The sequence below is a fragment of the Toxotes jaculatrix genome, chromosome 23, assembly GCF_017976425.1.
Source record: "Toxotes jaculatrix isolate fToxJac2 chromosome 23, fToxJac2.pri, whole genome shotgun sequence".
Taxonomy (NCBI): Eukaryota; Metazoa; Chordata; class Actinopteri; family Toxotidae; genus Toxotes; species Toxotes jaculatrix.
The window spans coordinates 14,671,044-14,814,874 of record NC_054416.1 but is presented as its reverse complement, the minus strand read 5'-3'; the positions used below and the strand labels follow the sequence as shown (position 1 = coordinate 14,814,874).

Here is a 143,831-nt window from a genome sequence, read left to right as displayed (position 1 = left end):
CCATGATGATCAAAAGTTATAAGAGACTTTTCTCTAAGTTAAAGGGCGTGGCCTCTGTGGCTCGCCAAAGTTCGGTGGCGTTTGGTGAATTTGCCATGACATTTTGAATGGCTCTCACATCCACATACTTTATCCAAACATCTTCAAACTTCATGAGCATGATGAGGGCTCTGCCCTGAATGCCTCCATATGTCAAACTCCCGCCTTACTCGTGGCGCCCCCTGCTGGTAACAGGAAATAACCTGTTTGTACTATGAAGTGTACTGGGGAGAAGAGGAGAGGACATAGGAGGACTCTGGTAGTCATGGCTGTGCCGGCTGCGACTCCCGCGGGTCGCAAGGGGTGCGAGGGCCCGTCATCGCTGCTTGCAGCTTTAATTATTATTATTATTCCTCCCAAACAACTGCATTTTTCAACCCCTTCCCATGCTCTAAAACGCCTGAAATTTTGCACAGTCATCAGGTCTGGTGAAAAATTTGATATTTTGTGGTCGTTGTAAATGGGGGGGGCAAAATGGCTCCGCAGCGCCCCCTTGAAATTTTCAAAACCCCCCTCCCATTGGGCTTAGTTTGTCATAGGTGCATGAAAATTGGTACACATGTTGATCATACCGAGACACACCAAAAAGTCTCTTGACACCATGACCTCAACCCAACAGGAAGTCCGCCATTGTGGTCGGAAGTTGGCGATTTTGGCGAATTACACCATTGGTATGCGGACGAACTCGTGCTAGGGATTTCACCCGATCCACTTCATATTTGGTGGACCTCACCTCAAGACCATGATGATCAAAAGTTATCACAGAGTTTTCTCTAAGTTAAAGGGCGTGGCCTCTGTGGCCCGCCAAAGTTTGGTGGCGTTTGGTGAATTTGCCATGACATTTTGAATGGCTCTCACGTCCACATACTTTATCCAAACATCTTCAAACTTTATGAGCATGATCAGGGCTCTGCCCTGAACGCCTCCATATGTCAAACTCCCGCCTTACTCGTGGCGTCCCCTGCTGGTAACAGGAAATGACCTATTTTTACTCTGAAGTGTACTGCTCCTTAATAGTTGACACCATCGGCTTGGTTTCTGCTCTACAACCTTCCCAACTACTTGGTGAAGCTACATTATAAAGGCCGTGAAGCTGGGTGCAATGGCATCTGTGTGGCGGCGCGGCAACTGACGATCCCTCGCCGTGAAATTACGTTTGGATTTGTAATGACCTTAACCACCTCCTATGATCATAAAAATTCATACACACGTTCTTGGGGGCTGGTCCTAGACTCTGATGGAGTTTTTATAATTGGGCGGGGCAAAATGGCTCAACGGCGCCCCCTTGAAAATTTAAAATACCCCTCTCCATATGGGTTTTTTTGGAGTACGAAGATGAAAATCGGTACACATAAAGAACACTTCCAGACGCACAAAAAAGTCTCTTGACACCATGACCTCAACCCAGCAGGAAGTCGGCCATTTTGTTTTTGGCGGCCAAATTTGAGTGCTTTCCACCATTGGTATGCGGACGAACTCGTGCTAGGGATTTCACCCGATCCACTTCATATTTGGTGGACCTCACCTCAAGACCATGATGATCAAAAGTTATCACAGAGTTTTCTCTAAGTTAAAGGGCGTGGCCTCTGTGGCCCGCCAAAGTTTGGTGGCGTTTGGTGAATTTGCCATGACATTTTGAATGGCTCTCACGTCCACATACTTTATCCAAACATCTTCAAACTTTATGAGCATGATCAGGGCTCTGCCCTGAACGCCTCCATATGTCAAACTCCCGCCTTACTCGTGGCGTCCCCTGCTGGTAACAGGAAATGACCTATTTTTACTCTGAAGTGTACTGCTCCTTAATAGTTGACACCATCGGCTTGGTTTCTGCTCTACAACCTTCCCAACTACTTGGTGAAGCTACATTATAAAGGCCGTGAAGCTGGGTGCAATGGCATCTGTGTGGCGGCGCGGCAACTGACGATCCCTCGCCGTGAAATTACGTTTGGATTTGTAATGACCTTAACCACCTCCTATGATCATAAAAATTCATACACACGTTCTTGGGGGCTGGTCCTAGACTCTGATGGAGTTTTTATAATTGGGCGGGGCAAAATGGCTCAACGGCGCCCCCTTGAAAATTTAAAATACCCCTCTCCATATGGGTTTTTTTGGAGTACGAAGATGAAAATCGGTACACATAAAGAACACTTCCAGACGCACAAAAAAGTCTCTTGACACCATGACCTCAACCCAGCAGGAAGTCGGCCATTTTGTTTTTGGCGGCCAAATTTGAGTGCTTTCCACCATTGGTATGTGGATGAACTCGTGCTAGGGATTTCACCCGATCAACTTCATATCTGGTGGACCTCACCTCAAGACCATGATGATCAAAAGTTATTAAAGGGTTTTCTCTAAGTTAAAGGGCGTGGCCTCTGTGGCCCGCCAAAGTTTGGTGGCGTTTGGTGAATTTGCCATGACATTTTGAATGGCTCTCACGTCCACATACTTTATCCAAACATCTTCAAACTTCATGAGCATGATCAGGGCTCTGCCCTGAACGCCTCCATATGTCAAACTCCCGCCTTACTCGTGGCGTCCCCTGCTGGTAACAGGAAATGACCTATTTTTACTCTGAAGTGTACTGCTCCTTAATAGTTGACACCATCGGCTTGGTTTCTGCTCTACAACCTTCCCAACTACTTGGTGAAGCTACATTATAAAGGCCGTGAAGCTGGGTGCAATGGCATCTGTGTGGCGGCGCGGCAACTGACGATCCCTCGCCATGAAATTACGTTTGGATTTGTAATGACCTTAACCACCTCCTATGATCATAAAAATTCATACACACGTTCTTGGGGGCTGGTCCTAGACTCTGATGGGGTTTTTGTAATTGGGCGGGGCAAAGTGGCTCAACTGCGCCCCCTTGAAAATTTAAAATACCCCTCTCCATATGGGTTTTTCATACTTTATCCAAACATCTTCAAACTTCATGAGCATGATGAGGGCTCTGCCCTGAACGGCTCCATATGTCAAACCCCCGCCTTACTCGTGGCGCCCCCTGCTGGTAACAGGAAATAACCTGTTTGTACTATGACGTGTACTGGGTAGAAGAGGAGAGGACATAGGATGACTCTGGTACTCTTGGCTGCGCCGGCTGCGACTCCCGCGGGTCGCAAGGGGTGCGAGGGCCCGTCATCGCTGCTTGCAGCTTTAATTATTATTATTATTATTTGTCCTCCCAAACAACTGCATTTTTCAACCCCTTCCCATGCTCTAAAACGCCTGAAATTTTGCACACTCATCAGGTCTGGTGAAAAATTTGATATTTTGTGGTCGTTGTAAATGGGGGGGGCAAAATGGCTCTGCAGCGCCCCCTTGAAATTTTCAAAACCCCCCTCCCATTGGGCTTAGTTTGTCATAGGTGCATGAAAATTGGTACACATGTTGATCATACCGAGACACACCAAAAAGTCTCTTGACACCATGACCTCAACCCAACAGGAAGTCCGCCATTGTGGTCGGAAGTTGGCGATTTTGGCGAATTACACCATTGGTATGCGGACGAACTCGTGCTAGGGATTTCACCCGATCCACTTCATATTTGGTGGACCTCACCTCAAGACCATGATGATCAAAAGTTATCACAGAGTTTTCTCTAAGTTAAAGGGCGTGGCCTCTGTGGCCCGCCAAAGTTTGGTGGCGTTTGGTGAATTTGCCATGACATTTTGACTGGCTCTCACGTCCACATACTTTATCCAAACATCTTCAAACTTTATGAGCATGATCAGGGCTCTGCCCTGAACGCCTCCATATGTCAAACTCCCGCCTTACTCGTGGCGTCCCCTGCTGGTAACAGGAAATGACCTATTTTTACTCTGAAGTGTACTGCTCCTTAATAGTTGACACCATCGGCTTGGTTTCTGCTCTACAACCTTCCCAACTACTTGGTGAAGCTACATTATAAAGGCCGTGAAGCTGGGTGCAATGGCATCTGTATGGCGGCGCGGCAACTGACGATCCCTCGCCGTGAAATTACGTTTGGATTTGTAATGACCTTAACCACCTCCTATGATCCTAAAAATTCATACACACGTTCTTGGGGGCTGGGCCTAGACTCTGATGGGGTTTTTGTAATTGGGCGGGGCAAAATGGCTCAACGGCGCCCCCTTGAAGATTTAAAATACCCCTCTCCATATGGGTTTTTTTGGAATACAAAGATGAAAATCGGTACACATAAAGAACACTTCGGAACGCACAAAAAAGTCTCTTGACACCATGACCTCAACCCAGCAGGAAGTCAGCCATTTTGTTTTTGGCGGCCAAATTTGAGTGCTTTCCACCATTGGTATGCGGATGAACTCGTGCTAGGGATTTCACCCGATCAACTTCATATCTGGTGGACCTCACCTCAAGACCATGATGATCAAAAGTTATAAGAGACTTTTCTCTAAGTTAAAGGGCGTGGCCTCTGTGGCTCGCCAAAGTTCGGTGGCGTTTGGTGAATTTGCCATGACATTTTGAATGGCTCTCACGTCCACATACTTTATCCAAACATCTTCAAACTTCATGAGCATGATGAGGGCTCTGCCCTGAACGGCTCCATATGTCAAACTCCCGCCTTACTCGTGGCGCCCCCTGCTGGTAACAGGAAATAACCTGTTTGTACTATGACGTGTACTGGGGAGAAGAGGAGAGGACATAGGATGACTCTGGTACTTGGCTGCGCCGGCTGCGACTCCCGCGGGTCGCAAGGGGTGCGAGGGCCCGTCATCGCTGCTTGCAGCTTTAATTAGGGCCCGAGCACCGAGTGGTGCGAAGGCCCTATTGTTTTTCTAATGTTTATTAGGGCCCGAGCACCGAGTGGTGCGAAGGCCCTATTGTAATTCTAATGTTTATTATTATTATTATTATTATTATTATTATTATTTGTCCTCCCAAACAACTGCATTTTTCAACCCCTTCCCATGCTCTAAAACGCCTGAAATTTTGCACACTCATCAGGTCTGGTGAAAAATTTGATATTTTGTGGTCCTTGTAAATGGGGGGGGCAAAATGGCTCCGCAGCGCCCCCTTGAAATTTTCAAAACCCCCCTCCCATTGGGCTTAGTTTGTCATAGGTGCATGAAAATTGGTACACATGTTGATCATACCGAGACACACCAAAAAGTCTCTTGACACCATGACCTCAACCCAACAGGAAGTCCGCCATTGTGGTCGGAAGTTGGCGATTTTGGCGAATTACACCATTGGTATGCGGACGAACTCGTGCTAGGGATTTCACCCGATCCACTTCATATTTGGTGGACCTCACCTCAAGACCATGATGATCAAAAGTTATCACAGAGTTTTCTCTAAGTTAAAGGGCGTGGCCTCTGTGGCCCGCCAAAGTTTGCTGGCGTTTGGTGAATTTGCCATGACATTTTGAATGGCTCTCACGTCCACATACTTTATCCAAACATCTTCAAACTTTATGAGCATGATCAGGGCTCTGCCCTGAACGCCTCCATATGTCAAACTCCCGCCTTGCTCGTGGCGTCCCCTGCTGGTAACAGGAAATGACCTATTTTTACTCTGAAGTGTACTGCTCCTTAATAGTTGACACCATCGGCTTGGTTTCTGCTCTACAACCTTCCCAACTACTTGGTGAAGCTACATTATAAAGGCCGTGAAGCTGGGTGCAATGGCATCTGTGTGGCGGCGCGGCAACTGACGATCCCTCGCCGTGAAATTACGTTTGGATTTGTAATGACCTTAACCACCTCCTATGATCCTAAAAATTCATACACACGTTCTTGGGGGCTGGTCCTAGACTCTGATGGGGTTTTTGTAATTGGGCGGGGCAAAATGGCTCAACGGCGCCCCCTTGAAGATTTAAAATACCCCTCTCCATATGGGTTTTTTTGGAATACAAAGATGAAAATCAGTACACATAAAGAACACTTCGGGACGCACAAAAAAGTCTCTTGACACCATGACCTCAACCCAGCAGGAAGTCAGCCATTTTGTTTTTGGCGGCCAAATTTGAGTGCTTTCCACCATTGGTATGCGGATGAACTCGTGCTAGGGATTTCACCCGATCGATTTCATATCTGGTGGACCTCACCTCAAGACCATGATGATCAAAAGTTATAACAGACTTTTCTCTAAGTTAAAGGGCGTGGCCTCTGTGGCTCGCCAAAGTTTGGTGGCGTTTGGTGAATTTGCCATGACACTTTGAATGGCTCTCACGTCCACATACTTTATCCAAACATCTTCAAACTTTATGAGCATGATGAGGGCTCTGCCCTGAACAGCTCCATATGTCAAACTCCCGCCTTACTCGTGGCGCCCCCTGCTGGTAACAGGAAATAACCTGTTTGTACTATGACGTGTACTGGGGAGAAGAGGAGAGGACATAGGGGGACTCTGGTACTTGGCTGCGCCGGCTGCGACTCCCGCGGGTCGCAAGGGGTGTGAGGGCCCGTCATCGCTGCTTGCAGCTTTAATTATTATTATTATTATTATTATTATTCCTCCCAAACAACTGCATTTTTCAACCCCTTCCCATGCTCTAAAACGCCTGAAATTTTGCACACTCATCAGGTCTGGTGAAAAATTTGATATTTTGTGGTCGTTGTAAATGGGGGGGGCCAAATGGCTCCGCAGCGCCCCCTTGAAATTTTCAAAACCCCCCTCCCATTGGGCTTAGTTTGTCATAGGTGCATGAAAATTGGTACACATGTTGATCATACCGAGACACACCAAAAAGTCTCTTGACACCATGACCTCAACCCAACAGGAAGTCCGCCATTGTGGTCGGAAGTTGGCGATTTTGGCGAAATACACCATTGGTATGCGGACGAACTCGTGCTAGGGATTTCACCTGATCCACTTCATATTTGGTGGACCTCACCTCAAGACTATGATGATCAAAAGTTATCAAAGGCTTTTCTCTAAGTTAAAGGGCGTGGCCTCTGTGGCCCGCCAAAGTTTGGTGGCGTTTGGTGAATTTGCCATGACATTTTGAATGGCTCTCACGTCCACATACTTTATCCAAACATCTTCAAACTTCATGAGCTTGATCAGGGCTCTGCCCTGAACGCCTCCATATGTCAAACTCCCGCCTTACTCGTGGCGTCCCCTGCTGGTAACAGGAAATGACCTATTTTTACTCTGAAGTGTACTGCTCCTTAATAGTTGACACCATCGGCTTGGTTTCTGCTCTACAACCTTCCCAACTACTTGGTGAAGCTACATTATAAAGGCCGTGAAGCTGGGTGCAATGGCATCTGTGTGGCGGCGCGGCAACTGACGATCCCTCGCCGTGAAATTACGTTTGGATTTGTAATGACCTTAACCACCTCCTATGATCCTAAAAATTCATACACACGTTCTTGGGGGCTGGTCCTAGACTCTGATGGGGTTTTTGTAATTGGGCGGGGCAAAATGGCTCAACGGCGCCCCCTTGAAGATTTAAAATACCCCTCTCCATATGGGTTTTTTTGGAGTACGAAGATGAAAATCGGTACACATAAAGAACACTTCCTGACGCACAAAAAAGTCTCTTGACACCATGACCTCAACCTAGCAGGTAGTCGGCCATTTTGTTTTTGGCGGCCAAATTTCAGTGCTTTCCACCATTGGTATGCGGACGAACTCGTGCTAGGGATTTCACCCGATCAACTTCATATCTGGTGGACCTCACCTCAAGACCATGATGATCAAAAGTTATCAAAGGCTTTTCTCTAAGTTAAAGGGCGTGGCCTCTGTGGCTCGCCAAAGTTCGGTGGCGTTTGGTGAATTTGCCATGACATTTTGAATGGCTCTCACGTCCACATACTTTATCCAAACATCTTCAAACTTCATGAGCATGATGAGGGCTCTGCCCTGAACGGCTCCATATGTCAAACTCCCGCCTTACTCGTGGCGCCCCCTGCTGGTAACAGGAAATAACCTGTTTGTACTATGACGTGTACTGGGGAGAAGAGGAGAGGACATAGGAGGACTCTGGTACTCTTGGCTGCGCCGGCTGCGACTCCCGCGGGTCGCAAGGGGTGCGAGGGCCCGTCATCGCTGCTTGCAGCTTTAATTATTATTAGGGCCCGAGCACCGAGTGGTGCGAAGGCCCTATTGTTTTTCTAATGTTTATTATTATTATTATTATTATTATTATTCCTCCCAAACAACTGCATTTTTCAACCCCTTCCCATGCTCTAAAACGCCTGAAATTTTGCACACTCATCAGGTCTGGTGAAAAATTTGATATTTTGTGGTCCTTGTAAATGGGGGGGGCAAAATGGCTCCGCAGCGCCCCCTTGAAATTTTCAAAACCCCCCTCCCATTGGGCTTAGTTTGTCATAGGTGCATGAAAATTGGTACACATGTTGATCATACCGAGACACACCAAAAAGTCTCTTGACACCATGACCTCAACCCAACAGGAAGTCCGCCATTGTGGTCGGAAGTTGGCGATTTTGGCGAATTACACCATTGGTATGCGGACGAACTCGTGCTAGGGATTTCACCTGATCCACTTCATATTTGGTGGACTTCACCTCAAGACCATGATGATCAAAAGTTATCACAGAGTTTTCTCTAAGTTAAAGGGCGTGGCCTCTGTGGCCCGCCAAAGTTTGGTGGCGTTTGGTGAATTTTCCATGACATTTTGAATGGCTCTCACGTCCACATACTTTATCCAAACATCTTCAAACTTTATGAGCATGATCAGGGCTCTGCCCTGAACGCCTCCATATGTCAAACTCCCGCCTTACTCGTGGCGTCCCCTGCTGGTAACAGGAAATGACCTATTTTTACTCTGAAGTGTACTGCTCCTTAATAGTTGACACCATCGGCTTGGTTTCTGCTCTACAACCTTCCCAACTACTTGGTGAAGCTACATTATAAAGGCTGTGAAGCTGGGTGCAATGGCATCTGTGTGGCGGCGCGGCAACTGACGATCCCTCGCCGTGAAATTACGTTTGGATTTGTAATGACCTTAACCACCTCCTATGATCCTAAAAATTCATACACACGTTCTTGGGGGCTGGCCCTAGACTCTGATGGGGTTTTTGTAATTGGGCGGGGCAAAATGGCTCAACGGCGCCCCCTTGAAGATTTAAAATACCCCTCTCCATATGGGTTTTTTTGGAATACGAAGATGAAAATCAGTACACATAAAGAACACTTCGGGACGCACAAAAAAGTCTCTTGACACCATGACCTCAACCCAGCAGGAAGTCAGCCATTTTGTTTTTGGCGGCCAAATTTGAATGCTTTCCACCATTGGTATGCGGATGAACTCGTGCTAGGGATTTCACCCGATCAGCTTCATATCTGGTGGACCTCACCTCAAGACCATGATGATCAAAAGTTATCACAGAGTTTTCTCTAAGTTACAGGGTGTGGCCTCTGTGGCCCGCCAAAGTTTGGTGGCGTTTGGTGAATTTGCCATGACATTTTGAATGGCTCTCACATCCACATACTTTATCCAAACATCTTCAAACTTCATGAGCATGATGAGGGCTCTGCCCTGAACGCCTCCATATGTCAAACGCCCGCCTTACTCGTGGCGCCCCCTGCTGGTAACAGGAAATAACCTGTTTGTACTATGAAGTGTACTGGGGAGAAGAGGAGAGGACATAGGAGGACTCTGGTACTCATGGCTGTGCCGGCTGCGACTCCCGCGGGTCGCAAGGGGTGCGAGGGCCCGTCATCGCTGCTTGCAGCTTTAATTATTATTATTATTTGTCCTCCCAAACAACTGCATTTTTCAACCCCTTCCCATGCTCTAAAACGCCTGAAATTTTGCACACTCATCAGGTCTGGTGAAAAATTTGATATTTTGTGGTCGTTTTAAATGGGGGGGGCCAAATGGCTCTGCAGCGCCCCCTTGAAATTTTCAAAACCCCCCTCCCATTGGGCTTAGTTTGTCATAGGTGCATGAAAATTGGTACACATGTTGATCATACCGAGGCACACCAAAAAGTCTCTTGACACCATGACCTCAACCCAACAGGAAGTCCGCCATTGTGGTCGGAAGTTGGCGATTTTGGCGAATTACACCATTGGTATGCGGACGAACTCGTGCTAGGGATTTCACCTGATCCACTTCATATTTGGTGGACTTCACCTCAAGACCATGATGATCAAAAGTTATCACAGAGTTTTCTCTAAGTTAAAGGGCGTGGCCTCTGTGGCCCGCCAAAGTTTGGTGGCGTTTGGTGAATTTTCCATGACATTTTGAATGGCTCTCACGTCCACATACTTTATCCAAACATCTTCAAACTTTATGAGCGTGATGAGGGCTCTGCCCTGAACGCCTCCATATGTCAAACTCCCGCCTTACTCGTGGCGTCCCCTGCTGGTAACAGGAAATGACCTATTTTTACTCTGAAGTATACTGCTCCTTAATAGTTGACACCATCGGCTTGGTTTCTGCTCTACAACCTTCCCAACTACTTGGTGAAGCTACATTATAAAGGCCGTGAAGCTGGGTGCAATGGCATCTGTGTGGCGGCGCGGCAACTGACGATCCCTCGCCGTGAAATTACGTTTGGATTTGTAATGACCTTAACCACCTCCTATGATCATAAAAATTCATACACACGTTCTTGGGGGCTGGTCCTAGACTCTGATGGAGCTTTTATAATTGGGCGGGGCAAAATGGCTCAACGGCGCCCCCTTGAAAATTTAAAATACCCCTCTCCATATGGGTTTTTTTGGAGTACGAAGATGAAAATCGGTACACATAAAGAACACTTCCAGACGCACAAAAAAGTCTCTTGCCACAATGACCTCAACCCAGCAGGAAGTCGGCCATTTTGTTTTTGGCGGCCAAATTTGAGTGCTTTCCACCATTGGTATGCGGATGAACTCGTGCTAGGGATTTCACCCGATCAGCTTCATATCTGGTGGACCTCACCTCAAGACCATGATGATCAAAAGTTATCACAGAGTTTTCTCTAAGTTACAGGGTGTGGCCTCTGTGGCCCGCCAAAGTTTGGTGGCGTTTGGTGAATTTGCCATGACATTTTGAATGGCTCTCACATCCACATACTTTATCCAAACATCTTCAAACTTCATGAGCATGATGAGGGCTCTGCCCTGAACGCCTCCATATGTCAAACTCCCGCCTTACTCGTGGCGCCCCCTGCTGGTAACAGGAAATAACCTGTTTGTACTATGAAGTGTACTGGGGAGAAGAGGAGAGGACATAGGAGGACTCTGGTACTCATGGCTGTGCCGGCTGCGACTCCCGCGGGTCGCAAGGGGTGCGAGGGCCCGTCATCGCTGCTTGCAGCTTTAATTAGGGCCCGAGCACCGAGTGGTGCGAAGGCCCTATTGTAATTCTAATGTTTATTATTATTATTATTAGGGCCCGAGCACCGAGTGGTGCGAAGGCCCTATTGTAATTCTAATGTTTATTAGGGCCCGAGCACCGAGTGGTGCGAAGGCCCTATTGTAATTCTAATGTTTATTATTATTATTATTATTATTATTATTATTTGTCCTCCCAAACAACTGCATTTTTCAACCCCTTCCCATGCTCTAAAACGCCTGAAATTTTGCACACTCATCAGGTCTGGTGAAAAATTTGATATTTTGTGGTCGTTGTAAATGGGGGGGGCAAAATGGCTCCGCAGCGCCCCCTTGAAATTTTCAAAACCCCCCTCCCATTGGGCTTAGTTTGTCATAGGTGCATGAAAATTGGTACACATGTTGATCATACCGAGACACACCAAAAAGTCTCTTGACACCATGACCTCAACCCAACAGGAAGTCCGCCATTGTGGTCGGAAGTTGGCGATTTTGGCGAATTACACCATTGGTATGCGGACGAACTCGTGCTAGGGATTTCACCCGATCCACTTCATATTTGGTGGACCTCACCTCAAGACCATGATGATCAAAAGTTATCACAGAGTTTTCTCTAAGTTAAAGGGCGTGGCCTCTGTGGCCCGCCAAAGTTTGCTGGGGTTTGGTGAATTTGCCATGACATTTTGAATGGCTCTCACGTCCACATACTTTATCCAAACATCTTCAAACTTTATGAGCATGATCAGGGCTCTGCCCTGAACGCCTCCATATGTCAAACTCCCGCCTTACTCGTGGCGTCCCCTGCTGGTAACAGGAAATGACCTATTTTTACTCTGAAGTGTACTGCTCCTTAATAGTTGACACCATCGGCTTGGTTTCTGCTCTACAACCTTCCCAACTACTTGGTGAAGCTACATTATAAAGGCCGTGAAGCTGGGTGCAATGGCATCTGTGTGGCGGCGCGGCAACTGACGATCCCTCGCCGTGAAATTACGTTTGGATTTGTAATGACCTTAACCACCTCCTATGATCATAAAAATTCATACACACGTTTTTGGGGGCTGGTCCTAGACTCTGATGGGGTTTTTGTAATTGGGCGGGGCAAAATGGCTCAACGGCGCCCCCTTGAAGATTTAAAATACCCCTCTCCATATGGATTTTTTTGGAATACAAAGATGAAAATCAGTACACATAAAGAACACTTGGGGACGCACAAAAAAGTCTCTTGACACCATGACCTCAATCCAGCAGGAAGTCAGCCATTTTGTTTTTGGCGGCCAAATTTGAGTGCTTTCCACCATTGGTATGCGGATGAACTCGTGCTAGGGATTTCACCCGATCAACTTCATATCTGGTGGACCTCACCTCAAGACCATGATGATCAAAAGTTATAACAGACTTTTCTCTAAGTTACAGGGTGTGGCCTCTGTGGCTCGCCAAAGTTCGGTGGCGTTTGGTGAATTTGCCATGACATTTTGAATGGCTCTCACGTCCACATACTTTATCCAAACATCTTCAAACTTTATGAGCATGATGAGGGCTCTGCCCTGAACGGCTCCATATGTCAAACCCCCGCCTTACTCGTAGCGCCCCCTGCTGGTAACAGGAAATAACCTGTTTGTACTATGACGTGTACTGGGTAGAAGAGGACAGGACATAGGGGGACTCTGGTACTCTTGGCTGCGCCGGCTGCGACTCCGGTGGGTCGCAAGGGGTGCGAGGGCCCGTCATCGCTGCTTGCAGCTTTAATTAGGGCCCGAGCACCGAGTGGTGCGAAGGCCCTATTGTTTTTCTAATGTTTATTATTATTATTATTATTATTATTATTCCTCCCAAACAACTGCATTTTTCAACCCCTTCCCATGCTCTAAAACGCCTGAAATTTTGCACACTCATCAGGTCTGGTGAAAAATTTGATATTTTGTGGTCCTTGTAAATGGGGGGGGCAAAATGGCTCCGCAGCGCCCCCTTGAAATTTTCAAAACCCCCCTCCCATTGGGCTTAGTTTGTCATAGGTGCATGAAAATTGGTACACATGTTGATCATACCGAGACACACCAAAAAGTCTCTTGACACCATGACCTCAACCCAACAGGAAGTCCGCCATTGTGGTCGGAAGTTGGCGATTTTGGCGAATTACACCATTGGTATGCGGACGAACTCGTGCTAGGGATTTCACCTGATCCACTTCATATTTGGTGGACTTCACCTCAAGACCATGATGATCAAAAGTTATCACAGAGTTTTCTCTAAGTTAAAGGGCGTGGCCTCTGTGGCCCGCCAAAGTTTGGTGGCGTTTGGTGAATTTTCCATGACATTTTGAATGGCTCTCACGTCCACATACTTTATCCAAACATCTTCAAACTTTATGAGCATGATCAGGGCTCTGCCCTGAACGCCTCCATATGTCAAAGTCCCGCCTTACTCGTGGCGTCCCCTGCTGGTAACAGGAAATGACCTATTTTTACTCTGAAGTGTACTGCTCCTTAATAGTTGACACCATCGGCTTGGTTTCTGCTCTACAACCTTCCCAACTACTTGGTGAAGCTACATTATAAAGGCTGTGAAGCTGGGTGCAATGGCATCTGTCTGGCGGCGCGGCAACTGACGATCCCTCGCCGTGAAATTACGTTTGGATTTGTAATGACCTTAACCACCTCCTATGATCCTAAAAATTCATACACACGTTCTTGGGGGCTGGCCCTAGACTCTGATGGGGTTTTTGTAATTGGGCGGGGCAAAATGGCTCAACGGCGCCCCCTTGAAGATTTAAAATACCCCTCTCCATATGGGTTTTTTTGGAATACGAAGATGAAAATCAGTACACATAAAGAACACTTCGGGACGCACAAAAAAGTCTCTTGACACCATGACCTCAACCCAGCAGGAAGTCAGCCATTTTGTTTTTGGCGGCCAAATTTGAATGCTTTCCACCATTGGTATGCGGATGAACTCGTGCTAGGGATTTCACCCGATCAGCTTCATATCTGGTGGACCTCACCTCAAGACCATGATGATCAAAAGTTATCACAGAGTTTTCTCTAAGTTACAGGGTGTGGCCTCTGTGGCCCGCCAAAGTTTGGTGGCGTTTGGTGAATTTGCCATGACATTTTGAATGGCTCTCACATCCACATACTTTATCCAAACATCTTCAAACTTCATGAGCATGATGAGGGCTCTGCCCTGAACGCCTCCATATGTCAAACGCCCGCCTTACTCGTGGCGCCCCCTGCTGGTAACAGGAAATAACCTGTTTGTACTATGAAGTGTACTGGGGAGAAGAGGAGAGGACATAGGAGGACTCTGGTACTCATGGCTGTGCCGGCTGCGACTCCCGCGGGTCGCAAGGGGTGCGAGGGCCCGTCATCGCTGCTTGCAGCTTTAATTATTATTATTATTATTATTTGTCCTCCCAAACAACTGCATTTTTCAACCCCTTCCCATGCTCTAAAACGCCTGAAATTTTGCACACTCATCAGGTCTGGTGAAAAATTTGATATTTTGTGGTCGTTGTAAATGGGGGGGGCCAAATGGCTCCGCAGCGCCCCCTTGAAAATTTCAAAACCCCCCTCCCATTGGGCTTAGTTTGTCATAGGTGCATGAAAATTGGTACACATGTTGATCATACCGAGACACACCAAAAAGTCTCTTGACACCATGACCTCAACCCAACAGGAAGTCCGCCATTGTGGTCGGAAGTTGGCGATTTTGGCGAATTACACCATTGGTATGCGGACGAACTCGTGCTAGGGATTTCACCCGATCCACTTCATATTTGGTGGACTTCACCTCAAGACCATGATGATCAAAAGTTATCACAGAGTTTTCTCTAAGTTAAAGGGCGTGGCCTCTGTGGCCCGCCAAAGTTTGGTGGCGTTTGGTGAATTTGCCATGACATTTTGAATGGCTCTCACGTCCACATACTTTATCCAAACATCTTCAAACTTTATGAGCATGATCAGGGCTCTGCCCTGAACGCCTCCATATGTCAAAGTCCCGGCTTACTCGTGGCGTCCCCTACTGGTAACAGGAAATGACCTATTTTTACTCTGAAGTGTACTGCTCCTTAATAGTTGACACCATCGGCTTGGTTTCTGCTCTACAACCTTCCCAACTACTTGGTGAAGCTACATTATAAAGGCCGTGAAGCTGGGTGCAATGGCATCTGTGTGGCGGCGCGGCAACTGACGATCCCTCGCCGTGAAATTACGTTTGGATTTGTAATGACCTTAACCACCTCCTATGATCCTAAAAATTCATACACACGTTCTTGGGGGCTGGTCCTAGACTCTGATGGGGTTTTTGTAATTGGGCGGGGGAAAATGGCTCAACGGCGCCCCCTTGAAGATTTAAAATACCCCTTTCCATATGGGTTTTTTTGGAATACAAAGATGAAAATCGGTACACATAAAGAACACTTCGGAACGCACAAAAAAGTCTCTTGACACCATGACCTCAACCCAGCAGGAAGTCAGCCATTTTGTTTTTGGCGGCCAAATTTGAGTGCTTTCCACCATTGGTATGCGGATGAACTCGTGCTAGGGATTTCACCCGATCAACTTCATATCTGGTGGACCTCACCTCAAGACCATGATGATCAAAAGTTATAAGAGACTTTTCTCTAAGTTAAAGGGCGTGGCCTCTGTGGCTCGCCAAAGTTCGGTGGCGTTTGGTGAATTTGCCATGACATTTTGAATGGCTCTCACGTCCACATACTTTATCCAAACATCTTCAAACTTTATGAGCATGATGAGGGCTCTGCCCTGAACGGCTCCATATGTCAAACTCCCGCCTTACTCGTGGCGCCCCCTGCTGGTAACAGGAAATAACCTGTTTGTACTATGACGTGTACTTGGGAGAAGAGGAGAGGACATAGGATGACTCTGGTACTTGGCTGCGCCGGCTGCGACTCCCGCGGGTCGCAAGGGGTGCGAGGGCCCGTCATCGCTGCTTGCAGCTTTAATTAGGGCCCGAGCACCGAGTGGTGCGAAGGCCCTATTGTTTTTCTAATGTTTATTATTAGGGCCCGAGCACCGAGTGGTGCGAAGGCCCTATTGTAATTCTAATGTTTATTATTATTAGGGCCCGAGCACCGAGTGGTGCGAAGGCCCTATTGTTTTTGTAATGTTTATTATTATTATTATTATTATTATTATTCCTCCCAAACAACTGCATTTTTCAACCCCTTCCCATGCTCTAAAACGCCTGAAATTTTGCACACTCATCAGGTCTGGTGAAAAATTTGATATTTTGTGGTCGTTGTAAATGGGGGGGGCAAAATGGCTCTGCAGCGCCCCCTTGAAATTTTCAAAACCCCCCTCCCATTGGGCTTAGTTTGTCATAGGTGCATGAAAATTGGTACACATGTTGATCATACCGAGACACACCAAAAAGTCTCTTGACACCATGACCTCAACCCAACAGGAAGTCCGCCATTGTGGTCGGAAGTTGGCGATTTTGGCGAATTACACCATTGGTATGCGGACGAACTCGTGCTAGGGATTTCACCCGATCCACTTCATATTTGGTGGACCTCACCTCAAGACCATGATGATCAAAAGTTATCACAGAGTTTTCTCTAAGTTAAAGGGCGTGGCCTCTGTGGCCCGCCAAAGTTTGGTGGCGTTTGGTGAATTTGCCATGACATTTTGACTGGCTCTCACGTCCACATACTTTATCCAAACATCTTCAAACTTTATGAGCATGATCAGGGCTCTGCCCTGAACGCCTCCATATGTCAAACTCCCGCCTTACTCGTGGCGTCCCCTGCTGGTAACAGGAAATGACCTATTTTTACTCTGAAGTATACTGCTCCTTAATAGTTGACACCATCGGCTTCGTTTCTGCTCTACAACCTTCCCAACTACTTGGTGAAGCTACATTTTAAAGGCCGTGAAGCTGGGTGCAATGGCATCTGTGTGGCGGCGCGGCAACTGACGATCCCTCGCCGTGAAATTACGTTTGGATTTGTAATGACCTTAACCACCTCCTATGATCCTAAAAATTCATACACACGTTCTTGGGGGCTGGTCCTAGACTCTGATGGGGTTTTTGTAATTGGGTGGGGCAAAATGGCTCAACGGCGCCACCTTGAAGATTTAAAATACCCCTCTCCATATGGGTTTTTTTGGAATACAAAGATGAAAATCAGTACACATAAAGAACACTTCGGGACGCACAAAAAAGTCTCTTGACACCATGACCTCAACCCAGCAGGAAGTCAGCCATTTTATTTTTGGCGGCCAAATTTCAGTACTTTCCACCATTGGTATGCGGATGAACTCGTGCTAGGGATTTCACCCGATCAACTTCATATCTGGTGGACCTCACCTCAAGACCATGATGATCAAAAGTTATAACAGACTTTTCTCTAAGTTAAAGGGCGTGGCCTCTGTGGCTCGCCAAAGTTCGGTGGCGTTTGGTGAATTTGCCATGACATTTTGAATGGCTCTCACATCCACATACTTTATCCAAACATCTTCAAACTTCATGAGCATGATGAGGGCTCTGCCCTGAACGCCTCCATATGTCAAACTCCCACCTTACTCGTGGCGCCCCCTGCTGGTAACAGGAAATAACCTGTTTGTACTATGAAGTGTACTGGGGAGAAGAGGAGAGGACATAGGAGGACTCTGGTACTCATGGCTGTGCCGGCTGCGACTCCCGCGGGTCGCAAGTGGTGCGAGGGCCCGTCATCGCTGCTTGCAGCTTTAATTATTATTAGGGCCCGAGCACCGAGTGGTGCGAAGGCCCTATTGTTTTTCTAATGTTTATTATTATTATTATTATTATTATTATTATTATTATTATTATTATTCCTCCCAAACAACTGCATTTTTCAACCCCTTCCCATGCTCTAAAACGCCTGAAATTTTGCACACTCATCAGGTCTGGTGAAAAATTTGATATTTTGTGGTCCTTGTAAATGGGGGGGGCAAAATGGCTCCGCAGCGCCCCCTTGAAATTTTCAAAACCCCCCTCCCATTGGGCTTAGTTTGTCATAGGTGCATGAAAATTGGTACACATGTTGATCATACCGAGACACACCAAAAAGTCTCTTGACACCATGACCTCAACCCAACAGGAAGTCCGCCATTGTGGTCGGAAGTTGGCGATTTTGGCGAATTACACCATTGGTATGCGGACGAACTCGTGCTAGGGATTTCACCTGATCCACTTCATATTTGGTGGACTTCACCTCAAGACCATGATGATCAAAAGTTATCACAGAGTTTTCTCTAAGTTAAAGGGCGTGGCCTCTGTGGCCCGCCAAAGTTTGGTGGCGTTTGGTGAATTTTCCATGACATTTTGAATGGCTCTCACGTCCACATACTTTATCCAAACATCTTCAAACTTTATGAGCATGATCAGGGCTCTGCCCTGAACGCCTCCATATGTCAAAGTCCCGCCTTACTCGTGGCGTCCCCTGCTGGTAACAGGAAATGACCTATTTTTACTCTGAAGTGTACTGCTCCTTAATAGTTGACACCATCGGCTTGGTTTCTGCTCTACAACCTTCCCAACTACTTGGTGAAGCTACATTATAAAGGCCGTGAAGCTGGGTGCAATGGCATCTGTGTGGCGGCGCGGCAACTGACGATCCCTCGCCGTGAAATTACGTTTGGATTTGTAATGACCTTAACCACCTCCTATGATTCTAAAAATTCATACACACGTTCTTGGGGGCTGGCCCTAGACTCTGATGGGGTTTTTGTAATTGGGCGGGGCAAAATGGCTCAACGGCGCCCCCTTGAAGATTTAAAATACCCCTCTCCATATGGGTTTTTTTGGAATACGAAGATGAAAATCAGTACACATAAAGAACACTTCGGGACGCACAAAAAAGTCTCTTGACACCATGACCTCAACCCAGCAGGAAGTCAGCCATTTTGTTTTTGGCGGCCAAATTTGAATGCTTTCTACCATTGGTATGCGGATGAACTCGTGCTAGGGATTTCACCCGATCAGCTTCATATCTGGTGGACCTCACCTCAAGACCATGATGATCAAAAGTTATCACAGAGTTTTCTCTAAGTTACAGGGTGTGGCCTCTGTGGCCCGCCAAAGTTTGGTGGCGTTTGGTGAATTTGCCATGACATTTTGAATGGCTCTCACATCCACATACTTTATCCAAACATCTTCAAACTTCATGAGCATGATGAGGGCTCTGCCCTGAACGCCTCCATATGTCAAACGCCCGCCTTACTCGTGGCGCCCCCTGCTGGTAACAGGAAATAACCTGTTTGTACTATGAAGTGTACTGGGGAGAAGAGGAGAGGACATAGGAGGACTCTGGTACTCATGGCTGTGCCGGCTGCGACTCCCGCGGGTCGCAAGGGGTGCGAGGGCCCGTCATCGCTGCTTGCAGCTTTAATTAGGGCCCGAGCACCGAGTGGTGCGAAGGCCCTATTGTAATTCTAATGTTTATTATTATTATTATTATTATTATTATTATTATTTGTCCTCCTAAACAACTGCATTTTTCAACCCCTTCCCATGCTCTAAAACGCCTGAAATTTTGCACACTCATCAGGTCTGGTGAAAAATTTGATATTTTGTGGTCGTTGTAAATGGGGGGGGCAAAATGGCTCTGCAGCGCCCCCTTGAAATTTTCAAAACCCCCCTCCCATTGGGCTTAGTTTGTCATAGGTGCATGAAAATTGGTACACATGTTGATCATACCGAGACACACCAAAAAGTCTCTTGACACCATGACCTCAACCCAACAGGAAGTCCGCCATTGTGGTCGGAAGTTGGCCATTTTGGCGAATTACACCATTGGTATGCGGACGAACTCGTGCTAGGCATTTCACCTGATCCACTTCATATTTGGTGGACCTCACCTCAAGACCATGATGATCAAAAGTTATAACAGAGTTTTCTCTAAGTTAAAGGGCGTGGCCTCTGTGGCCCGCCAAAGTTTGGTGGCGTTTGGTGAATTTGCCATGACATTTTGAATGGCTCTCACGTCCACATACTTTATCCAAACATCTTCAAACTTTATGAGCATGATCAGGGCTCTGCCCTGAACGCCTCCATATGTCAAACTCCTGCCTTACTCGTGGCGTCCCCTGCTGGTAACAGGAAATGACCTATTTTTACTCTGAAGTGTACTGCTCCTTAATAGTTGACACCATCGGCTCCGTTTCTGCTCTACAACCTTCCCAACTACTTGGTGAAGCTACCTTATAAAGGCCGTGAAGCTGGGTGCAATGGCATCTGTGTGGCGGCGCGGCAACTGTTGATCCCTCGCCGTGAAATTACGTTTGGATTTGTAATGACCTTAACCACCTCCTATGATCCTAAAAATTCATACACACGTTCTTGGGGGCTGGTCCTAGACTCTGATGGGGTTTTTGTAATTGGGCGGGGCAAAATGGCTCAACGGCGCCCCCTTGAACATTTAAAATACCCCTCTCCATATGGGTTTTTTTGGAATACAAAGATGAAAATCAGTACACATAAAGAACACTTCGGGCCGCACAAAAAAGTCTCTTGACACCATGACCTCAACCCAGCAGGAAGTCAGCCATTTTGTTCTTGGCGGCCAAATTTCAGTGCTTTCCACCATTGGTATGCGGATGAACTCGTGCTAGGGATTTCACCCGATCCACTTCATATCTGGTGGACCTCACTTCAAGACCATGATGATCAAAAGTTATAACAGACTTTTCTCTAAGTTAAAGGGTGTGGCCTCTGTGGCTCGCCAAAGTTCGGTGGCGTTTGGTGAATTTGCCATGACATTTTGAATGGCTCTCACGTCCACATACTTTATCCAAACATCTTCAAACTTTATGAGCATGATCAGGGCTCTGCCCTGAACGGCTCCATATGTCAAACTCCCGCCTTACTCGTGGCGCCCCCTGCTGGTAACAGGAAATAACCTGTTTGTACTATGACGTGTACTGAGGAGAAGAGGAGAGGACATAGGGGGACTCTGGTACTTAGCTGCGCCGGCTGCGACTCCGGCGGGTCGCAAGGGGTGCGAGGGCCCGTCATCGCTGCTTGCAGCTTTAATTATTATTATTATTCCTCCCAAACAACTGCATTTTTCAACCCCTTCCCATGCTCTAAAACGCCTGAAATTTTGCACACTCATCAGGTCTGGTGAAAAATTTGATATTTTGTGGTCGTTGTAAATGGGGGGGGCAAAATGGCTCCGCAGCGCCCCCTTGAAATTTTCAAAACCCCCCTCCCATTGGGCTTAGTTTGTCATAGGTGCATGAAAATTGGTACACATGTTGATCATACCGAGACACACCAAAAAGTCTCTTGACACCATGACCTCAACCCAACAGGAAGTCCGCCATTGTGGTCGGAAGTTGGCGATTTTGGCGAATTACACCATTGGTATGCGGACGAACTCGTGCTAGGGATTTCACCCGATCCACTTCATATTTGGTGGACCTCACCTCAAGACCATGATGATCAAAAGTTATCACAGAGTTTTCTCTAAGTTAAAGGGCGTGGCCTCTGTGGCCCGCCAAAGTTTGCTGGCGTTTGGTGAATTTGCCATGACATTTTGAATGGCTCTCACGTCCACATACTTTATCCAAACATCTTCAAACTTTATGAGCATGATCAGGGCTCTGCCCTGAACGCCTCCATATGTCAAACTCCCGCCTTGCTCGTGGCGTCCCCTGCTGGTAACAGGAAATGACCTATTTTTACTCTGAAGTGTACTGCTCCTTAATAGTTGACACCATCGGCTTGGTTTCTGCTCTACAACCTTCCCAACTACTTGGTGAAGCTACATTATAAAGGCCGTGAAGCTGGGTGCAATGGCATCTGTGTGGCGGCGCGGCAACTGACGATCCCTCGCCGTGAAATTACGTTTGGATTTGTAATGACCTTAACCACCTCCTATGATCCTAAAAATTCATACACACGTTCTTGGGGGCTGGTCCTAGACTCTGATGGGGTTTTTGTAATTGGGCGGGGCAAAATGGCTCAACGGCGCCCCCTTGAACATTTAAAATACCCCTCTCCATATGGGTTTTTTTGGAATACAAAGATGAAAATCAGTACACATAAAGAACACTTCGGGACGCACAAAAAAGTCTCTTGACACCATGACCTCAACCCAGCAGGAAGTCAGCCATTTTGTTTTTGGCGGCCAAATTTGAGTGCTTTCCACCATTGGTATGCGGATGAACTCGTGCTAGGGATTTCACCCGATCGATTTCATATCTGGTGGACCTCACCTCAAGACCATGATGATCAAAAGTTATAACAGACTTTTCTCTAAGTTAAAGGGCGTGGCCTCTGTGGCTCGCCAAAGTTTGGTGGCGTTTGGTGAATTTGCCATGACATTTTGAATGGCTCTCACGTCCACATACTTTATCCAAACATCTTCAAACTTTATGAGCATGATCAGGGCTCTGCCCTGAACGCCTCCGTATGTCAAACTCCCGCCTTACTCGTGGCGTCCCCTGCTGGTAACAGGAAATGACCTATTTTTACTCTGAAGTGTACTGCTCCTTAATAGTTGACACCATCGGCTTGGTTTCTGCTCTACAACCTTCCCAACTACTTGGTGAAGCTACATTATAAAGGCCGTGAAGCTGGGTGCAATGGCATCTGTGTGGCGGTGCGGCAACTGACGATCCCTCGCCGTGAAATTACGTTTGGATTTGTAATGACCTTAACCACCTCCTATGATCATAAAAATTCATACACACGTTCTTGGGGGCTGGTCCTAGACTCTGGTGGGGTTTTTGTAATTGGGCGGGGCAAAATGGCTCAACGGCGCCCCCTTGAAGATTTAAAATACCCCTCTCCATATGGGTTTTTTTGGAATACGAAGATGAAAATCAGTACACATAAAGAACACTTCAGGACGCACAAAAAAGTCTCTTGACACCATGACCTCAACCCAGCAGGAAGTCGACCATTTTGTTTTTGGCGGCCAAATTTCACTGCTTTCCACCACTGGTATGCGGATGAACTCGTGCTAGGGATTTCACCCGATCAACTTCATATCTGGTGGACCTCACCTCAAGACCATGATGATCAAAAGTTATAAGAGACTTTTCTCTAAGTTAAAGGGCGTGGCCTCTGTGGCTCGCCAAAGTTCGATGGCGTTTGGTGAATTTGCCATGACATTTTGAATGGCTCTCACATCCACATACTTTATCCAAACATCGTCAAACTTCATGAGCATGATGAGGGCTCTGCCCTGAACGCCTCCATATGTCAAACTCCCGCCTTACTCGTGGCGCCCCCTGCTGGTAACAGGAAATAACCTGTTTGTACTATGACGTGTACTGGGGAGAAGAGGAGAGGACATAGGAGGACTCTGGTACTCTTGGCTGCACCGGCTGCGACTCCCGCGGGTCGCAAGGGGTGCGAGGGCCCGTCATCGCTGCTTGCAGCTTTAATTATTATTATTATTATTATTATTCCTCCCAAACAACTGCATTTTTCAACCCCTTCCCATGCTCTAAAACGCCTGAAATTTTGCACACTCATCAGGTCTGGTGAAAAATTTGATATTTTGTGGTCGTTGTAAATGGGGGGGGCCAAATGGCTCCGCAGCGCCCCCTTGAAATTTTCAAAACCCCCCTCCCATTGGGCTTAGTTTGTCATAGGTGCATGAAAATTGGTACACATGTTGATCATACCGAGACACACCAAAAAGTCTCTTGACACCATGACCTCAACCCAACAGGAAGTCCGCCATTGTGGTCGGAAGTTGGCGATTTTGGCGAAATACACCATTGGTATGCGGACGAACTCGTGCTAGGGATTTCACCTGATCCACTTCATATTTGGTGGACCTCACCTCAAGACTATGATGATCAAAAGTTATCAAAGGCTTTTCTCTAAGTTAAAGGGCGTGGCCTCTGTGGCCCGCCAAAGTTTGGTGGCGTTTGGTGAATTTGCCATGACATTTTGAATGGCTCTCACGTCCACATACTTTATCCAAACATCTTCAAACTTCATGAGCTTGATCAGGGCTCTGCCCTGAACGCCTCCATATGTCAAACTCCCGCCTTACTCGTGGCGTCCCCTGCTGGTAACAGGAAATGACCTATTTTTACTCTGAAGTGTACTGCTCCTTAATAGTTGACACCATCGGCTTGGTTTCTGCTCTACAACCTTCCCAACTACTTGGTGAAGCTACATTATAAAGGCCGTGAAGCTGGGTGCAATGGCATCTGTGTGGCGGCGCGGCAACTGACGATCCCTCGCCGTGAAATTACGTTTGGATTTGTAATGACCTTAACCACCTCCTATGATCCTAAAAATTCATACACACGTTCTTGGGGGCTGGTCCTAGACTCTGATGGGGTTTTTGTAATTGGGCGGGGCAAAATGGCTCAACGGCGCCCCCTTGAAGATTTAAAATACCCCTCTCCATATGGGTTTTTTTGGAGTACGAAGATGAAAATCGGTACACATAAAGAACACTTCCTGACGCACAAAAAAGTCTCTTGACACCATGACCTCAACCTAGCAGGTAGTCGGCCATTTTGTTTTTGGCGGCCAAATTTCAGTGCTTTCCACCATTGGTATGCGGACGAACTCGTGCTAGGGATTTCACCCGATCAACTTCATATCTGGTGGACCTCACCTCAAGACCATGATGATCAAAAGTTATCAAAGGCTTTTCTCTAAGTTAAAGGGCGTGGCCTCTGTGGCTCGCCAAAGTTCGGTGGCGTTTGGTGAATTTGCCATGACATTTTGAATGGCTCTCACGTCCACATACTTTATCCAAACATCTTCAAACTTCATGAGCATGATGAGGGCTCTGCCCTGAACGGCTCCATATGTCAAACTCCCGCCTTACTCGTGGCGCCCCCTGCTGGTAACAGGAAATAACCTGTTTGTACTATGACGTGTACTGGGGAGAAGAGGAGAGGACATAGGAGGACTCTGGTACTCTTGGCTGCGCCGGCTGCGACTCCCGCGGGTCGCAAGGGGTGCGAGGGCCCGTCATCGCTGCTTGCAGCTTTAATTAGGGCCCGAGCACCGAGTGGTGCGAAGGCCCTATTGTTTTTCTAATGTTTATTATTATTATTATTATTATTATTATTCCTCCCAAACAACTGCATTTTTCAACCCCTTCCCATGCTCTAAAACGCCTGAAATTTTGCACACTCATCAGGTCTGGTGAAAAATTTGATATTTTGTGGTCCTTGTAAATGGGGGGGGCAAAATGGCTCCGCAGCGCCCCCTTGAAATTTTCAAAACCCCCCTCCCATTGGGCTTAGTTTGTCATAGGTGCATGAAAATTGGTACACATGTTGATCATACCGAGACACACCAAAAAGTCTCTTGACACCATGACCTCAACCCAACAGGAAGTCCGCCATTGTGGTCGGAAGTTGGCGATTTTGGCGAATTACACCATTGGTATGCGGACGAACTCGTGCTAGGGATTTCACCTGATCCACTTCATATTTGGTGGACTTCACCTCAAGACCATGATGATCAAAAGTTATCACAGAGTTTTCTCTAAGTTAAAGGGCGTGGCCTCTGTGGCCCGCCAAAGTTTGGTGGCGTTTGGTGAATTTTCCATGACATTTTGAATGGCTCTCACGTCCACATACTTTATCCAAACATCTTCAAACTTTATGAGCATGATCAGGGCTCTGCCCTGAACGCCTCCATATGTCAAACTCCCGCCTTACTCGTGGCGTCCCCTGCTGGTAACAGGAAATGACCTATTTTTACTCTGAAGTGTACTGCTCCTTAATAGTTGACACCATCGGCTTGGTTTCTGCTCTACAACCTTCCCAACTACTTGGTGAAGCTACATTATAAAGGCTGTGAAGCTGGGTGCAATGGCATCTGTGTGGCGGCGCGGCAACTGACGATCCCTCGCCGTGAAATTACGTTTGGATTTGTAATGACCTTAACCACCTCCTATGATCCTAAAAATTCATACACACGTTCTTGGGGGCTGGCCCTAGACTCTGATGGGGTTTTTGTAATTGGGCGGGGCAAAATGGCTCAACGGCGCCCCCTTGAAGATTTAAAATACCCCTCTCCATATGGGTTTTTTTGGAATACGAAGATGAAAATCAGTACACATAAAGAACACTTCGGGACGCACAAAAAAGTCTCTTGACACCATGACCTCAACCCAGCAGGAAGTCAGCCATTTTGTTTTTGGCGGCCAAATTTGAATGCTTTCCACCATTGGTATGCGGATGAACTCGTGCTAGGGATTTCACCCGATCAGCTTCATATCTGGTGGACCTCACCTCAAGACCATGATGATCAAAAGTTATCACAGAGTTTTCTCTAAGTTACAGGGTGTGGCCTCTGTGGCCCGCCAAAGTTTGGTGGCGTTTGGTGAATTTGCCATGACATTTTGAATGGCTCTCACATCCACATACTTTATCCAAACATCTTCAAACTTCATGAGCATGATGAGGGCTCTGCCCTGAACGCCTCCATATGTCAAACGCCCGCCTTACTCGTGGCGCCCCCTGCTGGTAACAGGAAATAACCTGTTTGTACTATGAAGTGTACTGGGGAGAAGAGGAGAGGACATAGGAGGACTCTGGTACTCATGGCTGTGCCGGCTGCGACTCCCGCGGGTCGCAAGGGGTGCGAGGGCCCGTCATCGCTGCTTGCAGCTTTAATTATTATTATTATTCCTCCCAAACAACTGCATTTTTCAACCCCTTCCCATGCTCTAAAACGCCTGAAATTTTGCACACTCATCAGGTCTGGTGAAAAATTTGATATTTTGTGGTCGTTTTAAATGGGGGGGGCCAAATGGCTCTGCAGCGCCCCCTTGAAATTTTCAAAACCCCCCTCCCATTGGGCTTAGTTTGTCATAGGTGCATGAAAATTGGTACACATGTTGATCATACCGAGACACACCAAAAAGTCTCTTGACACCATGACCTCAACCCAACAGGAAGTCCGCCATTGTGGTCGGAAGTTGGCAATTTTGGCGAATTACACCATTGGTATGCGGACGAACTCGTGCTAGGGATTTCACCTGATCCACTTCATATTTGGTGGACCTCACCTCAAGACCATGATGATCAAAAGTTATCACAGAGTTTTCTCTAAGTTAAAGGGCGTGGCCTCTGTGGCCCGCCAAAGTTTGATGGCGTTTGGTGAATTTTCCATGACATTTTGAATGGCTCTCACGTCCACATACTTTATCCAAACATCTTAAAACTTTATGAGCGTGATGAGGGCTCTGCCCTGAACGCCTCCATATGTCAAACTCCCGCCTTACTCGTGGCGTCCCCTGCTGGTAACAGGAAATGACCTATTTTTACTCTGAAGTATACTGCTCCTTAATAGTTGACACCATCGGCTTGGTTTCTGCTCTACAACCTTCCCAACTACTTGGTGAAGCTACATTATAAAGGCCGTGAAGCTGGGTGCAATGGCATCTGTGTGGCGGCGCGGCAACTGACGATCCCTCGCCGTGAAATTACGTTTGGATTTGTAATGACCTTAACCACCTCCTATGATCCTAAAAATTCATACACACGTTCTTGGGGGCTGGTCCTAGACTCTGATGGAGCTTTTATAATTGGGCGGGACAAAATGGCTCAACGGCGCCCCCTTGAAAATTTAAAATACCCCTCTCCATATGGGTTTTTTTGGAGTACGAAGATGAAAATCGGTACACATAAAGAACACTTCCAGACGCACAAAAAAGTCTCTTGCCACCATGACCTCAACCCAGCAGGAAGTCGGCCATTTTGTTTTTGGCGGCCAAATTTGAGTGCTTTCCACCATTGGTATGTGGATGAACTCGTGCTAGGGATTTCACCCGATCAACTTCATATCTGGTGGACCTCACCTCAAGACCATGATGATCAAAAGTTATTAAAGGGTTTTCTCTAAGTTAAAGGGCGTGGCCTCTGTGGCCCGCCAAAGTTTGGTGGCGTTTGGTGAATTTGCCATGACATTTTGAATGGCTCTCACGTCCACATACTTTATCCAAACATCTTCAAACTTCATGAGCATGATCAGGGCTCTGCCCTGAACGCCTCCATATGTCAAACTCCCGCCTTACTCGTGGCGTCCCCTGCTGGTAACAGGAAATGACCTATTTTTACTCTGAAGTGTACTGCTCCTTAATAGTTGACACCATCGGCTTGGTTTCTGCTCTACAACCTTCCCAACTACTTGGTGAAGCTACATTATAAAGGCCGTGAAGCTGGGTGCAATGGCATCTGTGTGGCGGCGCGGCAACTGACGATCCCTCGCCATGAAATTACGTTTGGATTTGTAATGACCTTAACCACCTCCTATGATCATAAAAATTCATACACACGTTCTTGGGGGCTGGTCCTAGACTCTGATGGGGTTTTTGTAATTGGGCGGGGCAAAGTGGCTCAACTGTGCCCCCTTGAAAATTTAAAATACCCCTCTCCATATGGGTTTTTTTGGAGTACGAAGATGAAAATCGGTACACATAAAGAACACTTCCAGACGCACAAAAAAGTCTCTTGACACCATGACTTCAACCTAGCAGGAAGTCGGCCATTTTGTTTTTGGCGGCCAAATTTGAGTGCTTTCCACCATTGGTATGCGGATGAACTCGTGCTAGGGATTTCACCCGATCAACTTCATATCTGGTGGACCTCACCTCAAGACCATGATGATCAAAAGTTATAAGAGACTTTTCTCTAAGTTAAAGGGCGTGGCCTCTGTGGCTCGCCAAATTTCGGTGGCGTTTGGTGAATTTGCCATGACATTTTGAATGGCTCTCACGTCCACATACTTTATCCAAACATCTTCAAACTTTATGAGCATGATGAGGGCTCTGCCCTGAACAGCTCCATATGTCAAACCCCCGCCTTACTCGTGGCGCCCCCTGCTGGTAACAGGAAATAACCTGTTTGTACTATGACGTGTACTGGGGAGAAGAGGAGAGGACATAGGGGGACTCTGGTACTTGGCTGCGCCGGCTGCGACTCCGGCGGGTCGCAAGGGGTGCGAGGGCCCGTCATCGCTGCTTGCAGCTTTAATTATTATTAGGGCCCGAGCACCGAGTGGTGCGAAGGCCCTATTGTTTTTCTAATGTTTATTATTATTATTATTATTATTATTATTCCTCCCAAACAACTGCATTTTTCAACCCCTTCCCATGCTCTAAAACGCCTGAAATTTTGCACACTCATCAGGTCTGGTGAAAAATTTGATATTTTGTGGTCGTTGTAAATGGGGGGGGCCAAATGGCTCCGCAGCGCCCCCTTGAAATTTTCAAAACCCCCCTCCCATTGGGCTTAGTTTGTCATAGGTGCATGAAAATTGGTACACATGTTGATCATACCGAGACACACCAAAAAGTCTCTTGACACCATGACCTCAACCCAACAGGAAGTCCGCCATTGTGGTCGGAAGTTGGCGATTTTGGCGAAATACACCATTGGTATGCGGACGAACTCGTGCTAGGGATTTCACCTGATCCACTTCATACTTGGTGGACCTCATCTCAAGACCATGATGATCAAAAGTTATCAAAGGCTTTTCTCTAAGTTAAAGGGCGTGGCCTCTGTGGCCCGCCAAAGTTTGGTGGCGTTTGGTGAATTTGCCATGACATTTTGAATGGCTCTCACGTCCACATACTTTATCCAAACATCTTCAAACTTCATGAGCTTGATCAGGGCTCTGCCCTGAACGCCTCCATATGTCAAACTCCCGCCTTACTCGTGGCGTCCCCTGCTGGTAACAGGAAATGACCTATTTTTACTCTGAAGTGTACTGCTCCTTAATAGTTGACACCATCGGCTTGTTTTCTGCTCTACAACCTTCCCAACTACTTGGTGAAGCTACATTATAAAGGCCGTGAAGCTGGGTGCAATGGCATCTGTGTGGCGGCGCGGCAACTGACGATCCCTCGCCGTGAAATTACGTTTGGATTTGTAATGACCTTAACCACCTCCTATGATCCTAAAAATTCATACACACGTTCTTGGGGGCTGGTCCTAGACTCTGATGGGGTTTTTGTAATTGGGCGGGGCAAAATGGCTCAACGGCGCCCCCTTGAAGATTTAAAATACCCCTCTCCATATGGGTTTTTTTGGAGTACGAAGATGAAAATCGGTACACATAAAGAACACTTCCTGACGCACAAAAAAGTCTCTTGACACCATGACCTCAACCTAGCAGGAAGTCGGCCATTTTGTTTTTGGCGGCAAAATTTCAGTGCTTTCCACCATTGGTATGCGGACGAACTCGTGCTAGGGATTTCACCCGATCAACTTCATATCTGGTGGACCTCACCTCAAGACCATGATGATCAAAAGTTATCAAAGGCTTTTCTCTAAGTTAAAGGGCGTGGCCTCTGTGGCTCGCCAAAGTTCGGTGGCGTTTGGTGAATTTGCCATGACATTTTGAATGGCTCTCACGTCCACATACTTTATCCAAACATCTTCAAACTTCATGAGCATGATGAGGGCTCTGCCCTGAACGGCTCCATATGTCAAACTCCCGCCTTACTCGTGGCGCCCCCTGCTGGTAACAGGAAATAACGTGTTTGTACTATGACGTGTACTGGGGAGAAGAGGAGAGGACATAGGGGGACTCTGGTACTCTTGGCTGCGCCGGCTGCGACTCCCGCGGGTCGCAAGGGGTGCGAGGGCCCGTCATCGCTGCTTGCAGCTTTAATTATTAGGGCCCGAGCACCGAGTGGTGCGAAGGCCCTATTGTTTTTGTAATGTTTATTATTATTATTATTATTATTATTATTATTATTATTATTATTATTATTCCTCCCAAACAACTGCATTTTTCAACCCCTTCCCATGCTCTAAAACGCCTGAAATTTTGCACAGTCATCAGGTCTGGTGAAAAATTTGATATTTTGTGGTCCTTGTAAATGGGGGGGGCAAAATGGCTCCGCAGCGCCCCCTTGAAATTTTCAAAACCCCCCTCCCATTGGGCTTAGTTTGTCATAGGTGCATGAAAATTGGTACACATGTTGATCATACCGAGACACACCAAAAAGTCTCTTGACACCATGACCTCAACCCAACAGGAAGTCCGCCATTGTGGTCGGAAGTTGGCCATTTTGGCGAATTACACCATTGGTATGCGGACGAACTCGTGCTAGGGATTTCACCCGATCCACTTCATATTTGGTGGACCTCACCTCAAGACCATGATGATCAAAAGTTATCACAGAGTTTTCTCTAAGTTAAAGGGCGTGGCCTCTGTGGCCCGCCAAAGTTTGGTGGCGTTTGGTGAATTTGCCATGACATTTTGAATGGCTCTCACGTCCACATACTTTATCCAAAAATCTTCAAACTTTATGAGCATGATCAGGGCTCTGCCCTGAACGCCTCCATATGTCAAACTCCCGCCTTACTCGTGGCGTCCCCTGCTGGTAACAGGAAATGACCTATTTTTACTCTGAAGTGTACTGCTCCTTAATAGTTGACACCATCGGCTTGGTTTCTGCTCTACAACCTTCCCAACTACTTGGTGAAGCTACATTATAAAGGCCGTGAAGCTGGGTGCAATGGCATCTGTGTGGCGGCGCGGCAACTGACGATCCCTCGCCGTGAAATTACGTTTGGATTTGTAATGACCTTAACCACCTCCTATGATCATAAAAATTCATACACACGTTCTTGGGGGCTGGTCCTAGACTCTGATGGGGTTTTTGTAATTGGGCGGGGCAAAATGGCTCAACGGCGCCCCCTTGAAGATTTAAAATACCCCTCTCCATATGGGTTTTTTTGGAATACAAAGATGAAAATCAGTACACATAAAGAACACTTCGGGACGCACAAAAAAGTCTCTTGACACCATGACCTCAATCCAGCAGGAAGTCAGCCATTTTGTTTTTGGCGGCCAAATTTGAGTGCTTTCCACCATTGGTATGCGGATGAACTCGTGCTAGGGATTTCACCCGATCAACTTCATATCTGGTGGACCTCACCTCAAGACCATGATGATCAAAAGTTATAACAGACTTTTCTCTAAGTTAAAGGGCGTGGCCTCTGTGGCTCGCCAAATTTCGGTGGCGTTTGGTGAATTTGCCATGACATTTTGAATGGCTCTCACGTCCACATACTTTATCCAAACATCTTCAAACTTTATGAGCATGATGAGGGCTCTGCCCTGAACAGCTCCATATGTCAAACTCCCGCCTTACTCGTGGCGCCCCCTGCTGGTAACAGGAAATAACCTGTTTGTACTATGACGTGTACTGGGGAGAAGAGGAGAGGACATAGGGGGACTCTGGTACTTGGCTGCGCCGGCTGCGACTCCCGCGGGTCGCAAGGGGTGCGAGGGCCCGTCATCGCTGCTTGCAGCTTTAATTATTATTATTATTCCTCCCAAACAACTGCATTTTTCAACCCCTTCCCATGCTCTAAAACGCCTGAAATTTTGCACACTCATCAGGTCTGGTGAAAAATTTGATATTTTGTGGTCGTTGTAAATGGGGGGGGCAAAATGGCTCTGCAGCGCCCCCTTGAAATTTTCAAAACCCCCCTCCCATTGGGCTTAGTTTGTCATAGGTGCATGAAAATTGGTACACATGTTGATCATACCGAGACACACCAAAAAGTCTCTTGACACCATGACCTCAACCCAACAGGAAGTCCGCCATTGTGGTCGGAAGTTGGCGATTTTGGCGAATTACACCATTGGTATGCGGACGAACTCGTGCTAGGGATTTCACCCGATCCACTTCATATTTGGTGGACCTCACCTCAAGACCATGATGATCAAAAGTTATCACAGAGTTTTCTCTAAGTTAAAGGGCGTGGCCTCTGTGGCCCGCCAAAGTTTGCTGGCGTTTGGTGAATTTGCCATGACATTTTGAATGGCTCTCACGTCCACATACTTTATCCAAACATCTTCAAACTTTATGAGCATGATCAGGGCTCTGCCCTGAACGCCTCCATATGTCAAACTCCCGCCTTGCTCGTGGCGTCCCCTGCTGGTAACAGGAAATGACCTATTTTTACTCTGAAGTGTACTGCTCCTTAATAGTTGACACCATCGGCTTGGTTTCTGCTCTACAACCTTCCCAACTACTTGGTGAAGCTACATTATAAAGGCCGTGAAGCTGGGTGCAATGGCATCTGTGTGGCGGCGCGGCAACTGACGATCCCTCGCCGTGAAATTACGTTTGGATTTGTAATGACCTTAACCACCTCCTATGATCCTAAAAATTCATACACACGTTCTTGGGGGCTGGTCCTAGACTCTGATGGGGTTTTTGTAATTGGGCGGGGCAAAATGGCTCAACGGCGCCCCCTTGAACATTTAAAATACCCCTCTCCATATGGGTTTTTTTGGAATACAAAGATGAAAATCAGTACACATAAAGAACACTTCGGGACGCACAAAAAAGTCTCTTGACACCATGACCTCAACCCAGCAGGAAGTCAGCCATTTTGTTTTTGGCGGCCAAATTTGAGTGCTTTCCACCATTGGTATGCGGATGAACTCGTGCTAGGGATTTCACCCGATCGATTTCATATCTGGTGGACCTCACCTCAAGACCATGATGATCAAAAGTTATAACAGACTTTTCTCTAAGTTAAAGGGCGTGGCCTCTGTGGCTCGCCAAAGTTTGGTGGCGTTTGGTGAATTTGCCATGACATTTTGAATGGCTCTCACGTCCACATACTTTATCCAAACATCTTCAAACTTTATGAGCATGATCAGGGCTCTGCCGTGAACGCCTCCGTATGTCAAACTCCCGCCTTACTCGTGGCGTCCCCTGCTGGTAACAGGAAATGACCTATTTTTACTCTGAAGTGTACTGCTCCTTAATAGTTGACACCATCGGCTTGGTTTCTGCTCTACAACCTTCCCAACTACTTGGTGAAGCTACATTATAAAGGCCGTGAAGCTGGGTGCAATGGCATCTGTGTGGCGGTGCGGCAACTGACGATCCCTCGCCGTGAAATTACGTTTGGATTTGTAATGACCTTAACCACCTCCTATGATCATAAAAATTCATACACACGTTCTTGGGGGCTGGTCCTAGACTCTGGTGGGGTTTTTGTAATTGGGCGGGGCAAAATGGCTCAACGGCGCCCCCTTGAAGATTTAAAATACCCCTCTCCAAATGGGTTTTTTTGGAATACGAAGATGAAAATCAGTACACATAAAGAACACTTCAGGACGCACAAAAAAGTCTCTTGACACCATGACCTCAACCCAGCAGGAAGTCGACCATTTTGTTTTTGGCGGCCAAATTTCACTGCTTTCCACCACTGGTATGCGGATGAACTCGTGCTAGGGATTTCACCAGATCAACTTCATATCTGGTGGACCTCACCTCAAGACCATGATGATCAAAAGTTATAAGAGACTTTTCTCTAAGTTAAAGGGCGTGGCCTCTGTGGCTCGCCAAAGTTCGATGGCGTTTGGTGAATTTGCCATGACATTTTGAATGGCTCTCACATCCACATACTTTATCCAAACATCGTCAAACTTCATGAGCATGATGAGGGCTCTGCCCTGAACGCCTCCATATGTCAAACTCCCGCCTTACTCGTGGCGCCCCCTGCTGGTAACAGGAAATAACCTGTTTGTACTATGACGTGTACTGGGGAGAAGAGGAGAGGACATAGGAGGACTCTGGTACTCTTGGCTGCACCGGCTGCGACTCCCGCGGGTCGCAAGGGGTGCGAGGGCCCGTCATCGCTGCTTGCAGCTTTAATTATTATTATTAGGGCCCGAGCACCGAGTGGTGCGAAGGCCCTATTGTAATTCTAATGTTTATTATTAGGGCCCGAGCACCGAGTGGTGCGAAGGCCCTATTGTAATTCTAATGTTTATTAGGGCCCGAGCACCGAGTGGTGCGAAGGCCCTATTGTTTTTCTAATGTTTATTATTATTATTATTATTATTATTATTCCTCCCAAACAACTGCATTTTTCAACCCCTTCCCATGCTCTAAAACGCCTGAAATTTTGCACACTCATCAGGTTTGGTGAAAAATTTGATATTTTGTGGTCCTTGTAAATGGGGGGGGCAAAATGGCTCCGCAGCGCCCCCTTGAAATTTTCAAAACCCCCCTCCCATTGGGCTTAGTTTGTCATAGGTGCATGAAAATTGGTACACATGTTGATCATACCGAGACACACCAAAAAGTCTCTTGACACCATGACCTCAACCCAACAGGAAGTCCGCCATTGTGGTCGGAAGTTGGCGATTTTGGCGAATTACACCATTGGTATGCGGACGAACTCGTGCTAGGGATTTCACCCGATCCACTTCATATTTGGTGGACCTCACCTCAAGACCATGATGATCAAAAGTTATCACAGAGTTTTCTCTAAGTTAAAGGGCGTGGCCTCTGTGGCCCGCCAAAGTTTGGTGGCGTTTGGTGAATTTGCCATGACATTTTGAATGGCTCTCACGTCCACATACTTTATCCAAACATCTTCAAACTTCATGAGCATGATCAGGGCTCTGCCCTGAACGCCTCCATATGTCAAACTCCCGCCTTACTCGTGGCGTCCCCTGCTGGTAACAGGAAATGACCTATTTTTACTCTGAAGTGTACTGCTCCTTAATAGTTGACACCATCGGCTTGGTTTCTGCTCTACAACCTTCCCAACTACTTGGTGAAGCTACATTATGAAGGCCGTGAAGCTGGGTGCAATGGCATCTGTGTGGCGGCGCGGCAACTGACGATCCCTCGCCGTGAAATTACGTTTGGATTTGTAATGACCTTAACGACCTCCTATGATCATAAAAATTCATACACACGTTCTTGGGGGCTGGTCCTAGACTCTGGTGGGGTTTTTGTAATTGGGCGGGGCAAAATGGCTCAACGGCGCCCCCTTGAAGATTTAAAATACCCCTCTCCATATGGGTTTTTTTGGAATACGAAGATGAAAATCAGTACACATAAAGAACACTTCGGGACGCACAAAAAAGTCTCTTGACACCATGACCTCAACCCAGCAGGAAGTCAGCCATTTTGTTTTTGGCGGCCAAATTTGAGTGCTTTCCACCATTGGTATGCGGATGAACTCGTGCTAGGGATTTCACCCGATCAGCTTCATATCTGGTGGACCTCACCTCAAGACCATGATGATCAAAAGTTATCACAGAGTTTTCTCTAAGTTACAGGGTGTGGCCTCTGTGGCCCGCCAAAGTTTGGTGGCGTTTGGTGAATTTGCCATGACATTTTGAATGGCTCTCACGTCCACATACTTTATCCAAACATCTTCAAACTTTATGAGCATGATGAGGGCTCTGCCCTGAACGGCTCCATATGTCAAACCCCCGCCTTACTCGTGGCGCCCCCTGCTGGTAACAGGAAATAACCTATTTTTACTCTGAAGTGTACTGCTCCTTAATAGTTGACACCATCGGCTTGGTTTCTGCTCTACAACCTTCCCAACTACTTGGTGAAGCTACATTATAAAGGCCGTGAAGCTGGGTGCAATGGCATCTGTGTGGCGGCGCGGCAACTGACGATCCCTCGCCGTGAAATTACGTTTGGATTTGTAATGACCTTAACCACCTCCTATGATCATAAAAATTCATACACACGTTCTTGGGGGCTGGTCCTAGACTCTGATGGGGTTTTTGTAATTAGGCGGGGCAAAATGGCTCAACGGCGCCCCCTTGAATATTTAAAATACCCCTCTCCATATGGGTTTTTTTGGAGTACGAAGATGAAAATCAGTACACATAAAGAACACTTCCTGACGCACAAAAAAGTCTCTTGACACCATGACCTCAACCTAGCAGGAAGTCGGCCATTTTGTTTTTGGCGGCCAAATTTCACTGCTTTCCACCATTGGTATGCGGATGAACTCGTGCTAGGGATTTCACCCGATCAACTTCATATCTGGTGGACCTCACCTCAAGACCATGATGATCAAAAGTTATAACAGAATTTTCTCTAAGTTAAAGGGCGTGGCCTCTGTGGCTCGCCAAAGTTCGGTGGCGTTTGGTGAATTTGCCATGACATTTTGAATGGCTCTCACGTCCACATACTTTGTCCAAACATCTTCAAACTTTATGAGCATGATGAGGGCTCTGCCCTGAACGGCTCCATATGTCAAACTCCCGCCTTACTCGTGGCGCCCCCTGCTGGTAACAGGAAATAACCTGTTTGTACTATGACGTGTACTGGGGAGAAGAGGAGAGGACATAGGAGGACTCTGGTACTCTTGGCTGCTCCGGCTGCGACTCCCGCGGGTCGCAAGGGGTGCGAGGGCCCGTCATCGCTGCTTGCAGCTTTAATTATTATTATTATTATTATTATTATTATTTGTCCTCCCAAACAACTGCATTTTTCAACCCCTTCCCATGCTCTAAAACGCCTGAAATTTTGCACACTCATCAGGTCTGGTGAAAAATTTGATATTTTGTGGTCGTTGTAAATGGGGGGGGCAAAATGGCTCCGCAGCGCCCCCTTGAAATTTTCAAAACCCCCCTCCCATTGGGCTTAGTTTGTCATAGGTGCATGAAAATTGGTACACATGTTGATCATACCGAGACACACAAAAAAGTCTCTTGACACCATGACCTCAACCCAACAGGAAGTCCGCCATTGTGGTCGGAAGTTGGCGATTTTGGCGAATTACACCATTGGTATGCGGACGAACTCGTGCTAGGGATTTCACCCGATCCACTTCATATTTGGTGGACCTCACCTCAAGACCATGATGATCAAAAGTTATCACAGAGTTTTCTCTAAGTTAAAGGGCGTGGCCTCTGTGGCCCGCCAAAGTTTGCTGGGGTTTGGTGAATTTGCCATGACATTTTGAATGGCTCTCACGTCCACATACTTTATCCAAACATCTTCAAACTTTATGAGCATGATCAGGGCTCTGCCCTGAACGCCTCCATATGTCAAACTCCCGCCTTACTCGTGGCGTCCCCTGCTGGTAACAGGAAATGACCTATTTTTACTCTGAAGTGTACTGCTCCTTAATAGTTGACACCATCGGCTTGGTTTCTGCTCTACAACCTTCCCAACTACTTGGTGAAGCTACATTATAAAGGCCGTGAAGCTGGGTGCAATGGCATCTGTGTGGCGGCGCGGCAACTGACGATCCCTCGCCGTGAAATTACGTTTGGATTTGTAATGACCTTAACCACCTCCTATGATCATAAAAATTCATACACACGTTTTTGGGGGCTGGTCCTAGACTCTGATGGGGTTTTTGTAATTGGGCGGGGCAAAATGGCTCAACGGCGCCCCCTTGAAGATTTAAAATACCCCTCTCCATATGGATTTTTTTGGAATACAAAGAAGAAAATCAGTACACATAAAGAACACTTGGGGACGCACAAAAAAGTCTCTTGACACCATGACCTCAATCCAGCAGGAAGTCAGCCATTTTGTTTTTGGCGGCCAAATTTGAGTGCTTTCCACCATTGGTATGCGGATGAACTCGTGCTAGGGATTTCACCCGATCAACTTCATATCTGGTGGACCTCACCTCAAGACCATGATGATCAAAAGTTATAACAGACTTTTCTCTAAGTTACAGGGTGTGGCCTCTGTGGCTCGCCAAAGTTCGGTGGCGTTTGGTGAATTTGCCATGACATTTTGAATGGCTCTCACGTCCACATACTTTATCCAAACATCTTCAAACTTTATGAGCATGATGAGGGCTCTGCCCTGAACGGCTCCATATGTCAAACCCCCGCCTTACTCGTAGCGCCCCCTGCTGGTAACAGGAAATAACCTGTTTGTACTATGACGTGTACTGGGTAGAAGAGGAGAGGACATAGGGGGACTCTGGTACTCTTGGCTGCGCCGGCTGCGACTCCGGTGGGTCGCAAGGGGTGCGAGGGCCCGTCATCGCTGCTTGCAGCTTTAATTATTATTAGGGCCCGAGCACCGAGTGGTGCGAAGGCCCTATTGTAATTCTAATGTTTATTATTATTATTATTATTATTATTATTATTATTATTATTATTTGTCCTCCCAAACAACTGCATTTTTCAACCCCTTCCCATGCTCTAAAACGCCTGAAATTTTGCACACTCATCAGGTCTGGTGAAAAATTTGATATTTTGTGGTCGTTGTAAATGGGGGGGGCAAAATGGCTCTGCAGCGCCCCCTTGAAATTTTCAAAACCCCCCTCCCATTGGGCTTAGTTTGTCATAGGTGCATGAAAATTGGTACACATGTTGATCATACCGAGACACACCAAAAAGTCTCTTGACACCATGACCTCAACCCAACAGGAAGTCCGCCATTGTGGTCGGAAGTTGGCCATTTTGGCGAATTACACCATTGGTATGCGGACGAACTCGTGCTAGGGATTTCACCCGATCCACTTCATATTTGGTGGACCTCACCTCAAGACCATGATGATCAAAAGTTATCACAGAGTTTTCTCTAAGTTAAAGGGCGTGGCCTCTGTGGCCCGCCAAAGTTTGGTGGCGTTTGGTGAATTTGCCATGACATTTTGAATGGCTCTCACGTCCACATACTTTATCCAAACATCTTCAAACTTTATGAGCATGATCAGGGCTCTGCCCTGAACGCCTCCATATGTCAAACTCCCGCCTTACTCGTGGCGTCCCCTGCTGGTAACAGGAAATGACCTATTTTTACTCTGAAGTGTACTGCTCCTTAATAGTTGACACCATCGGCTTGGTTTCTGCTCTACAACCTTCCCAACTACTTGGTGAAGCTACATTATAAAGGCCGTGAAGCTGGGTGCAATGGCATCTGTGTGGCGGCGCGGCAACTGACGATCCCTCGCCGTGAAATTACGTTTGGATTTGTAATGACCTTAACCACCTCCTATGATCCTAAAAATTCATACACACGTTCTTGGGGGCTGGCCCTAGACTCTGATGGGGTTTTTGTAATTGGGCGGGGCAAAATGGCTCAACGGCGCCCCCTTGAAGATTTAAAATACCCCTCTCCATATGGGTTTTTTTGGAATGCGAAGATGAAAATCAGTACACATAAAGAACACTTCGGGACGCACAAAAAAGTCTCTTGACACCATGACCTCAACCCAGCAGGAAGTCAGCCATTTTGTTTTTGGCGGCCAAATTTGAGTGCTTTCCACCATTGGTATGCGGATGAACTCGTGCTAGGGATTTCACCCGATCAGCTTCATATCTGGTGGACCTCACCTCAAGACCATGATGATCAAAAGTTATCACAGAGTTTTCTCTAAGTTACAGGGTGTGGCCTCTGTGGCCCGCCAAAGTTTGGTGGCGTTTGGTGAATTTGCCATGACATTTTGAATGGCTCTCACATCCACATACTTTATCCAAACATCTTCAAACTTCATGAGCATGATGAGGGCTCTGCCCTGAACGCCTCCATATGTCAAACTCCCGCCTTACTCGTGGCGCCCCCTGCTGGTAACAGGAAATAACCTGTTTGTACTATGAAGTGTACTGGGGAGAAGAGGAGAGGACATAGGAGGACTCTGGTACTCATGGCTGTGCCGGCTGCGACTCCCGCGGGTCGCAAGGGGTGCGAGGGCCCGTCATCGCTGCTTGCAGCTTTAATTATTATTAGGGCCCGAGCACCGAGTGGTGCGAAGGCCCTATTGTAATTCTAATGTTTATTATTATTATTATTATTATTATTATTCCTCCCAAACAACTGCATTTTTCAACCCCTTCCCATGCTCTAAAACGCCTGAAATTTTGCACACTCATCAGGTCTGGTGAAAAATTTGATATTTTGTGGTCCTTGTAAATGGGGGGGGCAAAATGGCTCCGCAGCGCCCCCTTGAAATTTTCAAAACCCCCCTCCCATTGGGCTTAGTTTGTCATAGGTGCATGAAAATTGGTACACATGTTGATCATACCGAGACACACCAAAAAGTCTCTTGACACCATGACCTCAACCCAACAGGAAGTCCGCCATTGTGGTCGGAATTTGGCGATTTTGGCGAATTACACCATTGGTATGCGGACGAACTCGTGCTAGGGATTTCACCTGATCCACTTCATATTTGGTGGACTTCACCTCAAGACCATGATGATCAAAAGTTATCACAGAGTTTTCTCTAAGTTAAAGGGCGTGGCCTCTGTGGCCCGCCAAAGTTTGGTGGCGTTTGGTGAATTTGCCATGACATTTTGAATGGCTCTCACGTCCACATACTTTATCCAAACATCTTCAAACTTTATGAGCATGATCAGGGCTCTGCCCTGAACGCCTCCATATGTCAAAGTCCCGCCTTACTCGTGGCGTCCCCTACTGGTAACAGGAAATGACCTATTTTTACTCTGAAGTGTACTGCTCCTTAATAGTTGACACCATCGGCTTGGTTTCTGCTCTACAACCTTCCCAACTACTTGGTGAAGCTACATTATAAAGGCCGTGAAGCTGGGTGCAATGGCATCTGTGTGGCGGCGCGGCAACTGACGATCCCTCGCCGTGAAATTACGTTTGGATTTGTAATGACCTTAACCACCTCCTATGATCCTAAAAATTCATACACACGTTCTTGGGGGCTGGCCCTAGACTCTGATGGGGTTTTTGCAATTGGGCGGGGAAAAATGGCTCAACGGCGCCCCCTTGAAGATTTAAAATACCCCTCTCCATATGGGTTTTTTTGGAATACGAAGATGAAAATCAGTACACATAAAGAACACTTCGGGACGCACAAAAAAGTCTCTTGACACCATGACCTCAACCCAGCAGGAAGTCAGCCATTTTGTTTTTGGCGGCCAAATTTGAGTGCTTTCCACCATTGGTATGCGGATGAACTCGTGCTAGGGATTTCACCCGATCAGCTTCATATCTGGTGGACCTCACCTCAAGACCATGATGATCAAAAGTTATCACAGAGTTTTCTCTAAGTTACAGGGTGTGGCCTCTGTGGCCCGCCAAAGTTTGGTGGCGTTTGGTGAATTTGCCATGACATTTTGAATGGCTCTCACGTCCACATACTTTATCCAAACATCTTCAAACTTTATGAGCATGATGAGGGCTCTGCCCTGAACGGCTCCATATGTCAAACCCCCGCCTTACTCGTGGCGCCCCCTGCTGGTCACAGGAAATAACCTGTTTGTACTATGACGTGTACTGGGTAGAAGAGGAGAGGACATAGGGGGACTCTGGTACTCTTGGCTGCGCCGGCTCCGACTCCGCTGGGCCCTCGCAAGGGGTGCGAGGGCCCGTCATCGCTGCTTGCAGCTTTAATTATTATTATTATTATTCCTCCCAAACAACTGCATTTTTCAACCCCTTCCCATGCTCTAAAACGCCTGAAATTTTGCACAGTCATCAGGTCTGGTGAAAAATTTGATATTTTGTGGTCGTTGTAAATGGGGGGGGCAAAACGGCTCCGCAGCGCCCCCTTGAAATTTTCAAAACCCCCCTCCCATTGGGCTTAGTTTGTCATAGGTGCATGAAGATTGGTACACATGTTGATCATACCGAGACACACCAAAAAGTCTCTTGACACCATGACCTCAACCCAACAGGAAGTCCGCCATTGTGGTCGGAAGTTGGCCATTTTGGCGAATTACACCATTGGTATGCGGACGAACTCGTGCTAGGGATTTCACCCGATCCACTTCATATTTGGTGGACCTCACCTCAAGACCATGATGATCAAAAGTTATCACAGAGTTTTCTCTAAGTTAAAGGGCGTGGCCTCTGTGGCCCGCCAAAGTTTGGTGGCGTTTGGTGAATTTGCCATGACATTTTGAATGGCTCTCACGTCCACATACTTTATCCAAACATCTTCAAACTTTATGAGCATGATCAGGGCTCTGCCCTGAACGCCTCCATATGTCAAACTCCCGCCTTACTCGTGGCGTCCCCTGCTGGTAACAGGAAATGACCTATTTTTACTCTGAAGTGTACTGCTCCTTAATAGTTGACACCATCGGCTTGGTTTCTGCTCTACAACCTTCCCAACTACTTGGTGAAGCTACATTATAAAGGCCGTGAAGCTGGGTGCAATGGCATCTGTGTGGCGGCGCGGCAACTGACGATCCCTCGCCGTGAAATTACGTTTGGATTTGTAATGACCTTAACCACCTCCTATGATCATAAAAATTCATACACACGTTCTTGGGGGCTGGTCCTAGACTCTGATGGGGTTTTTGTAATTGGGCGGGGCAAAATGGCTCAACGGCGCCCCCTTGAAGATTTAAAATACCCCTCTCCATATGGGTTTTTTTGGAATACAAAGATGAAAATCAGTACACATAAAGAACACTTCGGGACGCACAAAAAAGTCTCTTGACACCATGACCTCAACCCAGCAGGAAGTCAGCCATTTTATTTTTGGCGGCCAAATTTGAGTGCTTTCCACCATTGGTATGCGGATGAACTCGTGCTAGGGATTTCACCCGATCAACTTCATATCTGGTGGACCTCACCTCAAGACTATGATGATCAAAAGTTATAACAGACTTTTCTCTAAGTTAAAGGGCGTGGCCTCTGTGGCTCGCCAAAGTTCGGTGGCGTTTGGTGAATCTGCCATGACATTTTGAATGGCTCTCACGTCCACATACTTTATCCAAACATCTTCAAACTTTATGAGCATGATGAGGGCTCTGCCCTGAACAGCTCCATATGTCAAACTCCCGCCTTACTCGTGGCGCCCCCTGCTGGTAACAGGAAATAACCTGTTTGTACTATGACGTGTACTGGGGAGAAGAGGAGAGGACATAGGAGGACTCTGGTACTCTTGGCTGCGCCGGCTGCGACTCCCGCGGGTCGCAAGGGGTGCGAGGGCCCGTCATCGCTGCTTGCAGCTTTAATTATTATTATTATTATTATTATTATTATTTGTCCTCCCAAACAACTGCATTTTTCAACCCCTTCCCATGCTCTAAAACGCCTGAAATTTTGCACACTTATCAAGTCTGGTGAAAAATTTGATATTTTGTGGTCGTTGTAAATGGGGGGGGCAAAATGGCTCCGCAGCGCCCCCTTGAAATTTTCAAAACCCCCCTCCCATTGGGCTTAGTTTGTCGTAGGTGCATGAAAATTGGTACACATGTTGATCATACCGAGACACACCAAAAAGTCTCTTGACACCATGACCTCAACCCAACAGGAAGTCCGCCATTGTGGTCGGAATTTGGCGATTTTGGCGAATTACACCATTGGTATGCGGACGAACTCGTGCTAGGGATTTCACCTGATCCACTTCATATTTGGTGGACCTCACCTCAAGACCATGATGATCAAAAGTTATCACAGAGTTTTCTCTAAGTTAAAGGGCGTGGCCTCTGTGGCCCGCCAAAGTTTGGTGGCGTTTGGTGAATTTGCCATGACATTTTGAATGGCTCTCACGTCCACATACTTTATCCAAACATCTTCAAACTTTATGAGCATGATGAGGGCTCTGCCCTGAACGCCTCCATATGTCAAACTCCCGCCTTACTCGTGGCGTCCCCTGCTGGTAACAGGAAATGACCTATTTTTACTCTGAAGTGTACTGCTCCTTAATAGTTGACACCATCGGCTTGGTTTCTGCTCTACAACCTTCCCAACTACTTGGTGAAGCTACATTATAAAGGCCGTGAAGCTGGGTGCAATGGCATCTGTGTGGCGGAGCGGCAACTGACGATCCCTCGCCATGAAATTACGTTTGGATTTGTAATGACCTTAACCACCTCCTATGATCCTAAAAATTCATACACACGTTCTTGGGGGCTGGCCCTAGACTCTGATGGGGTTTTTGTAATTGGGCGGGGAAAAATGGCTCAACGGCGCCCCCTTGAAGATTTAAAATACCCCTCTCCATATGGGTTTTTTTGGAATACGAAGATGAAAATCAGTACACATAAAGAACACTTCGGGACGCACAAAAAAGTCTCTTGACACCATGACCTCAACCCAGCAGGAAGTCAGCCATTTTGTTTTTGGCGGCCAAATTTGAGTGCTTTCCACCATTGGTATGCGGATGAACTCGTGCTAGGGATTTCACCCGATCAGCTTCATATCTGGTGGACCTCACCTCAAGACCATGATGATCAAAAGTTATCACAGAGTTTTCTCTAAGTTACAGGGTGTGGCCTCTGTGGCCCGCCAAAGTTTGGTGGCGTTTGGTGAATTTGCCATGACATTTTGAATGGCTCTCACGTCCACATACTTTATCCAAACATCTTCAAACTTTATGAGCATGATGAGGGCTCTGCCCTGAACGGCTCCATATGTCAAACCCCCGCCTTACTCGTGGCGCCCCCTGCTGGTCACAGGAAATAACCTGTTTGTACTATGACGTGTACTGGGTAGAAGAGGAGAGGACATAGGGGGACTCTGGTACTCTTGGCTGCGCCGGCTCCGACTCCGCTGGGTCGCAAGGGGTGCGAGGGCCCGTCATCGCTGCTTGCAGCTTTAATTATTATTGTTATTACATTGTTATTACATTATTATTACCACTAGCAGCAGTATAGTAAACTTAACATAACCGTGAAAATGATGAAACTAGCAAAACAAAAAAATTGCTGAGGCAACTTCAGCTTCTTTTTTTTAGGTTGAAGGAGGAAGGAAAAGCAACTCAGATGGATTCCAACTTTAGATACTGCCCTGTATGTATCAGCATCACCAGATTCAGGTCAGGAATCACACTGTAAGTTACAGGAGAAGTAAACCTGCTCCTACAGTTCTTGCTCATTGTTCCATACTGTATAACAATGACTGATAGCCACAAGAAGCAAGAGGTCTTATTTAGTATTTAATATCTGACCATTAGTACAGCTGCACAGCAGTGAGTAAAGGGGCTTCATATCATTAAAGCACAGAGTTGCTGTTACACACATTTCTGAAAACAACAAATAGCAGTAATATGCAGCATTTGTACAGTATATGGAAAGTATATGTAAAGACAGTATATGTAAAGATGAAGACCATAAATGCTGTTCTGTAATCAATGCGTTCAAAACCCCTCTTTACAAATGCTCTGTGAATTAGGAAACAAATTCAGAACGCTTGATAGGTCTTCAGAATAAACCCTGTGTCACTGTTTGTTAAAGACACTATTAAATGTAGGACTGGCAGTTTTCTTAATCATTTGCCCAGTTAGTCTGAATTAGAGTAAATTCATTTGTAGATTATTGTGAAATATGACAACACTTCACACCTTCAACACCTCACACTAACTGAAGGGGAATTCATGAATTAAAGGCCGGGTTAAGAACCATGTTTAGTCCCAGCTCCTTGGCTCAGTGGAGGATCAGACTCCTGCTGCTCTCCAGGCTTGAGTGGCTCTTTGGTGCTCCCCTCTGGTGCAGCCACAAACTTTACTGACATTAAGAGCAGATGGAAACAGATTCAAACAGAAATTGAATTATGTGCTGGGTGTAATGTGTGAATTGTGTTTCTCAGCTGATCATAAATAACCAGCTCAGTCTTTTTTTTTTCAGGCTGTAGCTAATAGGCAATTACTTTTTGGATCATAATAATACTACTAATAACATAATACTAATGTGTTTTCAATCTAGTAAAATGTCATTTATACAGCTAATAATAAACAAAGTAATAACAACTACTGTGTTGTGCTGTTTGGTTCCTACTGGCTTGTTTTCATTTTACATTCTCACAATACATTGGTCTTCTTGCACTCCTCATTTTTTCACCTCAAGTGGTTTTATGAGGTACAAACAGGTGTGTAATGGGATCTATGGTGTACCTGGCTGATGTTCACCTCCTCTGACAGTTTATGAAGTTGTAGGAACTCTGTTAGAGTTTGCATTAGCCTTAGATCAGGGTGAAAGAAAGAAAGAAAGAAAGAAAGAAAGAAAGAAAGAAAGAAAGAAAGTATTCTTGCCCTATACGCATGTTCTTGTGCTTCGACGTCCAATACAATGTTTGTTTGAAGCGTTTGATTTATAAAGATAAGAAATTTGTTCTTAATCCTGAGTTTGTCTTGTCAAGTTTTATAAATCGTCCACTGGTAGTGAAACATATGAGTTCACTTCAAGTCTACTCAAAGTCCAGTTAAAGGTATATTACAAGTACAAAAAAATAGAAACCTAGTAGTTTACTTTAGAGTGCAAAAACAAGATATAAATAGTGAAATATATGTATGATGTTAAGTTCGCTTGCAGAATAAAAACTATTAAACAAGTAGTTTACTGTGCGTGGACTTAAACATCTTCATTCATAAACTAGAAAATGACCTACAGGTACATAACTAGTACACTAACAGTGTACTAAAAGTTCACTTGTAGTATAGTTCACAGTATAGTTCCAGTACAAAAATAAAACTTTATTGTAAACTGGTTGTGTACTCAAAGTTCACACCGAGGGCAGAAAACCATAGAGCGCAGATGCCTTCGTCATACACACTCCGGTGCAGCAGGGGGCAGTATGCACCTGCTATGATGGTTTGGACTTTACACTCGAAGCAGCTGCTTGTACCGTGGACTGTACAGACATGATGGGGACAGACTCTGATCACTTCCAAACAGTCCCGCTGTCAGAGTCTCAGTCCTCCTTCTCCGGTCAGCCTTACTCCGTGTCCGTGCTTAAAGCTGGATACTGCGTCCCCCAGTCCGACGGGACGTTTAGAGCCGACGGGACCATCACCCTCATAACCGGACCTAAGACTATTCTGGTGGACACGGGGGGACCGTGGGACCGGGACTTTCTTCTCAAGTCTCTGAAAGACAAGGGCCTGGAACCGGGGGACGTTAACGTGGTCGTGGGGACTCATGGACATTCAGACCACGTAGGAAACCTGACTCTGTTTCCATCAGCGGTGATGATTGTAGGATATGACGTCAGCGAAGGGGACACGTACCGCCCCAACAAGCTGGGAGACGGACACGCTTTTATTATTGATGAGCATGTAAGTGTCTAAGTTCATTTAATCAAGTAAAATTTAAGCTTATTTCCTAAATAAACTTTTCGGTGTACTTGTCAGTGTAAGCCAACTTTAAGTAAGCCCGACTTTGTTAAGGAAATCTCTGATAAGTTAATTAAAAGTAGACTGAGAGCACACCTGAATAAACTTACTTTTTTTGTAAGGGTGTCCAGAAAACCAACAAGCTATTAACTTGGTGTCATTCTTGTATCTCATGTCGGAGATGTTGGCAGAATTTTGGAACATCAGAGGCTAGGAGTCCAAATTCCCCTGTGCAATTTTTTTCCCCGCTTAATGCTCTTGCAGAGTCTTTCTATTTCAGTCAGAGAAAATCCCTCTATAATATTTAAATTTACTTTGCCTTGAGCCAGTCAAATTTAGTCAGCATTCAAAGCTCACAGTGTAAACGTGGTCGGTAAATTCCTCCTCGGGTTGTTAAAAACCAACATTTGTTTAAGCAACACTGAGGATGTAACCTCTGTATCTTCTCTGTGGGACAGGCAACAAATACTGTGAGTCTTTGTTTCTACACATTCATATTGTGGGAGTTAAAAGAGATGAGACCAAAGATCTTCAGTTCAGATTTTGAGTAAGTCAGTTTAGTTGTTACTTAACATAGATATTTAGTTGTTCATGTGTGGTGTGAAAGTGGTTTCAGTATTAGAATATTTCCCGGTAAGGCCGTACACTAAAGTTCACACAGGAATGAATTCATACCGCTTCCTGCTTCACAATAAACAGACATCAGTATGTCATTTTGATCATCAGATGTGAAATGCAGTTCACACTCAGAGAAAGCTCTTTGTGTTACAACCAAGGACTCAGGGGTTTAAATGAAAAGGTCTGGGTTGGTTCTCATTGATCCAGGTCATAGTTGTCCTATGGGCTGATTTGAAGGCACCTGGGCTTGCTGTTTGAATCTTTAGAGACTCTCATCCGAGAAGCGTCTTCGGTTCTGGAGACTGGTTAGAGAGGCCAAACATTTAAACACATTCCCTTCCCTGCCTAGTGGGCGGTTCCCTGAGAGCTATCGGAACCACTTTGTGGAACTATTCACACCTTTGGACAGCACCTGTTGAGCTGCACCAAGCAGACTTGTTGCCACATGAAACTTAGCATCATGTGAGTCATTCGAGTCACATGAGCCCACATGCGGATGGGTTAGTCATCTGGGGAGGGGTCTAACTGCGTTATAGGTGGGTGACAGTTGGTGTCTCGTGTATGTTCTGTCTTGACATAGATGGCTTCCTTGATTCGTCTCTCAAACCATCTATGTTCTATTTTCAATCACCAATGGTTTCAACGACCATCCTAGGCACCCCTTCAGGTGCTAACGAGTCTATTAGAGGCAGCTCAACAGGTGCTCCCCAAAGGTGTGAATGGCTCGACTAAGTGGTTTCAAGAGACTATGTAAAAACTGATGCCGTCTCTCTTCTCCTACAGGTATCTGTAGTTCCCTGTCCGGGCCACACGGGTCAAGATGTCAGCGTTCGGGTGAAGGGAACCTCAGCGGGCACAGTGCTGGTTGCAGGGGACTTATTTGAGTGCTGCTCAGACGAGGACAGCTGGCGGGATTTGAGCATGAACACTGCGGCACAGGAGGTGAGCCGCCTAGAGGCGTTGCGCACCGCCGATGTCATCATACCAGGACATGGACTCCCGTTTAGAGTCCTCAGGAACTGAAGAACCAACCCCTGGAGATAAGTTTGGGGTGTTGTAAGGAAGTGACCACACTGATGTTAGTTGGAGGTTTACAACTTAACTGCTGCTGGACATAGTGTCATCACACTGCGAGCTTGACTGACATTTACTGAACCCACCTGTATTCACCCCTGTAACAACATGTGGACTCACAAAGTGGAGATCAGTGAAACCAGATGTTCAGCTGCTGTTAAACTACCTTCATCTGCGCTCAGAGTGGGATGTTGACACTGAAACGCAAAACGTGGGACAGTAAATTTAATACATTTTAACTGCAAATAAAATGTGTTTAACTATAAATATACACTCGCTGAGCATTTTATTAGGAACACCACACTAACACTGTGTTGTTCCTCCTTTTGCTCTCATGGATCCACCAGATGTTGGAAACCTTCCTCTGAGCTTCTGCTCCATGTCGACACGATTCATCACATCATGCTGCCAATCTCCCGTTCTACCACATCCCAAAGGTGTTCTACTGGATTCAGGTCTGTGTGGTTAGAGACAGATTTTCCCAGGAGAGCAGGAGCAGGTTGTGTGGAGTTGTCACCAGGTCTAAGGCGAGGGAGATTCCGGCCCTACCAGTGTTGGAGAAACCAGAGATTGTTCAGTCAGACCCAGTAGTATTTGGAGACAGTAACAGCTGCTTCTCTCCCAGCAATTAGAGCAAGGCCCATGTCTGTATCACTGGACGTTGGGAGTTCAGCACAAGAGCCAGGCCATTGCAGAGGAAGACAGGCTGGCGTCACACAAGGAGCAGGTTTGGGATTGGCTACAACTGTCACCTGAACAGCCAGAGAACATATGGGGTCCCATGGGCACCGTCATTTCGGTTTCAAACAGGAAGGAGTCCGCTGACGTTAAATCTTCGGTAGGTAATTCATTTATTGGCCACTAGAGGTCCGTCTCTAAAAAGATATGTGAAATATCAAATCAGGCTGTGAGTCTGTTATTTACATTAAAATAATAATTTGTGTTTTCGTACCCAAGAATATAATTAATCACATAAATGTTTAAGTCCACAAACAAAACACCAGCAATGACTGTATTTTTTTTTAATCTCTGTATTGCATAAATCCGTAGTCCACTTCTGTCTCTCTCCTCTTAGTCACTTTTCTGATGACTGTTTGACTCTCTGTTCATAATAATGAACTGAATCCCACCTGTCTTTGTTTGGGGCACTGTAAGAGTTGTACTCTAAATGTCATTCAGTTCAAATTCATTTAAAATTTACATTATTCGATTAGACCTGAAGCCTGTGTCTGAAATAAAAGAAAAATGAAAATAAAGGTGGAATATAAAAGCTTTGTGGGCTACATGTTCAAGTCAAGTCTGTAGAAAACAGCAAACACTAACTATAGAGAGAGGAGAGAGGGAGATCATAAGATTGGTCAACTTCCTGTGCTGAGTCTCACACGCCAAGAGCGTGAGAGATGCAACTGTCAGTATGCTGGGGTGACAGCCACACACTCTTCTTCTTCTTCTTCTTCCTCTGGATCTTGTGCTTTTTTTTTTTTTTTTTGGATCATCCAACAGGTAAAGACAATGCTGTTCATTGCTCATTTCTGCATTTGCTGTGAATTGTACCAGCACATTCATTGAATTCATTTTCATTATGAGGCACAAATCTTTCAAAAGGGGGAAAAAAGTCGCACACTGGTGGAAAATTACTCATGTGTGTTCCTGTGTCACACACACACACACACATTGATTCAGCCTGAGAATTACAGAATTGTAGAATTTCATATTCAGAGATGTGAGAAGAATTATTACAAATAAATGCAAATAAAAAAGCCTTGACGGCTGGATTTTTAAATTTTTTTTTTACCCACCAGGGTTGCATAAAAAATATTTAAATGTTTACCAGCCAAAGAGATGAATTACTGATGAAAATATCATAAATACATGTCATAGTATTACAAGTCAGTTTTATTTATTTTGTGCGAAATGATAACAGAAATTCTAATCACACGGGAGTTCTGCTTTCTGCCAGGAACATGAAAAGAGACCTTTTCCTCTTACACAATGATGCTTACAATTCTGTTTGTTAGACTATGCTGAAAAACATTAAATAAATACAATTTTGATCCATCTGATGGAACTTCTTTTTAGATTTAGTATTTAACAGGATATGTTATGTAAGTGTGAAACATCCCTCAGATTTTGTATTGATTTGATTTGATTCTTAATATGATGTTGCGCTGCAACATCCTACATGTACGGTGTGAGATGTTGTGCTTATGTGGGACACACCTAATCCCCCCGGGCCCCAGATACTGTACTTTTTGTACATATATTTTCTATTTTCCTTCTTTTAAGGTATTAAAAGACTGAAAATGGTGGTCATTTTTTTATTAAATCTATCTTTTTAGATAATTTTACTTTATTTTACTGCATGTTATTAGTCTTCCGTCCTTTGGTGTGAGGTATATGGCCTCTGTGAAGCATATTCAGCAGCAGATAAACACAGGCAGTGGTCACCTTCAAAAAAAAAAAAAAAAAGTGTTGTTGGGAGGAGTGCAGGAAAACAGAATGTAGAATAGTTCTCAGTAGAGTGCAAACTTCTGTTCTCTTAATGCTAAGGAAGAAAACGCAAATGATAAAAAAAAAAAAAAAATCTGGGATCCTCCCATTTAAGTGCATCTACACCAAAATTGAACAGCTTCTCCCCTGGCCTGTGCTCCATCCCTCCACCAAGTTTGGTGCAAATCAGTTCAATACTTTTCACATAATCGTGCTGACAAATAAAAAAAAAGACGCGGGGGTGAAAACACAGCCTCCCCGGAGGAGGCAGTGAACATGAGTTGGTCAAATAAGGAGGAACTATCTTTAGAGGGAAAGCATGTCACCAAAAATGGTGACAAAACCCTGACAGGCTTCACTTCATCAGTGCTGGAGAAGCAAGCTGTGTTTTCTCTCAAAATATGAGAGAACACTCACTTCATGATCAGTGGATGTCAGATCTATACAGTACGATAGGCCTATGATGTGGTTAATCTAGCTATGATAGATGTTTTCATTATTACAGTGTATGAAATGAGTTGTCACACTATAACAGTGTGACAACAGATGCGGCCCTCAGGAGTTGGTAGGGACCAAAAACTGAGAAATAAGAGACTGAACTTTTATTTGTCACATATGAATAAAAACACCTAGTTAGCTCAATTGATAGAACACGAGACTCAATCTCTCGTGGTTGTGGGTTTGAACCCCACTCCAGGTGATATGAATAGAAACACCTCTAAATGATGTGTGTGTGTGTGTGTGTGTGTGTGGGTGCACCCAAAACGCAGTGAGATGCAGTTGAGATCTAATCACTCAGACCACATTCAGAGGAAGTCTGGGCTGTATATGGCTAAATTCTTATATGAGTGCAACAGCAAATATGTCTCATGACACACTCGAAGGACTCAACCGACATCCTCAGCATACGTGGAAACATACAGCCATTTGCTTTCTCAAATGGTTTGAGCTCACTCTTTGTACGACGTTTGAAAAATTTCAAAAAGCTTGTAGAAATATATCATGAGCGCATCAAAACGCTCGGTTTGACTGGAACATGCCAAAGAACTGAGCCAGCATGTGTTAGTTTGTGTTATTTCCTGTTTTATTTTGAAATATTCACCTTTCGTCTCATTCCAGATTCACTTCCCTTCCTGCTCTCGTGTGTTTCCTGCCTGTTTCGTTACCTGCTCCTCCCTAATGTGTTTCACCTGCGTCGCCATGCTTGGTGGATCAGTCTTACCTGTAATGATATCTGTTCGTTGTGTACAATTAGATTTGCTTTTTAGTGGATTAAACATAATTACTGGATCCTTAGCAACCTAGGCATGAAAATGAGCGGCTGTTCCTGATGAGTGCTTAAACTGTGGAACCCAGGAGGAGAGACTCTTCTATAACCCAACTATTTAAACAATGTCTACAGTGTGTCATATCTATCCTTCTGAGACTTTTTCTAAATACTCTTCTCTGTCTTCTGTCCCTCAGGTCAATATGTCCAACAACACCACTCACTGCCCCAACGTCAGCACATACGAGTTCAACATCTTTGCCGTGTGCACGTACTCCTTCATCTCCATCGTGGGCCTCATTTTTAATTTGATGGCGCTGGCCTTTTTTTTCAGACACACCAAATCCAGATCACAAACCATTGTCTACATGACCAATCTGGCCATAGCGGACACACTGCTCATCCTCACGTTGCCCATGAGGATCTACCACCATCTAGGTTTCACTGGTCTTCCTCAGTGGCTGTGTGACGCCCTTGGTTTGGTCCTGAAGGCCAACATGTACGGCAGCATCTTCCTCCTTACTTGCATTTGCTTTGACCGTTGCGTGGCCGTCAGCTTTCCTATGGCAGAGCGTGTCCAGAAAGGGAGACAGAAAGCACCTCTGATCTGTCTCGGAGTATGGTTGTTCACCTTCGGAGCCAGCCTGCCGATCTACTTCTCCAAACTCAAAGAAAATTCCAATGTGACATGTTACACGTGTTTTGAAAGCCAGCCAGTCTACTCTACACAACCTGTGGTGGTTTCAGTCACATTGTTTGTGGGGTTTGGGATTCCATTTGTAATTATGCTGATCTGCTCCTGGGGTTTGCTTCGTGCTGTCCAACAAAGCACTGTGGCCCAGACCAGCCTCGTGGACAGCAGAAAGATCCAGAGGATGGTTGCTGCCAGCCTTCTTATTTTCCTGCTCAGTTTCCTCCCGTACCATGCAACCCTGCTTTTCCTCTGTCTGCACAAAAACAATATATCATCCTCCATGCTGACTGCATACCAATATAGCCTGATAGCGGCATGCCTCAACACAGTACTAGATCCCATTGCATATTATTTCACCACAGAAACTTTCAGGAGGAATGTAGACATAAGTGCTGTTCAGAGAATGTTCCTTTTGAATAGTCAAAGTTCTGAAATGGGAAACAGGAGCAGAGTGCCAAACAGTAGCTAAAGGGCTGCTGAAGAACCGAGCCATGCTACCATCCATCCATCCATCCATCCACCATTTGTCTATACCGCTTATCCTCTTAAGCGGTCACAGGAGTGTGGGCTAAAGCCAATCCCAGGAGACTTTGGGCAAGATGCGGGGTACACCCTGAACAGGTCTCCAGTTTATCACAGGGCTGACATACAGAGACAAGCAATCATTCACTCTCACATTCACAACTATGGACAATCTGGCGTAGTTGTGGCAACAGTGCTAACCACTGTGGCCTATTGGTGCCACCATCCAAAACCCTCAAACTTGGTTATCAACAAAACCATTAGAACCTTTGTTTTTACTTTATAAATGCAGGGATTAATTTAAACATCAGAATGGAGGAGCTATGAGGAGTAATGACTGATTTTCTTTTTGGGAACATACATTTGTGTTATCACTGTGCAGCCTCCTTACTTGTTGGGTTCTTTCATAAAGTTACAAAAACAAATGATCAGACACAACCCCAACACTCCTGTAGTTGGAAAGCTGATTGAACTGCTAATATATTTATTGTGTTTTGTATAATTTTGTATAGTGTGTTTTGTATCTGTATATCCCACTTTCATGGAAGTCTACCTGCTAAGAAGTTACTCAGCCAATAAATGCTATGATATGTAGCAGTGAGTTTTCTATACTTTTATTCTATACTTTTATGTATAATACATACATGTATATACATTCTTTGTGCTATTGTGACAATAGACACAAAAATGTGTTATTTATAACCATATAGAAAGAGTTATTTATAACCATATAACCAACCACAGCGACACGCTAGGGTAAGGGTGCTAAGTGATTTTAAAAAATGCCATAGACCAAGCAGAAAAGATTTAATAAATCTTTTCTAAATTCTGCTTTTTGCTACACTCAAGCTCCACATGAGGAATCATGAGAAACATTTCTTCTAACAGTGCTAAAATGGGTTCTGCTTAGAACTCTCTTGGCAACAAACCCCAGGCACCTTTAAAAACAAAGGATTCTCAGTCAACCAGGGCATAGCATGTAAGAGCCAGAGCCAACTGGCCAACTTCCAAATTCCAATTAAAATCTGGCTGAAAATATTTGATAGTGTTATCCCACCCACTGAACTATATGTTAGTGAAGTATGGGATCCATTCAAGAATAAACTAAAAACCAAAGTTGATCAGGATGTTATCTGTCCCTAAACAGAGATTATGACGTGGCAGCATGTCTGTGAGCTGTCATCAGGGTCAGAGATATCTGACCACCAGATATCAGGAACCACAAAAAAAAAAATTCATGGTAACTCAAAGAGCTCAACACAACATGTGGTCTCTGTTCCACTGGCGAGGCTGAGACAGAGATACACCTCCACTGAATGAATCAGTCGTTCAGTGAAATATTAATTATTCCAATATACTAATTCCACATTTCAATGAACTACATGACGTCTTAAAGTTCAAAATACTTTCTGCTTTTCTGCTTGCCACAATCTGAGACACACACACACACACACACACACAATATACTGTAAATACATAATTAATTCACATATCATTCTTGATGTTATTTACTTGTTCTTTGTTGTGTATGTGGCTAAATTCATGCCAATAAAGCACCTCAAACAAAGACACACAGACAGACAGTAGTCTAGTATAACATGTTTTTGTCACAGTGCAATATGTGTTTTTTTTTTTTTTTTTTTGTTTTTTTAAACTAAGATGGCAGCATCTGCTTTCAAACCACAACTTACGCCGTACACCATAAGTGTCAACAGCATGAAAGGTATGTCAGGCTCACCTTAACCTCAGCCAGCATGGTTGCCTTCCTGCAGGCGCTTCACGTTTTTCCACCCGAGCTGTGTCTGACACTCTCTATGTGGTTAGGCCAGCCCATTTCGTTCCTCTTCTCACATCATCGAGCGCACACTGAGCCCCAGTGCTGGTTTCTGTTCATCTGAGTAAACAAAAGAGGAGCAGAGAGAAACTAAACCAGAATACTTTTAGGGTGAAGGTTCATTCATCGTGGTCTAAAACAAGAAGCAATATGGCACGACACTCTCCACTCGTCATCCTCTACCCTCTTTCAAAAAAAAATGAAACACACGCACACACACGCACACACAAAGTCCTACATATACCAGGTCTGCATTGGTTTGTATTGCCTCCAGAAAATAATAATATGCTTTTAAGTCCAAAATGAAAAAGACTGTTTCAGCTTTCTTATGTCTGACTGACAGTCATATACGAAAGCTGGACGCATTGCAGCCTTACATACTGCTACAAAGTCACTTGAGAACTGTGTCACAGAGTTTAGCTGTGTGCAGTGCATGTGGTTACTGGCTTACCGCAGCTGTACGCGCTCTCACTGCTGAGACCGTTCAGTGCTGCAAACCAAGCGTGTTCAACTCCGTGGATTAGACACCAAGAAGTCCACCAAGAACTTTCACGATCCGGCAAGGAGCTCGGTTTCAAGTACCAGCTGGGATTAAGGGGAAATGGGGATGGGGAGAGCACGAGAAGGTGGATCTGGTAGTCAGGTGACTGGGACAGGGAGGAAAGTGTAAGGACATCTGGTGGGCTAATGGAGAGGAAACAGAGACAGGAGGCTCAAAAGAAACAGGGCTTAGACAGGAACCATGACTCCAGCAGTTTTTTTTGATAGTTTAACAATTTAATTCAGACATGGTACAATAAACACAAGAGTGTAGAGTTTTTTTTTTATTTTTTATTTACTGCACCCAATTTTATGTATGTTTTAATAACCTCAAAATCTCAAAACAGAGCTGCCAATAATCAGAGCTGGTTTTGTCAGCAGGTGTTTATGAAGGTGAGAAACCTGAAGCGGTTGGTGGTGAACCGAGGCAAATATATAAATAAAACTGACCTCACTTGGCTCCCTATTTGTAATAATGATAATGAAAATGACTTGGTTTAAAGATTATTGTGTGTGTGTGTGTGTGTGTGAAATGCACTGATGTGCCAACAAAGGCAGTAAAAATGTAGTAGTAGGTTTCTGACAAAAAAAAAAAATGCTTTGCAAAGGCTTTATGAGGAAGGAAATGTCTTGGATATGTTTGTTTGACCTCAGAGACGCATTGCAAGTCATCTTGGTGAGTTAATAATTAGAAAACAGGCAAGAACTCTAAAAGTAGGACTCAGACACGGGACAGATAGGGTTCAGCCAAAGGTGGTTCATTGTAATTAGACCAGACCAGGTGTCCAGGAAGCAGGTGAGTGAAGAAACGGGGTCTTTGCTCTGCTGGCTGAGGGCGTGGTTGATGAGGTGATTTGCCACAGGTGAGCAGAATACACACACACACACACACACACACACACATTGTAACACACAATTGTATTTATATCCTTGTGAGGACACTCATTGACATAATGCATTCCCTAGCCCCTTACCTCAGCCATCTGAACTGAATGCCTAACCCAAACTAAAACCCAATTCTAACCCTAACCTTGAAACCAAGTCTTAACCCTCAAGACATTATTTTGAAAATTCACCATAACACAAACCGTCTTCCTGTGATCAGATACTTAGATTCAAAAATATAATAGATAGTGATGTTTTCATCATCTCTTATCAGCAGGCACAAGATGATTAGACTCCGATTAGAACAAATCAGAACAAGACTGTGAGTTCTCAGGGCTCAGCGCATCAGCACCCTGGAGCAGTAGCTCTTTGATATTGCTTCAAATGAGCTTACGAGAGTCAAAGGGTGTTTTACAGTCTAATGAATAATTCACAGATAAGGCGCTAATGTAACGGATCATGCTAAAATGAGAGAACTCGTAACTGTAATCAGTGAACACGGCGACCTGAAAGGTTTTATACCAAAATTCACAAGATATTTAAACCTGCAATAATGTCAGTTTTTTTTTTCTAATATGGTTGTTTTCTGGATATTCAGCTAACTTCTCCAACAAATAAACCCAAAGTGAATTCTGTGGATCTGCTTTTTGTGTGTGATTTACCTTGACCTTGAAGACAATGCAGACTCAGATTCAACTGTCCAACATGGACATCATTAACCAGGGTTACAAAGCTGGGTTGTAAATGTATTTGTTTCTATAGCACTTTTCACAGATGAAAATCACAAAGAGTTGCACAAACGAGGACCGACGGACTGGAACGCAAGGTCACATCTAGACCTGAATGATCGACCCAAGGAGTATGGAGTTAAACGATCACAGATATATTTAGGGGCTTGTCTATGTATTTCTCTAAAAGTCAGAGCTAGTCTCTCGCTCCTTTGAAACTAACTGCATTTGAAGGGCAAGTAAGTTGTCTGAGGTAAGTTTGTGGAATGGGAGGAAGAGGAAGCTTAGACATCTGTCATGAATATATTGTTCTATACATTAGTAGAAACTAATTTGAGCGTGTGACTGTGCAGCATCATCACCCCCATTTTCACTTACATCAGATTTTATCAGTCATTTGGTTAAATTGGATTCATTTCAGAAGCGGAAATATCGCTGTCACGGTTCAGCTTTTCACTCAGCTTCAGGGTGGGAGTGAAGAAACCCATAGGAAGCGATGAAGAGAAACAGAAGTAAACTCGAGGTGCCTCTCAACAAAAGGGCGGGAGCTGCTTGTTGAGCTTTACCTTCTGCTTTTGCTCGTGTCTGCAAGTTTTAAGAAACAGATACATATGATAGAGAAGTATGCTCAGTTCTTGTGTCTGTGGTTTCCTGTGTTTGTTGAATGTTTGTAAGAATATGCATGTAAATGATCTGAGGAAATACAGGCGACGCATCAGAGGTCAGACATCGAGGCTCCATCACTACAGCAGTTAGTCGGTCACACCTCTTAAAGGAACTGGTTTGTGCTGCACTTCTGAAAAATACCCTTTTGTGGTTGCAAGTGTGTGTGTGTGTGCGTGTGTGTGTGTGCTGTTCCTCTGTTAAACCACAGAAAAAGTGACTCCACATAAAAACCAAAACGGTGAGATAGTGGCGAAGAATGAATACGATGTCAAAAAGCAATTTCCATGCCCACATTTTCAGCTAGCTCTGAGCGTCTTATCAAAATTCTACATTGACGTTTTAATAAAACGTAAGTTTCCTGTTTTTATCCGTACATGCAGCAAAATATCTCTATTTTTTTTTTTTTTTTTTTTTTTTTGCAGTGAAAATTTACGCAGTGTTTCAACACACAAACACAACACATTGAAGAGGAGAGTTGTGATTGAGCAGATCTCACACAGTCAAACTCACATCTGATTTGAAGCGAGTCCAAGTTGTTAGTAGGTTAGTTGGTTTCAGTGAGGAAGTGATTGCTACATCACTGCTTCAGCCAATGCAGGACACACCCACCCATCCACATTTTTTTCATCATGTTTAAATCAGTTTCTGGTAGTTTAACCCAATATTTTGGGTTAAATTGATGGTTACGGCAAAAAAAAAAAAAAAAGAAAAGAAAAAAGTACGTGTACTGAAAAAGAAGCTGAAATGTTCATCCAGTTTCTGAAATACTAATGTAGAAATGTTACTCTGCATTTTCAGTATTGTCCAGGAAATCTCGTCACTCTTGTTTTGGTTTCTGATGGTTGGTTTTATTTTGAAGGCCTAGGTCTCATGTATCTTGGCTCAGTCTACTTCCGGTCTTTGTCTGGTTTCCCTCCTTTTTTCATTGCCTGCCCTGCCCTAACTGGTTTCACCTGTTGCCTGTTGCTCCTCTGCCTACATTACCTCCTGGACTTGTCCTGGATTTCCCTTTTTTTTTGTTTGACCTCAAGTAATAACTCCTGAGTTTTGTGGGACTCGTGTTTGGTTTTTCTCCATCAGGGAATGACTTTTGGTTGCTTGAGCTTTGATTTCCTGGCCCTGGTCTCGTTCCAGTGATTTTGAGTTTTAAAATAAAAGACATTATTTCTGTTCGTCTTGGGGTTTCTGCATTTGGGTCCTCTTCTGAGTTTGCCCCCTTTAACAACAAGAAACTAGTTTAACGTTTGTTGAAAAGGCGGATTAACTTAATATCATGAACAAAAGGATCAGCTCAGGTTTTTTTTTTTTTTTTTTTTTTTTTTTTTTTTAGATCTAACTTATTTTTTAACATTTTTATTTTTAAGCCTATTATTCTTGCTTATTACCTTTAGTAGTCATTATCTATTAGTTAGTTTCTTTATTTTTATTAGTGTTGATCATTTTGTTTTGCCGTGTACACGTGGAAATTTCAATTTAAAAAAATCTTGAATCTTGAGCGACAAAGTCCACGTTCAGAGGACACTGGGGTGGATGGGTAACCATGTCAACACAGGTAATCTGTGATGTGACACTGTCAGTGTTTTTTTTAGTTACTGGGACAACAGAGACACTGAGTCCACTCTGATTGTACAGAGGTGTTAAAGAGTCAGGTGTCTTCCCTCACCAATGCCTGAGCAAAGGCACTTTCTTGCAAATAAGGTCTTCAAATAGACAAGAAGTCTTCATTACTTCTCATCTATAAAAAGGAGAAATCCACAAGTCCTGTACATGACTCTCATTTTTTTTTTAACCTACAACCTTGAACGCCTTTGCTCATCATCTGCAATATGAAAACATTTCCACAGAAATGAAACTATAAGATGGCGTCTTGGTTATAGCTCAGCTGAGAAATAATACCACACCGCACAGTGTTTCTCCTGCGGGGCTAACGATGGTGCTGTCACCCATCTCTACTTCACAGTTAGTTTTGAGGTTTAATCATTTTAAAAGTCCACTCTTTAGCTGTACACTGTGAGGCAGCTAAAACAAAAACAGAGAGAACTTTCTGAGTCAACCTCAGGAAATATGAGTCAACTTGGGTCTTTTCGGCTATAAGAGAAATTGATCGTTTCCTGCTTCCAGTGTTTTCTTTGTTTTTCTTTCTCACGGTTATTCTACAGTTTCCTCTTTCAAGACTGTTGTGGAAAATATTTTGTTCATATACTACATACTATATTAATAAAGGTTAAACTTTTTTCAATCAGAGAATTGACGGAATCAGTTGTAATGACAATGGAGATTGATTACAGATATTTTAATGTATTCTTTTGTGAAGAAAATACACCGTTATTCTCAGATTTAAATACTGTACTGTAAATACCCTCCAGCTGCTCCCTGGGACCAGTTCAGTTTATTGTCTGCTGCTTTGAAAAATAAGCAGTAAAGCAGATATGTTGTGGAGGGAGCCTCTGGGCCCAGTTCAGCAGTTTTTATATTTACATGTATTGTCAGGTGACCTCTAGTGGTTGTACATGTACATTACGGGAGCAAAAGAGGAAGTTTGGGGTTGTGGTCAGTGTCAGGAGGAGGTTGGGGTGAATGGACAAAGCACAGGACTTTCAGTCAGGAGAGAGCAGTTTATACTCTGGCAGAGGAAGGTTAAACAAAGTCTCATGGTGCAATACAGCTACTGTGGTGGCTTCCGCCATTTTGTCCACTTCTTCTTCTTCTTTTCCAGTCATTCCCTGAAGCGTCAGCGCTTGTCAAGTCTGTTTGGCTTTGGGTTTGCTGTGTCAACGTTCACCAAAGCGAAACTTCACATGAATTTTTTTTTAATCTAAGGAAGTACTTATTTTAATCACAACCACTCTCTTTTCCCAAACCTCAACAAACAGTAGCCATTCCACAACTTTAACCATGGGTTAAAGTAAAAAAAAAAAAAACAATCTGCACATACAGCACACAATAAATCAGATAAATCATCACAGAGCATATCCTCAAAACACAATCTCACAACTCTATTGCGTATAGGGAATCTCTCAGAATTTTCAGTGTTCTGACAAAAATGTACAACTTTATGTGGAATCATTAAGGGAGACCATTACTGATTTAAGTGGAATTAATTTCTCTATCTCTCAACATACAATTACGACTGAAAATACAGGAGAACATATAAGAAATAAGAACATTAAAGCAATTAACGGATCACCATGAATGCAACAAGTAAAATTACCTTTGAACATAGGATACACATCTAAAAAGTACATACCAAAGTTGGTTTGAAATGTAACAATTTCAACAAAACCCTATTAAACAAGCTACTTTTTTTGGTTTTAGCTTAAATTTGAATTTTAAATCACTGAGCAGTTTGTATTCATTTATGCTAGCACGACGCTGCATTATTAACCGTACTTCTGCAGGCTAATTCAACTCATCAGCGCTTCCAGAAAAAAACACAAAACACACAATCCAACTCGCTTTGCATACGATAATTTCAACAAAATACCATTAAACAAAGTACTTTTTTTGGTTTTAGCTTAAATAAAAATTTTAAATCACTGAGTTTGTATCCATTTATACTAGCATGACGCTACATTATTAACGGTACTCTGCAGACTAATTCAACTCAATGGAACTTCCAGGAAAAAAAACACAATCCAACTCGCTTTGCATACAATAATGCTTGGTCAGAACACGATGGCGTCACCTTTTAATGCAGAGGACACCAAGTCAAGCTTTGTGGTGACATCCTAAGCTTAACCCTTACCGTCGAAAAATAACGCTAAAGGGTACAGTCAAAAAAAAACTGACTCCAAGCCAAGAGTGAGAATGTGTAGCAAAAAAAAAAAAACAAGACTGCTTGTTGTCTTACTCCTTTAACCACAGGTTAAACTGATTGATATCAGGGCTTGATATCAGGGTCAAGCTGCTCATGGTTTTGGAGAGGACTGTTGGAGAGAAATGCTGTGTCCGAAGCTCCTGAAATCTCATTAAGCTTATCATCATCAAGCATAATCTTCCGTTCTTTTTGTGGAGCTTTAGCCAGGATCTCCCACTTAAGCATATTTTGCCTCCTAATTAGAAGCAGAACTAAGCAGAACACTCAGCTAACTAGCGGTCAGCTGTGTTGTCATCCAGAGACAGAGGAATCTTAAACACTCGACTGTCTCTGTAAAGTCTTGGCTGCCATCATGTGGTTTGCGTTATTCATGTCACACATGCAGGGCTGGAGGTTACAGTGTCAGACGGGTGTGTGCTTTGCTTCTGGGAAATGTGTGCGTCACTGGATTTGGTAATAATTGATTTATTTTTGTGAGTATTAACACGACATACCCAGTGTTTTCTGCAGTAATTTGTGCACGGCAGCACTTTGTATCCCTGAGGCTGTTTGTTTTTTTGCAGTAAGAATCTTTCAGGCACTTTTTGCTGTCATTCGAATAAAGTTTAAGCAGTTCAGCCCTTATTTAATTTCACAAGTCAAAAGTCAGTCAGCTCTACATGTATCCTGTCCCATCTACTGTGTACTGCTGAATTGCTGATAGAGGTTTTTCTTTAGCGACAGTATTATCTCTGGGTTATGACCTGTTTCAAAAGACTTAGAGATGTGTTAGAATATGATATCTCTGACTAATGGTTGGCCTTGTTCACCCAGCATGCACCTCTCTGCTTAATACTATGAGCCTTACAGTTGCAGTAAAAGAAAACTCTAACACAAAAATTAATTGCAACATTCTGTTTAGTCAGTCAGGTTAAATCTCATTACTGGAAGAAGACTGCCGAGCTTTGGCTGCTGTCTCTGCCTCTTCCAGGAAAACACACACAGGGGGCAAAAAAAAGATGAAATGGTCTGAAGTTCACAAAGTTAAACGCAGAGTCAGAGCACAAAATTCTCAAAGAGCTATCGTCCAGTGACGGGATTCATTTGTTTATGGAGACTGAAACACATCATGACCCAGTTCTGTTGTTTCTTCGGGGTCACAGCAAGTTTATTTGATCTGGAAAGGAAGTGCTCGAGTACAGTTGAGGCACCGCTGGGAAAATGACATTTGCTGATTTTTTTTTAAGTGTTAATCAGTAAATACCATCCCTACAGCTCAAGACTTCAAATAATGACAATTTCTTTACATGTTTATGCAGTAAAATCTAATAAATGAACTTAGAATAACAGTAATTGTGGCATGTAAAAAAAAAAAAAAGTAGGCTGCCTCCACCCCAGCTTCTTTTCACTTGTTTGACTGATTTCAGATCTTTTGATCTAATATTTAGTGGAATCCATTTTTCCCTCTACCTTTACAATGTTTCCTGTATCACTGTCTGCCACACAACCTCAAAGCAGACCCCCCCTCCTTGGCAAACGTGTTCTTTTCATCAAACGCTGATCCTTGTTTTTCTCCAAAGACACCTTTTGTGATTGTTGCCAGGGATCTCAGTCTGAACTTCATCTGCCTGCAGCGCTCATTTCCTGAACAACTTATCCAGATGTTGACTTTTGTGATGCTGCCACAGGTAAGGGTTCCCTTCCGATTGGCCTCCTCCTCCTCCTCCGTGTACAGACAGTGCTGCACAGTGGATCAGTGGACGATCACTGCTGCGTCAGCTCCTTTTGCAGGCAAAGTTATAGAGTGTATGCATATATGTGTACTATACAAGAAAATACACCGTGTGCAGTGTGTGACTTGCAGAATCTAAATGTATAAATAAAAATATAAGATAAGATAACATACACCTTTAATAGTCCCACAATGGGGAAATTACATACATAACAGCAGCAAAGAGGAAGATACAGTAAGATACAGGCACTCAGAATATACAAAAGATCAAAAATATAAAGACCCCTTTACCTTTAGAGAAATACTATAAACAAAAATGACCAGAATGACATGTACACAGTTTGAGCAGTAAAGGGAAAGAATGCTGTACATATTGCACCAAAATTAAGTCTAGAAATGTGAGTGTGTGCATGTGGTTTGTATGCATGTGGTTTGCTCAGCACAGTTGGTTGTACAATCGAACGGCAGCAGGAAGGAAGGACCTGCAATAACGCTCCTTCACTGTCTTGGGGTGAAGCAACTGAAGGAGCTGCTCAGTGCTATCATTGTGTCCTGCATGGGGTGGGACTCATTCACCATCTTTGATGATAGCTTTGCTACCATCCTCCTCTGTCCCACCACCTGCACTGCGTCGAGGGAGCAACCCAGGACTGAGCTGGTCTTCCTGATCAGTTTGTCCAGTCTCTTCCTGTCCGCCGCAGAGATGCTGCTGCTCCAGCAGACCACACCATAGAAAACGGCTGATGCCACAACAGAGTCAAAGAAGGACCTGAGGAGAGCCCCCTGCACTCCAAAGGACCTGAGTCTCCTAAGAAGGTAGAGCCTGCTCTGACCCTTCTTGTATAGGGAGTTAGTGTTATCAATCCAGTCCAGTTTATTGTTTAGGTGGACACCCAGGTACCTGTAAGAGTCCATTCTCTCAATGTCCATTCCCTGGATGTTCACTGGTGTTGGGGGACAGTGGTTGCGTCTGTGGAAGTCCAGTTGTGCATGTGCATATACTATGTATATATACTACATCTATGTGTGTTAGCATGCTAATATGTTTATTCTGATGTTTGATATGAACATGAACTGAAGCTCCTGACCTGTATCTGCAGGATTCTATGTTCTGCTGCCACATTATTGGCTGATTGCACCTTCCATTGAATGGGCAGGTGTGCCTAATAAAACCTTTAGTGATGGTTCCTTAGGATATCAGATTGTTTGTTTGTTTGTTGTCAGGATGCTGCAGAGTGACACAACAGGAACACACAGCACCACAAATCTGCAGCCAGACAGAGGTGGTGTGTGTGTTCAACGGATGCCCCCATAATGCATTTGAAGAAGAGACACTATTGCTTGGTTGGTAAACCACTGTAAATAGACAGAAAGGCTGAGCTGTGGTCTGTGGTTATTTCGTCGCAGTCTCGTGTCACTTACATATGATTTCATCAAGATAAACACGGTGGATGGCCATGAGTCAAACCACTTCTCGAATCTGCAGGGTTTAATGACGTGATGGAGATAATTTAAATGTGTTATATCATCATTACTGCGTATTTATTCCAAGTGTTTAGTGGGCTGTTGTCGATTAAATCACCAGACTGGCCTCAAAGTGACACTGTGGGTCAAATGCATCAGAGCCCCCACAGATGAGACTAAGGTAACACTTTTAACAATATGATGCACAAAACTGTGCACAGTTATCAAAGAACGAGAGAGGAACGATTCAGGAATAACCTCAGTAAATGAGTCATTATTTGGTAGTTCCCTAATGACTCAGAGTCCAGACTGGGAGATTCTATGCTGATGAATCATGAGGTAAGAAGTTTTGCAGATTCTCAGTCATCCAGGTCCTGGTATTTCAAAGTTCTATACGAAAGGCAAGTGGACTTGTTTGAGGTTCTAAAGGGTGAGGGGTTTAACATCTTATCCAGAAGTCGTCTTCACCTCTAACTGACTGGTGGGGAGTCCTGGGTATTTAACCCCTTGTGGGGGTTCATGGGTGTCATTGACACCTGGCCATCTTGTGAGCCCCCAGGGGTCACATGGGTCCTGGTGCTTGAATGGGTGAGGGATCTCAGGTTCCGCACTGTAATAAGCAGTTTGTCAATATATGTGAATCAGCATTCTGACCACGTCCTTCATGTGTACTTCCTCATTAACTCTGAACCCACTGCTGAGTGGCACCAAAAAGGACATGCTAATGTCTTACTGATGAGGCAGGTTCACCTGCCCTCAGAGCTGTAGAATCTGGATCTGGATCTGTGGACCACCTACTGCCCCCATAATTAGTCTCATTCATTATTATCATTAGTCCTATTACTAGTCTGACTGTCACTAGCTGTAATATTATTATTGTTTGTATTGTTATTAGTCCTCTTGTCCAATTCTCACTGCACTACAGATGAATTTAGTCCATAAACCTGTTCCTTCCAAGAACAGCTAGCTTCAGGTAACATTACTGACAGACACAAAAATTTGCAAGGTGTCTCTCTTATTAATAATAGTTCAGGTAAATCAGCTAAATCACCTTCTGAACAGCAGAGAAAACTGTTTTACAAACCTGGAGTTAGTTACATCAAAACTTATCCACTTGTCCTTGTTTTAATTATTATTATTAATTTTCCTTTCATTGCCAAAAAAAATGAAAGACATCTTGTTATAGCTCTTACTTTCAAAGGTTACTTTGTATTTAAGTGTAGTTTTTTTTTGTCACAAAAGAAGAGATCATCATCAAATAATTTTCACCAGTTTTCATCAATAAACATATAAATAAATATTTAAAATGACTGTAAATGACACTGACTTCTTCTCATCCTTTAATCATAAGTGTGGTTTTTCAGGGGGAAGCTGCCCGTCACTCAGCTTGACTCACTGGAGACCAGATTTAGAGACCCAGAGGCCTTCGTCATTTATGGTATCTGCCATAAATCCGTTGCCCAAAACCCACAACGTTAAGTTACAGTTCAGCTTGTGACAGTTGACAAAATTAAGATGTTGCTTGGTGTAAGAAAAGAGAGAACAGATGGGGACAGATGAAGATGGGGAAGGAAAAAAAATCACTCTGCATTGTGAAACACGAAGTCATTTGTTGTAATAAGTCACAACGTTCTCCTACAGCAGTGCATCACAATACATTATTTGTCAGTTTGATGAAAAGGGGTGTTTCTTGGGGAGACAAATGGAACCCAGTGTGGCCAGACTGGACTATTATATATTTGATGAGGAAGGCAAAATGTTTTTTAGCAGCTTGTGATAATCTGGGCTTTTTTTTTTTTTGCTTCAGATTTATAAGAATGCTGCCACTTTTTCCAGTTTAGCTGCAACTTTAAGAAGTAGAAGAAGAGATTGACAGGGCCCTCAGTGTACAGGGCTGAACACACAATGACTGATGACCAAGAAAACAGAAAGTTTTTTTTTTTAATTTAATGTGGTCCCAAAGACATCTGTCCACATAAGTGAAGTTAAGTTAAGAGTAACTATTTAACCAGTTTCAGATGTTCGATTATCCTTAATGCAAACCCTGCTGTTTTTAAAAAAGACCTGAAAACAGTCTCACATAAAACCAAGCCAAGAGCAACTGGCAGCCAAAGTGAAAGCCTGTTATCATGGTCTCACAGGCCAGGACTCAATAATTTCACTTGCATGTTACATTTATAGCCACTGTATCCCCGCACGATGCCTGTTTGAACCCACCACAGGCCGACTCAGCAAAACCCATGTCTGCTTTCCCCATTTTGGGATTCTCATCACTGTTTGAAACTCTGGTTTTGGACCCAAATAAAATGGTGTGGTCTCTAATTGAAGGATGTTTAGTCATGGAAACCAGGATGCTTTTTAGTGCTAGCAAGACCACAGAAATAGATTTTTAGATGTTCGTTGTTCATCCATTGACTTTCCACAACAAGTTTAGCAAGTTAGACCAAATGCCAGCCTTCTCAGCCAATTCCTCCAGGTATTCCTGGGTATCTTGAGGTGTTCCTGGGCCTGATGAGATAAAATCTCCTTAGCACGTTCTGGCTCTTATCCCATACTACAGAGACGCATCCAGGAGGCACCTCCCGGATAACCAATACTGGTTCATGTTAGTGGAGCAGGAGTGGTTCTACTCTGTGCTCTGTGCCTTATTTTAGTTGCTCGTACCCTTGAATTCATTTCTTTTGGTCACTACTCAGTGTTTTCTCCACAACAATCAGGTATAAGACATTGCTACATTCTAATTTCATCAACTGGGTCAGCAGCTTGTTCCTAAAACATGACGGAGCAATCCACCTTCTCCAGGGATATTACCATGGTAATGAACATCGTCGGACAGTAAGCAATGCTTACGGTCTGACGCCATGTTCGTTGTTTGGTAGCTTTACACCACGCGCGCATGCATGAATTCGATGACGCGACTTCGTATGCGAGCACGTACGAATCGATCTTTACAGAATAAAATGAGAATAGGAGAATCGATTTTATCGACCCAGCTCTGGTTAAATGTAGTTGGTAAAAGCAGTGAGCTTTACTGTAACACACAGTAGAGTTGGTTATGGCTGTGGTGAATTCAGTTCCAGACAGACAGGTCTGCCGTTAAGACTGGCATTGGCACGTGATGGGACCCAGATTGCAGATTACTGTTTATTTGAAGGTACAGTAATGCACAGGTACAAACAGGTTTGTCCCTCTCAGGTGACTGTTACAGGTTTGCTGATGGATCTAGAGGAGGTCTTCATCCTGGAAACACTTGAGTCTGTGTTCCATGTAGTCCTGGTTTACTGGCAGAGGCGAACAGGGGGTGCTTTTAGGCCAATCGTCAAGATCTGCAAATGTATCTGAAGTCCGAGTTGACAGGACGCAGGCAGACTTGTTTCACTTTCAACAAGACCCAGCCAGTCCCAGGGACTGGGCGTGGCAATGGACATGGGCCTCCACTGAGTGGCCTACTCTTAATCAACCTGAGCAGCTTGCACACCACCACCAGCATTTCTTCTTTTCCTTTGTTTTTTTTAATCCATGCATTTTTCTTCTTAATGATGAAGCTCTGAAACTGAGGGCATTTGTTCAGCAAGTTATCACAAAATGGACAGTAAAAGCAGCATTTACTTTTTACCTTTGTTGCTCTCTGTGGTTGAGGAGTTTGTCTCTTCATTCGTGGACTGAGTGGCTCCCCCTGTAGAATGGTGATGGACATCATTCCTGCTTCTTCCTTTTTTACGAGTCAGGGGTGGGATAGGTCCTTGGGGCCTTTGTTGGCTGTAAAACAGCTTGGTCCCTGCATGCTAAAGGATAAAAACCTGAATAATAATTATATAATGTTGTGCTTTATTTTTCCTCATCATGCTGAGATCCTGACCACAGCCTTGTTGAGAGACTGCAGTGTTAAAAATAAACCCATTACCTGTCAAGAGCAGGGAAGGAAAGAATGGTTATGGCTGAAAATGATCGTCTGTCTGCAGGGACTTTAAACCGCAAAAGAGTTTCCTTTGTGTTTTTTCACTGCATTTCAACATGGGAGACTTGTTTCCACTCAGGAATGTTTACGACTGGATACGAGAGAGAGTTCAGCCGTCTTCCCACACAGTCAGACACTGTGCGACCACGCTGAGCAGCTCCTAAATGTTTCCCACAAAAAACATTCCATCATTCCATGAGTCATTGCCTATGACCTAGATTTTAGGGTGAAGAAATGTGGATGAAATAATGAATAATTTGGATTTCCACAACAACACAGTACAGATGAAACAAACATAAATTAATAAAGCAAACTTTGTGAAAATTTGTGAAAACTTTATTTGGTGAAAAAAAAAAAGTTACTTCCAAAGGCTAATGTTGAGTATCGCTTTGTCTGCAACTTGTGTGTAAACATTTGGTTTTGTCGACGTGATTAAAAATATGAGTCTTTTCAAACTAAAAGCACAAACCAAAGCAGAAACAGAGGTGAAGGAATGACAAAAAAAATACACTCACATTTTGTGCTCTTCATTCCAACAGAGTACATCATTTAAACTAAATCAACACAAACATGGCTCACATTTGGTAATACAAGGACAACATACATCATAGCAACCGTTAACCAGAGGTACAATGACAATGTTGCGACATGGGCTTTGACATATAAACGCTTTCTCAAACTTAAACTGGAAGCTTGTTGTTATACTTAACACAGACTTGTCAGAAGAAGAACTTTTTTCTTTCTAAAATTTAACACAAATAATTTCAACATCATTCTACTTTTATCTTTAAACAATTTAACAAAAATGTAAGATTTGAAAACAATATTCAAAATAATGCCATATTCATAATTCTTTTTATATCAACCCATTCAGAATTCAGTCTGCTGTTTCCCATATATTGTTTATTGTACAGGCTTTGTAGCCACGTGGCAGCATCATGGAGTGTCCACTGGAAAATTAGCCATTCGCTAATGTTGGTTAAAGGAAAGCTCTAACAGTAAGGGAAATTTCATCACTGTGTACAGTACAGAGATGGGTCCAAGATTCATTTAGCTTGAGCATAAAGAGTTTTTGTAAGTTTCAGTACCATGCAATCTAGCCAACAGCTTAATGAGCCAAGTAATGAATGTTAAAGTTGCACTAATCAATATTTGTATAGTAAAATATATCACATGACTATTTTTAACATGAAAGGGGTCCCTACCAGTGACAGCTCCACAGAGAATTATCACCAACTCTCCAGTTCCCCTCAGCTCTGTGGGGCATCTTTCAGCGTTGTTTTGGTTTCATGGCCTGCAACTTTACCGTTTTGGTTCACACTCATTATTGTAGTCATCAGGAGCTTATCTTGTTCTTAACCACAGACAGACAAGGTTAAAGACTAGCTGGTGAACATGGTGGAGCACTTAGCAGCTTAAGAGTCAGATATTTTTCTCAGGGATTGGTGGAGACCAAAACAGAGTGAATCGTGGGCATAAATATGACTCCAAATCAATGCTAATGTTGCTCCATGTCCTAATACTGATGTGTAAATACGCTAGCACGTTTAAGCTGGTTGTGCTGCACCAAAGTGGCCAAAAGATATCTTAGACCCGCTTTAATGTATGCGATGTAATGCAGTAGCTAACAGTAGTGTTAGCTGGCTAACAAAATGCCATTTGAAGAGTATCAGTTTGGTCAGTTAACAGAAATTCAAGCAGAGCACAGACATGAAGCAGTATACAATACTGGTTACTGCTAGAGTCATCAGGCTGCTAGAGAGCTTGCTAAGGAAGCCCACTGTATCATGCTCCACATGTACGTAGATCATGATGTGCTTTGCAATGACGCCTTATAATGCCCCCATCTCAAGTATTGCATCTTGTTCACTTTGTTCGGGAGTCAGTGGATGTCGGCAAATCAGCTACAACTTACTATAGCATGACCAGCCATGACAGCAGATGTAAAAGACAAACACAAAAATATCAAGTGTTTCATATTATAGTGCCTAACATCCAACTGCAGAGTCTGGAATGTGGCCAGGTCAGGGTCTGCACTTGGTTTAGAGCCTGTGTCCCATTTCATGCATCAAGGAGGACGCCACCCACCCATGCAAAAGGCTAAAAGGTTAACCTCCACCTTCTCTCCAGATGCGATCACTCACAGCGCGTTCATTGCAGAGTAACTGAGTATTCCTGTCCCAAGCTTCAATGTGCTTCAAACAAAGTAATAGTATCACAGTCACAGATTTTCATTTATCCTATTGATTGGTGCCAAATGCAGTTCAACCATGATGTGTTTTGGTTTGTTGCATTTCTGTCTCTATTTGTTAACATCACTGAACTGAAACCCGCCACGCGCACGGCATGACTGACAACGAGAGCTAAGCTAAGCCCAGCTCCTACCATGGAGCAAGGGAGTTGACACAATAGAAGTCAAGTGAAGCAACCGAGGGGGACAACTCAGTCTCACAGGTCGGCCCACATGGTTTCTTTTTGGTTCTCAACCACTGCAAAAGCTGGGATAGCCCAAAGGTTTCGTGCTAATTAATTTCCCTGGACATGACAACAGATTATCTCTCCAGTGCTGCCTGTGCTATGACAATAGCATTATCTAAATATGTTGAAAGCTCAATCAGACATCAGAAAGGTGTGGGGGAAAGGGTTTTGGACACTGTTGGAGGAGATGGACAGAAGCACTGTCTATCATATCAGCAGTGGACTACACTGACTGACTTAATTGGAAGCCAATATCAAAAAAACTAAAACCCTATTTTCATTATGGCTACAAAGTAGTCATAATGAAAATAGGGTAGTCCACTGTCCAAGACACCATGTCCAAAGAGTATGTCTCTTTGGTATTTTGTAGCTTTAACCAACCCAAAGATTTTTGTAATGACTGATATTGTTAAGAACCATCTATACCCTATAAAAACAGAGTTGATGAAGGTGACTGGAGTTTGCCCTAAAGTTTTTTATTCATCAGTGCATTCATCAGCTTTGCTTTTATCTTACAATTGATGTGATGTCCACTGTAAGATGCTGCCCAACAACCAATGTTGGTTTATTATTTTTGGGCTGCATGTAAATGTGTCTTCTGGTTCAAAAAATGCATAACCAATGTGAAACAAATACATAGTTAAGGTACATAAAATGGGTTTGGGTTTAAGAGATTCTGTAGGGTGTTCCAACGTTGGCCCGATCTGAACAGGAGGGTGGTTCAGATGTAAATCCTTGGTGCCAAAACTGTATTGAACCACGTTGTCCTTACAGATACTGTCCTTTTGTTTTGGTACTGTCAAGTTAACAGCCAGTTACAAAGTATCAGAAGATGTGTGTGCTTGACATAAATACTACTTCCCCGATGCAGAGCTTCGACCATTCAACATGTTCTTCCAAAAAAATAGAGGCCTTAGATGTTGGTCTACCTCTGCAGGAGCGCTGTGATTGCAGCAGTCTACTGCATGATAACGTCAGGTTCGATGTTAAAGAGCAGGTCATCGTTGTCCCTCCTGACTTCCAGAAGCAGGGCTGTCTCCTCCTGCAGTGCCCCCTGCAGGTCAGTTGTTGTCTTCAGAGGTCTGCCGTTGAGTTTCACAATGATGTCACCGTCTTTGATTCCACCTCTAGAGACAGAGAGAGGAAGAAAGAACTACTGTTATTGGTCTTTAATGCATTGTACTCTAATTATATATAAATAAGGAACTGTACACTGAGGAATGAAAGATTAAATTAAACCTACTTCTGTGCAGGTGAGTGAGGAACGACCTCATGGACATAAATCCCACTGGTAACATCAGGAAAATCTGGGTTTTGCTGTTTTAGCTCTTCAGTTAACCTGGAACACATATGCATGCATCCACTCTCAAAGAAAGTCCAAGAAAGTCTCGCTGAGATTGAAAATCTATTTTTAATATACTACTTTTATCAGCATTCAAACTTTGAATAATTTTAGAAACATAGAACATATATGACCTAATGTATGATGCTGAGAAGCATCATACATAAGCGTAACTGTTTGTGCTGGTAACGCAAACAGCTGCGCTGTTACCTGCTCTGAGCAGGATATTTATGGTTGTGATGTAACATGCTTTGAAAAAGGCCAGCAAGTAAGGACCTGGACAAGTTTCCCATTGACACATAATTATAATCAGTTCATACTTACGTTGGTGTGATTGTCAACATCCTTATTCCGATGAACCGCTTCTTTAATGACCTCACATCTGAAAAAGAGTTAGCTGTATATTCATTAGGATGCTCACAGGCACACAGCCTATCCTGGCTGACCTCACTGTCGGGCTCACCTTTGTTATGCTTGTCGAGGGAATCGTTGAGGAAGCGGGTGATCCTGTCGGAGGGAATGGCAAATGAGATTCCTGCTGCAACCTTCAGAGTGTTGATGCCGATCACCTCCCCATCCTCGAAGACAGAGACACAGAATAGACAAATCCAAAATGACTATTTTGAGGTTGGTTGTTTGTTTTTTTTTTCTTCACGGAAAATTAATGTGAGTATACAAGTAGAAAAAAATGTCTTGAGTTGCTGTCATCAAGATCAAGAGTTTAAAGGTGCTATGTTCCTGCCGATGCAAAGCCAGGGCTTGTGAAAACAGTCGGTGTAGTCTATCCTGTAAGTTTAACAAGAGCCAAGAAAAGAAAGGTATTTTACGGCAGTCATGAAGGCCTCTAGGTAGGAAACCAAAAGCTTACCAAATTAACAAGAGGTCCTCCTGAGTTCCCGTACTGTGAAGAAGAAGAAAAAAATGTACATAATGGGCAAACACCTTATAATTTCCCGTTTTTGCACTGCTTAACAATAATTTTGACTCAGAGCCTTGCTGTAGTCTCACATTGATAATAGCATCCGTCTGGATGTAGTCCATGTCAGAGTCCCTGAGGCCCAGCTCCTTGCCATCTCTCTGGGCGGTGCTGACGATGCCAGTGGTGACAGTGTTCTGGAGGGCAAAGGGGCTGCCGATCGCAACCACAAACTCCCCCGGCCTCAGGTCTGCGCTGTGGCCCAGAAACAACACAGGTAGATTTATCTGGAAAATGAACAGATTAAAAAGAAACCCAGGGTAAGATATAAATATACAGACATTCAGTTCATTTCAGCTGGAATTTAAACCTTGTAACAATAGGCGGGTGCATACTACTGTAAATAAAATAGCAGCTCAACCTGTAGATTAAACCCAGAAGTCACAGTAAAGAATAAAAGACAGATGTGAGAGATTATTGAGGTGATAAATTTTCATATATGTGCCCACATGCTTTGGATAGCTGGGCTTATGTTGGAGTGTTTCTAAAGGAACCCTTCTCTTCAATTACACTAGTGAGTAGTCAAATGCTTTGCTAACTTACAGGTAATACGAAGCAAAAAATACAAAATCTGTGCTGCATTTGTGCTAATTCAGCCACTTTAACAGCTTTTTTTTTGCTGCATTTTTTCAGTTCCAAAAACCCAGAGTGCAAATAGAGGGTGTCAAAACACCAACAACCAGCAATCAGAAATTTCAACATGTCTGCAACATTATGAAGACAAATGTGAAATAAGAAAGTGTCCGCAAAGGGAGAAAAAGCGAGCTGATATGATGAAGAGGACAAAAAAAGGGGTGTTGAGGAGGTGAAGGGAAAGGGAGGAGAAGTACAACGCTGAGTGGAAACATATGCTCAGCAGACAGGTGGTGTGACGGAGAGAGCGAAGGAATGAGCTGAACCGCTCTGTTGAGGATTTTCTTTAAGGTGGAGTGTTTCTCTTTCTTTCACTCCTCCCTGTTCTGGTCACAGTCCAGTTCTGCCTGTGCAGGGATGTCGGCCTTCGGTCACTCTGAGACCCACTGATATTTAAGGTTTTTTTTTTTTGAAAGCAGATGCTGATGATTTGACTCAGAATGACCCACCCACCAGTGTCTTCATCTTGGCACACACGCTGCATTGCTCAAACAAATAGAAATGTATTTCATTTCCAGAGAAAATCCCCAAGTTTCCAAAGTTGCCAAATCAAATTTGGGGAAAATGTTCATAAAAAGATAAGGAATATTTGCATTTATGTAAAGTAACAGCCGTTCAAACAGAGAGTCCAGCCAAGGGTCAGGATGACAGTCGGCCTCAACATCAGCTGGGAATTTATGCAAGAGCACGGCACAAACCCCCCCCCCCCCCCAATAACCCCTGAGGTGGTGTGAGCTGTGAATGAGCCTTACACCTGAGCTGGAGGTATTTGGTGTCACCCCTGGAGAGGTTTGGATTCTAACTGTGGAACATCACCCTGCCTTTAGACGCATGACACACACTGTTAACAGGAATGTTTAGTCTGCTGACGTTGGTGAAAGGCTCATTCGGAGATTAGTCTGTTACTGTGTTACTGGAAAAAGGACTGTGTTTACATCCAGAAGATTAACACACACATTGAATGTATTTCCTGTCTCATACAACAAGACTCAAGATTCAATTAAATTATCATTATGCGGCAAAAATGAATGAATGAATGAACTAATGAAGTTACTCTCGTTTTGGGTTTTTGAGTTTTGGTCGTGTATTTCCTGTTTTATTTTGTATGCCTTGTACTTAGTGTATCTTGTCTTAGTCTACTCCCTGTCTTTGTCTAGTTTCCCCTCCTTTTGTGATTGTCTGCCCTGCCCTAATTGGTTTCACCTGTTGCCTATTACCTCGTGTATATAAGTCTCATTGTTCCCCTGTGTCCTTGTCAGTTTGACTGGTTCCAGTGTGTTCTTTCTGCTTTGCTTCCCCAAGTTTACTCCTTGTGTTCATTCCTGTACCTGTGCCTTGTGTTTTGCCCTCATGATCTTTCCTTGGTTGCCTTTTGATATTAATTAAGGACCTGGATGGTTTTTAGTTGCTTAAGTTTTGTTCTCTGGCCCGGGACTGTTCCAGTGATTCTGAGTTTCATAAAAAAGACTTTTAGTTCACTCCTCCATCTGTCCTGGGGTTTCTGCATTTGGGTCCTCTTCCCTCGTGTTCCTGGCTGCACAGCTTGACACTATATCTTATTTTTGCACTACTAAACTAATCTACTAGGTTTCTATTTAGATTTTATTTTTTAGTGAACTCATGTTCACTACCAGTAGATGATATATAAAACTCAGGATTAAGAACAAATTTCTTATCTTAATAAATTAAACACTACAAACAAATACTGGATGCGAAAACATTCTACTTTTTCAAGTATATCTTGATCAAAAGATTAAGTCAAAGTACAGGCCAAATATACTTAGACTTTTCTGTGTACTTAGTAGTATAAGCCAAGTTTACTTAAGTCTAACTTTCTTAAGTTTATCTCATATAAGTTCATCAAAAGCAGACTTTCTGATTTTTAGTCTAAAAGAAGTAAGCTAATAGAACACTTGAATAAACTTCACTTTTTGTAAGGGTCAAAACAAAGTTAAAGTTTAACAGAGGTCTGACAAAAACACCAGATCTTAGCTGAGTCCAGACATTACACAAGAAACAGCCAAGAATGTTTGCTGTAAATCTGTTGTACACATCTGGGTGTTCTCTGAGATACGACACATTAGCGTTTCAGGTACTTTCCAAGTACTTTTCCATGATAAATGTGGGATAACATTCAATCACTTTGTCATGGCTTGATGCTCTTAATGTGGGCTATTTAAAGGAAAACCAGAATTTATGAAGTTAAGTGAGTCACCCCAGGTTTTTGACAAAAATACAAGCATACTGTGTCAAAAACCACAGGGACAATATACAGTATGGTGTGTTTATTTATGTGCCTGGATCATTTGACATGCCTGCAAGATCTTCTGTGATAATAACACTGTCTTTTATTGTAGATGTGGCTTTACCCAAGTTGTGACTTCATTGCAGTTGTAGACCAGATGTACAACATATTCACATCTCCTCGTAGCTGCATGCCATGAGAAAAGATGAAACAGTTTCACACTGAGTAAAAATCTGGCTCTCCACTGCTGTTTATTTTATTTCCGTTACTAATTTTGCACTTCAGTCGAGGGGTGGACATTTATTGCACCCAACTGTGTGAGCTTATAAAGATCACGTCCACTGAAATGTCCAGAGGAACAGATAGTTACTGGTCTTCTTCCTGTATAAATGTTCCAGCAAAAAGTGTTAAACAGCTTTAGGTTTAGTTGGCTTCAAAAATGTGACAAAAGTCACCTGGTGAAGATGTAGCATGTGTTTTAGATTTTATAGTTAATAATCTGGCAAACAGGCAAGCTCAAGCTAGCTAAATGGCTAAAGCTAACAGATTTGGGAAGAGATGTCAAACGTGTCCCAAGATACCAAATAAGTTAGTCTGATTTTTATGGAAACGTATAAAGGACACATTAAAACCCAACATGTTTATCATTTAAAGCAATGCAAAAGAAAATTCAGAGGGAGAGGCCAAATTTGAATATGCACGTCCCCAATTTACAAACCCCACAAGCACTGAAGGGTTTCAATGAAAGGTTTGGTTTGTGTCCAGTTTTTTTTCTCCAAGCAGGTTTTTACTGCCGTCCATCTATACGAATATTCACATTTCAAGATTTGTGTAGCGATAATTCACTTAAAACTAATTAAATCAAACTTTTACATTTTCCCACAAGGAAAACAAACCATACCCTGTGCTTGTTGAATGCTGAGGACTCACCTTTGGGCTGATTTTGATGGTGGCAATATCAGATTTTTTGTCTATGTCTTTGATGCTGGCTTCATATACATCACCATTATGCATCTGGACCTTAAGAAAAGAATAACAGAAAGTTAGATTTCAAGAACATTACAAATGAAAGAGCATTTTACTTGATTTCTACAATGTGAGCATTGTCCTAGTTATTTCTCTAAAATCTAGAGAAAACAGATGTGTCACAGTGAGGAAATAAGGTCTTGTTATGTTTTGTCCTGTGCTATGTTGTCTTGTGAATTCCGCTTTTATTTTGTAATCTGTTCTCCCTTTGTGTTCCAGGTAGCTTGCCCTTCCTCTTGTGTTCCTGCCAGTCTGATTGTCTTCCCCGCCCTGATTGTTTCCACCTGTTCCCCATTACCTAGTGTCTATATATTGTCCGCGTCTCCCTTTGTTCTGTGCCAGTTTGTTCTGTCTCTTGATAGAAGAACCAGCGTTTTCTTCAGGTCATGTCCACAGTTTACTCTTTCTAGCCATTGTTTAGTTTTGTTGGTACTTTGTTTGGTTTATTTCTTTATCAAGTATTTTTCCTCGCTTAGAGTGATTTTGTGTTTGGACTTAGTCTTTTATTTTCTAGTAGCTTCTCCTCACTAAGAGTGATTTTGTTTTTTGGTAGTCTTTTATTTTGTTTGTTGACTTTTTGCCTCGCCACGAGAGAATTTTAGTTTGTGAATAAAGACTGTTATTTTGAAATCCTCATTGAGTCATGCATTTGGGTTCAAACCTAGCACAGTTGTGACAAGATGGATGGATGGATGGATGGATGGATGGATGGATGGATGGATAGATAGAGGGAACATGTTTCCAATGCAATGAATTTTTAATCGTGCTATGGTGGTAAAATTTCAGGGAACAATATTGAAGACATATTTTAACCTGTGAAGAGTTAAGGTTAAGGGCATCTCTACAATCAATATGTGATCAGTCGAGCTGGATAATATAGATTCTATCAGTGAGTGGACAATGCAACACTCAGTGGACCTGCTCCGATTGCTAAAGGAATAGTTCAGCATTTTGGGAAATACACTTATTCTTTGTCTTGCAGAGACTTATAGTAACTGTAGAGTTAAAGGGCAGGAGAAAATTAGCTTAGAATACAGACAGGAAATGGAGAAACAGCTAGTCTGGCTCTGTCCAAAGTTCAAAAATACCCCTCTACAGCTCATTGGTAAACAGCTGTATCTGCTTTAATCAAACAGAAACAAGATTTGTTTTTTAGGGGGAGTTACACACTGGAATTATATCTTGGCAAACAACAGCCTGTGTGCAACCTTCTACAGCCTTAGGTTTGGTATCCTCATGCTTATCAAACGGAAATTCATACTATAACAATACTATAGCAAGGAAAGCTGCACACACATGCTTGAGCATGAATAAAGTCAAGAAGCAGTTTTTGTACAGATCAAATAAATGAGATAAAACATGTTTATCAGAGTTGGCAGGGTGTGTTTTTTTTATGTTTGGACAGAGCCAGACTAGCTGTTTCACTCTATTTCCAGGCTTTATGCTAAGCTAACCACATCCTGACTCCAGCTCAGTGCTTAACACACACAGACATAAGATTATTATCCATCTGAACGTCTCGCACCTGGGGCCCTATTTTTGTGGAAGTGCAATGACAACACTGAATGTCATGCTTCAATAAGCAAATGATCTAGATGAGACTATTTAAAGTGAAAAGGACGAAGGATCACTGCAGAAAAATTAGATTTTTTTTACCTTGAGGTGCTGTTGACCGGACACTGGCGTAGTGCTAGAGACCACATGGGCGTTGGTGACAATCAGTCCGTTCTCTGACATCACAAACCCAGATCCACTCGACAGAGGGATGTTCCGGCCAAAGAGAGGATGCCTGGGGGATGTGATGAGGGAAAGCATCAGCACATCTAGCTGATCCAGTTTTTTTTTTTTTTTTTTTTCCAGAGTAATTTTTATTTCAGGTTAATTTATAACCTAATAATCATGGCTAAATGTTGCTTTACCCAATGATGCTTCACATGTGACTGAATAGCAGTTAAAGGATCCTGGCAAACTAATTACACTATTCTGACTGTTTATAATACATGAAACAACAAAACTCATGGCCTAAGTGTCAAGTCCAGAGGATAGATAAAGTATCTTATGACACCCCTATTCATGGATTCTAAAAATTGACCTTTTAAAGTCACATGTTCCACATTGACATGAAAACAAAACCCCTACAACACAAACACATACCTATTTGTGCTTATATCTTTGTGAGGACACTCATTGGCATAATGCATTTCCTAGCCCCTTACCCTAACCTAAACCTGATTCTAACCTGAACCATGAAACCAAGTCTTAACCCTCAAACAGTCGTGAGAAAGTTGTGAGGACCGATCAAAATGTCCTCAATCTGTAAGGTCTATACTCAGATTGGTCCTAATTGGTCCTCAAGATAGAAGTACAAGTACATACACACAGACACATACGCATTGCATGGTCAGTACCTGAGGAAGAGCTCAATGTGGACCACAGCAGGGGCGATTTTCTCCACTACATCCGCTATGAAGTTGAACTTGTAACGAGGACTGGCAGCTTGTGAAGGACCTATACTAGCAAGAAGAATGATATATTTTAATAATCAACCCATTACTTTGATTTAAAAATGATCAAATTCAATGAGTGACGTAGGCCGAGAGGAAAGTGTGTTACGGTAACCTAACCAGGAGGTTGAGTAGGCATGGATGACTTTCTCAATGTCATGAACTGAAAGGAAGGATCTAAAGGAGGGATAGAAGGTTTGGTGATGTAACTCAACAACCATGAGTCAACATTGAACTGTTTTGACAATAGGAGTCAGAGCAACTATTAATATGGTCCATCCAGTCTACTTATCTATAACAGTCAGATACATGACTGAATCTTTCAGTGGCAAAAACAAGTCATTTTCATGGACGTACTGTGAAAATATTAGCAGCAATCATTTATTTATCATTTATTCTTTATTTTCTCATTTCTTTTACTTTGTTATAATTGTGTGTCTTTAGGACAAAGTCTCTATTAAGGTGTGTTGGAATGTGGGTCACTGAGGAAAGTGAATATATCATGTTAATGCAATCCAGATGTTCTGTGCTAAGGCTTTTTTTCTCCCTGGCAACCGTAACTGGACCGAGGTTCATCCTGATAGGTTATATTAGTGACTGTCCCGCTTCGTGGATGGTTTAGGGCTTCTTTCTGATTGGTTAATATGATGTTGGTTTTGGGTAAGTGGCCAATCATGGCCTTTGGAGTTGTCTTAAAGAAAACTATAAATTATACATTGCAGGCCTTATTTTGTGGTTGCCAGTCGTCACATTCTTGCTCAGTATTGAAATAAAAAAATTCCAACCATCTTTGTCCCTATTAATCATTTAGGCCCAAAAAAGATGGAAAAATGGGACTCTGGTTTTAAAATACTAGATTTATCTTTTATATAAACATTTAAGGTAAATATAGGCACCAGATTGGAGTGTTTTTTGTCACTTTGACAAAAAAGATGTGTAGGACCTGAATGCTTTTAGTTTTTCTTCCAGTCAAATGTAAAGTGAGTAAATCTGAGACAGGAAATTACCAAACCCACCTGATGGCACACACTAGACAGTTCTGATGGAGAGTTTAATATGACGGGGTCATGTTGTGACCTCCTGCACTGTTTCAACCCGTAATAATGAGTTACATTCCGTCTATACAGCTGCACAGTGTGCTGCTGAGCCAAGTCAGTCTTTGAGGAACATGTGGTTTCTTATTTTAGCCCTGCAAAGAGATTCTCAAATGACACGCAGAATTCAGCCAAAAGCCCAAAGCCAGTGGGGCTTAAGTCTTTACATTGCTACCTAACAGACTTAACAGAGACACTTTTTTTTATGGCCCAAATATCGTTGAATCACCATTCAAACTAAAAAAAAGCAGCAAATGTTTTTTATCTCTTTACACTAGTGTCACATCCTCCATGGTTTGTTAACCAGAAAAATAAACCGCAGAAATTAACTGGGGTTGGTCACTAATACCTCGCTATTAAAGTGGCATCACTCTGTTTGTAAGGTAAGCTGTTTCGAGCTTGTTTAGATGTTTTTCTGCCTCCTAGTGGCCAGAAATTAGTTAATGCAGCTTTAATAACATATTAGGTTGGATTTGTGGATGTGTCAGTATTGTTAGCCATAACACTGGGCAAATCTGAAAGTCATGTAAAACTACAAGCCTGTTTCTTTTCACCTGTTTTTAAGTCCATTTGAAATTGGTCACTTAAAAAAACACCAAAAATTTAAATTTTGGCTACAAAAATAAAAACCCAAGCGGTTATAACATAACTTTAGTTTTCTTGTTGATGGCGTTCTTTTGTTTGCAGGTTGCAGGCAAAGACACTCAAAGTCACAAAACTGTGCATCAGATTTATAAAGACCTGTGTATGATTTGTGTGTACAATGCCGGTCTGGCCTGCAGCTGTACAGGATGTCGGTCTGTAAATGTTAGAATCAGCACTGATCAACAGATTGATGGATGAAACAGTTTCCTGCTTTACTGACTACCACACACACACACTCTCTCTCACACTTCCAAATGACAGATATCAACTGAGGAAACAGGAAGCCCCTGCAGCCCAAAATTGTGGCAGACTCTATTTACGTTTTCCTTTTGATCACAAACCCTTTACTTTGTCTGGGTTTAAAGGGTATGTGGCTGACACACATGCATTCACATACACACATATACACCATGTCACTGGAGCATTACATCCTTATGGGTGTGGTAAACTAAAAATATATATGGGTGATTAACCCCAAGTCCCAACTCCCACATTAGTTGTGGTGTATCATTCATCTTTGCCGCATAGATTACTAACATTGAGTTTGAAGAAAATAGCCCTAAATAACCATTTCATTTTTGTCCTTTGCTAAATTCTTTTTTTCTAAAAAATCAAAAGTAAGAAAGCCTTAAATCTACGGTTCTGTATCCGAGCCATATCTGAGCAGGCTCAGCAGACCTCAGACCCCCCCCCTCGCTGGCATTGTAGCTCCTTTCAGTGCAGTGTCCTGCTGCATAAAGCCAGTGTGAATTAATACGTGTCTGAATATGAAATGTTATTTGGGGCGCAGTGGTGAGCTCAGATGCTGAGTTTGGAAAAACACAGTTTCGCTAAGCTCTGAGACTAAAAATTGTCAGCAGAGCATTGTAGAAAAAAAACATTCTTAGCCTCTAATTTGAGGTACGTCACAGTTAACTAGTTAACTTATAAGTTATTTCCTGAGTAACTTGATGACAGGCCTAAATTAAACCTGTCAGATTGTGTGCTCTCTTCACGCTGCTGTCAAAGTTTAGAGGGAAGGTGCTCCACTCTGTAACACCACTGCATCATATCCTCATACTATCATACTTTCAGTTTATAAACTTTATATTTTCAACCATTTTCAAGGGGACGGTATTGTTCTGAAAGACACTGGATTGGCGGCAAAACGAAGGGGAAATACTGCTGTCAGCTCGGAGATTAAACCTGCATGTTAGCGTGTTAACATTTTATGAGCTTGTCAGTTCTGTCTCTTGCAATGTTTTCTTTCTTTTTCTTTTTTTTTTTTCCTTTTTTACAGCCGTGGCCTGGAGCCAGTGTGTTTTTGGATTCAAATTTGAAGCGAGGAGGACCCATTGGAGGGTGGACAACCATAGAAATATGTGCTTCAACGTCCTCTAGAGAAATAAATCCTGTTGAACGGGGCTTAAGATGAAGACAGGCAGAGAGCTCCAAAGACTGGGACAAAGCAGACATAAAGATTGTGTCAATCAAGACCAAATGTACAACTGAGCAAAAGCATTCAAACCACTGGTTCGCAACCGCTGAGGTTATACCAGTCGCTGACTCTGCAAATTCAGAAACTGTTGTGCATTCTTGTACCAAAAAAACATGGCACGACAACCAGTGGAATTCACTGTCACATTTACACAGACGAGGCTGAAAAAAGTGGAAAATTACTAAAGAGTTTGGTGAGAAGCTGAATGGAAAGGCATGTAGGACCATAAAGCCTCCAGAGGGACAATCTCCATTCTTCTTCTTTTATTTATTTACAGGTATGCCTCCCTCTGGTGGCACACAAGTGACATCATCTGTCACCAAACATCAGTCCCGAGCATCAAACAAGTTAAAAAAAAAAAAAAAAAAAGCAAAAAAGCAAGGCCTTCTGGAGCCCAGACTACAACACATGGACTCATGTGTTTGGGTGGAGGGACGTTCTGCAGGACAGCTTTGTTACTGGAGGTGTGGTTAATTCCCACTCTGTGCTCTGTGCCAAATAAATGGTTCAAATCTGCTGTAACAGGCTGTTAAAACTGCACCTGCCCTCTAACCAGTGTTTATAGGTGCTGTGAAGCATTACTCCAAGCCTCGTTAATTTGGCGCTTATTAATGTGGAGACAGTTGAGAAAAGCCACAGGGGCAGTCTGTTGAGGCGGGGTGTGGGTGGGGGTGTTTGGGGGGGCTGAATCCAAAATGATACTGTCGGTTAACTGGCTACTCTACATTGGCCGTAGGTGTGAGTGTGTGTGTGCTTGTCTGTCTTTGTGTGTCAGCCCTGCGACTGACTGGCGACCAGTCCAGGGTGTACCCCGCCTCTCGCCCGTAGTCAGCTGGGATAGGCTCCAGTGACCCTGACGGATTAAGTGGTATAGAAAATGGATGGATAGATGGATGGAAATAAATTAGGTCCAGCATGTTTGGCGTGGACCTGGCACAGGACCACCACAGTGACCGCACAGTGCTTACAGTTAAACCTAGAGGTGAGAGTATGCTGATATGTCGCTGCATGAGGGCAAATGGGAATGGGGGGGAAATGATATTCATATATATAGAGTTATGAATGCAAGTTAGTATAACCAAATACTGAATGAAGAGATGACTCCCAGTCTCAAAAATCTTGGCAGAAGAAGAATCCAACATGGCAATGATCCCAAAACTATGACTTGGCTAAGTGTGTCCTGTGACCTGAATCCAACAGAGAATACTCTGGAGTATTTTAAAGCTGAACAAAGAGCAACAAAACCCTGTCGAGCAAGTATTTAAAAAAAAATAAATAAAAGAATGAAGTGTCACTAAGGGAGGGTGCAGGTGCAAATGCAAAACGCATTACAGCAGGCACAACACAAAACCAGCCAGTGTGTGAGACCCAAAGTAAGTAATTAAGAAGTAATTAAGAAAACTAAAAAAAAAAAAAAAATATAGAGGTTATGTTGTGGAACTGGTTGAACTATAAATTCAAGAGTCTTGGATTAAAGACATTAGAAATGAAACCACCAATGCGTAAATCATACCTATGCTGGTCTCACACGGTCCTTTCTGGATCTGGGTGATTCCAGACTGTCCCTGTTGCAGGGCTTTCCTGCTGGTCGCCTTCAGGTGACACACGTTAGAGTAGGTCTTCCCGTCGCTGCCGCAAACTTCGTGGCTGAACTTGCACCGACAGAATCCCTTAGAGAGCCGCTTGCCCGCCGGGTGTTTACACTCCAGTCCGTCCCCGCACGGCAGGTCTTCCTTGCGGCCGCACGGCTCTCCTTCCCCCTGAGCGCACACCAGGCAGCAGTTGCAGCGGTCCGGAACGTAACCGCTGGGGCAGCTGGGGCTCGGGCAGGTACTCACATCGCACCTTGTTGGGCATGTTTCTGTGGGCTCAGCAGCGCTGGCAGACTCCTTGAGATAAAAGAACACAGCGGTGTACAGGATGATCTGCATTTTTTTTTTAAAGGAGGAATTGAGGTTGGAAAAAAAAAAAAAAACTAAAGAGAGGTAGAGAGATTTTATGCGGAGATCATGTTCCCGAGCTCCGCACTGCTCATCTCTTTGTGGACAGTGAACATCCCACTCCGCTGGAAGAGCTGAGCGCATCTGAGAATGAGGAAAGACCGGACAGAGAGGGAGGAGATGAGGGATGAGGCGTGGCGACGGAGCTCAGAGTCAGAGGTTGGCAGCATCATTGTTTCCGTGTCTGACCTCAGAGTTAGACTTTACCTCACCTCAACTGCTCCTCTAATGCACCAACCACCTTAAATGTTTGGATATAAATACATATTTTGCATTTAATTTACCATCATGAAGGCCTTAATACTGTTCTTCAACCTTCTCCACACTCCTAGGACACATATAAAAACTCAAAACATCCTGAGAAGGATTCAATTCAGACAATGTCTGTGAAGATTTTCTTCAGGTCATCCAGGTCACAGTGTTTCCGAAAGGAAGACTAAGAGAACTGGAGTTTCCTTGAGGCTTTTGGAGACGTTTCACCGCTCATCCAAATCCAAGTTCAGGTTTTCACCTTCTCGTGGGATTTGTGGATTCCTCAGCAGTCGGGTTAGAACTGAGGAAGCCTTTCATATGAGAGGTGAAACGTCTTCAAGAACCTCAAGCAAGTCCAGCTGCCTTTGGAAAGCTTTTGGAAAGGGACAGTGTGACATTTAGGCAAAGCATTGAGCAGTTTAATAGATGAAGTGTACCCAGTCAGTGTGTACCCAGTTTAAAATTCAGCTCAATTCAGTTTTATTTCTATAGCTCTTAAAGCGCTTTACAGAGACGGAAGAAACCTTGAGCAGATAAAAAAAAAAAAAAAAAAAAAAACTGCAAAGGGTCTCACATTTCTTTGTGACCTTTTGACTGTGAATTCTTTTTCATAGCGGTTGAAGCTGTGGGTGTAAATGTAGCTGTTGCGGGGTCTGTGGTGGGTTCAGGCTGCAAGCGACACTTTTTTTTTTTCTTTCTTTCTTTCTTTCCAAAACATGAAGTCATTCATTCTTTCCTGCGGGCTGGGGAGGGGTGGGGAGTTGAGGACACCACCTCCACTACTGTCCCCTTGTAAGGGCAATTTAAAACGAGCAGACCATGCAGCCCCTGCTCCCTCATTCCAGAGATGTTGTTGCTTTTCCTCAGAAGATTCTCACTTTTGGTGGTCTGCTTCCAGCATGGGAAGGAAACACAGCAAAGCTGGTGGGTGATGTGTTTTTAATCTTGAGATTACAATCATTTTCTCATGATCACGGCTCAGTGTCTCATTGCTTATGTCATCAAATAGTTCATGTTTGAGTCAATGAATATATGGAAGAGATTTCAAAACAACCAATGTTGACCAAGGTGTTTAAAATAAAAAAAAAAAATTAACTTTTTTAAGAAAGACATTTATGAAGGAAAGAAGTTTCATAGTGATTTCTGTGATCTGATGTCAACATTCACACCCTATGGACAATCCTGGAGAACCTGGAGGGAACCAGCACTTACTGGTACCCTCCCACTGAAATAACCGGAACCAGACACAACAAATGAACATGGCATGGATTCAAATATTTTGTAGCACTTCTCACATGGTAGTTTAACTGAACTCTTTTGGAGCAAACTGCTGAAGTTCTCTCAGGTTTGATGAGCTCCTCGTCCCCCAGCTGTGACTTTCAGTTGGATTAAGATCAGGACTCACAGCAGGCCAGTTCAGGCCAGACAGAGCTCTGACAACTGGACAGTATGTTTCACTCAAGGAGGCCTCGATAATCCTTCGCATTTCATTCTTCCCTATTTCCTCAGACTTTTCTCCATTTAAATAGAATGAATGGCTGATAGTCTTTATGCTAAGCTAACAAGCTGCTGGCTGTGGCCTTAAATTTTACAGACACAGACACTAACTCATTGCATATTAACCAACATGTCAAACTACTATGTCTTCTTAGCAGAGTGGTGGATATGACATTATGGTTGTTGCAGCCACAGAATTAATGAAAATCTTCGAGTGTGTTGAATTTAACAAATTTAAAAAGTCAGCGTTTCATTTTTAAGAGGATTATTGCTTTATTCCTTCTTTCAAAAAGTTACAGGTCCTCACTTTAAAATGGTTTGGATCCATAAATATGGTGTTGTTGCCATGTGCACTCTGGCTGCGAAGCTGTTTGAGTCAGTGTCCCCAGATAAATGAATCACAACTGTCAGGGAGAATGAACAGAACTACAAAAACAAGACTCAGGTTTTAAAAAAAGTGGATTTTTTTTGTGGTGCAAAAATGGCCTCACGTTGAAAAAATGTTGTTTCTCACATACACATACACACACACGCTACAGATGTGAGGCTGTTTTTAATCCTCACTTTCCTCTGAGAGGCTGACGGTCACAGAGGGGGAAGCGGGATGTGGAGCGTTCAAGTCCATGGATCGACGACAGTCCAGGTTTGTTTGGACAGACAAGAGGGGGGCGGCGACCGAGACATGTGTTTCTCACCCAGTCATGGGTGTGTTTATTTGAAATAGTCCGTCACTCGAGGAGACACAGGGGCTCCTTGTTCAGCAGGAGTACGCTCTGTTTCTGAGGGTAACAGAGGGACACAGACAGCACGTGGTAATGTTTATCCGACTATTCTTTCTTTTCCTGTGTCTCTACTGAATATTTGGCACATCGCGACTCGTAAACTGCTGTCAGTGTTTTGAGATTGGATGACTGAAATGAACCCGTTTGGAGATGGAAGAAGGGACGCAGAGAAGGAAGATTACAAAACTCAAGAAACGAACCAAAGACATCCACGAAAGGGAAAAAGAACCACTCAGAAACATAAACTCAAAAGTGTAAATGTGAACAAAAACAGGAAAAAAGGAGGAAAAGCCATAAGAACACAGGGGCAAAAAGACCAGGAGTCACACCAGGAACGTAACTTCAAAATAAAACAGAAAATACTAAACACAGTCCAGAAAAGAGTCACTACTAGAGTAGCAGTAACGTTGCTTTCCTGACATGTCCTATGTATTTTTGGTTTTCATGAAATTAAAAAAAAAAAGATGATTACGTAAAGGTTTCACTTGTTTTCTTCTTATTTATTTATCGTGGATAAATGAAGGCCTCGTTGGACACTAATCTTGAATCTTGTGCATACAGCACAATGCAGCCGACAATTAAAACCTTAACCTCATCTTCATCGTCTCCACAGAGGGCTATGATCCGCTGACGACTCTGTGCTGTAAACATAATGCAGCGTTTTTCATTAAATCAGATTTTTGTGAAACAAATAAAAAATAAAAAAATAACACATTCATTCATCTGCTGAAGTTTCCCATCTTCACGTGTCTAGCAAAAAGTTTGTTTTCCTAATGAAAGAATATTTTCCCGTGGTGCTGTAATGCTGATCCGGTGAGATGTTAATCCTTCTCACGTTCAGCTCTGCAGCGAATCCTCTTGCCTTCTGGTAAAAGAACAGAGACAGGTCCCGGTCGACGAGGAAGTTGTGGTAGATGGTGGCGAGGCGTGTGCACAGCTGCAGCTGAGACCTCTTGTTGCCCAGATCCATGGCCGCAGCAAGAGCCAAGTGGTAGTAGCCTGCAGCGTCAAATGGGTCCTGCAGAGGTAACAATAAAATGTGCAGCCCCTTAAATAATTCCGTTGATTTCACAAAATTGTTGTGTGAAGTAGGTAGTGCCTATGGTTTCATTGATTTGAAATGTAATACCTATCTGTAATCCCTTACCTTCAGGTCGTAGAATATGATGTCCCCTAGTGTCTGGTAGACCCTGACATAGTACAGTGTCTCCTCATCAAACTGGAGAGGTGTTGGACAGAGGGTCAGGGACTTCAGGTAGTGGTGTTCAGCGAGTTCATACTGCTCGAGACAGTGGTACAGAGACGCCAGGCGGTGGTAGGCCACTCGCTCATTGAGACGCTCACCTGTGTGTAAAACCAAACACAAAGGTAGCGCACATACACATGACTTCAGACTGTCAGGAGACAGAGCAACAAATACCAACAACTACTGGGCCAGAAGACCAACACATTTCATTCTGATATATATATATGGCTCCCAGAGGAAGATTTCTAGCGGTTGTAGTCACCCCCCTGACCGATGCTGGACCCCCATCAAGCCAAATGTCCTACTTTCCAATCAATCAAAAAAAAAAATCCAATCAGAAATGTCATACCTGAACCAAAGGGACGTTTTTTTTCGTACCTTGGGTGATACTGATATCCAGCGCAGTCTGAGCAAACTCAACAGCTTCCCCATACAGTTTGAGACGAAGCATCACTTCAGTCAGCTTGTTACACAACCTCAGCCTGGTATGAACACTGCTGCTCTTCACAGCGATGGGCAGAGCACGGTCCTACGTGGAGGATTATACACACGGATTTTGAGCGTCTCGGGCGTGTTGACGACCAAGCGAGTCTAAGGAGTAACAAGAAATCACTTAAAAGGTTCATATTGAGCTGTTGTTTTATTCAGACTCTACCCTGTAGAAGGTGATGGCCTTGTCTCTGTCCTGGCAGCTGTTGAAGAAAATGTCTCCAGCGGCTTCCAGAAGCTTCAGGATGAACCTGGTGTCTCCTGTGCCCAGAGCGACATCCTGAGCTGCCTGACAATGAGATCAAACAAAAATACAGGCTTTCATTCGAAAAAGGAAAATATCTCTCTGTGCGCCCAACTGAGATGAGCTATGTTACTGCTACATCTGGAAACAGGAGGTTATGTCGGTAGTAAAGAGCAGAATCGGCTTTGTCAGGTTTCAAAAGTTTCATATATCACGGTGCACAGAAATAAAAGCTGTGGTGTCTTACACAGCAGTACTCAGACCTGAACATAAAGGTCTACCAGTTCAGTCTGGCCCAGCAGGTGGTAGATCTTCCCAGCCTGTAGCCAGCCATACGCCTCCTTCTCCCTGCAGCCCAGATCGATGAAAATACCCAGACTACTCTTGGTGTAGTCGAGAGCAGCCCGGTACGCCCTGAAAACATTCACAGACTCAGATCCAGCTCTGAACTTAAAACTCATCATTAACTCCCTTGAAACTAACAGCTGAGCAGATTTCATTTTCCAAACGGCTGGGTTATTGCAAGTAAAAGAACATGACTGCATGCTATATCCAGCTCTACATACACACCTTTCTGTACCCAGAGTGAGATAGAGCTGGCTGATGGCTTCCAGCGCATCACCCTCCTGTCCTTTGTCTCCTGTGCGTCTCAGCAGCTGGACCTGGTGCTGGCTGTAGATGATACACTGTGCCTGGTCTGGACTCTGACACCCGTACAGATGGCACAGGTTTCTTGTTGCAGTGAGCTGGCCTGGCAACGAACAGCAGTCAATTTCAGATCATTAAAGAGACAGAGGAAAAACCAACAAACAGTACTTACAGTCTAACAGGTCGGCATTGATAGCCAGCAACAGAGCCCACTCGTAGCATCCTTTCCCATAGTGCAGCTGCTGCTGTTTCAGATAGTGCTGTCCCAGCTCCAGCAGCACTGTGATGAAGTTCGCTTCATGACCTTCTTCATCCAGCTCTGAGAAGAGCTGCACAGCCTCAGTCAGGTGCCTCTGTGCCAGGCCTTTAGCTCCAGCCTTCAGACACAGCAGCCCTTCAATGAGGATGAAGGAGGTCAATGTCATTTCACAGAACTGAAGTCCACTGGAAGAACCATGTGTCATTAAGTCTATAGAGTCTTACCTAGGTTAGCCTGAGCCACAGCCCAGTTTGGCAGGTCCTCGTACTCTTGGCAGATGGCAACAGCAGCCTGGTAGCTCTCTGCCGCCCTCTGGAGATCACCCATACATCGAAGAGCCACACCACGCATATTGAGGACTACGCCTTCATGTGAAATTAAACACGTTAGCTTTAACATATCACATCATATTGATAGCAACATTGATATTGATAGGTTTTTTTTTTTTTTTTTTGAGGTTTTTGCTTCACAACCACATGTAACCAGAAACCCACTGACCTTCCTGAGGGGTTGTGCAGTGTTCTGGCATGGAAGACAGTACCGAGTCCAGTATATCCAAAGCAACGCTGGGCTGGTTGTTGTCAATGTGAAGCCATGCCAGCCAGATGAGGGCACTGTTTCTTTCCGGCACAGAGATGGGGACTTGCTGTAAAGGTGGAGTGTTGTTGATGAGAGTATGCATTTGGTGGATGGCATGTCCAACCATTTTGTGCTTGTAAAAAAGTTGGCTGAGGCAAACAGTGAGCTGATGGCTCAAAACATGGCATTGGTTCCTTACGCCTCCTTGGACCTTGATAAAAGAGAGGGCCTGGCGTAAAAACGGAGCCGCTTGAGGCAGGATGGAGGCCTCCTGTTCTTTGATTCCATACAGTTTGTTGACATTGACTAGAACTAGAACCATGCTGTTAAGACAGTCGCTCAGTCTGGCAGATGGCTGCAGAGAGACTCTCCTCGCTGAGCTGACACTGAGGTGGGGAAGGCAGAGTTCGCTGTAGAGCTTTCCCAGGGCCAGGTATCCATGACTGAGAGAGACGCTCCATGTTCTTTGAGCTTTGGCACAAAGAATAAGTAGTCTCTCAAGATAAGTGGCAGCTTGAGCCCTTTCTGCACAGATCCAGTGGTGCTTTGCCAACAGATAACAAGCCCGGGCCTCTGCCATTTTGTTGTGAGCGAGAACAGCTTTTTTGAGGAGATATTTAAGGACAGAGTTGTCCTCTAAGCTTTCAAGACAATCAGGGATTCCCAGTATCAAGGCAACAAGTCGCTCTGCCACAGCAAAAAAACTTTCCGTATTTTTCTGCAAAAGATATATGGCAGCTAAGTTGGAGTAGATGTTGGCCAACAGCTTGAGGTCCCTAAAGCCTTCTCGTGGAACACAGAGGGCCTCCTCAAAGTAAACCCGAGCCTGGCTGAATTTTGACCTCCCAGCGCAGAGTTTACCCAACAGGAAGCACAAACGAGTCTGTGACCAAAAGAGTTGCTTCTTCCTGGCGGTTTCTCTAGCGACACTCAGAAAGGCAATCAGTTGATCCTCATCAGAGTGACCGGAGAAGGTAGTGGAAGAGAGGAGTTCAGAACTCAGTCCATACAGGACGCCAAACTCTTCTTTGCAGTCTTGTCCCTCCAAAAAAGAAAAGAGGGGAATGAAGTTCTCAGTGTTGTTGTTTCCTTCTACAACTGGGTGAACAGTGAAACAGGGAGGTGTTGGGTCTTTCTGCTCTAAGGGCAGGACCGAGTCCTCTAGAGTCCCATTTGTGGTGACAGGGGATGAGTCTTTTCCTTGATCAAGGATCCTCTGAATATTTTTTTTCAGGTCAGGCTGCTGAGAATCAGCTTTACTCGGAGAGCTGACTGCAAAAGGAAAACAGAAGGCAAAAAAGCAATGTTAAAATAGAGAAAAGATGAGAATTACTTCAACAAAAATCTATCGGTAGCAATACTTACATGATGGTTTCTTTTCCGAATCTTGGTAAGTGATGATATCTGAGATTGAACACGAAAAAGTGCAAGAAAGTGAATGAGATAACGTCCCAAAGCCCCGACAACTGGTAAATAAAGCTCATGAATAATTCAAGCAACAATTCAGCTCAAATGAAATTACATTTATTACAGAGTTTCAGGGTCAACCTTTTTGTGTTATATGTTACTGAACACAGCTTACACCAAGAGGGACTTTCAAGATAAGACAAGGTGTGGTATGGTTGGATCCACCATGATGATAACATTAGCATGTTAGCATTGTTGCTGTGCCTGAGCACAGCCAGTACGGTGGCTGACTCTTCAGTCCATCTGTCGCTGTGCTGGAAGGCGCTTACCGAGTTTATAGTTACGACCAGTATCATTTTGAGATTTCTTCTTGATTAAGGCAGCTGTTTCCTCTATAACTTTGTCCTCTCGCAGACTGAAAAACATCCCTTCCTCCTCTTCCAGTAAAATATCTGCTGAGCTGCAATAATGCCCGAGAATAGCACAGCATACAGTTTGGTTATATACAGTGGCACTTTAAGACAAATTTACACATAAATGCAGGTAATTCCCACGGCTTCACTTTTCATTTTCTTGCCACTGTACTTTGACATAAAGTAATTTAACGTGTGTTGTGTTAAAATAACAAATGATCAATATTTGCGATACACCCACTCGTAAACGTCGGCCAACGGTTTCACCAGGCTCGTCTTGACCAGACCCACTTCTCCCGTCGCTTCCTTCCTCCCTGTGAACCAATCAAAACAAGACACCAGAAGTCCCACAATGATGATGTGATCACCTGGAGCCACGCTTAGTTCATCTGGGCCCTCGGCGTCATACTCCATCATGGCCAGACAGGTTCCTCTGGCTGAGTGGAAGAGAGAGAACACAAAGATAAAAATGAGAGTAAATATCTTTAAATAAAGCATTTAATTCTTTTTAGTACGGATATTTCTGAAATGATTACAGAGTGAAACTACCCTCAACAGATTTTACTGCACTTACCAAACTGCAGAGGGAAGTCACAGGCAGGTTTCCCACCACCAACTAAAACGCTCTCAGCGCAGGATTTGAGAAACAACCTGTGAACAGATGGAATCAGAGAATAACACCTCCTGTCTGCTCCTGCATGATCACAGAACTGTGAGAGTGGTCAGTGCTACTTGTATGAGACTATATCAAGTCCTGTGTGTAGAGGTGACTCACTGATGAAAAGGAATAACGGGCTCCAGAGCAGGTTTGGGAGCTGTGCCCCGAGCTCCATCTGCTAGGCAGAGGACGGTCCAACCTGAGCCCAGGAAGGGAGGCTCAAACTGGGCTATGTCTCCCTGTTCCAGGTAAAGATCTCCCCCAGAGGTGGAGCTGTCAAACATCTGGTTGGCACTACAGCTAGCAAAGAATGAACCTAAGCACACAGAGTAAGAGGGTGTGTGCATTGCATAAAATTCCACCGGACTCCCAGCAGATTTCTTCTCCACCTTCAGAAACTTCCATTTCATCCCCTACCTTCTTGCATGAGGATGCCTTTGTAGATAAGGTGAAGCGTTTCCTCCTGAATGGAAACCTCAACAGCAACTTTCTCCTCCAAAGAGCTGAGCCAGAACTCCTGGTCTAACAACAAACTCTCCATACACTGACCTAGGAAACCTGGAAGTGAGGAGCAGCAAATTCCTGTTTGTATTTTTACTACACCAACATTCATTGCATAGATCTTCAGATAATTAATCACTATAATCATGCCGAAAAACTGTAAAAGATGTCACTGCCAACTATTTTTTTTTTTTGTTGTACTCCCAACTTACCTATTGTGTAATACGTAGTGAACTTCCATAGCTCCTCAAATGTTTTGAATCTTACAAAAATAACTTTGTCTTCACTGTTGATGGAGATGACATGAGCGCACAATTCCTACAGACAGAGAACCAAAAAAGTTGAAACTAAACACAGTCTTTGTCCTTTAGTGAGTGTGAATGTTTCCTGTTTTTTTTTCCCCCATAATATTACTCACTTTTTTCTATATTGAGGTCAGTTTGCTGTGCAGTCATTTATACACCAGTATTTTATTTTTAGTGAACGACCACTTGGGGGTCACCATGCCATTTAGAAAAATGCCAAACAAGCAAACAAAACTTGGAAAACGTCTTTACATTGTCATTCATTCACGCTGTTAACTCAGTGAGGAAGCAGACTGTTTTACAGCTTAAAATGTCAGAAATTTAACATAGGTCTGGTAGCCAGGTGTGTGTGTGTGCGCATGTGCGTGCGTGTGTGTGTTTTTCACGAGCTGTACCGTGAACAGAGCGTTGACCTCGGTGCTGTCGACCTGCAGAATGCGCAGTTTCCTTCGTAACATTTCCTTTAACTCCTCATCTGCAGGAAGTCGCTCCGGGCCCCTGACCATATCCAGCGACACTGCCAAGGCTGAACACAGAACACACACACACTTAGAGCAGGGCAGAACTGGATTTTATATGTGTGTGTGTTAAGGGGTTGATGTATTCATTTTTTTTTCCCCTCAGAGGATTAAATCTGTTTCCACTAGTGTTATTTTAGAGGGAGAGAATGGAAAACCTGATTTTTTTTAACTGTAGTTTTATGTTTCTCACAGAATAATAAACATATATATATATATATATAAAGTAGTTTTTGAGCTGTCCACAGCAACGGTGGTATAACATACACACACACACATATACAAGTGAGCTATATAGATGACATGGATGAGACTTTCTTCATTATATAGAGCAGTGGCCTTAACTGATTAAATGAAATAGATAAAACATAACAATAAAACAACACCCAGATTACACTGTTACAGTAAAAGGAAAAAAAGAAACAAGTAACAGAGTAAACAGGAAAGAGAACAGGTGGGGGAAAAAAGATGTAAATAAACTAAAAGAAAAGAATATCTATGTCTCATGTTCATTCATATTGGACTTTATTTCCCTGGCTATTTCCTTGAACTACCTAAAGCATTTATGACCTGATGTGATTTTTATTTTTAATTTTTTTTTTTTTTTCTATTTTTGTCATTATTGTGGTAGAGACAGGAAGCTGGGGTGAAACAGCGAGAGGGGATGGCATGCAGCAAAGGGCCTGAGCAGGATTCCAACTGCTGCTGCAGTAAGAGTTACTGATACACACTGTACACCAGGTGAGCTACCAGGAACCTGATACCCACCCTCACCTGATGTCACTTCTGACATGAAACACGAGACCAACTCACAGCTCTGATTAAAATCCAAACTGCTTATAAACCACTTGTGCTGACACTGTGTGACTGGCTCACCGATTAATGAGTGACTTCAGAAAGAACTCACAGTTTCAAGGTATAAACCGTTTCGGATTCACAATCACATGATTTCCCTCTGAGGTCACCTCTGTTTCACAGGTCATGTGACTCGTGAACAACATTGAACTCCAACGTTTAGTCATTCTGTATAAAGAATGACATGCCTTTCATGAGTGGCATATGTCAGTGGCATCAAATGCTATGCAAAGATAAAGGTGGGAACGACACTATGAGGGTAGCGTAGCAGGCACATGCCAGGGTTTGATGTTGTCCAGCCAAGCAATGAGGCCCCCCCACCCCTCGATGACATGCACATTCTGAACCGGCACTGCACTAGTCTACTCTAAAAAAAAAAAAAACATAAAGCAAACATCTGCTGTGATGTTACCTGTTGGGAAGCTCTCCTCACATGTTGATAGCGTTCCCTTCAGGCTTACCACATCTGTGGAGAAACCGTGCACTGTTAAAAACATTAAAACACACACACACAGCAGAAGTCACACACACACACACACACACACATATATATATATATATATATATATATATATATATATATATATATATATATATATATATATATATATATATATATATAAAAAATAGAAAAACAACAAGGAACATTTACTACATGTAATACACCACAGATAAAGGCACATTTGGCCCATTTATCACGTGACATAGGCTACATGTGCACGAGCGCACTCAGAAGTTCCCACAGTAATTTGGAATATTAGGAGAATATTAATAATAATAGTACTGGTACCCATTCTGATTAGGATCTGACTCCCCTCCTCCCGGTGCTGCTTGGCCGTCAGGTGAGATCTTTTTGTCGGTACCTGTGGTTTCCGGTGTCTCGATCTCGAGCTGGTTGAAAAAACGTCCAGTCCAACCGCAACGATGCGGGACAACAAAACTTCTCTTCTCACTTTCTGCGTGTGTGTGTGTGTACACGTAGAGGGTGGGAGGGGATGGCGTGGTGGGTAGGGGTGGAAGGGAGGGGGAGACTACAGTGACAAGTCCTGGTGTTTCTTTTCAAAATAAAATGTCATGCAGCGCCTGACCTATCAGCGAATCACGGTTTACACACCTGAATGAATAATCAGACTGTGAAACGCTACTGGTTTGAGTTAGAATTATTAAAATTCGCCAGTTTTGGCATCAACTGGGCCCAATTGTATTTTATATTCAAGTATTTTTCTTTATTATTTGTTGATTTGGATGATACTCATCCATCCTGTCATTTATTTGATTTTTATTTGTGTTTACATAATGTGTGAATCATTCATTTCCTTATTTATATTGAGTTAATTGCTCCATTCTTAATTTGTTTTTGTTCATTTATTATAATGAATGAATAATTTATTTTGTAGCGCTTATTTTACTTCCATTTGCTCCTTCCATGTGTTAGTTGACTTCAGTTCATTGTATCTATTGTATCTACATGCACATTGAGCAGTGGTGTAAATAAGCTTTCTTGATGTACAGTAAATTCTAATGCAAGATTTACTGTAGTTGAAACCTGAGTGTTTTGATCTACCTGGGTCCAAGTAGAGCCTATGTATACTTATTTTTAATGTTTTGTGAGAGTCAGCTTTGATAAGTTCCTACGGTCTTTCCTCGAAATTCATGTGTTTTCAGGTTAATGATCACTCACTGAACAAATAAAGCTCCTTCCATGACCAAATCAATCCATGAGTTGGTGGTGCTGGTGGGCGGACACGGGAGTTTCTTCCTGAATACAAATAAAGAACTCTCCTATTTTCTTTCAGGCACATACACTCTTTCTATCCTTAACTTTCCTCTCTCAGTTTTCATTGTGTGCAGGTTCAGTTCAGTGAATAGTCCAGAGTGTGTGTGTTTTCAAACATCCCAGGAACAGACTCAGCATTTCCTGTCCTCCTGGTCAGTTCCTCTGTCAACCCAAGAGCTGCTCCGACGCTGGAACAAACACTCAGGAATTTATAACAGCAGCAAAAAGACATTCGCAGGGAGGCAATCACAAGTTCTATGATGGCACTAAAGTAATTCTGTAAGGTGTCTGAAAAATCTAGTGTCATATAAGACTTACTCTTCTCATTAGAATTTTTATCACACACTGGTTTTCAGATGACAAAGTGGTGTAAAGTACAAAACGTATTTGGTGTGAATAAGTCTTAGAGATATTTATTTAGAAAGAGTTCTTTCTGGATATTCTGATGTGACTTGCAGACAGCTTTTTTGGCCTGGGTCTTTCTGTTTTGGTCTCTACCAACTCTTCTGTAAAAAAATGGCTATTTAGCTGCTTAATGCCACTTTGTTCACCAGAGACTCTCCAGCTGTGTCTGTCTCCCATTTGGCGGTGGCAAGGTACATTAGGGTGGATGTTTCTGGAGGTTCTTCTCTGAAAACAGCTCCTGCTGAAGCTGCTAGAAACAAGACTGGTGAGAGCAAAGTTTCTGGGTCAGAAAAACAAAACAATTAAACTAAAAGAGGCTAAAAAGCTCCTTAAAGGCATAAGGGTGCACCAAACTTAGATTATGTGTGTATATTTCAAAACATCAAAAGTGAAATGGGAATAAATGTATTGAGACATAGGAATTATGTGATTGATTGATTGATTGGTTAGTTGATTGATTGATTGATGCCTTAGACCAGGATTGGATTATTTTTGCACAGTGGTGATGGGACATAAAGTGGAAAGGAAAGCAGAACGCAAACGTTTTCTTTCTGTGCACTTTTTAGAATCCTCCAGAACGAGATGGGTTTTTCAGAGCAGTGCTATAATAAAACTAAAAAAAAAACAAAAAACAAAAACAAATGTGTTGTTTTTATTAAAATTTTATTTTATTTTTTTCTGGAATATTACTACATTCAATTTTTGACAGGGACTGCTGTGCTAATCTGTAGTGGTTAATGAACTTCCACATCCAAAAATTGGAAAAGCTGAGATTTAAAGTGATTTAAAGTGCTATTTTTTACCTTTATAAAGGGTTTATTAGCTATAACTAAATATAAAACATTATTAGCCCCAATAATATTAAAATATTTAAAATAAATATTAAATAATATTAACCATTAATATTTATAAAAGGTAGTTTAGGAAGTAGTACCGCAATATTGATGAAACGGTCACTGTTCTTTTCCTGTTGTGAACTTTAGAGGGCGCTAAGTCTGAAAATAGATCTACCGATTTCAGCCATTACTGACACTCTGTTGTGTTTATCTGTAAAGTTAGCTAATATCAAAAAGGGTTATTCATTTAGGTGCTTTCAAGATAAAAGTATAATTCACAAGCCAGAATCTTGGCAGTTGTTTGGCGCGATGGCGCTTTTATTTTGAAAACAGACTACCGCTACATCCGGTGTTACTCAAGCTAACTCCGTCAAACCTAACTACTGTCTTACAGCATCATCCAAATATTAGCTTGCTGAGTAGCTTTTAGCTAGCTAAAGTCTCCACAAACTAATCTAAGCTAATCTATGAGTCGCAAAAGAAACTACAGTTTCGCTGAAACGAGCGTGTCTCCTGAACTCCACGGCGCCTTCATGGAGCCTCCCGGGTCAGTAAGCCGGGCCGACGGCGATTTCCTGGAGCTGGAGCCCGACGAGGAACTGCTCTGCTCGGTCAGCGACATCACCGAGCACCTCGGCAGAAACATCACCGTGGTACTGGAGACAGCGCTGTCTGAGATCCGCAAAATGGTTAGCATAAGGATACGAGTACTGAAAATGGAGCTACGCGAGAAAACCGAAGAGATAGAAGTGTTAAAGGCGAGACTGGACACAGTCCAGAGGGATGGCAGAGACTCTTTCCCCGGCGTTACGACCACGGAACCATCGACAGAGGCGGGCTACAAGAAACCTGACTTCAGCTCCGGTACCAAGCACAACAACGCCGACCCCAGGAGAGCCAAAGCTGTCATGCCCGGTGTGAAGAAGGAGAACATAGATGCTATTTGTGACTATCTGATGAAAGACAAGAACTCGAGAGGTTGTGCTGAAATGGACGAAGACCAGAGCAGTCAAGCCAGCAGTGAGAGGGAGGCTCGCCAAGAACAGGACCCTCACTCTCTCAACCTGTGGCCTGACAGCGGGATGGCTGGCTCCGGGTCTGGGCACGGAGACTCCGAGTCCACCACAGATGACATCTTCTCTATGCTCCCGTCTGGCAGCAAACGGATGTACGACTACGAATGGATAGCACCGATCGAGTATTCCTCAGACCTGAAAGGTAAACACACAGAGCCAGTGATAGAGGCGTGTGAGTCACAGAGGACACCCTGCACAGCTGAGGACACCCCCTGAGGACATGCAGCTATGGATTATGAAGTATACAAAGCTGCATAGGTTTCCTCCCACAGTCCAAAGACAGTTTAACTGGACACTCTAAATTTCCTGTAGAGACTGACTGTGACTTGTGGACAAATGGGTTACATTAAAAACTATATGATAAGACAAATTTGTGATTAGGCCAGAAAGCAGAAATCTGTTAAAGCAGAAACTGGACAGGGATGGCTGGGGGACCATTTCCCCTTAGCATGACATCCATCCAGCTGTCCACAGCTGGTTCTGGCTTCCAGAAACCCGGCTTCAGCTTCGGGCTTGTGTAGAAGCCTGTTCACCTTTAGTTCACCTCCCGTTATAGTTGCACTTCCTGCAGTTTGTGGTTTGGGTTGAGGTGAGGTTTAGTATCTCAGAGGGTGACTGGTTGGGGTTGGGGTTCAGGTGAAGGTGAGGGGAAACACATTTTATATTAATTCACAATTATCTACTATATTTATTAATTGTCTACTTAGATTCCATGTTAAAATTTCCTAGATATGTTTTAATATGAGATATGTTTAACTTATGTAATAATTTAGATTTTTCTCTTTTTAATGTAATGTCATAAATGATTTAATCTTAAAGTGTCTTCCACAGTGGTAAGAGTTTGTTTTATGTGATCATATTTCTTTTGTTTTTTCTTTTTTCAGTCATGAAGGAGCCCGAGTGTGAGAACACCCTGACCGGTGAGACGGATAATGATGACGAAGACGAGCTTTCGAGGAGGGAGGTGGGCGGGCTTGACCAGGCCCACGTCGCGCTCTCGCACGTGCAGCCCCCTGACTTCTCCATGGAGCCCCAGAGTTCTTCAGGGGAGGGAGGGAGTCCCCTGGAGGGCAACACGGACAGGCCCGAGGCAGGTGGGTAAGAACGAGGGGGAAGGGAAAGGAAGGACTGTCAGAACTATGAAAACAAGGGCAACAGTGTAATAAACTTAAAAGATAGCTTGATGGATGTTGGTGTGAACCATAGGCTATAGGACGCTTGGCTACATTAGCTGCTACTAGCAAAATGCACCTGCGACCTGTTTGTGGTCAAGTTGCATTGTGGGTAATATGGGCAGCAGGTTTTCACACGCGAAAAGAATGTGTGGAATTAAATTAATTAAACAGGCAAATTAATTAAGTTAAACAGGCTGACGAGTGGATTAGAAGATTGAAGACACCTGTGATGCTAATTACAGGACACACTGCAGTTTAACATGTCACCGTGGTCACATTATTTTCAGTCTTTTCTAGGGGTCCCAACTAATTTGTCCAGGCCAGTGTCACTAGTTTGTTTTGTTTTTTATTATTCTTTTGAATAACAATTCAAAGGCAGTGTCTGATTTTCATTAGTCTGTGTTCATTAAATTGTTATTTATTATTAATTTGTTATTATTTGTGTAGATGGCATCATTCAGTCCTCCTGAGCATGGATGTCTAACACTAATCTGGGGACAGATGTTCTGCTTCTTTTCAGCTGATCTTTGCTGGAGGGGGTTTTGTTGATCTCCAAAGGTTTTTTTTTTTTTAAATCACATTTAAGTCAGAGGATTCACTTGGTCAGGTCATAGTTTTCACTTCTATTAATTACTTATAGCTAAGATTAATTACTGTACACTCTTATTTCAGGTCAGCAGTTCCCTAGTCACACCTACATCTGCTCTCTGTGTGGAACTTTCTGTCCTGACTCTGTGTTCCTGGAGGAACATATTAAACTGATACACTCAGACTCTGCCGGTGCCCAGACTCTCCAGGCCCTGCAGTCCACCTCCTCCGCTGCACCCGCCGTCGGGGACGGCAGCGGCGGCGACTCCAGGAGGGGTGAAGGAGTGCAGAGCGAGGACGGCACGAGACCAGGGGCTGGCATTGGCATCAGTCGGGGAGGGGGCCTTGTGAAAAAGGAGATTAAAATTGAAGGGGGGTACGAGTGTGGGGACTGTGGCCGCCATTTTAACTACCTCGGCAACCTGCGGCAGCACCAGCGTATTCATACCGGGGAGAAGCCCTTCATGTGTCCAGAGTGCGGGGAGAGGTTCCGCCATGCAGCCCGGTTAAAGAGCCACAGGCTGGTGCACAGCGGAGCGCAGAGCCCCTTCCCCTGCCCCCAGTGCGGAAAAGGGTTCTCAGTGCTCTCTGGACTCAAGAGACACCAACGGGTGCACACTGGCGAGAGCCCGTACGCCTGTCCTCAGTGTGGCCGGCGCTTTAAGGAGCTCGGGAACCTGTACACCCACCAGAGGATCCACAGCGGGGCCACGCCTTACTGCTGCCAGCAGTGTGGACGCAGCTTCCGCCACCTGGGAACCTACAAGAGCCACCGCTGTACCCCGGCACAGTAACCAGCCTGGCTGCTAACGCTCCGTTCAGCTCACTGACAACTGATACCATGAAATTTAAAGGACATGGTGCTGACTCTGAGGTGTGTGTGTGTGTGTATGTGTGTGTTTGTGTGTGTGTGTCTTCTTTGTGTGGCTGTCTGATTTCACCGTGGGAGGTGCTGGTCATGCGGAGAACACGGCTGTTCCACTTACTTGTTTTGTTACAGAGCTTTCAGTGATATCACTTAGCCTTCATCAGCAGATGGAGTTTGTGCAGTTGTTGTCAAAAGCTGAGCTTGAAAATCAAGTTGCGGTCTTGTTCCATCTGCTGATGAAGCCTGTGAGAACATGGCTGAAAGCTCCAGAACAAGCTAGTTAACTTGAGCCGAGACAGTGTCGTCAATAAGCCGTATCTAATCCGAGCATTCAGGCTGTAAAGAGGTGGTTTTAGTCAAAGTCTTCATGAGGAGAGGTGGATCCAGGTCTGTGACTCCCTTTTTTTTTTTGGGATATCAAGACTGTAACAGTGGTTTTGCATATTTCTGTTTGCATATCTTTGTCCATCGCTTCTATCTGTTACCATAACTTTGTTCTCGCCAAGGGTTGTTGCTGAGATCTCATGACATCATTTACAATAACGTCCAACATGGCAAACACACAAACAAACAGTCAGGAAACAAACTAACAGTTAAATAGGAAGTAATTAGGAAGTAGACTTCTTCTTCTTCTTCTTCTTTTCTCTGCGAGTTGGTGTTTGTATCCAGCCAAATAAAAGGCAGGAGCAGATATTTCATTTTTAGTCATTTATAACTTGAAAAATGATACTTAGATTCAATTTGGGAACCAAAGATTTGGATTTGATACATATATATCGCTGTCACAACCCAACCGTCGCCCTGACACGCTGCTAATATAATCCCTTATTTCCCAGGAGAACTGTTATTCTTAGCAGAATAAATGACCACGATGCTCCTAGATCTCAGAAATGATACTGGTGAGCTCAGTGTTATAATAACTGATAGAACCAATGCACTTTGAGTTATTTCATATCACACGGAGTGGCAAAGAAAATCAAACTGTTAAAAACACTATTAAGACTGGAGTGTGCATTCACACATAGTGATTTTTACTGTGTTGAAACTTGGGAGAATTAAAGTGCAAGGTGGAAAATAGAATTTAAGAAAAAATGGTAACAATTCATTGGATTAATATTGGAACATTTCACACCGACACAGGTGGTTTCAGGTACGACAGCAGCCCCCCACACACAAACACAAAGACAAAACAGGAGAGCATTTGAATGGATGTGGGTTTGTGGAGCTGGGGATGGATCTGGTAGTGGGGGAAACACTGCCCTCATGTGGATGTGTGTGTAACTACAACAACAACAAAAAAAATCTTCTGGCTCATAGAGCACTGCTGATTTGTCTTTCATGATGATACTGTTTGGTGCTATGTGTAGAGCAGAAAGATTAACCAGTGTAATCTAATGTTACAGACTATATATATATTGGTTATTTTGTATGTTTGCCTGTATGACGGCTAGAAATTGCGTGATGATATAGAGGAAAAAAAACATACTTGAAGTAAAAATAAAATCCCAAGTGTCTGCCGGGTTTAGTCATTCGAAAGACAGCTCATCCAAACCTGCAGGAGTGAAACGCTAACCACTGACAATCTTGCTCGCCAATAAACCGTTTTTCTTAAAGCCATGCATGTGTTTTTGAACACACACACATTTAATGCTTTTGATTCACTGCATTTCAGAGCAGCGTTTAATCCCATAAAGAATCTGGTATGGCCTGTTTGCATTCATCGTGTGCGGTTACTGCCCCCTTGTGGCTGCAGCAGGTTATTGCCTGTGGAAGCTAGGTTGACAACCAGCCCACTGCATCTATTGTTAGTGTCATCTGTATCCAGCTAATCTACACCTCTCATTCATTATTCACAACCAACAGTATCAGTGTGGTATTACTCTCTATATTTTTTTTTTATTGTCAGTGAATTCCATGGAAAGACCAGAGCCCAACCCTAACCCTGTCCCTCTCTGGTCTGAGGTCTACAGTGTCCAAACCTTTCACATTAGACTTGATTTGGCATCTGTGGGTGAAATCATCATGATGAGGCTTTATTCTTTTTTTGCAGAGCAGAGCTATGACTGTAATTATTTATAATCCTGTCATCTCAAGAGCACATGGTGATGAAGTAGTTTTTTTTCCTTTAGTTCATTATCTTGTTACAGAAGCAAAACAGGAGGTTTGGATGACAGGATTAAAAATGAATTGCAAACACAGCCGCTGTCCTTATGTGCCCAGCTTGAGGATTTAAAGTCAGACAATATTGAAAGACAGATTAGCACATTGTTGCTTTGGTTTTTATACTCAAACAGGAATAAATTTGTTTGTTTTTTTAGCGCATTTAAAATAAAGTAAGTTAGTGTGGTGTTGCTAATAAAGCGTTTTGCAGGGCATGACCCTAGGCAAGCATGAGAGCATGGCTCTCCAGTGCTGGACACAAACACCGATCATCTGTCTTCGCCTCTGTCGGTCCACCTCACTGGAATCTGACTCTTCCTCTGCAGCAAAACTTGAAGTCGTTGTGACACGTAGAAAGACGAGAGTCCGTATCATCCACTCTCTCTCTTTTCCTCTAAAAATGAAGCCGAGCTGCAGCTGTTCAGTAAAGGTCAGAACACAACAGAAGGCAAAGGCTGAAGAAGAACTGAAAGAACCGTCTGTACAGATGTGCCATTAACCTGAGGGTCCCAGGCGCATCTTTCTACTGTTGCCAGGGTAACGACAAATGGCTCTTGTAATTTCTTTTGCATCTTATGAGGGATGTTTGGCTCGCCAGACAGTTATACACTGTCACACACACACACACACACAGATGTCCTTAAGCCAGAAATGATTTAAGTCATATCACATTCAGCACCTGTTACAATACCACCACACACACACTGTTGCACATTCTAATAACATTAATAATCATTCATACCTTCCACTGTGCAGGCGCCGCCTGACACAGGAGGTTTCATTTTGCCTTCAATATGAAACGCTCGTCAGTGACACGTTGTAAATGTTCACATGTATTAATGAGAGAGCTAAGGATGGTTTGACAGTGGAAGGTCGTAAACAACAAGCACTGGAGACAGAGGGAGAGTTCTCTCAGCTGACAGATGGTGGCTAATGTCAGCCCAAGTCGACGAGGGCGCTAAAGCTCCAATATGCATATATATGTGTGTGTGTGTGTATACTCACTGGCTGCTTTATTAGGTACCTCTCTAATACTCATTGGACCCCCTTTTGCCTTCAGAACTTCCTTAATTCTTCATTGCATCGATTCAACAAGGTGCTGGAAACATTCCTTAGAGATCTTTGTCCATATTGACGACAGCATCGCACAGTAGCTTCAGATTCATCAGCTGCACATCCATCCATCCAATCCGTCCAATCTGCCCAGTTCTACCACATACCATAGGTGCTATGTTCTACCACATCCCATAGGACCGTGGAGGCCATTTGAGTGAACTCAGTCATGTTCAGGAAACCAGTTTTAGATGATTTGAGCTTTGTGGCATGGCCGTGCTATCCTGCTGGAAGCAGCCATCAGAGGATGGGTACACTGTGGTCATGAAGGGATGGATATGGTCAGCAACAATACTCTGGTAAGCTGAGGCATTTAAACAATGCTGATGAGGTACAAAGGAGCCCAAAGTGTGCCAGGAAAATATCCCCCTTCACCATTACACCACCACCAGCAGCCTGAACCGTTGTTACAAGGCAGGATGGATCCATGCTTTCATGTTGTTTTTCTGACCCTACCATCCAAACATCGCAGCACAAATCGAGACTCATCAGACCAGGTAACATGTTTTGTTTTTTTGTTTTTTTCAAATCTCCCATTCTCCATTTGCAAATGCAAATTATATTATAGCCTCAGTTTCCTGTTCTTAGCTGACAGTAGTGTGGTTTTCTGCTGCCGTAGCCCATCTGCCTCAAGGTTCAACGTGTTGTGTGTTCAGAGATGCACTTCTGTTATAACAAGTGGTTCTTTGAGTTCCTATCAGATCAAAGCAATCTGGCCATTCTCCTCTAGCCTCTATCATCAAGGCATTTTCGCCCAGCGAACTGCTGCTCACTGGGTATTTTCAGACCATTCACTGTAAACCCAGTTGTGCGGAAAAATCCCAGAAGATCGCAATACTCAGACCAGCAACAACCGTGCCACATTCAAAGTCACTTAAATCACCTTTCTTCCCCATTCTGATGCTCGCTTTGAATTTCTGACCATGTCTACATGCCAAAATGAATTGAGTTGCTGCCATGTGATTGGCTAATTAGATAATTAATGAGCAGTTGAAGTGGCTGGTGAGTGTATATATATATTTTTTTTTTTCACCTTCCCTTTTCAGTACCAGTTCTTGTTCTGCTGCCTGCCTGAAATCTGTATTATTTACCTTCTCCCTTTTTTCCTCCAACTCACAGCAACAACCCATTTTCAGACAGAAGATATAGGCAGGAAATAAAAAGCAAGGCACAATGTGTGTGTGTGAGAGAGAGAGAGAGAGAAAGAAAGAGAGAGAGAGATGTCAGCATGCTACAAAAACAAGTGTCTAACAGCACAGAGGGAGAGACTCAGAGTGTGTGGAGAGGCAGAGAGAGCAGCAGCATTAAGCAGCTCTCAGATCAGTGGATGCTGACAGGCAGACGAAGACCTGGAAAACACAAGATCCTCTCCTTCCAAGAGGAGATGGAGGAAGGGACCAGAGATCATCATCGGTTTTCCATCATCGCAGCGTTACCGTAGCCACAGATGGACGGTAAGTTATTAACACACACCTGCATGAATTAAAGTTAATCGTCAGATTCAGTAAAGGCTGATGGAAACAAGGCTGTCGTGTTTGTTTCTGATTTAAAAAGAAGGGTGGGAAACATACTCAGCTTTAAAATATGGACTTATGTTCATCTGACCTTCATCTTCAGTCCCCTAATACATATATATATATGTGTGTGTGTGTTTCAATTAGTACAGAGGAATTGTTAGTGCACTGAAAATCACATTTAGTGTCCTTGATAAAGATCTTGTTTTTTTTAAATAACTAATCTTTTTAGTAAATTTATTTAGTGCAGTGTTTGCATCTTTATGAGAATCATTTGGTTTCCCTGCCCCATCGGTGACGGATGCTTGATTCTAGCCTCTAAATCTGATAAACGTAAAATGTGGTACTTTTCTTCATATCCCTGGGTTGTATGTTCCCATCAGGCTGCATACAAACCCCACCATTAAGCTAGGGATGACTGACACTGTCCCCCAAAGAATGACAAGATCAGTCCTGTCAGCAAGTGCACCAAAACCACATTATGTTAACGCAGTGATGTAGCCCTCTAGTGGCCATAGTACTTATTACTCTTGTCCATGAGGGAAAAAAAAGGAGTAGTGAAGGATGCTCAAGAGGAGGAATCTGAGTTTAACAAGGAAGCCAGATGTTCACTTCATCTTTCCAGCTGTCAGTCACTGCAGTTATTTTAACCCAATGATGTTTCCCTAAATCTGACTACACCATAACCACGGTGCTGTCATGTAATTTTTGCACCAGTTTCCTGTGACATGTTTTAAAAGGCACAGACACGTGATGTCGTCCCAGTGGTGGCGTCAGATTAAGAAACATTTTAATTTCATGGCAATAAGTAAAAGTTGTCCTTTGCTGCCTCTAACAAGGCTTGTTAGAGGCAGCAAAGGACAGCACAGGCAGATGGAGAAATCAAACAGCTCAGACGTCGTGATCGTCTTCTGAAATGAACCTTCCGGGCTCCCTTGATTGTGATTGTTGAGAGAGAGCAGATCAATTATGGAGACAGTCTTCAGCTGAATACTCGCTGCAGACGGTTCATATCAACAGGATTCCACACCATGCATGTCAATTAGCTTGCTGATCAGCTGATCACTTGCACTGACCGGAATGTTCAATGGATTCTGCAAAGATCATCCACATTCATCCATCCAAGGCTGCAGTGAGGAGTTGATAAATGCTGTGTCCCAGTTCCCTCAGTACAATTCTCTCCCTGCAGGACGGTCTAAATGCTGTTGGTCTTGTTAAGTATTTTGATGGGTCCCAACAAAGGGTAAAGTTAAGGCAAGTTTGGCACCATTTTGTTGCCAGTGGTGGGTTTGGTTATCCTGCTAACCAAACTTTTTGGAATAGATTCTAGCCACGGCACAGGAAGATGACGTCCTGCCTGTAGAAATAGCCGTCAATGGTCAAGTTTTATCGCTATTCATTTTTAATTAATTTTAATCAAATTTCCAGACTGTGAATTTTGTATTTCCATTCAGTTCTGCTATGTGAACATTAGGAGATAAACAGCTGGTGGAGCTAATTCTCCAGTTACTGCCAGTAAATCACAGGACGCAATGAAATGAGGCCATAAAAAGAGCTCCAGTCAAAGCTCAGGTGATGGGAGGAAAAAAAAACATGTGGAAAACACATTTCTATTTGTTTCACGCACTAATGTGAGGAGGATTCCAGTCTCCTCATCATTCCACACAGATCGCATGTTTTTTGTGTCTTCGGCAGAAACCTGAGTGCTGTTTAAAGCCATCATTGACTCATTAAGTCTGCTTCCATTTCACTTTCACTCCTTTGTATCTCTTTCATCTGATCAAAACACCAACTTTTCCATTAAGAGTTTTTTTTTCATGCACAATTTTCATTGCAAATTGAAAATGCAGATGAAAACAGATGGATGGAAAACGCGCTTAATGAGCACAACAGAAATGTCAGATTTGTTCCTCATCATTTGAGGTTTGAGAGCTTGTTGTGTCCTGTTGTTTTTGTTTTTTTTCTGCAGTGGTTTAATGGCCCAAACTAGAGAATTAGCTCCAGAAGAAATATTGTAGCCTCTCAGTGCTGCTGACTGAGAGGGAGACAGAAAGACAAGGCAAGTCTAGGCAGTTGTTAATGACTTTCCCATATGTCTTCAGGCACAACTGGCAAATGTGTGGTGTGCCTGAAACGTCCTTGTGAATTGAATTACCCTGAAACTGTCTGGATGCACCGTCCGACATTCTCAAGTCCTCAGTATCTTCCAAAACACCTGCAAGAAGCTGTGAGGGAACGCTTTTACCCTGAGAGCACATTTTCCTCTCAAAAATCATTTAGTGTTTAACAAACTTAACCGCCACTTTTTGTGCTTACGTTTGTATTTGTGTTACAAGTCTGCAAATTGCACTCAGCTAAGAGTCCAGGGAGGAAAAACATGTTTTGTGAAGACTGTTGTGGACTGAGAGGGAGATTAGTACCTTTGAATGACAGCTTTGACAGCCAAGGAAAGGTTTGAGATACCTATTACTACTATTAAGTCTGATTCATTCTTCCACACTGGTCTCCGCTCTCCTCTTCTTGTCCAGGCTGCATAACAATTCTGGTATGTGAAATGTATTCCAGGCATCTGGAGGAGAGGTACAGCGTGGTATAACTAATGGTGTGCATCGTCAAGCTGTGTCTTTTATGTCCAACACTTCCAGGCCTAATTTAAAGGAAGATGACGTGGGAAGTGTGAAGGTGCCAACTGAGTAAACATAAAATAAATTATGCATCCATTTTTCTCTCCTAAATGGGCTCAGGAGACTGCAGCAAATCTTAGACAGCTGCTCTATTTAATTAAATTCATTACAACCATGGCAAGCTAATTAAATCAGCACATTTAAGAGAAACCTCATTATTCCTCATTCTTCATTCTTTCTCAAGAGAAACTTGATCAATTCCAAATGTACTTTTGTGCCTGCTGAACTCTATAAATGTTCCTTATTAATTAATGCTGTATTTGAACTGAAGTCGTACTGTGACAGCTGGACGGTGAAAAAGATTTTCAAAATAATAGACACTAAATAAGCCTTTTTTTTTCAGGGAATGTAAAAGCCTGAAATTCTTGTTGCATGTATGACCAAACCCCTTTGCGTAACTTGAAAAAAATTTGGTATGTTTCATTTTATGGTTGTGTCGTACAGGTTACTGGGTTTTTTAACAATCGAAGACGTTCATCACCTGAGGAACTGTCGCACCCCCTCAGCTGCTTCCAATTAAAATGATGGACCACTTTGCTGTAGCAAAATGTTTTACAGCATCTAACTTCAGGTCAGACTACTTCCTCATTATTGTTTCCATGCCAGTTGTATTCATATTTTCAAACTTACAAGACGAATGAAAAAGAAAATTTGTTGTGAACCGATAGAATAGACTTTGGCATTTAGACCCAGGCAGGAAGTAGATCTCCATGGGAAGCAATAGTTATGTTATTCTTGTTTTTTTTTTTGTTTCTTCAGTTTTGATTGTGTATTTCCCATTTTATTGTGAAGTCTTGTCCCTCGTGTATCTGGTCCATTTCTACTTCCTGTCTTTGTCTGGTTTTCCCTCCTTTTGTGATTGTCTGCTCCACCCTAATTGGTGTCACCTGTTGCCCATCACCTGTTGCCCATTGTCCCTGTCTTGGGGTTTTTGCATTTGGGTCCTCTTGTGTGTGTGTGTCCCCCTCATGTTCCTGGCTGCCTGGTCGTGACAGAATGCAGCTGGAGGTTGGGATGTATTCTTAAAAAGTGATTTCAGATTGGCGGGTTTGATTGGAGAAGGCAGGCCATACACAGCTGAGGTGGTGAAAGAAGGGAGGAGGTGGGTCACCTCATTACATGTACATTATATGTATTCACCACAAATTCCAATCATTGCATTTATAAAAAATTAAATCTAAAAGTCTGGTTTTAAACTGGATAAGCAGAAAGTTTTCCCTGAGCATTCATCAGAAGAGGCTCTGGACTTTCTTGACTCGGCAGCAGCAAATCACGAGTCACTGTTTGAGACTATTATCAGCATCAAAACGTTGCTGAAGATTACATGTTTTGATAATCAAAAAAAACTTTTTTTTTTAATAGGAGTTCATTCCATTGATGGTCCATCCATGGTTCCATGGTCTGCAGCATGAATTTCATAGCTAGCTTGATCGAGAAAAGAATATGTGCTTGATAGAAAATAAGATTTCAGCATATCTTACTTAGTATATGCAGTTCTTGACAATAGTATAGCCATTTACTATAAACTCAGCTAAGAACACAGTGGCTAGAACACTGTTTTCATATTTAATTAAAGACTGTACTTTAGGCTATGAGCTGCTGATATGTCATATGAAATGAGATGAAAATAGGCCCCAGCATGTATATCCCCATAGCAGAGCACGAATAGAATACAAATGAAAGAGAGGACAAGGGATCCGAAGCATTCTCTCCCTCACAGTTCATTTTTCCTGCACCGTGCCAGCGACCACATAATTATGAAAATAAGGTTAACATTTTCCAAGGGGGGCAATTTCAGCTCCGCTCTCTCCTTTGCTTTAATGTTTGAGTATGACAAAATGCTCCTTTAGGTTTTTCAGGTGATCATTAAGGCAGCCTTCTGGGTGCAATTGATATTTTGCGAAGAAAGAAAAATCAAATAATGTCTGAGGGTAATGGAAGTGAGGAAAATGTTCCCTGAGACATCAAGTATTGATACTGTAAGAGCAAATAATTCTCCCCCTTCGTCTTAGACAGATCTCTGCTTATTTCCAAGAGGCCCAGAAACTTCATTTTTCTTTCCATGATGGAAGAATGAGGAAAGTGTAGCAGCAAAAGTACAAAATCAGCACAGCAGTTTTTGATACGTTGAAAAATTTAGTCAAGTCAAAGAAAAGAAAAATTGATCCAACTAATAACTTTCTCTAAAAATACACACTGTAATTTCATTGTCTAATGAATACTACATTTATGAACACAGACGTAAATAAAACAAGGTCAGACCTGCATTTAAGTTTAACATATCACTTGTCATGTGGTAGCTATAGCTGATTGCCTTTGATTGGACAGCGCTACAGATGTCTCCTAGCAATTGATCCACTCATAAGCTGCTTCTTTGCTAGCTAAGACATAAAGGATAAAGCTGGCATCAATGAATTCGATGAAAAGACCAAAACCAACAATGTGATAATCTCCAAACCTTCTGACTTCCCTTCTTTGTCGGTCGCTCTAAGCTTCAAGTCCACTGGTTTCTCCTGAAGACATACAGCTCACAAATAACTGGCCATTGAAGTTTTTGGCTAACGTTGCACAGGATTTTGTTGGGACTGAGTCACAATAAACTACAGTGTGTATGTTCATGGTAATGGAGGAACATGTCACCCAGTGAAACTGATGTGTTTTAGCAGTTTTTGCACACCAATGGAGCTCTGTGGCTTAGAGAAATAAGATGTTTCAGACTCGGTAGATGCACAGTGTTTGTTAGAATGATCGATTCATTGTTGGTCTGCTTCTTTTTATTCAATTTGTTTAAAGTACAGAATATTGCTAGACTTCCTCTTTAAATTTTAATGCTGCAAATTGATTTGGTGAATAATTATTTTGACACTGGCTGGTAGGAACTCAGGAAGGACTTCACACAGAAATGTATGCATGGATTTACTAAAAGCGGATGCAACCCAGTCCTGGGTTGATGGATGGACTCACTAACAGGCCGACATTTCATCCTGAGTGCCCCTCCACTAATGGAACAAAAATTCAGAGGCTTCAAGGCTTTTATCTGTTCAGCCAATGCATGCCATTTGCCTGAGTGGTTCAATTTCACAGCAATATTTACTTAAAATATACATTTTCGTATATAGTATTATTTTAGTACAGTATTTTGTTTTTAATTTTTATTGTCTTATTGTCTTATTATCATTATAGATAAAGTTGAAGGAACATTCTTGGTATGTTCCTTCTTCCAAGCAGCACTAATGCAACTTCAAAAGGACGATTGCCTCCCATTATTAAAGCTGTAGGGAAGGGGAGATTGGAGTGGAGTGGAGCTAGCAGCCTGCTGAGGAGTGGAAGACTAATTAAAACTTCGGATTCTCTCCTCTTCCTCATCCATCACTGATGGATTTATAAGACTGATTAGCACCTGTTACATAAAGACTCTAAAGTAAGTGTGCTTCTTCCTTTTGCCAACAAAGTGCTCTCTCTCTCTCTCTCTCTCTCTCTCTCTCTCTCTCTCTCTCTCTCTCTCTCTCCCTATAGTGATATTGTGTTTGGAAGCAAGTACAGACAGGGAGTGGCTAGTAGCCATTTGGACTTTTGACCCACAGCATCTCTTTCTAAGAGTTCTGTCTTTCTCAGGTCGTTGTAGTCTTGACAAAATTAACCAAACAAATGGGGATAATAACACATGCTTTTGGATAGTCTCAGAGCCTTGTTGTATAAAGTGTGATTGTTCCAAAAATTGTTGCAGACCTTCAACTCTCTGTCCAAAGGACATTAGACAATCCAACAAGCACTTTATCTGAAGACAATTGCACTAACTTACTATGGCTTTGTCTCCCATAGAGGTTTGGAAGTAATGTTCATCAGAGGGATTATTTTCCCCAAAAGCACAATGCTAAATAGTTGCAGTACCAATCACATGCGGAAAAACAGCCAAGGTGATTCTGCTGACTAGACCAGCGGACAGCACAGAGGAAGAATTCTGTGCAGTGCCTCACAATGAGTGCAGAACTGACATGTCAGCAGTTACAACAGATGTGACCTTCTCTGATTCTAACTGGACGGCATATGTTGTCAGTTATCTTGTCAAGACTGTCAAGAAATTGTCTCTTCTTGTCAGTTATCCCTCCCGTTCGTAACATAAGTTAATCTGCACCACATGACAAGACAGTGGATTGTGGATCATCTGTTATATGCTAATCATGTGCTGTGATGCTGTAGAATAGCCACAAACTGCACATCCATTGTTAGCAGACAACCATTCAAATCTTTTCCTCTGTGAATGACACACTGAGACTCTGAAAATTATGCCTCACAAAAGAACTCACTGAAGCTCTTTCAAACCATTATTGAATACATTTCACAAAAATCTGTGACCAAACAGAGGAGGTTGCATGTCCTAGCATCTAGCTGCCCAGCTACATCCATGAAAAATGGCAACAGGAAAAATAGCTGTATAAAATGGGCTGTTTTTGGAACTCTTTGGTTTTTGTTTTGAACTCTTTGGTGGACTTTTGGACAGTTTCAGTTTCAGTCTAGTTTTATTTTGGAAAGTATATTTCTTGTGTATCATGTCTCGTTTTACTTACTGTCATAGTCTGTAAATTATGTTTTTGTCTGGTGTCTATATTGTCTTGTGGGTTCCGGTTTTATTTTGAAATCATTGCCCTTGTGTATCTTGTCTTGTTTTACTTCCTGTCTTTGTCTTGTTTCCCGCTTTTGTAATTGTTTTCCCCGCCCTAATTGTTTCCACCTGTTTCCCCTTACCTGTTGTGTATATATAGTCTGCGTTTCCCCTTGTCCAGTGTCAGTTCGTTTGTGTCTCATGCCGTTGGCACACGTTTCATCTCATGTTAAATCCCATGCTCTTGTCTCTCGTCTCATGTCTGTCTTTTACCCAGTGATCAATTCATTGTGTTTCCCTGGTCAGGTTATGTTTTGTTTTGCTCCTTGTTTAGTCTTTCTCCTTGTAAGAGTGATTTTGTGTTCACATTTTGTAACTTTTGTTTTAGTGCCCTTTTCCCCTTTATGAGTGATCTTTGTTGATACTTTGTTAGAATAAATAATTATTATTTTCGACTACATCTAAGGGGTCGTGCATTTGGGTCCTAGTCCTTGCCCTCATAGTCTTGACAGTACTATAGTTGTATTGCTTGAGCCTTCAATTGTAACCTAACCAGTTGTTAAAAATGCTGCACAAAATGTGCTGTTGTGTTCAAACCACACTCTAAATCTGTTCCTCTCAGTTATCATAAATGGTCTAGTGATAATCAAGTGTTGCTGCAGAGCCTGTGAAATAATACTCATATTCAATGTACAATGCATTGTGAATTAGTTGGGCACGTGTTTTATAACTGATGTACAGAGATATTTTTAATGCAAATAATTACTTCAAAGCTCCACATAATATTAAAGAAGTGTCTTCAGGCTTATTCCTGGTAAATGCAATGGCATATCCAGAAAACTAACAAGGCGATAGGTCCTCTGAGGTATGACTCACTGGTACTTTGATGTTGTGCTTGGTGTCTAAGTGACAGTTCTTTGTTTTCTCACAGGCTTTCAAATTCAGGTCATGGGAAATAGGAGCATACTGTATCCCGAGGAGAAGCTTCTACAACAACCTTGTGAATTCTCTTCACTCTTGTGATTTCATCAGAAATACAACATGAGGCCCAGGAATCAAACAACACCACCGTTAAATGCAACACTCAACATAATCTGACCTGCTGGGAGGCCCCATTTCAATCAGCAGATGGAGTGGAGAGGTCTAACCCTGCTTTTGATCAGAAGGCTGACAGATGTGCACTGTGATCACAAATGAAACTGGGATGGTACGATTGTCTGGAATTCTGTGAAGCAGAGTGTACAGCTGGCACCTCGACAGAAACTGCTGCATAATCCGTTTTTCTAAAGCCAAGAAGAAAAGAATGATCAAAGTTGTCTGGACTTTACAATGAGATATCGCTAACAAGCAAAGAACCAGGAAAATTAAGGACATATGGATTGTGAGGGGAAGGAACAATGAACATTTTCTGCCTTCTTGGATGATTGAGAACACATAATATGTATAAATATATATATGTGTGTGTATGATTTTGTAATGTGTACACGATCCTCTATTCTGTGAATTGTTAAAGAAACCAAAAGGACAAGCAGAGAACTCGGGTGCCAACACTACTTCCAGACTAGTTGTTGTTCAACTAGTCCTTGACTGAATGGAATTTCTGACTGAGGGTTTCTTTCATCACATCATGGGATTTATTATCAATATTCTTTGAGAAATGAATACTGTTTTTAGCAAAAAATTTAATTAGTAAGCATTCAGTGAATTATGGCTCACGAAGATCATCCCAGATCAACAGAGACGTGAAGAAGTTTTTTAGACATTTACGGCATTTGGGACTCCCTGTCTGGTGTTCTTGAAAGCTTGCTAAAACAGAATTATGAAATAAACTTTATATTGTTTGCAAAAAGAAAATGCCTGTCTGGACAAATGTGAGGGCCTCAAACCCTCCTGCTGATCAAGGTTCTGTTGTAGAGCTGGATCTTTAATAGTCTGTGCTATTACAAATGTCAATAAGCTCAAAATTTGGTTTCACTTTGGTTTTCTATATCTGTATAGGCTAGCATCATTTAAGCAGACACACCACAAGTGAGAATGGATTTCAATGAGACCCAGGACTTTGGGTCCTATCCAACCGGCCTGCCCTATAACACGAGCATGGACTATGAGGACTATTACCAAGAGCCCGACGCCAGTAAAATAATCATCCCATCCATCTATGCCCTTGTCTGCTGTGTAGGTCTTACCGGCAATGCCATGGTCATCTATGTCATTCTGAAATATGCCAAAATGAAAACAGCCACTAACATTTATATCCTCAACTTAGCTATCGCTGATGAGTTGTTCATGTTGAGTGTTCCTTTTCTGGCCACATCAGCTGCTGTCCGTCATTGGCCCTTTGGGTCACTGATGTGTAGGTTGGTGCTGAGTGTTGATGGCATCAATATGTTTACGTCAATCTTCTGCCTGACTGTGCTGAGTGTTGACCGTTACGTAGCGGTGGTCCACCCTATCAAGGCCGCCCGCTACCGTAGACCCACTGTAGCCAAAGTAGTCAATGTGTGTGTATGGGGGTTGTCGCTCATAGTCATCCTGCCCATCATTATCTTTGCAGACACTGTCCCGGCACAGGATGGTGGCGTGGACTGTAACTTCTTGTGGCCTGAAGCGGCATGGTCAGAAGCATTCGTGGTCTATACCTTCCTGTTGGGGTTTCTGCTGCCGGTCTCGGCCATCTGCTTATGCTACTGTCTAATGGTGGCCAGGATGCGAGCAGTGGGACTAAAAGCTGGCTGGCTTCAACGACGGTGCTCGGAAAAAAAGATCACCCGCATGGTGCTGCTGGTTGTGGCGGTGTTCGTTCTCTGTTGGATGCCCTTTTACATCGTCCAGTTGATCAGCGTTTTCCACCGTCCTCCAGACCCCATGATCACTCAGCTTTTTGTCATCCTCAGCTACGCCAACAGTGGTGCCAATCCCATCCTGTATGGCTTCGTGTCTGACAATTTCCGGCGTTCATTCCAGCGCATCGTGTGTTTCCGGTGGCTGGAGTCTGGGTTGGATGCAGAGCAAGTGGACTACTGTGCTGTAGCTTTGAAGAGACAAGCAACATGTAGCCCGCTGGATTTTCCCAAGGACTGTGTAGCTTCTGATATGGTGTTTCGCAATGGGACATATACCTCCCGTACAACCACAGTGTAACATTAAACCGGAGTGGGACCTACAACAAGAAGTATGCCATAGAAACATAGGCGTCTAAACTTTCTAATGTCAGAGGTCATTAGAGCTTTGAGACGTGGGCCACACAGTTGAACAGCCAATGGATGAGCAGCAAATACACAGTAGAGCAACCTGAGCATCTGCCTGACATGCTGGGAGAAAAAGTTGTATATGTGTAAGTGTAATATCTAATATGTTGTATTTAAGTGGGCAAGGATGTAAAGCACAGTAGAATGTAAGTATAATATGGTAATCCTTGTTCACATTTTCATTCTGTGATGTGACTCACTGCTCCAGGGCTTCTTGCCCTAGGCATCAGAGGTTGCTTAGGAACCCCATAAACACAAGGAGGCAGCAATTTAACTGCAGATATGAAATCCCATGTTCATTTGTCATGAGCAACTCTTTAAAAGATTCAGTTTCTTTTCAACAGTCTCCAAAAGTTGTTTCAAATACATGTGTATCATCTGTAAATAAAATCACTTTTACTCTGTGTTTAAAGCTAAATGACAATATATTGTTTATGAACGAAATGAGGACGAAGTGAGCTGGGAGGAAATCTGGGCCTTACAGGGGGTTACAGGGCATTATATAAAATTGGAGGTGTATGTTCAACTAAATATCTTATTTATTTGTACTGGTTTTTTTTTATAATAGCACTTTCTGTGAAACGCAAGCTGCGACAAAACACAAATTTAGACACTTGCTCTTCAGATCTCTCAAACATTTAAATGTCATTGACCTAGTTTATCTTAATACAGTGTGTAGTTGTGTGGATTTGTACAACACAAAGTTAAATTCAAAATTTAGCTTAATTTCACAGTGTGCTGGTGTGCAAGGTTTACCTTTCCTTAAAATATTATAATAACAAAAAGAATCATTTCATAGTATTTAAAAATAATCAGTGTCATTTTGAAATGTTTGACTCTTCCTGTTTATTTCTGTATTTGCTGTATCTGTTCATTATTTGTCAGTGGATCTGTTAAAAATTGTAGTTTGTCTCTGTTTGTTTGTTTGTAAATTACAAAGGCTCACAAAATTCTTTTCACTTCTGGTTTCACTTTGTCATTTTGACTGTTTGCAGGTTGCGAGACTCTTGAAAATAAAAAAAAAATTCATGATGCAATGTTAACTTTTAATCTTTCACGCTAACATCAGGGATCCAGATTCATTTAAATGACAATATTTACATCCTCAGATCCTCATCAGGAATCATTTATATGAACAAACAGCACCAGCACCATACAGTTTACATACATTTAATTATATATTTAAAAAAAGAAAAACTGTGGGTGATGGTGGCCACCCATGAAACTGAATTACCTGTGGTTCATTGCATTTCACACCTGTCTGTAAAGGACAACCTACAACCCCTGATGCTCATGATTTGAGACGTCCCAAACCTCGCGCTCCATTCCTGATCAACACCACCAGCGTCTAGGCTCTGAGGGGGATTTACATCACACTGGAAGCATCTAATCCATGGGCTCACTTCCCAAGGGGAGCTACTTCCTGTCCCCTGTCTAAGCACCAGTCTATGTCCCCTGATTGTCTGTTCAGCCTCTATACAGGCTGCACAGACACTGAAATGATTAATGTAAAAAAGTATTTAAGTCTGACTTGGCACAGAACAGGAATCTGGAGGTCATTGTCAGATGCTACGAATCATAGAACATAGGGATTTTGCAGACTGCAGGTTGTGTTTGTTTGTCTGTCCTCTATTCAGTCTCTGCTGAACACATTTCTGACTGTAACTTCAGCTCCAGAAATTGTCTAATGAGGAAAACTGATGGTGCCTCTGGACTGGGACCACCTCGTCCTTTATCCAGACAAATCATGATCCAGGAAAAAAAGCTTAATCACAGGTCTAATGGTTCTGATAACTAATCAAATGCTTGCAGGTGTAACTATTGATATTTATCTCTTAGTTGACAGCAGCTAAGAGAGAAACAGTGTAGAGCAACAATGTGGAACAAAGCTACAATTGTAGTTGAGAATCGTCAGCCTGGGCCAGATTGGACTGAGTTCCCATCCAGACATTGACGCACTTATGGATTCGTAAGAAAGGTAAATGAGCAAGTTCTGGTTTGTACTGGAAATACTCTCTGCACACAAAACTTTGGACAGGAAACCAATGTTTGATTAATGAGGGAGAAACACGGGCACAACTGATAAATCGATGTCAATATCAAACACCTTTAACCATGTCTGAGTGCCACACAGCTCATTTGAACTCACAGTCAGTGATTCAGTTGATTGGAGGTGTTCTGGTTTTTGGATAAAAACCTCTAAGAGATACAGCCTCAAGATTAGATAGTAATGCAGGTGTCAAGAAACTCAGTTTATAAAATGCTTTAGCAGTTCACCTGGAGCCTGTGAGCTCACCATGGGTCTGAGGCCCTGGGGCAGTTGCCCCCTTTTGTCTGGTTGGTCCTGGAAAACTGGACTGGGGGTAAACTGTGATGTACATTTACTATAGACTGATTAATAACCAGAGTTTTGTTTTCTTCAGGTAATTTGGTCTAACCTGGGGTTTTTTTGGGGGTTGTCTGATTGCTTCCTGCCCCTGTTGGACTTCTTTTTGATGATGTTACTATCTTCCAAGATCCTACCAATTAAACTGGCGACCACAATTTAGTCATCAAAGTCACTATAAACTGCATAAAAATCTTTCCATGATACAAATCAGCTGACTGACATCATAAAGTTGTTAGAGAATGTTTTTTTTTTGGGGGGGGGGGTATGGGTGTGGTTACCAAGGCAAAGACACGGCTCAGCTCTCTGATGACTGGATTGTGTCAGTACACTGAGAGCTGCAGAAGGAATGACACTGCTGAAAATAGGTCAAAGGGAGAGAGAGACAGAGAGAGAGAGGAGAGCGAGAAAGACCCCCTCTGAAAGCCACTCAGAGAGCCAGAACCTGGTTTTGATCAGCACATTCCATTTAGTCGGTGCAATCACAATGCTTCCTGACTGTGCTCAAGTTATCCGGGGGTATTTTTTGTACAAACTCTCTCTAACAAACAGAGGGTCCGCTGATGATGGTGTTCATTTTTTTTTTTTTAAATTACAGTGTCCTTATTGTTCACACACCCACTCCTTCCTCTGACCACGGTCACACGTCTTTTTTTTCTGAGGAGGTAACTGGATGGCTTTTTAATTCACCGCTGCTATAAAAAGGTGAATGACAGAAATATAACTATGAGCACAATATGTTTCAAATTGTCTGTTATCAGTGATGTCTGATGTCAGTTATCCCAAGGGGACGGCAGGTCCAGAAAAAAGCTCGTCCAACTACAGTTTCCATCTTAAATAATAAAACTTGGAACGTGGAACTCCTTTCAAACCTTTAAATTCACAATTTATTAACATGTCAAAATAAAAGACATCAGATGTTTCTTACATTTCACAGTCTATCAATAAAACAAAGACACACAAGACATATTTCATGTGTAAATTTGGAATGTAAGTGCCTTGAATTTTTTTTCTTTTTTCCTTCTTATAAAATTCATACACCCTAATGTCCTTGCACGGCTGAATGTGATCCAACATAGCCATGAAAACCTTCCAGGGCTGGTCTAAAACACAACCTTCGTGAGGGGGCAGGGTGGGTGCGTTAATTAATTAGGGGTTACGAAGGGTGATTGATGGCCGCTCTATGAGCAAGGTCAAGGCTAACAGCAACTAAACAGCCCCTACAACATTCCTTGTGCAAATGTGAACATCTGCACGTTTAACTTAAAAAAAGAAAAAAGAAAACTCAAGGAAAGGAGAAGTGCTGTAAAACTGGACATGAGTGAGGAAAAATATACCCATGTGTGGACAGACATTCCTGTACAGATCAGTCAAGTTTATGGGGTCAACAAACAGTGTTACTGTTAAAATAAAAATAGGAAATAAAAATGGCTGGTGACACGTATGCAGACAACATAAATACAATAAAACCACAATATACAAAGAAGGTTTTGGTCTCTTTTGAAGTACAGTGACTTGATTACTTTCCCAGCATGATCATGTGACTACAGAATGTCTTTTCTCTTGGGGAGGGGGGGGGGGGGGGGCATTTGCTTATAGTCTCCATACAGTTTACATACATTTAATTATAACAGCTAACATTTATTTACAGTGATATGCTAGTGAAATGAACTGAGCCTAAGGATTTTGCATTGGAGAGAGACTTCATGGTCAAGCTTTGCCAAATCTACCCAAAAAAAAAAGGCAGAATGCTTTTGCCATCAATGCAACAATTTCCACAGCTCTTAGCAGGATCTGGCTCCAGCTGTGAAATGATGAAATGCTGAATAAAAGTCTACGCACATCATCCTCAGATATTAGATTTCAGTAATTGGCATTAACTAATGAGATGGCAATATTTAATAACTGTGCAGCCTTGTCCAATCATGAGTAAACCAGATCAGTGTATGAATTATCAAAGCAGTTCAAATCACAGTCTTCCCATTCCAAAAAGAAAAAAGTCAGTGGTTTTCATTGTCTCTTCGCCACCTCCATCAGTTTATATTCAACAGTAATATCCAAATGTGTTCAGAGAGTGGGTAGTTACAGTCAGAGAGGATGAAATATTTAGTCTGTTCCCACGTTTATTACTCCTGCTTACCTCTGAAACAAAGTTTATGTGAATGTCAGTTTTCCTCTCCTCTCTTTAAACATGGGTCTTGACCCCTGCCGAGGGGTTAGGAGCTCCCTGTTTATCATGAGCTCCCGAGATCCAGTGGTAGCAGTCAGTGACATTTTTATTGCGTGGCTGAACAGCACAGTGGGTGCAGTAGACGATGCCCAGTGCCACCATCACCAGGATAAAGATGCAGATAGGCACTAGGAGACCCACCAGGATCCAAGTGCTGCTCTTATTGTGCCCACTGTCCTCCTGGACAGAATCCACCATGTCACCGCTCTGTCCACCCTCGCTCCGGGGTGGCCAGGAAGGAGTAAGTTGGGTGGGAACAGTTGGGTCTTGGGACTGTGTGAACTCTGCATAGTCCTTTTCCTCCTCCCCCAACTCCTCCTCTGGAAACTCAGAATTTTCCCAAAAGGGGTACTGTTGTTCTTTTCCCTTACTGTGGTAGCTGGAATCTGTGGGCATGTTGTGGTCTGTGACCGAATCCTCTGGATTTCCTGGTTTCTGGCTGGAACTGGTGAGCCTGGACCACCAATTCCAAGCCCCCTCAGAGACTGTAGAGGTGGAAAGGATGGGAAGAGCAGTAGTGGCCTCACTGTCATCTTCGTACATGTCTGGGGTAGTGCTTGAGCTGGTGGTGGGGGGAGGCATGGTGTAAATGGTGTTTGGCAAATCTTCCAGCTCAGACTGAGATCGCTTCACCCAGTCATCTCCTTTGTCTGTGTGTTCCCGATCATTCTCAGCCCCCTGTGTTGGAAGGTCCAGTGCTGAGTCAAAGGCCAGTTCTTCCTGCGGAGCACTGGTGACCCAAATTACATCAGAACTCAAAATTCTTGGTGGATCAGTCAGCCAGTCCAGAGACTGCTCCTCTTCTGGAGGCCAGCCAGTGTGGCTCTGCGGCAGAGTCCAGTCATAGTCCATGGACTCCCATCCAGGCCCAGGTCGGTGAGTGACCCAAGGAAAGGGAGGGGTAACAGCGGATTGATCATCTCCCCTTCTCTTCTGACATGAATAGTGATCAGACAAAAGTTCATAGCCTTCCTCGCAGTAGCACTCAAATCCACCCTCATAATTCACACACATCTGCTCACATGTCCCAGGGATTTGGCACTCATCAGTGTCTTGACATCGGCTTGGGTCCTCAGGTACTGGGGAAAAACCCAGATGGCAGTGGCAGATATGAAATCCTGGGGTGTTTTCACAGGCGTGTTCACATGGGTCATTTATACACTCATCTAAATCCTCACATAGACCTTCATCATCTAAATAGTAACCTTCCTGACACTGACATTCGAATGACCCCGGAGTATTCACGCAAAGTTGTTCGCAAGGACTCTGGAGGCACTCGTCTACATCCAGACAACCACGTCCATCTGGTGCGAGCATGTATCCGTCAGGGCACATGCAACCCTCCCCATCCGAAAGGGACATACAATCAAACTTGCAGGGGGCCCCGTCACAAATATCAGAAGGCTCACAGCTTTGCCCATCATCTCCCAGTTGATACCCATCTGTGCATTCGCAGTAGACCTGAGTGCCGGCTAGCCTGCAAAAATGCTCACATCCACCATTATTTGGCTCACACCAGTTGCGTGATAAAGGGGGATCAGAGCATAAAGGGGAATCTCGTGACCACCCCACTGAGCCATTTTCCTTTATCATACACAAAACAGACTGTTCCTCTTTGGTGCCTGCTGGGCAGGGCATGGTAGCAACAGATCCAAAGGGTACATGAGTAAGCAGTGAGCTTAGAAGGTTAAATGGTGTGGTGTAAAGGGCATTGCCTGCACCTTCACTCCACAAGGCGGGACACATTCCTTTATATGTGTAATGGCAAAGATACCCATCTACAGGGACTGAGCAGGAACCATCCAGCCATTTGAAGTTATCATGCTGCTCTTCAGTGCTGTAACCTATGGCCACACAACGAGGCACCGTGCACATGCTAGGGGAGTCCTCTTTCTGCCAGTTGGTATATTCTGTGTCCTGGTCTCCGGTAGTCCAAGAGAAACCCCGCAGCGGGCGTGTAGTAGTACACTGGCGAGGATGGCGCTGCAGGCCGATCCACACCTGGACTTTGGTGCGTGAGTGGCGTAAATCCACAGTGGAAAAAAGTGTGTTGATAGTGTTTTCATTCTCCTTTCTTTTAATGGTCACTAGGTTGCCACCTTTCTCTTTGCAGGATCTCCATGAATCCAGGAAGGTTTTTCGTTGAAAATAGACCACAAAGCAGCCGTCCACATTACAGAGTGCATCCCTCTCTCTCAGGTCTTGGCCCAGGACTGTAGAAACTCCGAAGAGCAAAGCCAGCAGAGAGTTAAAGAGAAGAGCATCAGCACCGCTCACCGGGGAGCCCATTCTTTTTTAGAACTGAATATATCCCTCCACTCTCGTCCAGTGTCTCACCCTGACTTTCTACACGCTTTTTATGTCCCTGCTTTGAAAGCTTCTTTTAAGTCTGGCTCTTTGTTGTCTATCTGAACTCTTCTCCCTTCATTTGAACCCTGTTTTTTTTTTTCTTCACTGTCTGCCTGGGTTCTTCACTCTGTCCTGCTCAAACAAATCTGAGCTGGAGTTGAGTGCATGCAGATTGTCTCAAGATTCCAGAGAGCAGGGAGGGAGGGCAGAAATTGGGGGGGGTAGAGGGAGGGATATATAACAAGGAGGAGAGTGTGCAGAAGGGGAGAGAGAGAGAGGAAGGGAACGCTGAGGAAAGGGATTGTATGTTTTTGGAAGATGTGGGGGTGGGATGGGGTGGGGTAATGTGGATGTGTGTGTCAGAATGGGGGGAGGTGCAACGTTTCTGTCTTTGTCATATGGTTTTCATAACTGCTGTTCATGGACATAGTTTGGTACTATGCCATTTATCCCTCCACACACACACCCACACCCACCCACACACACACACACACACACACACATACATCAAATTGTGGCACTTCAAAAAAATGTTTTCTTATCTCTATGAGCCTGAATTATGACTTGAACAGCAATCCATCATTTATCTTCTGCCCCCTCTTCTCTAGACTTTAACTCCTCCATTTCACTTTGTGAATAGCTTCTCTCATCAGCTTATGCAGTGTGACTCCAGCAGGTTCCTGACATGAATACTTCCTGTGGAGCGCAGTACCTCTGATGGTACTGTAATTGTAAATCAAACTATATAAACCTGTGAAATAAATGTGCATGGGAAATTTGTACATGTGTGCGGAAAAGATTTGTGTTGAGGAAATGTATATTTTTATGCATTTTTGCTGCTTTGTCTTCGCACACAGGTGTGTTTAACCTCACCGCGGGTATCATTTGTTCACAGGGTCTCCATTTTTCTTTTCTTTTTTTACAAATACAAATATTTTCCACAAATGCACAATCTTTTAACAACACTACCCTAGCCCAGGAAATAAATAAATAAATTATATATATATATATATCAGTTCCTGCAGAAAAGGCGTGCAGCTGCATTACAAACTACATGGCTCTCCATGGTAATGACTCTCAGCTTGAGATGGGGAAGTCGGGAAAGTTGTTGAGGGTCGCCGGTGTGGCGGAAGAGGGCCTCTGGGTTTGCTATGAAAACAAAGCCGGGGCCGATGAAATGGAAACTTATGTTTCTAAACGGGGGGATAAATGCTGGAGAGAAGAGGGTCTTGGGGGTGTGTGTCTAGGAGAGGAGGTTGGTGTGGGATGGGGTGGGTCAGTAGCAGAGAGTCTTGAGAGTCTGCCATAAATCCAGCTGTTTGAGAACCCCGTACTGTGCAGTATGAACTGCTCTGTTAGAGTGGTGTAAAAAAAAAAAGCTAAAGAGCACCTGAAGCACCAGTAAATCCCTTTAGGTGGGAATAAAAATTACACTAAACTTTTTTGGAGTTCTAACTGAAATAAGAATTATATGGCACATTTATCAAACGTTTTAAAGTTTTCCAGCAATTTAGTGTTCTGTTTCCCTAAAGCTGAGCCACCTACAGTGCGAGAGACAGATCTTTTTGTCTTTTAGTCCTGTAGATGCACTTTGCTGAGCCATGAGCAGGGCTTTAATCAGTGCGCTGTGGGTTGAATCACATGATATGAAATGTTCTAGATGAGTAGCGACGCCAGTGGGGAAACTATGATTATCGCAGCACAGGGGGACATGAAGACAGTTGACAAATTAAAGGACTAAACCTGAATAAATGAGAGGAGAAACAGTGAATGCAGATGGCACTTTGCAGGCATGGTTCGGGTCCCTTTGTATTCTTAGAGAGAGGGGGTCACTGCAAATCAATGCAATCAAATCTCAAACAAGAATGGTCTTCATCCATCCAGTAGAGCTCCAGAGACTTAAGAAATGCAGAAGCACGCTGAAGGAGTCCTGGTGTCATGTCGTGGCCCGACACCTTACTAAGACGCTGCTGTTTTTTCCTTGAATTTATATGCATACATCACTACAGCTCCTTCACCTTGAAAAAAATACAATTACACAATTACACACACCAAGCTGAAATTCAAACCACAGGTGACCATTTGTGGGACATCACTGACACCAGATGACCTCACTCAGGTGGTCTATTTCTATGACAACCTGACGTAACTGGTGGTGAATGATCATAACCAGCCTTTAATCCTGCACCCAGTCTCCTCCCAGCATCCATGAGTGCTCCACATGCAGTTCCCAGTGCTGGGGCAGGCAGAGTGAATGCCATGTATGTATGTATGCTATCACAAGTTAGCTGCTGATGCTGTGGCTCTGAGCAGTATATAGGCAGGGGTGCGTGACAGTCTGGCAGCTTTATTAGGTTATCTGTACAGATAGACCTTTCATTCACACAAGACACAAAAGCTGACGTCTCCAAAATGTGTCTCTAGCGTCTCTAGATATAGGCCGAGTTACATTACAACTTGGATCTTAATTTCATAGTTTTCATGACTATATTTTAACTTTTTTTTTTTGTAAGTGTAATTTTCTATATTTTTCTCATTGTCAGTTCATCCAATGAAACAAAAACTTACCAGGCTGCACAGTACACAAGAGGACAGGCAGTTTTTAAGAGATGAATGCAGTCAGAAGCAGTCAGGAATATAAATGTAGCCTCATTAATATTCTAAACGTGTGGAGTATTATGCTGGGTATGAGGGATGAGCTGCTGGGGAAAAAAAAAAAAAACACCGGAGCTTTTTTATTTTTCATGGAGTGCTCAAAGAAGAGCTCAAGGAGAGAACGACCAGCCGATGACCTCAGGGAGGTTTGAGTTTGAGAACTTTGCCCCGAAACTTGTGCGGATCCCATGACTATTCAAGTTTGTTTCCCTGTAACGTCTCCGCATTCTACAATCTTGTAATTACTGTGGTGTGATTTAGTGTGGGGGGGAAATAAATTGAACTGGAATTATCCTCATATCATCCCTAAAGCCTCCCCTTTAAAATGTGTCCATATATATATATATATATATATATATATATATATATATATATACTATATATATATTCATATTATCATTGTATATCTTGCTGTTTCACATAGAAATAACGGAAACCAGAAATGAGCAGGGACATATTCTACTCCAGGACAGACACATAAATATATTACATTTCAAGTCCCCTCATTTTCGAAATGTGTGTGGAAATAAATTATGGGAAAATGTATGGTATGGTATACTGTGGGAGACGGTCAGCAGTGAGGTCAGATATATATGATTGTACTTAATAGGCTAAAAACATGCAAAAACACTAGGGAGTTTTTAATTAGCTTAATCCTTTATTCAGTCTGTGTTAGCTTAGTTAGCATAAGCTACTAGCTTGCTGTACTTAGCGATGATTGGTCTTTTCATTTTTCTGCACTGCTGGCACCGAACTGATGTGGTTTACATGATGAAGTCAGAACTGCTCAGCAGACAGGCAGGAAACCCACTTTCTGATTTTTTTGTCTCAGGGGGAGTCAGTGGTGTTTCCTGAATATGTACAGGCACATCAGTAAATCATCAGCTGTCCCCCAGGGAGACATTGCTGCTCATACGGGGCTGTGCTAAAGCGTGTTTCACACATCTCAAGCATCTGATCTCTGAGCTGTCACGACTGCCATGACAACACAGAAGAGACCTGATGATAGAGTGTAAACCACACTCTGCCCAGAAGAGATGAGATGAGATTCTCAACAGTATTAAATTGAATCTTTTTAGTTTAACCATTAGCAATGACGTCATTAGTATTTAAACGGATAATTAATGGTAAACAGATGGGATTAACACAATGTTTACATCCCAAGGGCTTTAATATTTGTTCATACGCACAAACGAATTTCCCCACAGGGATTAATAAAGTATCTCTTAATCTTAATCTTAATACTGATGAGGTACCATAAAAGTGACTGACCCACACATGAGGAGTAATTGGGGTTCATGCCTTTTACATACTCGCACACTAAGTGAAGCTGAAATCACATTAGTTTGTTCTTAATTTCAGCTGAAAATATTTCAGACCCTTAATGTAAATTAAAAAAAAGTAAAAGTAACTGTCTGCACACTGACTCCAAGACCCCAAAAACTGCTTTGATCCAATGGAGACCGTCCATGGTAGTGTTGTAACAGTAGTTACCATCTTGTTTTCCAAAAATTGATTTAATTGCTGACACCCTTCGTCCAAGATGGCTGACAGTGGTATCCATTTCCATCTAAATTTATCATCATATTTGTTGCAAGGTTTTTGTATATCAATTTAACCACATTTTTTAATATGACTTTGAGCTTTTTCCTCTCTGTTCAAATTTGTCTTGTGTTGTTTTTTAATAATTGAGCTTATATGCATAACATCAGTTTCATAAGTCATGCATGGAAGGGTTACAGAGCAACAAAGTCTGCATCAGGAGGAGGTCGGGGTCAATAAAACAAGAGTCGAGGATTCAAACCCAGAACCTTCTTGCTGCCCTTATTATCATGGATAAACAATCTACACAAGATGCACCTGCAGTGACGCGATCTTACGTCATTATAGGGCCCTGCAGTTGTCCTACTATTGTCCTTTCCTCACTGCACACCCACAGTTCTGCTGCTGTACGGGGGCACTGCAGGTCCTGGCTGATAATTCAAAGCACTTGTGCTGATATGTTTCCCAGCCACCGGAGAAGAGAGAAGGGTCAGGGCACGAAAGAAGGTTTCAGATTCTGGGATTTTAAAAGTTTCCCACACAAAGTCCAGCACTCCCAGTGAGTCACGTCTGAGTGTGTGATGATTCTAGCAGATAATAACAGCTGAATAAAGATGAGTATGATGGAGACTGTGGACACCGACTGCCCTAAAGATATTTTCTTCATGTGTAACTCTTTCACAGAAGGATTCACATTTTGGAGGAAACTCCAGACCACAAAATTCCAGGTAATTTTCTACCACAAAGCTTCTCTCTTACAGGTACAAGAGTGAAAGAAGGCGACATGCTATAGGCCTGATAAGAGAGAACAGCATCAAGGAAGTGCCAGGTTTGGTGGTGGGGGCAGGGTGATGATGAACATTGATGTTCTTCTGAGAAAAAAGGAGAGAAAAAATTTAGAATGTTATAAGTTAAGGTGCAGTTTAAATAGAAAAAAAAATGGCGTCTGTGTTGCTGCAAAATATGTAAAATACAAATGACTAAAAGAAAAAAAAATTGTTTGGCATTGTCAATTGTCAACATGTCCTTTTTTTCTGTGAGGTTTGAAGAACATGAAATGAAATGGCCAGCAAATGGCCAGATAACTCCTGGCTGTTTGAATTCATTTCTATGCTCACAAACATCCTCTGAATTCAGGGTGTCTTCTTAAGATCTAATGAATTAGCATCAAACAAATATTACAATATTTACTATGTGGATCAATAATAAATCTTTAAATCTTTAGCCTCTTAATTGTCATCATAAAGACATGTCTTACCACCATCTGGCTTTTATTTGTTAGTATTGTATTTGTTGTTGATTTTATCCTGATACTCTGCTTTTATTAATTTACTTATGTCTTCTTATGTCCTGTGTTTTTATTTTATTGTAATCGTCAATCAAATGATCTCATAGATTTGTGCTCTTGTAAAGCACTTGACGTTTGTGTAACTGAAAACAGCAAAATCTTCATGTGACAGTATAAGATTTGTGTCATCAACAAACAACAGTAGAGAGATCTTCACAAAAGTTAAGTAGCTCATTAACATGAAAGCAATGAGCCAAAATTTCTGTCTTGTTTTGCTCTCACTAAATTGTCATCAATTAACTTCCATACAAAGTGAGCTTGTGCTGAAATACAGAGCCAGCTACTTTTATAATCCTGGCTTATTTCTCTATTTCAGTCCCAGTATGTCAAAGTAAACCTGGCAGGAACTGAGGCTAGATTGTCTCAGTCCTCCAGCTGTAATGCACTGTACACTCACCTTCAATAATACGCTGCACTTAATGTAAGTTATAAAAGCAAGGACGACTTAAACATTCTTCATGGAATGACTCAAAACAACAGAGGCTTTACAGGCTCTTTAAGCTGTTTGTGTGTTGCATACCAAGTGTCCAGAGGGAACATGTATGGGATCTCAGCAGATATGTTGCTTCCCCTCCCTCTCTCCCTCCCCACTTCATCACCTCCTGCTCTCACAGTAAGAGTCAGGTTTAATCTAGCGGGTGTCTGAGTGTGACACTATAGTGATGTAGCTGTGGACAGCATCTCACGACACCTAGACATGTATCGCTATTCTCCGACACGATCAGGCTGAAGCTCTCAAGCCAAATTCAAGTCTTAATCCTGTTTCTGATACTGGATGACATCAAGGGAAAAGTACCACAGAGCTGTGGTAGTTTCCATTGCAGAGTAAATGTAATAATCTAACATCGAATAATGGAATTTATTTGGAAGTTATTTGAAGGGTTATGTTCAAATACGTCCAGGGTTTGATTGGAGAGGGCGGGGCATCCACAGCTGAGGTGGTCACGAATCATCACGGTGATGAAATAACAGCTGACTGACAGCAGACAGAGAGAGAGCGCTCTTAAAGTTTGACAGCTGACGTGTGATTGGCTAAAGGTGAGCGTGTCAGGTTGTGGTCAGGTAGTTCTGGGGTAACTTCAGGTGAAAAACGTTACATGTAAAGTTTGAGCTGTCGGGGCCTAACGGATGAAAAACAGCACAATTTATAATACCACAGAGTGAAGATTGAAGGGCGAATGGTATAATATGTGAAGGTGCAGCATCCTGTCTACTGTGTGGGTTTAAATAGAAAAAAAAATACAGCATCAGTTTTGTTACAAAACACGTAAACTACAAAAGATACAAGAAAAAAAAACAGAATTTTTTTTTAAAAAATGTCTTTTCTCTCATTACTCATAGCAAAACTAATGAAATCTAATGTCATGACTAGCCTCAAAGGGGGCTGTTTTCGGAACCCCCTTTTTTTTTTTTTTTTTGAACTCTTTTGTGGACAGTTGAACCTTTTTGGACTCTGATTTAGTTTAATTTCTGTTAGTAGTTCCTGTTTTATTTTGAAGTAATGGCCCTTTTGTATTTTGTCTTGTTCTACTTCCTGTCTTTGTCTAGTTTCCCGCCTTTTGTGATTGTCTGCCCCGTCCTAATTGGTGTCACCTGTGCCTTGCATTTTCCCCCTCATGGACTTACCTTGGTTTCCTTTGTTTTCCAGTAAGGACTTTTGTATTTTCATTTAGTTCTGCTCCTGAGTCTTTTTCTCCTGTGTGGATGATCCCTGGCCCTGGACTCTTCCAGTGATGTTGGACTTTTAGTTTACTCATCTGCCTGTCTTGGGGGTTTTTTGTATTTGGGTCCTGTCTCCCCTCATGTTCCTGGTTACCTCGGTCGTGACTTCGTAACAGTACGAACTGACCAGTATGGACCCAGCAGATCCCATCTGTGAGACTGACTTGGAGCTCAAGCGCTCACTCCTTTTCCAAGACCTGGTCGACATGAAAGCTCTCGCAAAGGAGCTTTCTAAAGTCACTCAACGCCTTGGTGGACTGCTTGAGCTCCAGCAGCAGGCCACAAGCTACTGGGAGAAGGAATTAGCTTGGATATTGCTCTGAGAACTAGTTTTAGATAAACCCTGGATTGTGGAAATGTATCCAGAGCTAGCTGTACCGGTGGGGGTGTCCCTGTCAGATCTGGCTCTGGTTGACACCCAGGGTTTTATAAAGAAACTACTCAAGTGCTTTGGCTCCCAGCCAGCCTCCCAGTCAGCTAGCCTCCAGTCAGTCTCCCATGTCCCACCATCGGGGATCCCGGCCAACGTTCTGCCCGGTCCTCAGCCTCCTGCATCAGGGGTCCTGGCTGATGCTCCACGTCTCATGTCAGCGGCCCGGCCGACACCTGCCCCTCATATCCAGTTGGCGGTCCGGCCGACACCAGAGGCAACCAGTGTTCCTGGTTGCCTCGTGACAATCTACCGTTTGATCATCAAAAAGAAATCTGGCAAGACAAAAGAAAAGGAAAAAAGAAAAACATTATTTGGCATTTTCAGTGAGATGGTTTTGATTTTTCAGTCTTTACTTTTTATCCCATGTTACACTCTCCTTCCTTCTTCCTTCTTTATTCTCTCACAATCTTTTTTTTCCAAGGTCACTGCAAATTACAAAGATACCAGAACTCATTGCTACACTTTGATCTTTTGATCAAACAACACCTAAACATCCAAACCCTGCCACCAATATGATTATATATGACATAGCATGTATTTAAAGATGGCTTTCTTATTCTCTTTCTTTTAGCTCTCTCTCTCTCTCTCTCTCCAGCCTCAAGTACACCCATAACACAAGGCTGGTGTCAGTGAAGCATTTGCCCTTCTCACTCACACGTAAGAGTGAAATTTCCCTTTGTGCTGTAGCCAAGGCTACCAGGCACACATACACTCCACACATACCACTAAAATATTCCATACACAGATCCACCCTGCTATAACCTTCCACCAAACAGAGCAATGCAGCCGTTTCAACTCTATAGGTATAAATAAAAAGGTTACAATAAAGTTTATCTTATAATGAAAGAGCATGGACTCCATGCACTGCAGAGAGTTTGGATATGCATCTGGCTTTGTGATCAGCTGATCTCTATATTATATACTCTTTTCTGCATTTATATATATATATACAGTGATAAGGTGATCTTACATGTGAGTGAGAAGGGCAAATGCTTCACTGACACTATATATGTCTAGCCCTTAAGTCTGGACTGATGGCTCTGTTCCCTTGTGTTGTCTTATTTTGAAATCTTTACCTGCCTGTTTAGTTCTACATTCACTTCCTGCCCTCCTGTGTTTCCCTCCACTTCTGATTACCTGCCCCGCCTTTACGGGTTTCACCTGTGTTTAATTGTTCTTCACGCCCCCTAGTGTATTTAAACTGTCTTCCCCTTTGTCTGTGGCAGACTGTCTTAGTCCCTTGTGTCAAGAGGTCCAGTGTTTTTGCTCATTTGAGTTTTTTGTGTGTGCCTTTCTGATTAAAAACATTCAGTTCGAACACACTCTACTAGTCAAAACTTTGCAGTTCTACCCAAAACTTTCTTACCCAACATTTGTCAAGGTTGTGTTAAGGCATCTGTGAAAGTTAACTGCAAAGCGCAAAGTACGAAGTACCCCGTTTTCTCTGTTCTGTACAAGCACCACCAAATCTCTAGGAAAAGGCCAACAGAGATGCAGCCGAATCAGAATCTATAATACTTTGAGTTTATTTTAGCCTCGTTCTTCCACCACATGCTCCCATACAACTGACTTTTCATCAGATGAGCCTTGGTAAAAAATAAAAGACCACAAACGCAAACATCCCAAACCCTGTCGCACCCATCAGCTCAGAGGCATCACATCCTTAAAAATGAATTGTACGTTTGTTCAAGTTCTGGGAGAAACCAGAAGCAGGGGCAGGGAGCTATACAGATCTACTCCCATCCTTCCACCACAACCAATCTTTTCTGCATACTGAATGAAATTGATTTTCGTTTCTCTCTTCTAGGAAATTCCCACAGATTCCCCAGGAGATACTTGTCGGAGAAGCTGTGTTAATGACTACAATAGTGAAGTTCCAGTTTATTCAGCCTCATGCTCAGTGGATTAGCAGGCGCAGAAGTAGCTCTAAAGGATCTAAGGAAATTCTCTGCTTGGGTCAAACCTGTATTAACATCTATTCATTTGGGAGACTCATTTGTCCAGAGTGACATATAAATAAAGTACAATCCAAAACATAGTAGATCAAGCACCCAACAAAAACACAGAACACAAACCCGGGGCACAAACCCAAACAAGAGGTAATTAGAAGCTGGTGACACTCATCAGGGTGGTGCAGACAATCACAAAGGAGGGTAAAAAAAAAACTACAGGAAGTAATATAGGATCCGACCTTCAAAATAAAACAGGAAACTCTAAACAGAATCAAAGAAACCAAAACTAGATTTTTTGCATGTGTAGGATGAAGGTTTTGTGTCATCTCCTATGCTTTATCCCTCACTGTGGGTTTTCAAGCACCTTAAAAACCCAGTGGGATGTTTGTTTCATGGTTTTAGTCCTCTAAACTCAGTCCCCACATCTTGTGATTTATGAACACAAGTACATGGTGAGGCGGCATTAAAGAAAGAAAATGGTGATGTTTAAAGATGCTTCCCATCAGGGAAACTCCCCCTGATGTAGGGGGATGTTGAACTGAGAGGTGTAGCCACGCTTTGTGGCAGGAGGCGCATTTGTTTAGTAAAGTCTGCTCCTCAGACAGTGGGCTGCAGCTGGTCTGAGTCACGCAGGAGGTCGTTAGATTGACACATCAAAAAGGAGTCGGAGTGCTCTTTATCTTTACCCCTGGTGGGATTCAAGCTACTTCCAGTCAGATTCAGCAGACAGACATGTGGCCTGTTTAATGAGCTAGAATCTAAGCAACCTGCTGTTGAGATTGGATGTCAGTAGTCTTAGAATAAATTTGTCAGCAATTAACATTTTGTAACTTTTCTCTTGACTCTACTCTTTTTTTTTCATGTGACTCAAGGTTTCCAGGCCCCAGATTTTGTAGAAAATCCCCTGAAACAGCAGTTAGGCCATCATGAATCTCTATAATTTCACACTGAATATCATTAAAAACAAATAAATAAATCGTTAGTTTCACCTCAGCTAAGCTTCTCAAAGTGGTTTCACGCACCACCCTGAGATTTATGTAGTCAGAGTCCAGTTTTAAAGATGTAGGCATTTAAAAGATGCTATTTGGTTACATCATGGGAAATGTTTGAGCCACAGTTTTTTTTGGTGCTTGACCCATATTAGGGACTAAAACTCAAAATAACTCAGCATTCCTCATGGATTAAACTGCTTCAAGCTAAGTCGACGATTTAATCTCAGTCGTTGTCTCAGTTTAAATTAAATAAGATAACAGAATCCAGAGAATAAACAGTGCCTGTTTTATGCCATGCGTAAGCTCTCAGCTGGATGATGACCTCTTCTAGGGGGAGTGGCCAGAAAACTAAATTGTCTCCATTTATAGACAGTTTGTCTGGCTGCGCACAGTCTATCTGCCTTTAGACTGAATATCTAAGTCAAAAATGTTTGAGTGTTTTCTATAAATCAAAGCAGCTCTAACCCACAGCTCAAATCTCATTTCACTGACTGAAATGAGGCTTCAGGTTTACTAAATCCTGACTTTAGTTAACTTTAGTTAAGTTAGTTAAGTTTAGTTCAGCAGCTTCACTTGTTTTTTCTTGCCACTGTGTATATATGTATATATATTACTGAAATCTGACCTCAGGGCTTTGACTAAACAATCTATAAATTCTCTCTCTCTCTCTCTCTCTCTCTCTCTCTGCTCTCCAGGCTCAGCATGAAGACAAATGGCAGAGGTTTAGATATGGAGGTTTACTTTAATGTGTCATTGATAAAACCAGGGTCTTGGCTCGAGCGGGGTCACCCTCCATCACCAAATGTAGATGGAGATAAGTTGTTATCAGACGTTTTCCCACAGTTCCCCACGCTGAAGTTCATCCACCCCTGCAGCTCCATTACTGCTAAAATCAGCCTTACAGAGCTACTGCAGAGGCCCCCTCTACTGTATATTGTTTTGTTTTTTTTTTCTCAGTTGAATGGTGATGTGTCATTATGTTCCTGCAGAGCTGGCCAAGCCACACCAACTCCTCATGGGAATGAGTGTATGTGTTTGTGTACTTATGGATGCAGAGAACCAGTAAGCCGTCTGTCATGTCTCAGGCCTGGCTAAAGTCTGGCCAGTAGTGTGTTTAGACTACCAAACCAGTTAGGGGGTGTCGCTTCAGCACTGGAATGGCATGAAGGAAGACCTGGGTTCTGTGTGGGTCTGTTTTATAACCACAGAGACTGATTTTTTTTATAGATTTGCCCATAATTTCCATCAGTCACTGAGTTTTAACTCACCAACTTCATTACTGATGCCTGGAGACTTGTTAAAGTTATAACTCAAACTGTCCATAAATATTCATTAAATCTTACAAAACCATTTCCGGGTTCTACTTTGACCTACTGAACTTAGTGCACATTTGAGTGCATAGTTTTATCTTGCAGTCAACAAGTATATAAGGAATTTTTGACTTTAAGATATGTTTGTATGTCCTAAACCTGTCTCCCAGGAAAACTCTCTTTTATTAGTAAAGATACAAAACATTCAGGAAGCAGATTCTCATTTTGAGAATGATGCACCACTTTCACCACTGCAATGATCACCACTTTCAGCGAGTAACTTGGTGGTAGTGATAGACCACAATGAAACCCATCTGTCCGTTGGGTTTGCACTTACAGAAGAATCTCACCTTAGTAACTTAGTAAGAGTGATACATCTTTATCACCATCAGAAATACTGTATATCTAACACCCGTAGGTGTGAGTGTGTGCGTGTGTGGTTATCTGTCTTATCTGTCTTTGTGTGTCAGCCCTGTGATTGACTGGCGACCAGGGTGGACGCCGCCTTGCGCCCATAGTCAGCAAATGGCAGTTTCCCCGTGTCAAAGTGGCACGCTTTGCTGAACTGTCCCTCCTCACTATGAGGCTCTGCAGCACTTTGATTCTCAGAGACAACAGCCAGTAATTGGATGTCTGAAAGAGGGTGCTCAGGGGATGGGAAAAGGTGGAGTGAAACTAAAGCTGAATCAATCTAAATCATGTGGGAACAATATCAGCGTGCTTTCACACTGACAAGTACAATATACGCTGAAAAGATTATTGATCCATCCATTATCTATACTGCTTATCCTCTTAAGGGTTACACGGGGAGGGGCTGGAGCCAATCCCAGCTGATTCTGGGCAAGAGGCAAACTGAACAGGTTACCTGTCTATCACAGGACCCAGTAATCTGTCTTTGGACCTCTGGAGTACCTTTAGGAAAAATGACAAAAACAAATGAGATTAAAAGATTATGGTTGAGAGACATTTTAAATAGATTTCCCTTGTTCGTCTACAATGAAAATAAGCATGCTGACAGCAGCCATATATATCTATATGGCATATGCTATGACTCTCAGTCCGTGAAGGTGGCCTTGCATGGGGTCTGGGAATGTGGAATGTGTAACGGGAGGGAGGGAACTGGACGATTAAACAGAATCTCGGTCGACTGGAAATCACCAAAGAAGAGTGGCGGGTTGATTTAGGGGGTTTGCAGGCCCCTCAGGGTGGTGCTCAGCCCAGGAGACCGAAGTCACTGGGCCATGGCCGTGATAAGGAAAGCTTCTCTAAGAGAGCCCTGTTCTCAGTACATCGTACAACGCTGATAAGTAAAAGCTGAAGGGGAGCACTTGGAGCCCCTCCAATGGCCATGCAGTAAACAAGATTAAAAGCTGATTAACAAGCATGGATATTCTCTAATGAGGTTATTTACTGCAGAACCTTTGCCCATGTTTCTCTATACCTGTTCTGATGGGCTCTGATCTGAACTCACAACCAAGTACTTGCACCACCTTATTCTAGTCCAGTTGGAGCAAGCACAGAGGTCCAGATGAGTCCTGGTCCTCCACTTTACACAATAATCAAATCATATGTGCTCTTAAACACTGGCAGCTGAGCTGACAAGGTAAATTCTCATCCATCACCACAAAGACTGGGATTTGAAGCCTGGTAGCAATACCCCAGTTGTGCATTCCAGCAAACACAGCAGGCTGTTGATTTTCATGAAAACACAAGCACAACAAATTGCCATTTAACATTTTCTTTAACTAAACTTATTAATATTAAAATTAAAATTAAGTTTTGGCTGTACGTCCACCAACTGGTATATGACCACCAGCCTAGTATGACCATCAGCTGGTGAGTTTACCACTCCTCTTGGCTGTTTAACAAAAGTAAATGCACAAAACAAGGCCAGACAGTTAAAAAACGGTAATGGATGCTGCTGGGAAATAATTTTATCTCAGTACAAGTCGGGTGGTTTATACTTTAATTTTAACAACATACCCACCTTCAAGTGAATCAAGAGCTTCTCCTGTTATATTTTTTTCTTCCTTTTAGATGCTCCGGACTCATACTCGCTTTTGGATGCCATCTCAAAGTTGATTGTTGCCAATCATCATGACGGCATGACGGCAGATTACAGCTCCCATTACCCTTTGCTTTGCTCGCACTTAAGGGTGCTCATCGTGCGTCTCATATTGCGCAGCGCTGCGGTGCACATCATTGACACAATGTGCGCAGTGGCGAGCTGCATGAATCATTCACGCAATTTGCGCGTCTCACTCAAAACGGGGCCCTCTCCACAAATGTGGGGCCCTATGCACAGTACCTGTTCTGTGTATAGGGAGGGGCGGGGCTGTATGTGATGCATGTCTAGGTTATATCTCATACTGTATCAAATTCTCACTCCTTTTTTCCCTGTCTCTTTAAAACACAATGGTAACCATGGTGACGGCATGTCCTTGAATGAATCCATTGTTGCAGTCCTCTTGGAAGCAGCAGCTATATGTACTGTAGCAAAATGTTATTAAAGCTATTTACACTGTCAGTCTAAGTCAATTTCAGAGTCAGAGTGACTGTGTTGGGTGGGGATGGAGAAGGATTGTGTTTTCATGGCTGGAGACAAGGTTAACAGGCTATAGTGTATGTGCCACAAAGGCTGTATGATACTCATCATTCTGTATAAACATAAAACACATGCAAAAGCACGTGCACACATCTATTCTTCTGAGGACCCTTGCCTGGAAACATCCATTTCCCAAAATTGCTTCTGACTCTTCTGCTTCTGAATCTTAAACCTTGCACTAAACCAGTCTTCCTCCTGATCTCAACATTTCAAAGGATGATAGGACATAAAACCAATTTATATCTCATCTTTCACATGCAAATGTATGTAAATGTAGATACAAAACTTGCAGTATGAAGCCCTAGCTTCCAAGTGAAGGTGCAATGGTGCGTTCAGACTGTGAACCAACACAGATTTTCCCATTTTCTTTTAGCAGTTTCAAATAAAATGGCAGAACATCTAAATTGTTTAATGGGTTCTCTTTCCATCATCCCATTTTCTTACATTCCTAAAGGAGAAAAGTCTCCATATGGCCTCTATGTTTCCCTCTGTCCTGGTTCTCCAGGGAGTAACATAAAGGTGTGCTGCTGATTTATATGCAAACTGTGTAATCACATTCCTGTCAGCAGCTATTTACACAATGTAATGAGAAAGTCAGTAAACAAATGCAGCCTATTACTGATAGGATTGGACGCATTTGTCATGTGGTAATGGCAACAAAGTAAAAACAATTACTTCAGGCTCTTGATTTGCTTTTGTCTTGAAACTCTTTATATCTTATGTGTCACCGTTAAATGATTTTCACACTCGGATTTGGTCTGTTAAAAAACATTCACTACCGAAGGACAAAACCTAAAATTATTCACAAACAGGAAGGCTGTCTAAATATCCAAGTCATGAGAGAAAAAGTAAGTATTCAGCGTCCAAGGCTGGACCATCTGTCTCTACCAGCAGTTGTCTCTGTTGCTATGGCTCTCTCCTCCTTGGGTCCACCATCCTCTCTTTGCCACCGGCACATCCAACCAGCGAGGACACCCTGAGGACAGTGAACTAATACATCAGATTCATAAAGCGCTTTTCTGGGAACTCAAAGATACTAAAGTTTGAATGTTCCTGTCTGTTTTAATAATGGGTATCTGCCAGTACCAAGGAGGTTCCGATATTTAAGAAAACTAAACAAGAATACATTGAATGGCTAAAGCTGAAAACATGCCGGCCATAAATAATATCAATAATATCTGTCTGTGTGTCCCTTTTGAGACTTTGATTAGTCTCTGAAGTTACTAAAATAAACTCTTGTCCTTATACCTTCATGAACTGCACGTCTTTGTCTCAGTGAGCACAAACCATTGTGTTTTAGATGAATGGATGGATAGTATATGGTGAACAGCATTCATTCGTCTAATGTTTTGCATCACTTTGACTCAGTTAGTCTTTACCATCATTGTTTCTGACATAGGACCCAATGTGTGGAAAGGTTATAAGGCCTTTTAAGTGTGTATGTGGCCAAACTGCCAACCCCTAAAATGACAGAGTGGAGACCAATCGAATTCCAGCCACCCACAGAACACAACCACCACTGCACCGAGCCATCAGCCTGACAACCCGTTAATCCAACCCTAACTTGTGGCGCGCCTCCTAACCAGAGCCTGTAATGATACCACTGTATGAGAGCTCCAGGGGTTGTAAGGGGAGGTGAGGTAAACCTCAGCCCACAGAAGGCAGAGGACGCTCATTCAAGCTCATGCAGGGGTTGTGGGAGTACTGGAGCTGAGCCAGCTCGGCTGTGGGAGAACTCTGGGAGATGTTTACCGTGCAAAAAAAAACCCCAGGGACGTCCAGTTATTAAATCCCACTTTAAAATTGGCCAATCTGGAGTCTGACTCACATTCTCAGCGACCCTCTGATCAAGCCATTTAGTGTCTGTTTGAGCCACCATGTTGCTGTATAGTATAACATACACAAGGAAACAATTATTCAAACTCAAGTAACTGGTGAGAACTTGAATCTTTTTTTCTTCCTCTCTTCCTTTTTAATTAAACTTGTGTTGAGGGAAAAAACAAATCCACTGGCTTGGATTTAAAGCACTACCTTAAATCCAATATACCGACTCAGTGAGTCTTGAATTGTCCCTTTTCTCAGGAGAGACGGACTAAGATACTCGTAATGAATCCCAGACCCCGTGTCCCCGCATCAGGGTGAGGTTTACCACTGAAATATTTGATGTTATGTGTGTACGTTGCTTCAAATACCACTGGGTCAAGACAGCCTGCCCTGAAAGCATTCTCACGCTCCAACTGAGCCTTCTCCAAAAATACAACAGGAAGTCAGGGGTTAGACCGTAAGGAGAGGGGTCAGGCAGAGGGGTGGGGGATCTTGGAGGGGTGGAGTGGAGGATTGGCCAAATGAGCCATAAAAAGACTGATTTTAAAAAGAGCTATTCTAGAGCCATGTATGTATGTCTGTATTACTGTATGGTTATCTCAATCCATGTGGGAACTGCCCTTTTTGTCACCACTTCTATATTTTTAGCATTTTTTTTCTGGCTCCAGCTGAGTTCTATCCAAAGTTCCATAAATACCAATAACAATAATAATAACCCCAATGAAACTTTTGCCCTGAACCTCAGAGACATTTTTATATCTGCACCAGTGCAAACTGGCCAATAAAAACAACAACAACAGTCTGTTCTTTTAAAGGAGAACACTGTGGGGCAGAGAAACATGCCTGCTGGTAGGTGCCCTTCAGGGCAACACATTTTACTCTTAAAACAACTGTTAAAATCTTTAAAAACGCCACTATTAAACAAACACCATTATACCATTCAGTATTTTGGGAAATATACTTGTTTACCATCCAACAGACCTGCATTAATTTTAACCTGCGCAGGCAGAAAGATGGTGCTGGAACAGAAAAGTGGAGGTTATAACTTCCTCTTTCTCATCACCTTCCAGAGTTAGGCCAATGA

The 143,831-nt window shown here is 43.3% G+C and overlaps 7 protein-coding genes across 12 annotated transcripts; 4 read left to right on the top strand and 3 right to left on the bottom strand.

Moving 5' to 3' along the window:
- Window positions 1–47,516: 47,516 nt before the first annotated feature.
- Window positions 47,517–49,652, top strand: mblac1 (metallo-beta-lactamase domain containing 1). Its single transcript, XM_041031389.1, has 2 exons — window positions 47,517–47,954; window positions 49,413–49,652. The coding sequence occupies exons 1-2, from the start codon at window positions 47,541–47,543 to the stop codon at window positions 49,650–49,652; spliced, it is 654 nt and encodes a 217-aa protein (XP_040887323.1). The 5' UTR covers window positions 47,517–47,540.
- A 755-nt stretch (window positions 49,653–50,407) lies between these two features.
- On the top strand, window positions 50,408–55,270 carry LOC121177172 (lysophosphatidic acid receptor 6). Of its 2 annotated transcripts, none has more exons than XM_041031387.1 (2): window positions 50,408–50,541; window positions 53,658–55,270. In XM_041031387.1, exons 1-2 carry the CDS (start codon window positions 50,485–50,487, stop codon window positions 54,621–54,623), a joined length of 1,023 nt encoding a protein of 340 aa, XP_040887321.1. In that variant the 5' UTR covers window positions 50,408–50,484; the 3' UTR covers window positions 54,624–55,270. The 2 variants fall into 2 exon arrangements, with proteins under 2 accessions (XP_040887321.1, XP_040887322.1); XM_041031388.1 differs by lacking the exon at window positions 50,408–50,541 and adding an exon at window positions 53,310–53,417.
- A 15,342-nt stretch (window positions 55,271–70,612) lies between these two features.
- On the bottom strand, window positions 70,613–86,768 carry htra3b (HtrA serine peptidase 3b). Of its 2 annotated transcripts, XM_041031123.1 has the most exons (10): window positions 86,213–86,768; window positions 81,388–81,487; window positions 80,636–80,768; window positions 78,884–78,973; window positions 75,108–75,302; window positions 74,968–75,000; window positions 74,563–74,677; window positions 74,424–74,481; window positions 74,001–74,096; window positions 70,613–73,884 (listed from the first exon to the last, which is right to left on the bottom strand). In XM_041031123.1, exons 1-10 carry the CDS (start codon window positions 86,628–86,630, stop codon window positions 73,716–73,718), a joined length of 1,407 nt encoding a protein of 468 aa, XP_040887057.1. In that variant the 5' UTR covers window positions 86,631–86,768; the 3' UTR covers window positions 70,613–73,715. The 2 variants fall into 2 exon arrangements, with proteins under 2 accessions (XP_040887057.1, XP_040887056.1); XM_041031122.1 differs by having other exon boundaries at window positions 74,424–74,677.
- Window positions 86,769–88,725: 1,957 nt separating this feature from the next.
- Window positions 88,726–98,297, bottom strand: LOC121176962 (SH3 domain and tetratricopeptide repeat-containing protein 1). 4 transcript variants are annotated; one of them, XR_005893134.1, is made up of 20 exons: window positions 98,143–98,297; window positions 97,765–97,818; window positions 96,375–96,505; window positions 95,887–95,992; window positions 95,591–95,731; window positions 95,291–95,489; window positions 95,090–95,166; window positions 94,757–94,952; window positions 94,432–94,562; window positions 94,061–94,099; window positions 92,615–93,967; window positions 92,341–92,481; window positions 92,030–92,251; window positions 91,780–91,960; window positions 91,473–91,623; window positions 91,132–91,254; window positions 90,855–91,005; window positions 90,378–90,574; window positions 89,637–90,248; window positions 88,726–89,592 (listed from the first exon to the last, which is right to left on the bottom strand). XR_005893134.1 is itself a non-coding variant. In XM_041031120.1 (19 exons), exons 1-19 carry the CDS (start codon window positions 98,144–98,146, stop codon window positions 89,973–89,975), a joined length of 3,873 nt encoding a protein of 1,290 aa, XP_040887054.1. In that variant the 5' UTR covers window positions 98,147–98,297; the 3' UTR covers window positions 88,726–89,972. The 4 variants fall into 4 exon arrangements, 2 of the variants coding, with proteins under 2 accessions (XP_040887054.1, XP_040887055.1); XM_041031120.1 differs by having other exon boundaries at window positions 88,726–90,248; XR_005893135.1 differs by lacking the exons at window positions 88,726–89,592; window positions 89,637–90,248; window positions 90,378–90,574 and having other exon boundaries at window positions 90,876–91,005; window positions 91,132–91,250.
- A 2,464-nt stretch (window positions 98,298–100,761) lies between these two features.
- Window positions 100,762–105,017, top strand: znf16l (zinc finger protein 16 like). Its single transcript, XM_041030703.1, has 3 exons — window positions 100,762–101,588; window positions 102,331–102,540; window positions 103,294–105,017. The coding sequence occupies exons 1-3, from the start codon at window positions 100,838–100,840 to the stop codon at window positions 104,001–104,003; spliced, it is 1,671 nt and encodes a 556-aa protein (XP_040886637.1). The 5' UTR covers window positions 100,762–100,837; the 3' UTR covers window positions 104,004–105,017.
- Window positions 105,018–118,185: 13,168 nt separating this feature from the next.
- sstr1b (somatostatin receptor 1b) lies at window positions 118,186–119,292 on the top strand. Its single transcript, XM_041031210.1, has one exon. It carries the CDS (start codon window positions 118,186–118,188, stop codon window positions 119,290–119,292), a length of 1,107 nt encoding a protein of 368 aa, XP_040887144.1.
- A 3,354-nt stretch (window positions 119,293–122,646) lies between these two features.
- On the bottom strand, window positions 122,647–126,493 carry cd248a (CD248 molecule, endosialin a). The gene has a single exon (XM_041031559.1). The coding sequence runs from the start codon at window positions 126,302–126,304 to the stop codon at window positions 123,971–123,973; it is 2,334 nt and encodes a 777-aa protein (XP_040887493.1). The 5' UTR covers window positions 126,305–126,493; the 3' UTR covers window positions 122,647–123,970.
- Window positions 126,494–143,831: the final 17,338 nt, after the last annotated feature.

Excerpts from the sequence above, each read along its gene's own strand:
- htra3b (XM_041031122.1), bottom strand. The coding sequence starts at position 86,630 with ATGCAGATCATCCTGTACACCGCTGTGTTCTTTTATCTCAAGGAGTCT. Across the intron at positions 80,769-81,387 it reads CACATTGAGCTCTTCCTCAG|GCATCCTCTCTTTGGCCGGA; the intron begins GTACTGACCATG and ends CACATCCCCCAG. Across the intron at positions 75,001-75,107 it reads AGACGGATGCTATTATCAAT|TACGGGAACTCAGGAGGACC; the intron begins GTGAGACTACAG and ends TCTTCTTCACAG.
- cd248a (XM_041031559.1), bottom strand. The coding sequence starts at position 126,304 with ATGGGCTCCCCGGTGAGCGGTGCTGATGCTCTTCTCTTTAACTCTCTG.
- znf16l (XM_041030703.1), top strand. The coding sequence starts at position 100,838 with ATGAGTCGCAAAAGAAACTACAGTTTCGCTGAAACGAGCGTGTCTCCT. Across the intron at positions 101,589-102,330 it reads GTATTCCTCAGACCTGAAAG|TCATGAAGGAGCCCGAGTGT; the intron begins GTAAACACACAG and ends TTCTTTTTTCAG. Across the intron at positions 102,541-103,293 it reads CACGGACAGGCCCGAGGCAG|GTCAGCAGTTCCCTAGTCAC; the intron begins GTGGGTAAGAAC and ends CTCTTATTTCAG.
- LOC121176962 (XM_041031120.1), bottom strand. Across the intron at positions 95,167-95,290 it reads CCCGTTATTCCTTTTCATCA|GTTGTTTCTCAAATCCTGCG; the intron begins GTGAGTCACCTC and ends ATCTGTTCACAG. Across the intron at positions 91,006-91,131 it reads AGGCCATCACCTTCTACAGG|GACCGTGCTCTGCCCATCGC; the intron begins GTAGAGTCTGAA and ends TCCTCCACGTAG.
- sstr1b (XM_041031210.1), top strand. The coding sequence starts at position 118,186 with ATGGATTTCAATGAGACCCAGGACTTTGGGTCCTATCCAACCGGCCTG.
- LOC121177172 (XM_041031387.1), top strand. The coding sequence starts at position 50,485 with ATGGGCACCGTCATTTCGGTTTCAAACAGGAAGGAGTCCGCTGACGTT. Across the intron at positions 50,542-53,657 it reads CCGCTGACGTTAAATCTTCG|GTCAATATGTCCAACAACAC; the intron begins GTAGGTAATTCA and ends TCTGTCCCTCAG.
- mblac1 (XM_041031389.1), top strand. The coding sequence starts at position 47,541 with ATGATGGGGACAGACTCTGATCACTTCCAAACAGTCCCGCTGTCAGAG. Across the intron at positions 47,955-49,412 it reads CTTTTATTATTGATGAGCAT|GTATCTGTAGTTCCCTGTCC; the intron begins GTAAGTGTCTAA and ends CTTCTCCTACAG.